Source organism: Lithobates pipiens, unplaced genomic scaffold (assembly GCF_037356315.1).
Source record: "Lithobates pipiens isolate NorthernLeopardFrog02 unplaced genomic scaffold, aLitPip1_a1.2 Scaffold_18, whole genome shotgun sequence".
In the NCBI taxonomy this organism is placed as follows: domain Eukaryota; kingdom Metazoa; phylum Chordata; class Amphibia; order Anura; family Ranidae; genus Lithobates; species Lithobates pipiens.
The window spans coordinates 74095532-74239710 of record NW_027507758.1 but is presented as its reverse complement, the minus strand read 5'-3'; the positions used below and the strand labels follow the sequence as shown (position 1 = coordinate 74239710).

Genomic DNA, 144179 nt, shown 5'->3' with positions numbered 1-144179 from the left:
GATCATGATTCAGATTTATTATACCTAGTCAGCTGAAGGCATTTTTACTGACAGTCTGCAGCGAGCTGGGTATTTAAGGGTTAGGTGGGACAAGTTTGGTAAATCAGGCCAGGGTTTTAACCACTTGTCAACCTCAATACGTATATATACATTTTGGCTTGCAAGTGGTTTACTGAGCTTATTGCTAAAGCTATCAGCCATAACCCTGGTATTTAAAACATTTTTTTGCAGTTGGCGATTCCCTTTCTCATGCAAGTGATCTGAGCGGCTAATTAGCCCCTGGATTGCTTTCAGAAACAGCGGGGGGCGCTTGCCAGTATTTCCCAGGCTTACCGTCTTTACCGGCAACGACCTAAAACCATCTGATGGTTTCAGCAGCTGGCCATAGAGGTGAACAGAGACCAGACGGTCTCTGATCACCTTTATGATCTAGGACACTGATGGTGAACCTTTGGCACGCAGAGCCCTCTCTGTGGGCATGCCAGGAAGAAGAGCGCACCCTGACCCCGCACACTGACTGGCCATCCATACGAGCTGTATCTAGTCCACACCACACCCCCATCAAACTACATCTCCCACTAGACTCTTTCTGGGGTCAGAGGTGATGTGTCCAGGGTGGGCGTGGACAAAAGGGTAGCATCTCCCACACTCCTCTTGGGCCAGTGGTGACGAGTCTGGGGTGGGTGGGAATGAGCTGCCAGGTTGAAAGTCACACAGACACTGCACAACGGAGCTAGAGCCAGGTGAGATTTTTAATGTGGACACATTATACTGCTGCTACCAATATGCACATACCATCATCTCCACCTTTTAACCCCTCCCCATGGCTGCTAGTGCTAACATACTGTATGCAGAGAGCAGCAACACGTGGCTGCCACAAGATCATTAAATGTGTTTGACATGCATGCTGTGACCTAAAGTGGTTGTCTGATTATTACATAACACTAATAAAAAAGTCAGGTCTTGCATTTGGATACAAACAAACAAATCGATTGAGTTGGAAAAATACATCAGCAACATTGGAATCCTAACATCTCAGACCTATAAAAACTAGAGTGGGTTGTCTAGAGACCCAACAATCTCATATCTTGTCAAGTATCTTTGGTCTTTAGAGTGAAGGAAAAGCTTAAAGTAGTTGTAAACCTGAAATATGAACCAAGCATATCCCTTTTATATTATGTACTTGTCTCAATTAGGAGCGCTAAGTGTCACTTTTGTCTGCTTCCTTGTTCCTCTTCTATCAGCATAAATCACTTCTGACAAGTTTTCCTGACACCAAGAGAAAAATGGTGACAGGGGAGGAATCTTCAGCAGAGTGACAGCCTCAGCTCTGTCCCTGTGTGAAGGGGGTGTGTCTTCTCTCCAATCAGCTCTCAGACCTCTCCTCGCTCAGCTCTGCAGAGTTTAACTTCAGCTCTCCACCCCCTTTTTTTTTCTGAACTCTCAGCCAAACTATAATTCAGCACATTGAACGGATGTAGAGGACAGATGGCTCCAGACAGACCAGAACAACTTATGTATGGAGATTGTTTCGTCTCTGTGCATCACATGAGGCTATTCACTTCAGTGGGTATATGTGAAGGTTTACATTCACTTTAAAGCAGAGTTCCACTCATTTAAGTTTATTAAAAGTCAGCAGCTACAAAAAGTGTAGCTGCTAACTCTTAATAAACAGACACTTGCCTGTCCCACGGTCCAGCGATGCGGCTGCCTGAGGGCCTTGCTCCCCTCCTTGGCATCGGCATTGCAAGTGTGAGCACCCGGCTATGACAGCTTGTGGCTTTACAGCCGGGTGCACACTGTGCATGCGCTCACTTGGTGGCCAGCCAATCTTTTTGGACCCGTGTCCCAGGAGATTGCATTGCAGAGTGGGAGGAGGAGAGGAGTTGTCGCCTAGGCGAGGCGATGAGAGCAGGACGTGGGGGCTACATTCCTGTCAAAAGTAGGTACCCCCCCCCCCAAAAAAAATGACATGACAAATGTGGCACATAAGGGGGCGAAGAGTGCTTAAAGCGGAAGTTCCACTTTTGGGTGGAGCTCTGCATTAAGGGTAAAATTGGCCATACACTGTTTGAAATTTGTCTGGTTCCACAGGGACTGGACATATTTTGCCAGGTGCCGCCATCAGAATACAAGGTCCAGGGGGGTCCTTCATACACCTTGTTTTTGGAGATGGGGATAAATCTTTTTATTTTTTTTATTTTTAGCTAGCAGGATAAATAAAAGAAAAACTGGTAGTGCATGGCCAGTTTTAATTTATACCTGCTGCCCCTTTAAAAAGTGATGTGCAGTGAATTGCTTTTCAGAGTCGTTTGACAGGTGGTCTAGAGATGATATCTGATTTAACATGTCAAATGCTGCACCACTGCACTGCTATTCAGAATAGGGTACGTGGTTGCAGGGGAGTTGCAGCATGTCCCCATTCCACTGCCTTTGCATGTTGAGTGGGAGGGCTGTAAAAATGCTGCTCAGGGAAGTCATAATTAAGTACTTTACATTTACATTAGTTGACTTGTTACTGAATACATAACTGCATTAATCTGCGTCTTTTATATCTGCCTAGAGTTCAGCTCTAACATTTTATTTCTTTTGGTTTCGATCGTAGGTCTTGCAGATCCTGGATCTCTACGCCCGTGTCTATGAGGACCTCTTGGCTATTCCTGTAGTGAAAGGAAGAAAGACAGAGAAGGAAAAGTTTGCAGGAGGAGATTATACAACCACGGTTGAGGCATTTATATCAGCCAGCGGCAGAGCCATACAGGTGAGTACAAATAGGCGATTGGTCCAAGGATGTACATAAAAAGGAGGTTTGTGATGACCACCCCAGTAGGACGAATGTGAAATTAGGAACTACGGGCCTTGTATAGGTTCGGACCTATTCATTAAAGAATTTGTATCACCAAAACGTACAGATTCTTGATGACTCTTCCAGGGGACCAAGTGCATGTATTACACCTGTGGGAAATAAGCATCAGCACAGTAGAGCATAATATAATTATAAGGGGGTTAGAACTAAGCAAGGCAGGGTTGCAGGGAAGCAATTAGGGGGATACCGGTTGCAGGCTGGATGCTGGACCAGAGGGAGATGCTGGACCAGAGGAAGCTTTGTTGAGCTTTAGCAGTTGGTGCCGCCTCCACTACACAAGCTTTTCTGCTCCTTAGTTAAGCTTAGAAAGGGGCAGAGCAGGCAGGTGGGATCCTAGGGGTCTGTGCCAGGCACAAAGGTGAAGTGCCCTGGTGACTGGAAGTCTCATAGACTGCAATGTGTAATCAGGCTGCCTTCACAAGAGTATACACAATGGCTATAGAAAGAGCCAGAGCAGGCAGGCTGGATCCTGAGGGGTCTGGACCTGGCAGAAAGATGAAGCGCCTTGGCGACTGCAAGTCTCTATAGGCTTTCTTCACATGGACACAAAGCATACACAGGGCCCAATATGTAACAAGTCTATAAGCATAATATTAAATGCAGTGTTGCGAGAGAGATCTTCACAACAACCTGTAGTGAACGTGATTTACAATGCTCGCAGCTGCAAAGTCAAAATGGATATTTCTCTCGATTAACCCCCACCTAAAAATTTGAGTAAGAGTGACTCTAGACAGCCCACTGTTCTAGCATAGGCTGATCTTTGCCAGTGATGCTTTGTTGTTTAACCACTTGCTTACTGGGCACTTAAACCCCCCTCAGTCCCAGACCAATTTTCAGCTTTCAGCGCTGATGCACTTTGAATGACAATTGCGCGGTCATACAACACTGTACCCAAATGAAATTTTTATCATTTTTTTCCCACAAATAGAGCTTTCTTTTGGTGGTATTTAATTACAGCTCTGAGTTTTATTTTTTGCTAAACAAACAAAAAAAGATGCAAAAAAAATAAAAATAAAAAAATCATGTTTAATAGTTTGTTATAAAATTTTGCAAACAGGTCATTTTTCTCCTTCATTGAAGTGCGCTGATGAGGCGGCACTGATAGGCTGCACTGATGGGCACTGGTAGGCTGCACTGATGGGCACTGGTAGGCTGCACTGATGGGCACTGGTAGGCTGCACTGATGGGCACTGGTAGGCTGCACTGATGGGCACTGGTAGGCTGCATTGGTGGGCAGTGATAGGCTGCACTGGCGGGCACTGATGGGCATAGTTAAGGCGGCACTAATAGGCACAGATAAGGTGGCACCGATAGGCACAGATAAGGCAGTACTGATGGGCACAGATAAGGTGGCACTGATGGGCACGGATGGGTAGCACGGATGGGTAGCACGGATGGGTAGCACGGATGGGTAGCACGGATGGGTAGCACGGATGGGTACCACTGATAGGTACCACTGATAGGTGGCACTGATAGGTGGCACTGATAGGTGGCACTGATGGGCGGCACTGCTGGGCACTGGTAGATAACACTGATGGGCACGGATATGTGGCACTGGGGTGCAGCACCATTGTTGAGGCAGATTGTGGGCACTGTGGGTGGCACTGCTGGGTGGCACTGCTGGGTGGCACTGCTGGGTGGCATTGACGGGGGGCACTTATATTTTATTAAGGTGGCACTGGCAGGTGGGCACTGGCAGGGCTGGCCGTGATCGGGACTGATGTCCCGATCATGGCCGCCGGTGATCGGCTCTTTTTTTTTCTCCTCGCGCTGTCAGTTCGAGGAGGAATAATAGCCGATTACCGGCTCCATTGCATCACATGATCAGCTGTCATTGGCTGACAGCTGATCACGTGATAAGGGGTCGGGATCGACCCCTTCCTCGGATCCGTGATCAGGCGAGTCTCATAGACTCGCCGATCACAGAGCGCGCCGCGCGCGCCCCTCAGGGGGCGCGCAGGCCGCTCGTGCACGGGACGACGTCAATAGACGTAGTCCCGGCAAAGGAGGTCCGCGCTGTAGCCGTCATTCGGCTATAGCGCGGATCTCAAGTGGTTAAAACTTAGTGTTTGATGGGAGAAATATTTCTACGACATATATATCCATTATATTTTTCAAAGTAAGAATCCAAGAAAGTGGGTGGGTAGCTACTGTGCTGTAGTTCCCCCATAGGAACCTCTATAAATCGGGCTTTTAGTCTTGGGTGGAGCTGACCGTCAACACAAACAGACATGTGCTTTTTTTTTTTTTTTTTTTTCCCCAACACTGCCATGAATCGGAATATGACCAAGTGTTGGTACTACTTGTGGTGTAACTACTTTTTTTAATGTCTAGCTCCCATAGTAGACCCTCTTATACACTATATTGACAAACTTTTTGGTACATCTGCCTTTACACACACATGAACTTTAATGGCATTCTTAGTCCGTAGGGTTCAGTATTGAGTTGGCCCACCCTTTTTTTTTAGCTTTAATAGCTTCAACTCTTCTGGGAAGGCTGTCTACAAGGTTTAGGAGTGTGTTTATGGGAGTGTTTGACCATTCTTCCAGAAGCGCATTTTTGAGGTCAGGAGGTGATGTTGGAAAAGAAGGCCTGGCTCATAGTCTCTGCACTAATTCATCCCAAAGGTGTTCTATTGGGCCAAGGTCAGGATTTTGTGCAGGCCAGACAAGTTCCTCCAACCTAAACCTGCTCATCCATGTCTTTATGGACCTTGCTTTAGGTTCTGGGGTGCAGTCATGTTGGAACAGGGAAGGGGCCATCCCCAAACTGTTCCCACAAAGTTGGGAGCATGAAATTGTCCAAGATGCCTTGGGTCCCTTCACTTGAACTAAGGGGCCAAAACAACCCCACACCATAATCTCCCCTCCACCAAATGTTTGGGACCAGTGCACAAAGCGAGTTCCATAAAGACATGAATGAGTGATTTTGGGGTGGAGGAACTTGACTGGCCTGCACAGAGTCCTGACCTCAACCAGATAGAACACCTTTGGGATGGAATAAAAATGTTATATACTGCAGCTTACCAATCCTTCGATGTGGTGGCTACATTCATTTGCTTTTTTAAGGACGTTTTTTTAACTTGTTGATCCTGCCAGTGAGTCTGTAATTTTCAACCTCCTGTCCAGCAAAAGTGGCAGTTAAGGGATTGATGCAAATCATTTAACACTAACAGATGTGTTTACAATGGTCAGCTTTTATTTGTTTAGTGAAAATCTTTAAACAAAAGAAAAAAACAGTTTCTGCAATTTGTCACTTTAGTAGTCCATCTATATCCATTAGTCTGTGTAACACTTCCATCTTTACATGTTGACAATAGTTTTGTCCAAAGGTCGCTATGTTGCACCTCTACAGATACAGTGAAGGCATGAGCATAGCCAACCTAAAGACAGGAAGTGGGGAAAAGACAAAAAATAATGAATGCAGGTACCACATCTAAGCAACTCTGTGAGCTTAAAGGGTTAGTTCATCTTTAAGCTCCATTCACACTTGTGCGACTTTTCATGCAACTTAGGACATCAAAGTCGCATGACAAGTCGTTCCCCATGTTTTCCAATGGTTACTATTCATATACGTGCAACTTAAATTTGCAGCAACTTCAAAGTAGTTTGTACACTATTTTGGTCCGCCTTTCATGCAACTTGAAGGCCATTGACCTCAACAAGTTGCATGAAAGTTTTACTTGAATGTTATACAATGCAACAGTTGTCCATTATCGCTGGTGAAAGCCAAAGTCGTATCCAAGTTGCACCCATTTAAACTTGCACTCCAAAGTTGGCACCCACAAGTGTGAATGGAGCCTTACAGAAAAAAAAGTAAAAGTGCACGAACACCATCCATACCCCCTCGGTCACCGCTGTACTTACCTTGGGGTTGCTGAGCTGTCATCACCTTAGCTGCTGATCCAGTGGTTGTGGGATTTAAAATTCCCGGTATTCTCCCTCTTTTCCATCAGCGCTTTCGGCACAGACCAGATTGATTCTGGTTGGTCAGCATTGTCAATGTCACTGTGCTGACCAATCAGAATTGATCTGGTCTTTGCTGGAAGCGCTGATGGAGAAGAGTGGGAAGAGGGAGGATTCCAAATCCTAAGACCACTGGAGCAGCTGTGAGGGTATTAAAAGCTGGCAAACTCTGGAGATAAGTACAGTGTGACTGGGGGGAGTGGGTAGTGTGTCTGGTGTTTGGTAAACCTGTACATTTGTTCTGTAAAGGTGAACTGACACGTTAAAAAGGAAAAAATAAGCTTATCTTTCATGTTTAAATTACTAGTCATAACTTTCTTGTGTGAAGCTATAATGTAGCCTGGGTGGCTTCAGTGGTCCCTTCCATAGATGCAGTGCAGGGGGTGAATGTAGCCACCCAGGGACAGGAAGTGTGGCGTTTGCAGGTTTACCAGTTGAAAGTGAACAACGCTAAATATTACATTTATGTTTTTGGATTTAAAGTGGGTTTAGAAATTCTTGGTGTGTTTTTCTGCCTCCTGATGTCCTTTGTGAGTGCCGAAAACGCCTCTTTTCCTCCAATTTCATTTGCTTGGAATGAATGAGCACTGCACATTAGTTGCAGTTGTGCACTGCTGTATGAGCACTACAACTCCCATAGTGCCTAGTCTATGTTGGGAGACCACAGAAAAGGGCGGCCATGTTCCTACATGCAGTTGGCCACCTTCTAACAGAAAGTTGGATCACAAAAAACAAAAGAAATTGGAGGAGACTGAGGGCAATAGAATTTTATTTTTTGAGTTAGGAATACATACTTGAATATATCTCTTTTTATGTTTAAACCAGAGATTAGTATCACTTTAACTTTACCTAAAGGCAGTTTAAAACCACATGTCCCCATGTCCAATGGCTGTATGAATAAAATTTTACATAGTGTTGACTCCTCATTTCAGGGAGCTACATCACATCACCTTGGACAGAATTTCTCCAAAATGTTTGAGATTGTTTTCGAAGATCCAAAAACTCCTGGTGAAAAGCAGTATGCCTTCCAGAACTCATGGGGTCTTACCACCCGAACGATAGGAGTCATGACCATGGTCCATGGAGACAATATGGGTCTTGTGCTGCCACCACGGGTAGCCTGTGTGCAGGTAAGTGACTGGTTAGAAAAGCCTGTGCCTCCTCAATTTCTGGTGCTTTTCAAGACCAAGTTCCTTGACTGGTTGTTTCTATATGTCCTGTGCTTTTAAAAGTTAAGTAAAGGCAGGGCTTTCACAAATTTTGATGTGTCTAATATGTATGTTAAAAGTAGAGAGATTGGGTATGCCATCAGCAGTGCATAATGGAAGTCCCCTCCTGGCACTGAAAAGGGCTAGAGCTGAACTCTAAGCAAATGGGTAAATACTCATATATAATATAAACATAAAGAAGGACTTTATCTGTCCATCCTATCTTGAAATTTACACAACTCCACACAACACAACCCAATCTAGTGGAGCAGAAGACATGACTTCTCTACTGCAGTCAAGAAACTTGGATCTCTTCCACAGCCTGTAACTGGACAGTGAAAGGAGAAGCAGACTTATGTGTTCACCCCTCTGCCACTCAGCTTTTTCCCTCCTGTCAAAATGTTTTCTTTTTTTTTTTTTCCTCCAGATTTTGTTTTTGAGAGAAACATTTTTTTTCTTGCATAACAAACTAAAAATAATTTACCATTTCATATTATAACAGCATCAATACATTGAATGTGGCAAGTTATCCCAGGCCATTCACAAATACTTAAAAATTGATTTTATGAAACATTTAAAAGCCTTCAGAAGTACTCAAAAGAGCTTAGAAATACTAAGAATTAAGTCAAATTTTACTTGTTCACACATGAACACAGTAGTATATCTAATTGGCTGCTTCTCCCTCTCCCACGCTGAGCTTTGCTTTGCAGTTGATTAAAAGAGGCTAATACAAGGTTGCATTCAGGTACTTACCCTGCTTGCTTTTAAAAACTTTATTAATAGATCTGTTAATCAATACAAAGCTGCATTGATTATTTCTTTTTATATCTGCCTGCAGTTCAGATTTAAGGGAAAACATTTCATCATTTAGTAATCAAGGATGAACTCCAACATGTTCAAATATGTTCCTTGTATAGATGTGGCTGTGGGTTGGGGAATGCCTCCGCTGCTTATGATTGGATGTCCACAGTGACCGCTTCCTGGCAGGATAGCTCAGGCATGCTCAGATTCGTGTCCAAACGCAACTGAGCTTATCCCTATTGGTAACCATGTCCAGCTGATACAGGAAAAGCCTTTCTTTATCAAACATCTCAGAGCACAGGCTATGGTCATATCCATTATGATAGGGTTATGCTGCCACCTTCAGGACAACCCCTCACAGGCATAACCCCTCCCAGCCATTCATAACTTGTTTTTTTGCTAATGTCTTAAGCTGATGGTCATGTCTGTGTTATCTATGCAAAAATAAATGGTGTTTAGATAATTTTTCTCAAGAGTACGTCAGAGATTAGGAGACTGACTTATGTGGATCAGTTGCCTATATCGGCTAAGAGGAACAGTACCCAGGCCGGATACGCAGAGATTGCCTGTAATGTTGCCATTTGGCACTGGATTCGGAGTAATGGGACTCTGTGCAATGATATATTACCTGGTGGACTGGCAGGGTGCTCTACAGGTTCAGGGTGATGTTCCCCAGCTAAGTAGTTGTGTCCCTGAAGGCTCTTGCCTGCAATGATGGGTGAAGTTTGTCCCTGGTGATGGGAGGAAAAGGGGTTAGGTCTCCACGTACCTGGCTCCCTGGTATATTTTTTTTCTCCCTTTGTGAATACAGTGTGGCTACATTGTGTGTTTTGCTTTGCACTTCTTTTCCTCCCAGCCGCCCCAAGCACCATATAGGGGTGATGGAGCTTCAGGACAGTTCTGGAGGCTCTTGGTGCCAAATGCGGGGGGCTGTCTGATATCTCATCTGCTTCTAGGACTAGGACTGCGATTTAACTTTATTCCTCCCCTATCGTCGGCAGGCCATGGCTCAGCGATGAGGGGAGATCGATCGGGGGGGAGGCTTCCCAAACTCTTTATTGGGTAGAGAGGAACCTAGTAGGGCGGCAGAAAAAGTCCTGCCAGCAGCTTCTTTGGAGCGGTGAGCTCGTTTTGCGGGCGGGTTTAACCCCTTTTCGGCCAATAGCAGGGTGGTTTTAATGACGTTAAAGCGGCACTAGAAATATCACCACTTTACCACTGACCCCCTAGGCGGCACAGTGTGAAAGGGCTCTAAGCGCCATAAAATTGGCTCAACAACACTTGACCCCCTGCTTCCAGGTCACTCAGTCAGGATAATGCCAAATCAGTACCCTACGTAAAATATTAGGTGGACAGCAGACGTTAAGCTACCTTAAGGCTCGGTTCACACAGGGGCGGCACGACTTGCAGCGCCGCGACCTGTACACGATCAGCGGCGACTTGCAAAACGACTTCTGTATAGAAGTCAATGCAAGTCGCCTGAAGTAGTACAGGAACCTTTTTTCTAAGTCGGAGCGACTTGAGTCGCTCCTATTAGAACGGTTCCATTGTACAGAACGGAGCGTGACTTGTCAGGCGGCTAAGTCGCCTGGACAAGTCGCCCCTGTGTGAACCGAGCCTAAGGCAAACAAGTCTGATGCTCTCCTGGGCAGACTCTCTCATTCCAGCTGTATAGCCCATTCACATTTCTGGAGTACACAAATGGCAAGTGAACTTCTAAGTCTGTAAGGAATAAACACCTCAATCTATTAGTGCTCCTTAAACCCTACTTGAATTTATCAGACTTTCTTCCATATATTTCTTCCAAATTCCCTTCCTTGTTTAAAGAAGTAAAGCCAAAGCTCGTTTGGCTGTACTTCTCCTATGGATCACAGGAGTGCAGTTAGTTTTGTACTCCTGTGACCTGTTTTTAGCTGACTGCGGCCTGAAGTGCGCTCTCTGCTGACGTTACAGAGACAGTCCAGGCTTGGACATCATCACGACCATAGAGTCGGGATCCACCCAGATCGCTGAGCTGGCCGCTACCACCCCTTCCTCAGCCCAGCGATACAATGAGCTGAGGGGGGGGGGGGGGCAGAGCAGAGAGCTGCTGACTGACGGCAGATCTCTGGTCACGGAGCTGTGAGAACCGAGCGATCAGTGGTGTTTGTTCGCTCAGTTCTGAGTGTTGGAGGCACCAGACCTATGCTGCATCCACCTAGGTAAGTATGATACTAAAAAAACAAAACAAAAAAAAACCCATACTTCTCTTTTAAAGATTTTGTAAGATTGATATATCTATGGTAATGGTATTCTATGTTTTGTATGATGATTGCACTTGATTGTACGTTTTTGGTTTGTCCATCACACATGTTGGTTTGATTTATTTATGTATTTATTTATTCTCCCAGATTATTGTAATTCCATGCGGGATCACAAATACATTAGCTGAAGCAGATAGAGATGCCCTTCTGCAGAAATGCAATCAGTATTTAAAACGCCTTCTGAATGTGGACATCAGAGCACGAACAGATTTACGTGACAACTACTCACCTGGCTGGAAGTTCAACCACTGGGAGCTTAAGGTGAGGACTATAGCGTGATGCTGCATGTTTGTGCCATCCATTCATCTCATGTCTGAGGATATTCACAGCAAGAAATAAATATATTTTCCAATGTCTAAAAGGGGTCAGGAGACAGAACCTTTTATTGCTCTTTATGGTTTCCTCATCCAGCCATAATGTACTGTAAAAATAATATATTTTAAAACATAACATAAAGGCAATAACTCCTTGTACTTTATGTGTGACTGATTAGTATGCTAAGTTCAGACTGGTTAAACATTGGCGTTCATTATAGATAAAGTATCTTAGTAATTCTTTTTATTGAACAAATTGTTTGCATTGAATTCGGAGCAGAAGACCATGTTTTTCATAAATATCAGTTGTTAAGCCACTCAATGGCATTGCTACAATCCTCTCTGCTGTATTAAATAATGTCCACAGTGTATGTGTTTTAAAAAAAGAAAAATGCCCCCGTTACCTCATTTCATAGCACTGATCGGTGCTCACGTGACCGCCCGCTTTTCTCCTCTCTCGATCTGTGAGCTACAGCGGGCGGGTCTGAGATGACCCCCCCGACATCAGCCAGGAGGAGGAGAGGAGGACAGAGGCGACCGGTCATGTGAGTGTCAATCAGGAGTTATGAAATGAGGTACACGGTCATATAAAAAAAATTAATACACTGGGGGTATTAACCTAGTAGAGGGGATTGTAGCAATGTCTTTGTGTTATGATAGCAGCAGGAGGGGAGGGCTCTGGAGTGGGCGGAGCTGACAGGCAGGGAGGGGAGGTGGGAGAGGGCAGCAGAGAGGAGAGCTGCAGATGACATGGGCACGTAAACTGACCACAGTGTCAGGGCTCCGCAGCCACAATAAACCATGGTCAGTTTACAGGGGGGAGGGCATAGCAAGGCAGGATCAGCCAGGGTTTTTAGGTTATACAGGGGGCCAAATTGCACAGCACAATTACTGTGCTGTATAACATGCTTTAAGAGAACAGGATCAATTTTTTGGGGGGGTTACAAATACTTATATGATATTTGATGCAGTGCATAAGGTGGACCTGTACTTTGTCCATGCAGAGCAATGCAACATGTTGTGTTACTCCCCCTCCCCTGTCAGCAGCGCATACTCATCGTTCCTACACTCCTCCATCATTCTGTTTTGCTGCCAGGAGGAGTAGGAGCCAGCCTGTGTGAGCTAACATGTATAGCTTATACAGGACCACAGAATCTCACAATGTGACAATGCTGGTTCTTGATGAATGACCTGTTGCTGTCACATGGAGTGAGTCGCATGCTTCTCTATACTGGGAAGTAACGCGGCTGTTTTTAGAGGAAAAGCTGTCAGTGGTGGAGATTGTTCTCCCCTCTATATTCCAGTTTCATCACAGAGGAGAACCTGACATGTCGGCAGAGAAACCAGTACTGAAAAAGCAATGGGTTGGAAGGGTGCACATAGGAGGTAGAAGTTGTCCAGTGTGGGTATTTTCGGGTGGATTCCACTAAAACATATGAAGTAATTATGGTTTGTGAAAGGTTTAGTGTTAGCAGCTGCACTTTTCCACAGTTGTAGGCATTAAGAGCTAAAATAAGTACCTTTCCTGAGACCTAACTCCTCACACTTTTAAAGCGGAGGAGAAGCTGCGTCTATTCCTAGTTGACTTTGAAAGCCCTCTGCAGAACAACAAACTCCTAGCACCATGAAGAAGAATGAAAGCAAAAACCAACCATCTCGTGTTCAAATTTACCAAAACTTTGCAGGATTCGGGGCTATATCATGCTTTTCCCTCTGTAAAACAAGTTGTACCACAGTGCAGGCATTCTACCCTTGGAGGCAGAGGCCGCTGGTGCTTAATTTTTTTGGGGGGGGAGCAAACAAACCTAGCCCCCCCACTCATCCAACCCACCCCACCCCTGTTGCTTGATCGATCGCCAATTCGCCCACCAGCCCCACACTTACCCCATCCAGGTTGCAGCTTCCCCCCTGCATCTCTTCCCGAGTCCCGGTGGTCGCTTCTCCTGGCCAATCGGGTCTCAGGACCTCCTTGATTGACCGGGAGGAGAAGCAGGAAGACATTAGCAAATATTAATTCGCTAATGTCACACAAGTGGGTGGGCTTGGGGTGCAGTGTGCTGCATCCCACGCCCACCCTTTTTGAAGCCAATTGGTGCCTCAGGCTCTAATCACGTGCTTCAAAATAAAATAAACAACCCCCTCTAAAATCTATGCATCCGGCGTCCTGCATAGAGGTTAGGGGCCAGGCCCATGGATTAGGGGGCGGCCCGCCTGCATCCCTTATGAGCAGCCACCACTGCTCGGAGGTGTCAAATGTTGAAGACTCTGCTGGAAGCTGCTGGTAGATGGTAATCAGAGGAAAGTCAGCTGCCCATTATAGAGGTGAATATTCACAGTCTTCTGTTGCAGAAAGTTCTTTACATTCCTTGGAGAAAGTAACAGTCGGTTTTAAAAAAAAAAAAACAAGCATTGTTTTCACATGTGGTATTGATGATAATATCAGTGTGATTTTATTCTAATTCTGCATCTTAAAGAATCAGGCACTTTGACAAATACATTGAATGGTCTCCTTTAAAGCCTAGGTCTAGACAATTTTTTTAAATTTAGTTTTGGTAATTGCTGGTATGATACAAATACAGTTAGGTCGATATATATTTGACACAGGCACAATTTTCATACTTTTGGCTCTGTATGCCACCAGAATAAAATGAAAATGAAATAATCCAAATGAATTTGAAGCACAGACTTTCAGCTTTAATTCAAAGGGTTTGGCATAAATATCAAGTACAAATTTTAGGAACTGCAACCATTTTTATACACAGTCCAGCCCATTTTCAGGGGCTCAAATGTGGAGAAATTAATATAATCATAAATCTTTTTTTTTTTTTATATTTTGTTGAAAATCCTTTACTGGCAATGAGTGCCTGAAGTCTGCAACCCATGGACATTACCAAAGACTGGGTTTCCTTCTTTCTGATGCTTTGCCAGGCTCTAACTGCAGCTGTCTTCAGTTGTTCTTTGTGAATCTTTCTGCCTTTAGTTTTGCCTTCAGCAAGTGAAATGCATGCCGAATTGGGTTGAGATTAGGTGATTGACTCGGCCATTGCAGAATATTCCACTTATTTTCCTTCAAAAGCTCCTGGGTTGCTTTTGCTGTGTGTTTTGGATCATTGTTTATCTGTTCTGTGAAGCTCCGTCCAATCAACTTTGCTGCATTTGGCTGACTCTGGGCTGACAGTATAGCTCTAAACACTGCAGAATTTATCCAGCTGCTTCTGTCTTCTGTCACATCAATAAACACCATTGACCCAGTGCCACTGGAAGCCATGCATGCCCATGTCACCACACTGCCTCCACTATGTGACCACAGACGAGGTTGTGTGCTTTGGATCATGAGCTGTTCCAAGCCTTCTCCACACTTTTTTCTTCCCATCATTCTGGTACAGATTAATCTTAGTTTCATCCGTCCAAAGAATGCTTTTCCAGAACTAGCCTGGCTTTTTTAGATGTTTTTTTTTGGCAAAGTCTAATCTGGCTTTTCTATTCTGTAGACTTATGAATGGTTTGCAGCTTGTGGTGAACCACCTGTATTTGCTCTTGTGAAGTCTTCTTCTCTTAATTGTAGACTTTTGACAATGATATGCCTACCTCCTGGACCTATATATGGACCTAACTGTATCTGTGTTTTCCATGAAATGGTGCATCTGTCACTGGGACAGAAGGGCTTCTACAACAATAAAGACATTGTCAGAGATTTCTACCTACCTCATTCTATAAAAAATTTTTATTGGTTCTTCTTTGTCCCAACTGGAAAGTCTATCCATTTCTCGTCCTATCAGGAAGTACAGGTAAAACTCAACAGGGTCACAGACTGCAATAATAACTTGACAAAGACTCTAAAACATACTTGGTCAAAGCAAAATACAGTTTTAGGCTTTAGTTGGGCTTTTTTTTTTTTTAGATCAAAGTTGTTACATTTTTGATATGTTTCTTTTTAGGGTGTTCCTATCAGGCTGGAAGTGGGCCCTAGAGATATGAAAAGTAACCAGTTTGTAGCAGTTCGACGAGACACAGGAGAAAAACTGACCATCGCAGAGGACCAAGCAGAGACTAAGTTAAAAGATATGCTGGAAGAAATTCACACTAACCTCTACAACAGGTAATATATTTGTCTACGATTTCCATGTTTATTTCCAAGATGCTTAAGACACCAACCTCTAAATAGGAGTTTTTAGGGCATCAACAATTTCAAATATATAAATGATGATCTTTATTGGTACAGGTTAAAAATGTATAATCCATATACAATGTTAAAATAATTGATGTGGTTACAGCAAATTGGTTGAAGGCCAAGTACAAATAACCATGGAATTCTGTAAATGCATGTAATAGTGGGAATAGAGATTATCCAACACGTTTCAAATTTAATTTGAAATTTTTGCTTTCTTCTTCAGGACCAAATAATAGTCCACATGGTTATCTATAACAAAAAAGATAGTATTAGAACATTTGTCTATTAACATATTACACGCTATTCATAATATAGACACTAACTCGTAAGAGTAGAGAGGATTAAGCACAAGACATCATCGTATAAAATCCAAAGAGGTTTTTGCATCAGATGGAGGTGCCAGAGCACCCATCCCTTTACCACTGGGGGATGGAGGTGCCCCACCAAGAGATGCACACTGTCTTTACAAACAAGACCAATCTACTGAATGAAGTAAAAATATATCTATAAAGGCTGGTATTACTTAGTGGTACATAGTGTTCTGTTCATGTAGATATTTACTTGGGTTGCATACATTAGTGGAAAAGCTTAGAGATACCCAGAGGGAGGACTCCGGTAAAACTTTAAAGAAAAGGAAAAAGTTGAAGTTAAGCAGCTCCTATAAATAATATATAGTACCTGTGAGGAGAGGGGAAGAGGAAATTAAACTGTGAGGGTACTGGCCAAATAATCAGTAGTGATGGTTGTGACAGTGGGGTCACTTTGGACACAGGGTGAATAAAAGAAACCCCCGATATGGTCTGTGATAGCCATATTCAAGGCTGTATATACATTGTATATAGATTGGATGTATACTGTATATGGGGGTTAAGTATCATTGCTGTGAGGAATTAAGTTGTTTTGCATTTCTATTGTTCATTTAAGTCTGTCCTTGTGTGTATTGTAAAGTGCCAGACAGACTGGCTGCCAACCTTTTGTGAAAAGATGTGTATTGGGTGGGATCGTTTGAAGCCTAGCAGACGTCAGGATGAGGTGTTGAGTCTTGGTATGTGTGGGTGGAGCTGGGCCCTTGTTCATGTTGAGGCATGTGCCTTGAATTGTGTATAAAGTTACAATGTTTCTCATTAATAAAGTCTTTCCTACTACAGAAGAGACAGAGTGCATCTCGTCTTTTTGCCAGAGGGGTGTAGCCCAGCATTTTAAACTGTGTGGGGAAAAAAAGCAAATTCTTCCCTCAATCCAACAATGTAAAGGGGGAATGATGTGTGAAAATCAAGTTACCTGTAGGTGAAAGGTGGTCTGAGGAGCAATAATGCTGTGCACCCTTGGCCTGCAGCTGTATAAATACTGCTTGGGCGATTGTAGGATCCCAATCATGTGGAGGCATGTGGGTGGGGCTAGAAGGCACCCCTCCCCCGGTCCAGGAGGCCTCCCCATGTGGTGATGGCGATTGTTGTTCCATCAGATTATTGCTACCCGTTAGATTATGCAACGGAAGTGACGTTTTGACCAAAAAAAACCTACTGCGCTATGTGTTCCATGGTGCTATGCGTTCCAAACATTTCTTTATCTGTCGGATAGCGGTAATCTGATAGAACACCTATGCGGACATCTTACTACACCCAACTACGTCTTGAATTTAGAGTAATTTTATCAATAAAGTGAGTGTATATAAATAAATAGTATATTGACATCTGTAATGTTGTTTTGATGTTCCATTTTGGAAGAAGCTGGACGCCAGCAGTAGGCTTTCAAAATTAAACCTCCAAACAGCATCACAGATATCAATACACTATATTTTATATATGCTCACTTTATTGCTAAAATTACTCTGAAATGCAAGATGTAGCTGGGTGTAGTAAGATGTCCGCATGGGTGTTCTCTCAGTTTGCCACTACCATGAAGTGCTTGGAACACATAGCGCCGTGAAATGCATGTTGGAACACATTGCACATGCACAGTAATTTTTTTTTTTTTTTGGTCAGAACGTCACTTCCGTTGCACAATCTGATGGGTAGTGGTAATCCGATAGAACTATGGGTTTCAAGGTGCCATGTCTGGAAGAATACTGGCACACTTAGAGCACCATAATACGCTGTCCCTCTGCATGGGCCAATTGGCGGTGGTCAGCGGCCCTAGTGCGCCGGGTGGGGAAGAGACAGAAGCTGGACAGCACTCCCCTCAAGGTATCAGGAGAGCAACATGCAGCAGCAATTACATAAAAGGACACAGAGAGCAAACAACCATAATCAAATCCTGTTTACCCTGAGACGATCTGGAATATATTTAATCATGGCTGTCCTGATTTCCTATACGAGAGATACAGTACACTCGATATGAGCATAAACATAATAAGTGGCAATTAATCAGATAATTTCCAAAAAATCAGGAAAAGAAAAATTAATAGCTCAATATATGTAGCTCTAAGCAAAGATCTGCAGATTGGAAATCTAATTTGGGACCCCTTGACTCAAAACCTTCAAGGAATGGTCTAAACGCTACAGATTTATTTAGACCAGGGGGACATGTGGCATTGTTTAAAAATCCATCTTTGTACTGTAAGTATTTTATTCCAATAGCAGATCGACAATTTTGACTTGCCTGTAAATTCCATATCTTGGAGTACAGTACGGCTTTTGCTGGTGTCCAATTACCCGAAGGTAGTGGCATACAACCCATGGTCTAAGACTACAGAGCCAGAGACTTTTTTGACCGTCCTGCAAGCGCACCGCTGACGGCAGCGGCTGTTTCAGGGCGCTTTTCAGGCTCTATTTTTAGCGTTGTAGCGTCTGCAAAGAGCCCCAGTGTGAAAGGGGCCTAAATGCCACTTACTTTTGCAACTTGGCCCGTTAAAGGAAGTTGAAAAACAGACTGGCAGTATAAATGGCTGAGAGAAGCCCTAAAAATGCAGTCAACACCTCTAAGAGCTGGGGCTTAGGGCTAGTTTCCACTGGTGCGATGTCTGAGATCAGATGTGATTCGCACTGCAGTGCAAATCACATGCAATCTCTGTGTGATGCGATTTTTAGTATGGCTGAATTTGCATCAAACTCGCCCAGGACCCTTTTTTTTGGTCCGCAGCAGAATCTGCTCCCATGGGTGTTCACATTGCAATATGCAAATGCTAATCTTTCATGTGACGTTAGAGTTGGTACTCTCCTATGCACCAAATGGGTTGGTACTGTGTTTGGTTTTATTGATTGTGATTGTATAGTTTTTTTTTTTTTGTAAACCTTGACAAAAACATTTTAGTAATTTTGGTTGCACCCTTCTTGTCTTTTAATTTAGGGCACTAAAAGATCTGACGACCCACATGGTGGTAACAGATTCTATGGAAGAATTCCAGAGTCAGCTGGATACAGGAAAAGTATGTGGTGTTTTTTTGTTTTGTTTTTCTTGTGTTTTTCTTGTTTTTTTTTTTTTTTTTTTTTTTTTTGGGGGGGAATGGGGATTTGATTGAATATTAAACACATTTCCTAATGCTAACACACTAGAAAAAAGATCCTTATTTATAAAAAAAATTAAAATAAATATTTTCAGGTTTGTGTCAAAAGATTTATAGTCACGTGGCTAAAAATAAAGCTCCTTATCCTGGTGTTAAAGCTTTATGAATTGTTCATATATTGTAGGCTCCTACCTTCCCTGGCAGATTTTCAGGTTTTCTCAGACCACCATGTTGTCATCCTTTCCAGCAGCATTGGAGAATATCATTTTTCCTGATGGTGATATCAATTGATCATAACTATGCTGTGTATCAAATAAGCCACTCGTAGTCTGTATCAGAAGCCTGAGTGACAAGAAGAACAGTTGGTATACAGGGACAAGCAGATGCCATCATAGGAAGTGCCTAAATAAGGATCACCAGGAAATATGCTAATGAAAACTTCAGATTTAAATAGAATTTATAATTAAACCGATATAAAAAAATTTAAAGATCAGATGAGATTTTAAAGTAGTTTTAAAGGCAGAAGTTTTTTTTTTATCTTAATGCACTAAGATATAAAACCTTCTGTGAGCAAAAGCCCCCCTAATACATACCTGAGCTCCATCTCGATCCAGCGATGTTGCACGAGAGTCCCAGTCTCCCTCCTCACTGGCTGAGACCGCAGCGGTGCAACAGTGAGCCAACGAAGAGAAAGGAGGCGGGGTCAAGCTGCAGCTCCATTTCTGAATGGACACACAGAGCAGCTGCTTGGCTCGAATGCCCCCATAGCAAGCTTATTGCTGTGAAGGCACTCAGCAGGAGGGAGGGGCCAAGAGCGTCGGCAAGGGACCCCAAAAGTTGAGGATCGGGGCTGCTCTGTACAAAATCACTACACAGGGCAGGTAAGTATAACATGTTTGTTATTTTTAAACAAAAAAAGATTTTAATATCACTTTAACAGTTTGAATTTACATATACATAAAAGGAATGGTACAGATCCCCCAAGGGGTCCTTTATTTCATCCTGGCTCTGCTGTAGAGATTGTAGGCTTGAACCAGGGGACATGGTTTCTGCAATGCATTGCACCCTCTTCCCATCAGTTGCCAACATTGCAAGCTGTAGGTGCACAATGGTGAAATTGACACTTTAACACATCTTGCATCACACAGGTTTTCAGTCCTAGGCATCAAAAAATTCTCAGCAAAAATCACAGGTGCTTGCCAAGCACATATGTTGATGTCTGTGTGCATTGCAACAAAATTATGAATTGCGAAAAATGGGAAGTGGCACTTTATGAACACGTCGGCAACTTGCCTAGCATTGCTTTGTTTTTTTCTATTTGCTTTTATGGTGGAAGCGAGCAATCAATATTCCCTACATATGAAGTATTGTGGATCTTTTCACTACCTTAAGCTAACTAACTTTAAAGTGGTTCTAAAGCCTTAATATTTTTCAACCCTAATGTATTCCTTGCATTAGGTTAAAAATTGTTTAGGCATCGATATTTGCCTTCTCCCCTCCTTTTACGTACCCGAGTCCTCATTTGATCCAGCGCTGTGCACATCTGCAGCTCTTCTCTTCCCCTCAATTCTGGGTCTCGCAGGCTTTGCTGTGGCAGTGGGAGCCATTGGCTTCCACTGCTGTTAATCAAAGCCAGAGACGAGAGAGTGAGGGGGCAAGGCCGGGTCCTGCTGTCTGTGTCTATAGATGCAGACAACGAGTTTTGGGAGCGAGCCTGCACGAGTGCCCCCCCTAGAAAGCGGCTTTCTATAGGGACACTCACCGGAGGGTAGGAGCCAGGAATGCTGGCGAAGGGCCTAAGAAGAGGAAGTTCGGGGCCACAGGGTACAATTCCATTGAACAAAGCAGGTAAGTATAAACCTGTTTGTCGTTTTAAAGAAAAAAAGCATTTACAATCACTTTTAAAGCCATTTACACAAAATAACCTCTTCCTAAAATGGCTTCAAATTCCAGATCTCTATCTAGATAAGAAGCAATAAGATATCACTGCGAGATTTGTCTCTGATAATGTAAAAGGCGTGTACTCTTTCAAGGTTGATCAAGCTGATGATAATTTACGTATATACATCAACAGGAAGCCATCGTTTTTACTGAGCAATAGCATAATTTGTCCTTTATGGCAGGTAATTGCACTGCTATAAGCTGCTGCTGTATCCGACAGAAGAACTCCATTGTTGGCCTATAGGGCTCTGTAAGATCCTCCACTATCTTGTTTGTTTCTATATCATTCTCTTGGGTTACATGGCCTTTGTCCAAATATTTCACAATTTTCATAACTTTCCTAAAGGGGAAGTTTAATAGCAATCGCTGAGCGACACACAAATGTTTCAAAGGATCAGAGTAGATCACGTCATTAGTGCCAAAATACATCAATAACGCAGAGAAAATAAAGGTAACAAGGCCTTTGCAGGGAGTATATAGCTGTTTTGTATATATTTTTTTTATACAGTTCATTTCAGTTAGCTACATAATAAAACAAATCTAAAATGAGTTGCTAAATTTTCATTTTGACGTAAAAATGTCAATTAATATATTTAATTCTCATGAAAAAAACATGCAAAATTAATGTCGTCCTGTGCACTGCAAAAAGTCCATCAGTGTATATCCTTTGTGAACTTCTTATGCCGCGTACACACGACCGGACTTTCTGGCAGACTAGGTCCAACGGTCTTCCCAACGGACTTTCAACGGAGTTCCGACTGACTTCCGAACGGTCGGACTTGCCCACATACGAATGGACTAAGTCAGTTTGTTTTGAATGTGATGAGGTAAGACGGGACTAAAAAAGGAAGTTCAATAGCCAGTAGCCAATAGCTGCCCTTGTGTCGTATTTGGTCCGTCAGACCAGCATACAGACGAACGGTTTTCCCGATAGGAATTGAGTCCGTCGGACTGATTTGAAACATGTTCTATTTATAGGTCCGTCAGATTTTAAAAATAAATAAAACCGATCGGATTATCCCACACACGTTCCGAATGTCTGACGGACAGATCCCGTCAGACCTAGTCTATCGGGGGTGTGTTTGCATTAGTGTTCTCTGTGCGATAGTGCTCCACATATAAGCAAAGTGTCACCACTCATGCACCCACCCATAGTAATATCCTCACCTCAGGGTATGTGACCTCACATTTAAGTTTGTTCAATCAGCGCTGGTGAGCCACCCCTGGGCTCAATTAACAAGGAATCTCCAGGTTTCTGTGCTTATCCTTAGATCAATCTCAATCTTGAGGTGCTTCCAGCACACCAATCTCTAACCAACCACTTAAGACACAAGATGAAGCCGCACAGCCGTTTGTCTGCCAGCAGCTCCTCCTGAGGCTGCCTACACCGTCCTCTCCCCTCCTCTAGGGATTGGTACACTTTAAGATTGAGCCAAGGATAAGCACAGGAGCCTGGAGATTCCTTTTTAATTGAGCCCAGGGGTCGCTCACCAGCTCTGACTGACCAAACTGAGGTGAGCATACAGTGATACCTCGGTTTGCGATTAACAAGGTATACAAGCGTTTTTCAAGACAAGCTATATATATATATATATATATATATATATATATATATATATATATATATATATATATATATATATATATATATATAGTATATATATATATATATATATATATATATATATATATATATATATATACTTTTTTTATATATATATCCTGACTTGATTTGCGAGCACTGACTTGCATGAGCACTGTAGTACTCAAGCCGCTGGTGTATGTATTGAGGTATGTGGCCAGAGGTCCGGGGGCACTGCAGAACTCGGATACGCTCTGAGACACTCCCAGCTGGGTGGGGCTGGCGTAGTGTGTGTCGGAGCACCCAAAAGGGTCAACAGTTCCGAGCGTCACCAGCGCCCCCGCACCTCTGGTCACATACTGTACTGCATACACCAGCAGTGGCTGTGGACGATACATCTAAGTTTCTATTATTTCTTATGGGGAAACTCTTTGATATACAAGTGCTTTGGATTAAAAGCCTGTTTCTGGAACGAATTATGCTCGTACTCTAAGGTATCACTGTATTACCATGGGGGGAGGCGGGGAGCACAAGAGTGGTGACACTTATATGTGGCGCACTATCGCACGGATAACACTAATAAGTTCACAAAGGATATACACTGATGGACTTATGTTTTGGCAGGCACTGAAGCAGTGCACAAAAGAGCATTCATTTTGCATGTTGTTTTTCACTGGATTTATTTCTGTTTATCACGATTATTATTCATTTCAAGTGGCTGTAAACCCTTACAAACCACTTTGACCTACAGGTAAGCCTAGTTTAAGGCTTACCTGTAGATCCAAGAAATATCTCCTAAACCTACACGGCGCATGCACTGTAGACAGCGGCACGCAGGCGCACTATCGCCGCTGCTAACGGCGATATGCTGTTAGTGACCGCTCCCGTGCGCATGCACGGGAGTCACGTTATCGCTGCTCCGGCGCTGTGAGTGGCCGGAGCAGCGATACCCGGAAGAAGATGGACGCTCCGGACTACAGGGGACAGCGGTGACATTGCTGGCTCCTTTGTCAGGTAAGTGACACATAATGGGCTACTATGCGATGCATAGTAGTCCATTATGCTTTACCTTTGCAGGGAGACAAAGAGGAAGTAAACCCATTAGGGTTTACTTCCTCTTTAAAGTGTTAAGTGAATATGTTATATAGGACAACACTTGGATGTAGGGATAGTGCGTCACTATTTATTATTTTTAATATGTTCAGTGTCAGCAGCTGTATTTACATTGTTCCAATCTTGGCCATTTGAATAAGGAATGACCGAGATTCAAACCATACATGGGCAGGATCCAGCGATTGACTTGGGTACAACCAGCCATGTCAGATTTTTGGATTCACTGTGTTCTCCCAGCAGGGACGGCTCCTGGTAAGTGCATACCCTGCTTAACAATCAACCTATATTGAGCAGTGAGGGCCACACACTGACCAAAATGCTGCCAAGCCCTGCTGAACTGGCCAAATTTCACTCCGTCTATGGCCAGCTTTACTGCTGTAATGTGAACCTAACTTAACTTGTGTGCGGAATAGATCTCAATAGCAGGAGACCAAATTACACTTGCAGCAAAATCCCTCAGAGAAGGGGCACCCTTAAACTGAAGAGTGCAAAATCTGGTGCAAGTCTGCATAGAAACCAATTGGCTTTCAGTTTTTATTGCTAAAGCTAAATTGAACAAGCTGAAGTTAGAAGCTGATTGGGTACCATGCACAGCTGCACCAGATTCTGAGCGTTCCAGTTTTAGTAAATCCCCCCCCCCAGTGTCAGGAAAATGCTGGCCTTTATTAGTCAGTGTCAGTGGCCATGTGATCTCCCAGGCTAACTTCAGAGGGAGTTCTTGGCCCCTCCTGCAGGAACCGTGTATCTGAGGTATACAGCGGCCGCGAGTCATGTAACCAGCCTGAAGGTCGTTCTAAAACGGTATTTACATCGCTCATTTTTATAAAAAACTAATGCGGTGTGCTATGCCTGCCTCTAATTGGCTGGCAGTGATTTGCACATGTGGGTTAACAAACCCTTTAATGCAATACAAGATCAAAAGTATGAAAAGGGCCTTTATGTTGAATTGTTTTCACAAAAAGAAGGGGGCTCCCATTGCAGGTGGCCTTATGAAAATCTTAAATACCTGGCTATGTCAGACTTCAGTATACTCATTTCACAATCCCCCAACAAGTTTTCTGTAAAGAAATGTCAGAAAAGTATCAGAAATACCTACCTCTATACTTATTACTGGTCCACAACTCAGACAGCACTTAGATCAAAGCATCAGGATGACATCCAGGGAATTAGCATTCTCAAAGGGGGGTTCTGCAGCCTCTTTTAATCTCCTATGGCAGTCTCAGCCTTTAAATTTGACATGCATGTGTAAATGATAATGTTGTTTATTTTACATCTATTTAAAAAAAAAATAGGCATAGGGGGGGGGTGTTATTTCTTGGGGTGTAGCAATACACCTAATGTGACTTTCCACTGCTTTCCTAAAGATCGGACTAGGATGTCTTCTGCTTGTGCCCATAGACATAGGGATTAGTGGCCAGTCTTATGTTGAAAGCCATTTAAATTCTTATAGAACATATTTTTGGGTTTGGTTCGGTCAGGTAAGACATATAATGTGCTTTTCCATTCCTCTGCAGATTGTACAGATTCCATTCTGTGGGGAGATTGACTGTGAAGACTGGATAAAGAAGACCACCGCCAGGTAATCTGATCTAACAGTGCTCACATATATTATAGTGCTACTGCAAGATTTTTTGTTCTGATATTTTTTTTTTTATATATATATTTTTCCACAACTGAAGTATGTGTAGTGGATATTCAGTAAAGCGGGAGGTATACACGGACAGTTTTTTTTTTTTTTTCATTCAACCAAGGGTTTGAATGAAAAAAAAAAAAATGTGCAGATCCCCACATCCACACCAGCGATGTGGATAAGGGGAATCTCCCTTGCCATACTGTTGCATTCTGCCAGCGTGGACATCCTAGGCATCGATCTGATGCTGCATCTGTCGTCGCCGGCTCTGCAGTGAGAACTGAGCTATTAAGCACCGCCGATCACTCAGTTCTCCCCCTCCACTCTGAGTGGAGAACTGTGACTGCCAGTGGGCTGCTGGGCTGTTGAGGGGACGGGGGAGGGGCTGGCTCAGACTTTCAGCGGATCGCTGAGAGGCTGAGCCAGCTTTCAGATCAGGCTTCTGCTCGGATACCGACCATATGGTCAGGATCTTTCCCGAGTCTGGAACTGCTGCTTGACGTAAGCCAACAGCGGGCTGAAAACAGGTCACAGGAGTGCAGAACGAACTGCATTCCTGTGATCCATAGGAGAAGTATGGCTAAAGAAGCTTTGGCCATACTTCTTAAAATTTGGACATGTTGTTTTCTGATAGAATCGTAATGCGTGTGTGCATACAATTCTTTCTGATTTGTGATCATAATGCATGCGAAGAGCCACTGCTACTGAGAAGTTGGCCCACTTCTCAGTTGCCCCCTTCTGCACTCTCTGCCATTTCATATTGCTCACTTTACTATTCTCCAGAAATGCACTGCATTCTGTGAATGGAAGAGGAGCAGTTCAATAACAGGATTCCCAGAGCTCACCCACAAATCATTGTGGGAGAGAACCATGAGTAGAAGAGGACAGGCAAGTAGCAATGATGGCTGTTAAAAGATAAGTTCACTTTTCCTTAAAAAAATTATAAATGCACATATTTTTACAGAAACAAAAGGTGCCTTTTCCTGCAGGAGCCTGGCAGGCATTGCACCCGTGCTCAGTGAATCAGGGGTGCAATGTCAGGCTTCTGCAGACAAACCCTGCAGCTTTCTGCCTGTACCTTTTTATATAGGTTTTCTGTCGAAAGCTGCAGGTCTTGTGAATGAACTGCGAGAGCGCTCATCAGCGCCCTTTCAGTTCATTCAGAGCTACAAACCATGGGCTGCGGTGGCCGAAGGTACATGTAGTTCATTCATTCGCAGGAAACTGGGAATGAATGACATGTTACCTATCCACTGTCTCCCTAAAAGAGGGATTGGGGGAACTGGAGGCAGGAGCTGGAACATGTTCCACCCTAAATATGGGTAAAACACGTAACATGTTCTGAAAGATGAAGTTATCCTTTAAGACAACTTTCACACTGAGGCAGTTTTAGCGCTAAAAATAGTGCCTGTAAAGTGCCTGAAAACTGCCTCTCATGCCTCCCCAATGTAAAAGCCTGAGTGCTTTCGCACTGGGGCAGTGTGCTTGCAGGACGGGGAAAAAAGTCCTGCTAGCAGCATCTTTGGAGCGGTGTAGGAGTGCTGTATACAGTGCTCCCACACCGCCCCTGTCCATTGGAATGAATGGGCAGCGCTTCCGAAGCGCCACAACATGGGCTCTTTTAACCCATTAAACTAGTGGCGCTTTACTGCTAACGGACCCAGCTCCCCATTGTGAAAGCAGCCTAACTCTCACAGCGGCTTAAGATGGCCAGCCGCTCAGGGCAGTATCTGATAGCTATGAAGGAGGCTCTGTTGGGAAGCTTTTTTTTTTTTATCAGAATCAGCTGTTTGCAGGCAATGGAATACAAACCGTTACACATAACTAATGTGTTTTGTGCTGTATCCAAAAAAGTTAACTCCTACTTTAACTGTTTTAGTGCAGTGTACTGTTTTGCATGGTAAGTACTGTAATGAACTAAAAATTTCTGTCTTGGCTCATAATTCTAAACTCCTCTTTTTCTGTTCTGATACAGGGATCAGGATCTGGAACCCGGAGCTCCTTCTATGGGAGCCAAGAGTCTGTGCATCCCCTTTAAGCCACTGAGAGAGCTTCAACCTGGAACCAAGTGCGTGTGTGGCAAGAACCCTGCCAAGCACTATACGCTATTTGGACGCAGTTATTAGTAGAGTCACCCGGACCCCATACTGAGCTGTTTATTTTTATTACCTAACCTTAAAACAGATTTTAGGACCCATTATGTGTGCTGAAATGCTTCCCATTTCTGCACATACTTTTTTCTGAGTACATCCCAGATAATAAAAGCTAAAGGAAATGATGTGTCTGTCATTACTGATTACTGTTTTCTGTGCTGAACAAGCTGGCTTGTTGGGTATATAAACCCTTCATTTTTATATCTATTGCAGCAGCAAAGGTTATCTTTAATAAAAATCAACAGAACTTGTCAATCACACTCCCTTTTTCTTCCATATTGCACCTCTGCAGCCATGAAAGAGAAAGTCTTGTGCTTACTGGACATATTCAAATGTATACATTTTGTCTGTTACATAAAATATCATGATGTGTATTATAAGTGTAACACAGGTATCAGCAACCTGTGGCGTGCAAGCCTGGTTAGGCATGCTATGGCTTTTTAACTGGCAACCAAAGCCCCACTGTCATAGGCTGAAAATGGCAGCTCATTAGCTTGTCAATTACAAAGCATGTCTGCTCACATCCCACCCCCCTACCTGACATCATTGACAGGACGGGCCTGCTGGCAGCTGTGGGCGGTGGTGTGTGGGAGGAGCCTATTGGCACTCTTCATTCTCTAGATAAAACCATGCAGCAGGTATCATTTGTTTCTTAAAGTGTAGGGTTTGGGGCTTATCTGAGGCAGAGGTGCATGCATTGGGGATGTTCTGTGATCACACTAAAATTGTAATGTATTGTGTTAAGCCAGCCTATTTATTTGAATAACCTGCCTAACGCACCATATCGCGCACAAAGACAGGTGCCTTAAAAAAGTATTCATACCCACGTTTCCACATTTTGTCATGTTGTAACCAAAAACGTAAATGTATTTTATTGGGATTTGTGTGACAGATCAACACAAAGTGGCACATAATTGTGAAATGAAAGGAAAATAAATGGTTTTCAACATTTCTTACAAATATGTGAAAAGTGTGGCATGCATTTGTATTCAGCCCCCTTTACTCTGATACCCCTAACTAAAATCTAATGGAACCAATTGCCTTCAGAAGTCACCTAATAGAGTCCACCTGTGTGTAATTTAATCTCAGTATATACTCTTTGTTCTTTGAAGCCCTCAGAGGTTTGTTAGAGAACCTTTGTGAACAAACAGCATCGTGAAAGCAAAGGAACACCCCAGACAGGTCAGGGATAAAGTTGTGGAGAAGTTTAAAGCAGGGTTAGGTTTTAAAAAAGCTTTGCACATCTCACGGAAGCACTGTTCAATCCATCATCTGAAAATGGAAAGAGTATGGTACAATTGCAAACCTACCAAGACATGACCGTCCACCTAAACTGCCAGGCCGGGCAAGAAGAGCATTAATCAGAGAAGCACCCAAGAGGCCCATGGTAACTCTGGAGGAGCTGCAAAGATCCACAACTCAGGTGGGAGAATCTGTCCACAGGACAACTATTAGTCATGCACTCCACAAATCTGGCCTGAAAGAGTGGCAAGAAGAAAGCCATTGTTGAAAGAAAGCCAAGTCCCATTTGTGAGAAGCCATGTGGGGGACACAGCAAACGTGGAAGAAGGCGCTCTGATCAGATTAGGCCAAAATTTAACTTTTTGGCCTAAAAGCAAAACCGTATGTGTGGCAGGAAAACTAACACTGCAAATCACCCTAAACACAGCATCCCCACCGTGAAACATGGTGGTGGCGCATTATGTTGTGGAGACACTTTTCTTCAGCAGGAACAGGGAAGCTGGTCAGAGTTGATGGGAAGATGAATGGAGCCAAATACAGGGCAATCTTACAAGAAAACCTGTTAAAATCTGCAAAAGACTTGAGACTGGGGCAGAGGTTCACCTTCCAGCAGGACAACGTCCCTAACCATGCACCCATAGCTAAAATGGAATGGTTTAGATCAAAGCATATTCATGTGTTAGACTGGCCCAGCCAAAGTCCAGACCTAAATCCAATTGAAAATCTGTGGCAAGACTTGAAATTTGCTGTTCACTGACACTCTCCATCCAGTCTGACAGCGCTTGAGCTATTTTGCAAAGGAGATTTAGCAAACATTTCGCTCTATGGATGTGCAAAGCTGGTAGAGACATCCCCAAAAAGACTTGCAGCTGTAATTGCAGCCAAAGGTGGTTCTACAAAATATTGACTCAGGGGGGCTGAATACAAATGTACGCCACAATTTTTCACATATTTATTTGTAAAAATCTTTGAAAACCATTTATTATTTTTCTTCCACTGCACAATTATGTGCCACTTTGTGTTGGCCTATCACATAAAATCCATTTACGTTTTTTTTGGTTTTAACGTGACAAAATGTGTAAAATGTTTAGGGGTGTGAATACTTTTTCCAGACACTAGTATTTTCAGCAGCAAATGCAAGTTAGTGTAATGCCATTCATACTTAATGGCATCCCAACTAACACACACAATGCCTAAATGTAAACCAACTTTAGGGTGTCTGCGCCAGTATCTACAGTATGTCCCCCAATCGGTACGTTCCACTGAGGGTATAGGTCAGGCTAGGAGTCTGCCCTAACGCCATGTATTCCACAAGACCAGTACAGAAAAATCTCACCCGATTTAAACCCAGTGTGTAATAGGTGATCACAGCATAACTCCATCCAGGCTGCGCCCTCAACATGTTTTGTGCCTCACTCTCTGGTCCTCCATGACTAAGTCCTTTGGGTGGGACTGAACATGGGGGGGGGGGAGGCCTGGATGGAGTTAGGCTGCTATTACACATTACACCTGTTTACAGTATTGTAAATGCTCCTTACTCTTATTTTAACAGGCTTCAAGTCAGGACAGTTCCTACTTTTGAGACTAAAGGAATAAATCTTTTGTCAAAATATGTATGGGGTACATACTTTACTTACTGACCTTTTGAGGGTCAAGAACACAACACACACACACAAATCCAAACACTTCCCTTGGAAGAAAAGTAAGTGGTCAAGCCACTGTTTTGTTTTCTAAGAATTTGCGGAAATGTAGAGGTGAATCACTATCCCTGTACCAAACAACTATTGCAGCACCAAAACAGCCTGGAATATACCACTACATCACAGAACATAATACAACAGGGACATTTTAAAAACATTTATGAATATCATTTTCAAAGACTATTAAAAGCAGTATTACACTTTTAACCACTTCCACACCAGGTCTATTCTGGCACTCCTCCTCTTGCTCAAAATTACTTAGAACCCCCAAACATATGTGTTTTTTTTGTTTTGTTTTTAGCAGAGACCTAGGGAATAAAATGGTTGTTGCAACTTTTTATGTCGCACGGTATTTGCGCAACAATTTTTCAAACTAGTTTTGTTTTGTTTTTTGGAAGAAAAAAAAAACTTTCATGAATTAAAAAAATAACAATTTTTGTATAATGTGAAAGATGATGTTGCGCAGATCATCTACCCAACGTGTCATGCTTTAAAATTGCGCACACTTGTGGAATGGGGCCAAACCTTGGTACTTTAAAATCTCCATAGGCAATGCTTTAATTTTTTTTACAGGTTACCAGTTTAGAGTTACAGAGGAGGTCTAGTGCTAGAATTGTTGCTCTTACACTTTACGGCAATACCTCACATGTGTGATTTGAACGCTGTTTACATATGCGGGCGCGACTTATGTGTCCGTTTGCTTCTGTGCGTGAGCACACAGGGACCAGGACACTTTACATTTTATTTTTTTATTGTTTATTTTACTTTCATTTTTTTACTTTTACACTTTCCCTTTAAAATGTTTTTTTTTTATTTGATCATTTTTATTCCTATTACAAGCAATGTAAACATCTCTTGTAACAGGAATGGTGCGTGACAGGTCCTCCTTTATGGAGAAATCTGGAGTCTATACATCTCCCAGATCTCTCCTCCAGGCTGGCAAGATTGAGATAAAAAAAAAAAAAAGAACAATCTCTCTTTCCAGCTTTATATAAACAGAAAGAAGATTGCGCAAACTAATACACCCAAATATGTGAATAAAGGTGCCACTCATTGCTACATAAAATTGATCTCTAATTGATGTAAAAAAAAAATTCAACGCATTAAGAATTAAATTGATCTGTGATGAAAGGATAATCCTCACAAAAAAAAAAAAAATATATATATATATATATATATATATTCCACACAAATATTTATGTTAAATGTATTGAAGAGTGTCCAATAAGCAACAGTGCAAAGAAACAAGGAGATTTGATGGTGCCGCCCCTCACACTCCGCACAGTGGCAACTCTGGAAAGTGAATGTACAATCAAATGGATGGCCTCTTACCGAAGCTGATGGACCCCAAATGATAAGGGTCAAACTTGCCTGGTATCAGCCACACACTGCAACAATCCCTCACCCAATCGACTCCAGGGATTAGATCAGCAGCTCTTTCTCAACAGGAGCCCCACACTGAAACGATCACTCCATGCACTCTGATGACTCCAGCAATTTAGCTGTAATGATTCCACCTGGTCTGCTGGTCAAAGGATGGGCTCTCTCCTGTATTGGATACCTGGATAATCTAAAGACTTTTCCTTCTGTTTACTTCACAGGCTCCTCCAGTGGATATTTTTAATTAAATTGTTTAAAAGAAAAGAACTCCATAGTGCTCTAAAGTCTTGATATTTATTCAAAGCAGATTTTTTTCACATGCACATCGCAGAAATATACACACAGCTCTGGGTTCTCAAGCTATCAGCTGGTGCGTGGTGACGTCACAGGATTCTCTGCTTTGTTTACTTCTGCTGCCCGGGCATAACATCATAACTTTACGGCCAGCCCTCTGAAGGTCATAGAGTTGACTGAGTACCATATGGTCACTGGAAATCTCTACGATCAACATCATGCGGTGGCGGATTCCTTTTCCAGCTCGCCGATCGCACGGGCGAGCCCAGAGAAGCACTGGAGAGCTTCGGGATGTCCCCTTCCGCCACCTGTAAGTATTATCAAGCAGAAAGAAAACTATAATGTAGCGCTAAAAATAGAAGAAATTTAAAAATAATTAAAAAAAATTAAATGGTGAAGTGACTAACACCAAAAAATATAACCATAAAGTCCCAAGAATGAAACAAATCAATCTTTGGAATCCATGGGGAACTCAGATGTAGTGATTCATACAGTGCATAAGCCAAAGGATGATCCCGAAGACATTCATGGCAATGACATCAAAGTGAAGTGTAAAAAAGGTGGCTACTCTTACCGGAGCCACGGGACCTGTATATGAGCACCAGGTCAAATGAGCATACACAAATAAATCCTCAACTCTACAGGAACTGTACTACAGATCACAGAAGGTCCATCAGCCAATGGGGGGGCTGTGGGTCTTTCAATCAGTAGAGGAGCAATCGACACCGCCTCAAGGGTTCCAATCTTCCTTCCAAAGGTTCCAACAGAAGAAAAAAAGGTCTCCAACCAGTAACTCAACAGTAGAGAAAAAACTCACGAAGGGAATCGTATGTAAAACAAAAAAGGACAACGGCTTTCCATAGTGTAGATCGAAAAACAGAATTTGCTGTTTATTGGCATAAAACCAGCATATACAATGAAAAGAAAATTAAAAAAACTTGATCACATGATAAAAAAGGCATTACAGGGAACATAGAAACCTTGCCCTACGCGTTTCATCCCAAAGGACTTCTACTGGGGCATCTAACTGCTCCCCCGTATTGCACTAATTGCACTATTATCAAGCAGCTGAACTCCTGCTATGATTGTTCTTACGGGGCACACAGAATCAGTGGCTGTAAAAGATAATATCTGAATGATGCCATGGATCATTGACACTCCCGAGTCCCTTCCACCAGAAAAAATAAATATTTATCTAATATATATATATATATATATATATATATATAATTACGCACACACACACACACACACACACACACTGATCAGCCATAACATTATAACCACTGACAGGTAAAGTGAATTGATAATCCTATGCCTTTGACAATGGCACCTGAAAAAAAAAAATATATTAAAGTGGTTGTATACTCAATTTTTTAACTTTTACCTACAGGAAAGCCTATAATAAGGCTTACCTGTAGGTAAAAAAAATCTCCTAAACCTGTACGGTTTAGGAGATATTTCCCTCGGTATGCGCCACTGACTGCAGCGGCGCATGCGCACAAGGGGATTCTCGGCCTGAAAATCCGGCAGTGGCCGACCGGCCGGAATGAAATCTCCCGCGAGTGACGATATCGCGGCTCCGGCCACTCACAGCGCCAGAGCCGCGATACCCGCAAGAAACGCCGAGGGAGCATGTCAGCTCCCTCGGCGTGGATCGGGCCAGATATCAGGGCCTCGTTCTAAGGTAAGTATTTCATAATGAGCTAGTATGCGGTGCATACTAGCTCATTATGCCTTTTGCTTTGCAGGTGTTAAAAAAAAAAAAAAAATTGAGGGTTTACTACCGCTTTAAGCAGCATGTTGTCCCTGATGTTGATGGGTTGAAAGCAGAAATGGTCAAGCATAAGCATTTGAATGGCTAGACCACTGGGTCAGTTTGACTCCAAAATTGCAGTTGTGGAAACTTCATGGTCTGCACCTAACAAAAGTGGTCCATTGAAGGAAAACCAGTGACAGGGTCATGGGTGGCTAAGGCTCCTTGAGGACAGGAGGAGTGAACACTGGCACATATAGTCTAATTCAATAGAAGAGCTACTGTAGGTCAAATTGCTGAAAAACAAAGGTAAATGATGGTTCTGATAGAAAGGTGTCCCAAAATACTGCATTGCAATTTGGAAACCCGAATATAGGATGAAAATGTAGAGCTGGACCGCTGTATGGAACCATCATCTAGGTATGGACTGAACTGAACGTCCAGTGTTTAAGCATTCAAGCATAAATTGTCCAAGCCCAGGGAATCAAACGGAATCAAATTTTATTATGCAGAAGGAAGGAAATCCTTTATACAATGTCGCCTACCTTTTTATCTGGGATGAACCCTACCTGGTCTTTAGAAACAAGTCCTCCTCCCACCAAGTTTACCCGTGCAGCTAATATTTTGGCTAATAGTTTGATTCCCATGGTGATCAAGGAAATAAGATGGCAGTTTGTCCAGGAGATATGGTCCATACCTCGATGAGGAATATTGCAAACAGTTGGCATTGAGGAATCACGGCCTAAGACCATTCCTAGGTTGGTTAAATAGTCTAATAAGATATGCAAAGACCAAAAACATGGGGAATAAAAGGCAATCATCCACCTTATTTATTTATTGGTTTTATAGGTACCACATCCTCCATTATTTACCCTTACAATAAAAGTCTCTAAAAGAAATATAAATAGGATTTTGATGGTGCCATATCAACATTCCTTTTAAAGTGATTTAATATGTTTTTGATATTTTTATAAGTGCTACAAAAAAAGAAAACCCCATTGCACGTCTTACTATTAATATTAATAATATTAATTTTATTGTACAGGTGTATCACCCACAATATACACAAAGTTGTTTTACCCCTTGTTTGCAGTCAGAAAGATGAAAAAGTGGGTCTTTACATTCAGGTAAATGCCTGCTTCTTCAGAAAAAACAAAACAAAATATCTGTAGCAGAAACAAATGGGTAATATTTTTTCTAACAATGCCCAGTATTCTCTATGACATTTTTCAAGATATGCAGCCTACACCGAGCAATAACAATGTATACAACGATGTTCTCAACACAAATAATGTCTTTTTATGTTCTGTTGGCCACAGCACAGTGTGAAGCAGTGGATTGCGTTGCTCTGAAAATAAGTACTGCATGTCATAGTTATATTCAGCATAATGGGGTGGGGTGAACTGGCAAAGTAGGAGACAAGGATGTTTGCCTTGTCTTGCAGTGTGACTGTGCTGGAATAGCCATCCAATGCAGTCCTACAGCACCCGGAGTGAATGGGCACTTACTATATTTACTCTATTCTACTCTTCAATGTTATGAAATGCTTGTTAACCACTCCCCATCCAGGCCAATTCTGACATTTCTCTCCTACATGTAAAATTCATCATTGTTTTGTTAGAAAATTACAAAGAAACCCAAAACATTATATATGTTTTTTTTAGCAAAGACCCTAGAGCATACACTTTTAAAAAAAATTTAAGTTATCCCAATTTTTTTGCACAATGCGAAAGATGAAGATACGCCGAGTAAATAGATACCTAACATGTCACGCTTCAAAATTGCACACGTTCATGGAATGGTGCCAAACTTCGGTACTTAAAGATCCCCATAGGCGACGCTTTAATTTTTTTTACTGGTTACATGTTTTGAGTTACAGAGGAGGTCTAGGGCTAAAATTATTGCTCTCGCTCTAAAGTTTGTCGCTATACCTCACATGTATGGTTTGAACATGGTTTTCATATGTGGGCGGGACTTACATATGTATTTGCTTCTGCATGCGGGGACAGGGGCACTTTACATTTTTTTTTTTATTGTTAATTTTACTTTTCTTTTTTATTTTGATACTTTAAAAAAAAAAAACAATTTGATCACTTTTCTTCCTATTACAAGGAATGAAAACATCCCTTGTAATAGGAATATGGCATGATCGGTCCTCTTTACAGTGAGATATGTGGTCAATAACCCACATCTCACCTCTAGGCTGGGAAGCCTGAAATAAAAATGAAAAAAAACGATCTTGGCTTCCCAGTCGAGACGGCACCTTTTGTTTGAATGCAGAGGCTGGGTGTGATGTCATAACATCACGCTCGGTCTCCGAACAATCATAGAGACTCCATCGACCATCTGGTCGGCCAGGAATCTCTATGGTTACCATCCGGGGCCGGCGGATCCTGTTTCCAACTCACCAATGGAATCAGTGAGTCGGTAGAAGCAGGCATCATTCAGATATACCCGCTCAAAGTCATGGACGTACCTTGGGCAGGAAGTGGTTAACTATGTGCATCCATTATAGTAAGTTAGAGTATCCCCGAGCTGTCGCCAAGGGCCTAAGCTATTTGTAAGGGTAGGTTGCAGCAAACCACCGGCAGAGGTATAAACCCTAACCCCCAGATAATATATTTAAAAATCAAACAAATGGTGTTGCGCTACCTGAACTAAATAGAATTAAAGTGCTTATGCTTATGTAAATAGTGACAGTATTATTGAGTGATAAAAGATAATGGTAGATATTAATGCACTACCTAGAAACGTATGACTAAACTATACTAAATTAGAATAAAAGTGCCTTGTGCTTATATGAAAAATAATAGTGTTAAATGAGTGACCCACTCCCAGGAGCATGTATCTAAAATAAAAATCCACTTAGATTCTACTTGGCTAAGTGTCCTGACTTTTTGGCCCCCTCTCCAGTGTTTTTTATATGGTTCTATACCCCAAAAAGTCAAATGAGTGGGGTCCTTATTGTGGTGGGTGCTAAAGTGTCTGGATACACTGTGTTTATCAAAGCCGCTAATGATGTTTTTTACATGTTCCTTTATCCTTACTCTCAGCGGTATTTTACCTCTACAAGTACTGGAAACGTGTATGATATTAAGGATTTTATATGCTGCAATACTAAGGGAGCTGTTTATGCCCTACAGTGTAGTTGCGGCCTACAATATGTTGGGCGAACTAAAAGACCGCTGAGAGTAAGGATAAAGGAACATGTAAAAAAAACATCATTAGCGGCTTTGATAAACACAGTGTATCCAGACACTTTAGCACCCACCACAATAAGGACCCCACTCATTTGACTTTTTGGGGTATAGAACCATATAAAAAACACTGGAGAGGGGGCCATAAAGTCAGGACACTTAGCCAAGTAGAATCTAAGTGGATTTTTATTTTAGATACATTTACTCCCTCAAGGTTTGAACATAGACTTCGATTTAAACTGTTTTATCAGTGATTTTTAATAATTGGGGACACTTTATATTTTTTATTCTAGTTTTAGCTATTTGCATACCATTTCCTTCTGATATCTGTTTTAACCTAATGATCTTGCAGTACTCATTTTATATAATATATATATTTGATATACTTTTTACATTTTGATAACATATATGGAAAATTCTGTGTTTATTTGAACATCATTTCCGGTGTCCGGTATAGATGATTCCAATAGGTTAACCCTTTACCTCAACCCGGTCTTTGATATTTTAATATCTAAAACATAGGGGTAAATATAAATAACATAAGTACATGATTATAATGGACTAGCCATGGACTGTTGGACTATTACATAAAATCTCATAATAGGAGCCAAGTAGCTATGGACTGTTTGGACTAATATATAAAACCCCATAATAGAAGTTAAGGGGTGCCCCACTCAAGGGAAATATAATGATATTACCTATTAGCCATGGGATAAATTGAAATCTTGTCACTTTTTATATATATTTTTTAAAATACTTTTAAATATTTTATTCTCTAGTTTTAATATGGGGTTACAAAGCTTATGCGATTTATGGCACTTGCTAAATAATTCCTTAGTAGGCAGATATTGAATACATGATACTCAGTTTGCTAAATACCTTCCCTTGCCCCCCCCTCTTCTCCTTTCGTTGTCCCCCGGCAAAAGCTGGGTTTGAACTATGGAATTGCGGACTAATTTTTAGTACATCAGACATAGAGGGTAATATAAGCTTAAATATAGTAGCCCAATAGGAATCTCCGCTATTCTATATAAATATAAAAAATGGCTGTGGATGTAACTCACGGCAGGACTATGGGAAAATGGCCGATGATTAGACTAACACAAAATGGCCGCGGGTGTAGCTTAGATATCCGGAAAATGGCGCTGGGTGTAGATTGACCTACAAAAGATGGCCGCACCATGTTAACCTATGGGAGACTCCAAAAAAATGGCCGCGCCAATGTTAACCTATGAGAGACTTCAAAAAAATGGCCGTGCCAATGTTAACCTATGAGAGACTTTAAATAAATGGCCGCCATATACGTGAATATAAAAGACACTTCCATGATAGAGTATTCCATTCCCTGATGAAGTCACGTGACTAGTGACGGTACGCATCGGAACTGGAGGAACTAGGATACCGGAAGTGACGTTCACAACACGAGCGGAACGCTCGTTCGTTTTTAAAGCTGTGTTTTTACTACATGTTTGTGAGTACCTTTTCAATATATTTCTGTAATAAAATTTACAAACGTACTTCACCATCGGAGTTAACCTCTCTCTTTCCTATGAGACCTCTAAGGATGCTATTGAAGCCTAAGATCCATATGGAAATTATCTGAGAAAAAAACCCAGCCGAGGGGACCAGTACCCATCTACCAGGAATTAGGGCACAACCCCTGGACCCTGTTGTTTGTTTGATTTGCTGTTTACCTTACAGCAGTAAGGTAAGGGGCCACTCTACCTGGTGTGCCGTGTACACTGGAGATACAGGAATCACAAAACACGGTTGCTGGCACCTGTCTTTGAGAAGCACTGAATAAGCCACTGGTCACTTTATTTCAGCTCACATATAGACTCTATTATTGTATCTTCCCTATTAAGAAGATCACTGAACAAATAATCACTGGTCACCGTATTTTATTTTATTTCACTAAAGACTTTATTTACATAGCTTTCTTGTTCAAGCATGCATTGTGTGTTGCACGTTTTAATATAAGGAAAAATATTTTATGAATTTTATTTGGAGATATTCATGTTTATGTAAAGCACATGATACTTTTGGTTTATGATTTATAACAGACTGGATATCCCTTTTCACTTGATTATTCAAGGATTAATTTGTTAGAAAAACTTCACAACTTTGGATTTTTTCATATTATAATTGTGCATAATTTTCTATTTTTTACTATCACATATTTATTTAAAGGAACAATTTATTACTCAATAAGAAGGAGACACTGCTCCTGGGAGTGGGTCACTCATTTAACACTATTATTTTTCATGTAAGCACAAGGCACTTTTATTCTAATTTAGTATAGTTTAGTCATACGTTTCTAGGTAGTGCATTAATATCTACCATTATCTTTTATCACTCAATAATACTGTCACTATTTACATAAGCATAAGCACTTTAATTCTATTTAGTTCAGGTAGCGCAACACCATTTGTTTGATTTTTAAATATGTGCATCCATTGCATGCCCTAATTGCGGAAACTGAAACCACCTAGTGTTTTTTGTCTTTTGTATTCATTTCTAATTGTTAAGGAAGCGCGTGGCCACACTACCACCTGAAGAACAATGACAGTAACAACATCTTCAATGGAGATATAAATGCAATAGTCTGACCTCACTGATTCAGATTCTAAGATAAGTACACCAGTTTACTCTTCCATGGCTTTGAAATCTTTGTCTCACACCTCTTTGAGTACACCAAGGTGTGTTTGTCTAATTGGATGGAGAGGCAACCTTGATTTACGGCTCAATAAAAAGAGGACCTGGTTGGGAGGTGGGCCCTTTTAGTCTCATGAATGGGTGCAGAATCCTCGATGGAGGGTGTTAGTTCAGAGAATGAACTACAGGGGCAAACATGTTGGATTTATAGGCTTGCAAGGCTTTTGCCCTTTTTTTCATGAGTGACTTTGTCATTTTGTGTGAAACATCCTTTTGCTTACTATTTCTGAACACATACTTTTCTATGCTCCTCAAAAACAAGATAACCTTTCCCCTACTTTTTTGACATTTCAAGCCTGGGACATTCAGTACCTATTGGACATCTGTTTAAACAGATGCCTCTTTGATTATGGCCAAGTCCAAAAAAAATTGGAATATGCATTTGATTGGTTATAATGCATTTCACCACACTCTTTCTGGGATGTTTTTGTTATGTATATTAATTTACTAGTTTTATACGCTTGTGCACAAACTAGTTTTGCATGCTAGTTTCCTAAAATGAACCACAAACTTTACAATCTGAATGTACAATTTCCTTTAGATCGACCAACAACTATGTAGTGCAAGGGGCTGCCTGGTTTGATACAAATAGAATGAATAGTTAAGGTAGGTCCTCATTGCATAGTGTTAGTAAATCTACATATGATTGTAACGTACAGGCATACCCCACTTTTAAGTACACAATGGGGTTTATTTACTAAAGCTGGAAAGTGCAAAATCCGTCTCACTTCTGCATAGAAACCAATGAGCTTCCAGGTTTTATTACCAAAGCTTCATTGAACAAGCTGGGGTTATCAGCTCATTGGTTTCTATGCAGAAGTGAGCCTGATTCTGCACTTTCCAGCTTTAGTAAATAAACCCCATTGTGTACTTAAAAGTGGGGTATGCCTGTATATGGTGTCTAACTGTACTTACATAAAATAAAATTTTGATTGTGCATACAAGGAGTTTGCGTTTCTGGAAATGGGTATGGTCTGCATTGCCAGGACACAGAACAGTATGATTTCATGGATAGCCTCAGTGACAACCTACTCTGGTAGAGCAAATTGGGTCGTGGAATTGATATTTTAAATTGGAACTTGGGTTACGCACAACAGCACCCCAATCTGTTTAATTTCAGTAAAAAAAAAGGTTTAGCAGTGACACATGCCTTTTTATCAGACAGTAAGGCCCCTTTCACACATGCGGATGATATGTCCGTATTTCATCTATCCGTTTGCGGATGAAATATGGGCATACATTCATCCCTATGGGATAGCGGGTGTCTGCGGATGAACATCCGCAGACACCCGATTTCCTCCGCCTCCGCAACAGTCCGATTCTGCAGACGGAGGAAAATCCACACGGTCTGTGCACACCCGATCCCCATAGAGGAGAGCGGAGAGCTGACAGGGCGGTCCCCGCACAGTGTGCGGAGACCGCACTGTCCGCAGCTGGCTCAGCGGGGACAACGGAGCTATCCCCGCTGAGCGAGCGGATCATCACGGGGCGGATCATTACTGATCCGCCCCGTGTGAAAGAGGCCTAACAGAGCTGTTTTGACCAGAATGTAGAACGTAGTATGCAAAACGACCCTGCCACTAGCTTATTTCTATCAAACTCTCATAAACAATTAATAGACATCAGATAATAAAACATTGTAAAAATTGCCTAGTGGCAAGGCTTTTTTTTTGATGATGGAGAGTTGGCCAAAATGTACTACATACACAAGGCACAGGCAGATCTAAAAACTGGCTAGTGGTCTTTATTTTTCTTTGTTTTATTTTTCTTGTACAATAATAAAACCTTCAATAAAAAAAAACATTTGGATAAAAAACTGGCTAGCAGCAGGGCAGGTTTATTGAGCAAGGCTAGACCATAAAGTACTAGCGACAAAAAGCACAGGCAGGTGATTTCGTCCAAGAATTAAGAGACAGATGAACGTTACCTTTAAAAAAAAAAAAAGAAGAGAGGTCAGATGATAAAGCTTGAAAAAAATGGACAGTGGCTGGGCAAGTTTAGAGACACAAGACACAGGCATTTTTTTTTTTTTACAAGAATGATAAAACAGCAGATGATAAAGCAGTGCAAAAAGTGGCCAGTGGCAGAGTAGTTTTAATGAGAAAAATTAGGAACAGACATATATTTTTATTTATGAATTAAGAGACCATAGATAGCAAAATAAAATCAATAAGAAGGGAGAAATCAAATAGAAATGGGATTTTAAATATGCCCCTGAGAACATAAAATATAAAAAAATACAAAATGTTATTGCATTTACATATTATTTAATAAATGCCAAAAGGCTTAAAGGATCACTAAAGATATATATTTTTTAAAATAACAAACATTTTATACTTACCTCCACTGTGCAGCTCGTTTTGCACAAAGTGGCCCTGAACCTGGTCTTCTTGGGTCCCTTGGCGGCTGTCTCGGCTCCCCCCTGCAAGGACTCAACAACTTCATGCGAGCTCCCACGCATGGTGTGGAGTGCTTGCGGGCGCACTCCTGTGATACAGCCAGCGGCCATAGCTTCTCATTGTATCACTCGGCCCCGGCATGCCACGTCATTGGATGTGATTGACTGCAGCGTGAGCCAATGGCTGCGCTGCTTTCAATCCATCCACTGTAACCAATCAACGGCCAGGCTGAGCGGCGAAGAGGATGTCGGGGGCGAGCGCGGGACTTTTCGAGGGGTCAGGTAAGTAAAATGGGGAGGGGGGCGGTATTGTCAGATGTTTTCTCACCTTAATGCATAGATGCATTAAGGTGAAAAAACACGTACCTTTACAACCCCTTTAAATCCAAAGGATTGTATACCATACAGTACAGACAATATATTGGTAGAGAAAGTGGAGTTTGTGTACATGTTCAATGATAAGTTGGTCAACGCGTTTCGTGGGAGCACCGCTTTTTCAAGGCTACATTAGCATATACAATATATAGCTCTTGACTGTAATGATGATCTATAACTGTCATATGCACCATCAAAGAGTGAGAAAACAGCAGAATTAAAAAGTCTCCAAAGAGGGTTATGCCTACTGACCCATGGGACCTACCCTCCGCACAAGGGATGAAAATGTATTATGATCTAATTAGGATACCATTATCCAGCGGTAAGCCAGCATCATAAGGGCTCCAGATATGACAGGCCTTGTGGTATACTTGAAACGGTTCTTGGAGACCATCCATGGCCCTCAGATGGATAAATCAATCAAAGGCAAGAGCTCACGCTACCAAAGATCAAACATGTTTAGTTCATGACTGCTACTATCAAACCACAAATTAAAATTAAAGACAACAAAAAAATAGAAAAAAGGCAACAAAGAGTGTGATTGCCAAACAGAAATCAATCATGTTGCTGGGACAGGTGGTAGTTTTAAAGAAGACTAATAAGTAATGGACCCTATGCAGATTGTCAGCTGTCCCTTTTCCTCTCTACAGCGGCACCAATACATTTACAACATGGCTGCCCTGAGCCTTCACTTTGATAGGGAGGCTTAGCCCCAATATTCTAAACCCACCAGCTATTGTCTAAAGGTTATCCAAAATGCAACACATTATGGTTTTACTAGAAAGCTGGTCATGAATGAGTCAATTTTTTTCAACCCGCCAATTCACAGTGGAGGGGGGCAATCCTCCCTGGTGTGCTTGTATTTTCACAGCGGGGGAGACTTTCCTGCTGTCAGAATACACTGATCGAGTGGAATTTTTCCAACAGGGTGATTGAAGTCGATTGGTAGATCACTGTGACCATAAATGGATCAGCAAGGCCAGCCAAATTTCCATCCATGCATGGCCAACTTAATTCACTACAAATTTTGAACTAACAAGATTCAAAACCAAGGCTGCGGCATACCCAAACCTCATCCTTATGTAAAACCCTGGTTTCTATGCCACGGTGTTTGCTAAATGATATCGTTAGTGGCTTTAAGTAGCCTCTGCTGAGGTTGAAAGTGCTCTATCTTAAGTTGCATCACTGTCAGTACTTTCAGGTGTTAATTGCTGTAGCTGGTATTTATGGGGTGTATTTAGGTGCTAGGGGACAGGATGTCATTAGCCCTTGAAGGTTGTTACAAATTATATTTATTTTCTCAGCTTCCCTTCATCAAGTACCTAAACTTACCTTTGCCATTCTACATGCACGCAAAGTCTTTATCTGTAACCCTGAATCCTGAAACATAATTTCAAATTATTTTCCATAAAGATATCCTGCAGTAATTACATTTATTACAGTGACGGTGGTTTATCACCAGTGATCATGTAACTGCTCAATTTTCTCTTTATTACATTTGAATGCATGCTTGACAACTAAACATATCACCTCTCATAGGTCTATCTAGTATAAATCTACAATAAAATATTATTGCAGCAATATTGCTATTTACACATTTGTGTAGCTGACCCAGCAGACCCCAAATGTTATGCGAGCATGAGAAAGGCTTAGTTAGATATTAGATTGTTTCATATCCTGAATACGCACGTATTATTCTTGTTATGGTTGCAGTGCCGGAGGAGAAATTTTCCTTCCATTCTACATGTGATCCCAACTATCCTATATTCTATATAAGCCAAATAAATTCAGTCAAAACTTGTTTTTTTGGGGGAAGTAAAGTGAAGAACCCAAAACCCCCAACTGTGGGATCAATTGGGACTTTACCCAGTGCTGGGTGCTGCAATGTTAATGTCTGCATAGCTTGGCATTATCAGGATAGGAAGAGTGAGGTAGCAGCATGGTCTGTTCAGGTAATTTACACATGGCACCAATGATGGGGGGTATTTTCACACTGACATTGGAAAATTGTTCTTTTAGCTGAGCCTTTTGACTCCCACTAACCAGCAATGTAGGGACCCTCTGCTACATACTGTTGTCCAGTCTACTATATATGCTATGTTGTATGTTACATGCTCCTTACCCTTGCACTCATTACACCATTTTGTACATTGCATACTTCTGACTCATGCACTATATATGAGTTCCTGCTTGACATTACCTCCATAGCTCCAGTTGTCATGATAGGCAGAGTAAGGCAGAGGTACAGGAAACAGAACAGCTGTTAAGGTAAGTATGCTATTTGTGTTACATGCTCCTGACCCCTGCAATCTATACACTTGTACCTTTTACCTTACATAATTTAGACCCATGCACTCTAGATGCAACATTACATAGTGCCGCAGTCTGTAAACTTAAAGTGTTTGTTAACCCCCAAAAAAAAAAAAAACATCCTGTTCCCTTAAAGCATGTTATACAGAACAGAGCTTGTGCTGTGTCATTTGGCTCCCTGTATCACCTAAAAATCCTGGCTGATCCTGTCTAGCTATAACCTCCCCCCTGTAAACTGACCACAGTATGTCATAGGTGCTGAGCCCCTGACACCGTGGTCAGTTTACGTGCCTCTGTCATCCTCTTCCATGCTCTGCCCTTCTCTGTCCCCTCCTCCGTCCTCTCCCCCCTCCCCTCCCTGCCTGTCTGCTCATGTCAGCGACCAACCCCTCCACTCCTGCTGCTCTTATATCTAATATAAAATCATCCCATCTTCTCTGTAATATAACAATAAGTGTCCCTGTGTCTGTGTTAAATAAAAAATATGCTGATCTGTGCCTATATCACAGCGGCTCCCGGAGATCATGTGACTCCTCAGGTCTTTCTCTTCTCTCTTCCCCTCCTCCCTGGCTGATATCAGCAGGAGTGCTCGGCCCCCCCTGCTGGAGCTGTCAGCCGGGCAGAGGAGAGAGACGAGGAGTCACATGATCGCTGGGAGTTGCTGTGAAATAGGTACTGATCAGCATATATTTTTTTATATAACACAGGCACAGGTGACACTTATAGTGATATTACAGAGAGGATGTGATAATTTTATATCAGTGGCTTAACAACCAATTTAAGCTCTGGAGTAAATGCCCTTTTCTGGGTGAAACTACGTGTGCAAAATGCACAGTCCATTTGCTTTTAGTAAATCAACATCATTAGTTGTCACTATCAGTCTGTTTTCATTTCACATCCATTGTTTTTTTTTTCCTGATCAGTACAAGAACATACAACATGGACATAAAATATTAGAAACACAATATAGAAATATATATATATATATATATATAAAATCATTGCATTTTTCTCCAAATAAACAAAAGAATTAGGACTCAAAGCTGCAGCATAAAATAAAAAAGAAAAGGGATGCAATCATAATTCTTTGTGTAGATATTCAATTTAAATATACTAAACATGCTTTTCTTCTCACATAACGAAATAGTCTGTGCAAAAAGAGACCACTTTGATCTAGGAGAATGTTGAAAACCTTTATAGAGAAAGGTTCAAGTAGTATGCAGTTACATCCAACTGGACTTTTTTGGAGATGCTAAAGACATTTTACCTCCCAAGACCTTCACATTTTTTCTTTGCATTTAAGGGCGGTAAAACTTATTTTGCAATGCGCTACCATAATGCATGAACCACTGTTCAGTATCATTCATTTTCAATAACATCTCAATGCACAATTCCAGTAGCAGGCTTAACATCTGCACTGCAACGCACCTCAACCCACATGCAGTGCATTGTAGGGCACTGTGTAAAAAAACAAAAAACAGGCAGGTGCATTTTTAATGTATTAAGTTGTGCTGCAAGCCCACTCAAATTAACTTAATGCAGTGCACCCTTTACATACAATATAGCATTGTATTCACATTTCTTAATGCAACGCGTTGGGGGAGATTTACTAATTCTTGACAAAGGTTAACTGAACAAGCTGTAGCCGGAACTGATCGGCTACCATGCAGAGCTGCACCAGATTTTGCACTCTCCAGTTCTAGTAAATCAACCCCATTGGGGGTTATTTACTAAAGGCAAATCCACTTTGCACTACAAGCGCCCTACAAGGGCACTTGGAAGTACAGCCACTGTAGATCTGAGGGGGACATACAAGAAAAAAAAAGCATTTTAGCGTGCACACAATTGGATGATAAAATCAGCAGAGCTTCCGCTCATTTCAGATCTTCCCTTCAGATCTACAGAGACTGCACTTTCAAGTGCACTTGCAGTGCATTTGTAGTGCAGAGTGGTTTTGCCTTTAGTAAATTAACCCCATTGTCTTTTTGAGCCATAAGTTGCTTCCTCAATTTTAAATGTAGGAGATATATAGGGTAGGTGCTGAAATCTCTTCAACATTTCCTACAAATCTAGCTGAGTGTGAAAAAAACCACACCTTCAGCCCCCGTTCACATTGGGGCGATTTGACATGTCAAATTGCATGCCAAATCAGAGCCTATTGCCGACTTTGTGGTGCCGCACCGATTCCCAAAAGTAGTTTCTGCACTACTGGGCAACGTTCAATAGACATCTGTGCATGAACCCGCACAGATGTCTCTCAAATCGCCCCGAAAGTCAGACTGAAATGCGGGTTTGACATTGTGTGGGTTCAGCTGAAATCCCACAGTTTCAAACCCACATTCAGTGTGAACCTAGGCTCACAGTCAGGTTTACTCATATGAAATATACTGTATAAAGCTGTGCATGGATCCATTCTTTTTTCATGTGCTACTCTTTTTTTCCTCTGTTCCTCAACTCCATGGATACCTCAAAGCTTCATCATCAGTGTGATGCTGCAGCTGTCTCACTCTGACTCTAACACTGAGAACTGAGCGATCATATGACTGCTGGTCATTCAACTCTCAGTCTGTTCCAAGCGGAGAGCAGTGACTGGCCATCATCGCTTTGCTCCTCCAGCGCTAACTGAATGAGAGCTCCAGGCTGGAGAGGGGGTGGGCATGGCTGACTCTGGCTCTCAACCATGCGCTCAAAGATAGAGCCAGCTGTGAATCATGCAGCAGGGTGGATCCCGACAATTTTGTAGGGATTTTTCCTGAGCTCGGCATGGCTCTGCCCTTTCAGTTAATAGCAGGGAACAGCCCACTCTCAGCTGACTCTGGGTTACAGGGGTACTAAAGAAAATTGAGTACTGTCCGTGATACTTTTTTTATTTGCACTAACATACAATTTTTCAGGACAAGCTTTCGGGTATGTCCCCTTAGGGGACATACCCGAAAGCTTGTCCTGAAAAATTGTATGTTAGTGCAAATAAAAAAAGTATCACGGACAGTACTCAATTTTCTCTGTCACAATTGCACTAATACGGCTACAATCACATTAAATATGATGGAGGGGTACTAAAGTAAATGTATTCCTGTGACCCACAAGAGAAGTATGGCCAAAAAAGCATTGCCCATATTTTTCTTCTAAAGAACTTCTTTGTGCCTAAAGTAAATGTGGTTACAGCAGTGTCAACAGCAAAATGGCAAATCCACAGAACAATTTATAGCAGCTTTGAGAGTTTGTATTACTTCTGCATTTGGTGCTCAAATTAAATGATACGAGACCAACTTGTAGAAAAAGCGAAGGCAAACAGCATTAGAGAAAGATTGGTGTTGCAACATGATTTAAAGGGGCGTTCCGGCTACAATGTGTTTTTTTTTTTAAAAGTCAGCAGCTACAAACACTGTAGCTGCTAACTTTTAATAAGGACACTTACCTGTCCAGCGAGTCCGCGATGTCGGCCCCCCCAAGGCCAATCCGTCCATCAGATCAGTTGTCAGAGTTTACGAAGAGAATGAGGCAGTGGAGCCTTGTGACTTCACTGCCCGTTTCCTACTGGCGCTTTGTGAATGGCCCCGTTGTTTTTTGGGACACCCACATGTACCAGAAGGAAACGGGTCCACTCGCTGAAGAGGAAGAAGCGCCGCAGAATAGAAAGAGGCAGATTAGGAAGACTGCCTAGCAACAAGGGTTTCTGGTAGGTTAAAAAAAAAATATTCAAATGTTTTAAAACATTTTTTAAGAATATTAATGCTATTTTTTATTTTAGGGTTGCCCTCCACTTTAAAGTAATAATAAATGCAATTTTTTGGGGGTTTAAAATTTAAATATTCTTGCTCTATGCAATGATATTTTACTGAGATGTCCCTTACTTCCTTTTCTGGCAGTTCCCCACAAGCGTTGTTCGCTTCTCTCTGCTCCGGGTGCCCCCTTAGCCAGGTGTTAAGGAGGCACCCATGTGTGCATGCTCCCGTGTTGGCCTATGTGCGTCCATAGACACACACAGCATGGGTAAGCCACTTGTCCATTCCCTCCTTGCAGGAGTTTGACTGACAGCAACAGGAGCCTATGGCTCCCGCCGTCCTCAGTATCTCCTATGAAAAAGATAAGTGAGAAGAGAAGTCCTGCAGCCCAGACAGTACTGGACTGGTGACATCAGCCAGGTGTTTAGTGATGGGGGTGGGTGGGATAGGTAGTGGGGCCTTTTTTTATCTTAATGCAGACCATGCATTAAGGTAAAAAAAAAAAAAAAACTTTAGACTTCAGAACCACTTTAACTCTAGCAAAAGCTATAACAATTTTAAGCCAAAGTGAAATGGCTGTGACAAAAGCAAAATAACAATTTCTCTTTATTGCTTCCTGTTCAACCAATGCAGAATAAAAAAAAATAGCTGTTCAATCAGCCAGAAATCTTGTGATCTGATAAATCTCCATGCTTTCTGCCTCTGGACTGTTATCAGTAGTGGTGGCCTGTAATGCAGGGCACTGGGGCGTCGCCCCCCATCCATGCATCCGGCCCCCTAATCTACATGTGGGACGCCAAACGCATGAATTCCAATGGGTTTTTTTTAAGCACATGATTAGAGCCTGAGGCTCTAATTGGCTTGAAAAAAAGGGTGTTAGGTTGCTGCCCCCCCAAAAAAAAATATTGAGCACCAGCCGCCACTCCATGGATTAAAACCCCCCCCCATTAGGAAGAAGAGAGGGAGGTGTTATGTAGACCTAACATCCTCTCTTCCCTACGTTAACACTTTATGTGTAGATAAATATGACGCTTCCATTCCGGATAAACGTTTGTGCTCTGTAACTATTACTACTGCTTCAGCAAACAAGGGCTGCTCCATTATCCCGATACTTGATGCAGGGTCTACGGTCTCTACACTTAGAAAATCGAAAAGAGGTACTTTACAAATGAACCACTTATTGCACCTACTCTGAAACTTGTTAGTTATCTTAGAGATACTCCTGGTGTACCGTGCTATCTTGATGCCACGATTGTACACAGTCCCACTCTGTACCTTCACATTTACTTTAAAATTATTCTCAACAAATTTAATCTGTAAGACTAAAACTGAATCTTTCTAAATTCTGCTTTAAACAAACTCAGCTGTTATTTCTGGGTCACATTATATCACAAGAGGGATTATTGCCTTATGTACAAACTGTGATACAAATACCTGCTCTATCTGATTTTAGATCTTATCTTTCACAAAAAAAATTTCAGAAGTTAACCAAGGTAACAACATTGGCACTGACATATTTCAAACTAATGTGGACATATAAAAATGGTCAACATTATATAGAAGTAGCCACACTGACAAGTAAAGGTCAAGGTACAGTAATTTAAGTTAAGGATCTCTGTTTAAAGCCAGCCATACATGGATTAAATCTGGGCCAGTGCAGCAGGGACCAGCCGACATTCGATCCATCTATGGGTGGGCTGGTTGTACTGAAGACAATCCATTGATCGACTTTAATACAACCACCCTGTCAGATCTTTTGCATGCAATTATAGCTATAGCCGCCAGCAGTCATCATTGTGTTCTGCTGGCAGACCGGCAGTCATTATTGATGGGGGAATCAAGCGATTTTCTCAACCACAGTTTACAGGAAAGGAAATCACATCATCTATGGCTTGCCTTAGAATCAGCTATATTATCTTTTGGGTAGATAGAGGGGTTCGGAGTTAGAGTCTTTGTTTACTTACAGGTGTAGCTAATGAGTGTGACAGACCCAACCAGAACAGGGGCTTTTGGAGGGGACTGCAGGGTGGCCTATTGCTTACTCACTATGGGCTTTGGAGGGAGCAGATCATTAACTAATGATGAAAAACCACATGATGATTGCTGAGAGTGAGGCTTGGATTCATTCTCTGAATAAGGATAATAAAGCTTTCCTTCTTTGGTGGATGGAAAGGTGTAATATGGAATATGGTGGCCCTCCTGCAGACGTGATTGGAGAAGCTTCTTCACTTGGGACAGAAATATTTATCATCAATAAATAAATAAATTCCATTGTATCAGACTGCTAGAACATTGTTTGTCTTCTGACTTGTCTAGTGGACAGATTAAACAAGTTTGTGTCTCTTTCATTGTGTGCCCCCGAGGTGTGCATTCAAATTGTTAATCAAGTCACCTATTGTTTCTGTCTGTCTGCTCATCTCTTGGAGATGTGATCAATATTGTGTCCACTTTACCTTGTTACCGAACCATTGTTGGATGTTATGTGTTTATACTTATGATAAAGTGTAATGTACTTTGTTGTGGGCTTGGTGCCAGACAGTCTGAGCTGGAATGGGATCTCTGATTAATCAAAGCATTGTCTGGGTGGGCACTGAGTTACCTAGGCTTGTAGTAGTTTAATTAAATTGATGTTTATGTTGGCTGTTCCTTAGCTATTTTAATTAGATTCCTGCCTACATTTTGTATTGTTAAGGTAATATGATCAGGTTCTACCTGATCTTCTGTGCTATAAATTCTGTGTGAGTTTTCAATAAAGTGAGTTCCAGTTTGCATCTAAGCTAGTGTCCCCTAGTCTTGTGGGCTCAGCTACAATACCCGGTTCCCGGGTCCATGACTGGAGGAAGCTATATCTTGATGGAGGCACCCAAGCTGGGTGCTGGACAGTTCTGTATCCATGAGAATTAATAAAAAAATCTATCAAGGATTGCGTAAATAAATGTGTAGGGAGAAAGATATAGATCTAAGGAGTGGACATTGAAGCTACAAAATCAGAGATGAGTCAGGTTAAGAAAGATTAGCAGAGCAGAGAAGGGGGGAGGATGCAAGAAGAGGTAGGTAAAAGGGGTTTTAATATATCTATTGTCAATAGAGAATCATCAAGTCATGAGGTTTGGGAATCAAAGTCAGGATTGCCATAAGCTTTTCGCTAAGCATGCTACACGTCATCCTATTTTTTACTGCTTCGAAGCTAGGGGTGGAGGCCTTCCATATCTTGGCTATTGTGAGTCTGGTGGCCATGAATAGCTGAAGAACCAACAACCCATAATCAGTGTCTGCTCACTAATGGACAGGTCCACCAAGTATGGGTCATTTTGCCCTCATGGGAACCGTCACAGAAACAGGTGGAGGGGCATGTTGGTTTAAAGCGAGCCAGGTGGGCCGACATTTAATATCAGCTACAAGAGGTTTATATAGGAAATTAGGTTTCTAGAGCCTTTGGCTGTGGCTTGCCAGATGGTCTGCCAGCTTTCTAGCTCCAAGGACATATTAAAGTGGTTATCAAGGCAAAAGTTTTTTTTATCTTAATGCATTCTATGCATTAAGATAAAAAGTCTTCTGTGTGCAGCAGCTCCCCCAGCACCCCCTAATACTTACCTGAGCCACATCTCTGTCCAGCGATGTCCACAAGTCCCTCTCCTTCTGATTGGTTGAGACACAGCAGCGTGAACCATTGGCTCCTACTGCTGTCAATCAAAGTCAGTCAACCAATGAGGCGAGAAAGGGGCAGGGCCAGGTCAAAGCTCCGTGTCTGAATGGACACACAAAGCTGTGACTCGGCTCAGTGCCCCCATAGCAAGCTGCTTGCTGTGGGGACTGGGGACACTCACCAGAAAGGGAGGGGCCAGGAGCACAGAAGAGGGACTACAGAAGAGGAGGATCTGGGCTGCTCTGTGCAAATGCACTGCAACAAAAGAAATGGCTTTGGACTTGAGTTTTGGACTTGAGTTTACATGAACTGTAGGTCTGATAAGAAAGCAAATTCACCTAGTACTGAGAAAAGGTTTGGGAGAGATATGCGGGTGGTAAGAGACATTAGTATGTCGTCTACAAATAACGTAAGCTATGGTTAAACCCGACTGTTTCAATTCCTGCATTGTCAATGTGTGTTCATATCACTTTTGCAAACAGTTTTAGACCTAAAAATAAGAGTATAGGTGAAAGCTGGCATCACTGTTGAGTTCTCCAGATAGGGAACAAAAAAAAATTCTAATTCATAGTATTTGAGTTTGGCTGGGGGGTGCTATAGATGTTGGAGATCCAAGTCTTAAATTGGGGATCAAAGCCTACTTCATGGAGTACACCAATATATGGTATGAGAAGCCTTAAAGATCCAGCATAGGTAAGATTATCTCCTGGGAACGTGAATCGGCTATGTGGTTGAGATACAATATTCTGCAAATGATGCCCCCTGCCTGTTGCTTAATCTCATTTGGTCTTTCTTAACCAATTGGGTAAGAAAGTATAGTCTGTTGGCCAAAATTTTAATAAGTATCTTAGCGTCTATATTAAGTAATAATATAGGCTGGTAATTGAACCAGCTGCGAGTGTCTTTGGTTTAGAAACAATGGCTATATGTGCATTTAACATTGCAGAGGAGAAATAACCCCCTTGTTTTATATGGGACCTTCTGTGCTTTCTTAGGTCTTACTTCATGGTATTCCAAATGTCTTCCAAATTATACCTCAGATGTGGTGGCACTGAGAGCATTACTATGTGGAGATGCAAGAATGGTCTGGTCAGAGATTGCCAGAGAAGGAGTACATAGCTTGAGCCTTCTCTAATTGCTATTGTTACCACAGATTCTTCAGGCAATTGCATGGTGTGGTCCTTATATAGTGCCATGCAGACCAGGTAGAGAAAATTGTTGCTTTTGAATCCAAAACCCTTAAAGAAGTAGAACAAAAGTATTCTACTGTACAAAAAAGCTCTGGGATGTGTTTGGGCAACAGGAATATAGAGGACACACCTGTAGGGTTGACATTTTATCTTATGGACTAACCGTCATTCTTTAACTACACAGCTTACCACAAAGTGACTTGGGCAAGCAGGAATGATGATTAGAAAATCTACAAAATTTTAAGTACACAATACAATAAAAACCAGGTTTGAAAAATCTATTGCTGATTGTCACAGTTGGCCTTACCTGCAGCTCCTAGTATGCGGGATGAGGATGTTGAAGTTATTGGAATTATTGATATGTTGCTTATAGCACATTGAGATCATGAGATCAAACAAGCTTGTCTTGCATGCCAAGTACAAGGTATTTTACGAAACAAATAGCCAAACACAGAAAATAAATTGAACCATGTTCTATGACCTTACTACAGGATTAGACATGAACTGTACTTAGCTGATGGCTATATTTTTCATGGATCTCAATACTTACTAGTACCAGTAGTACTAGTAGACTTTGAGAGAACACCCCTTTACAACTTGCACATAAGTGAACTATGCCCGTGGCTAGGCTTGTATACCCAAGTACTGCCTGCCACTCATTCTGCCATATCCTTATTCTGCTTGAGAGAAGCTTGCTATTGATATTGTAGGTCCTTTCTCAGAGGCACCTGTGGACTGCTGATTTTTTATACATTAATAAGTTATTACAATAAATGGCCAGAAGTTACATTAATCTCAGATATAAAATTTGATACTCTAATTACATATCGCAGCCTTTAACAGAGAAGGTAACCCACAGGAACTAATGTCTGAAAATAAACTACAATTTGTTTAATCTTAGGTTCATTCCATCCTGAGCGAGAGAAATATTGTGCATATGAAATCCTTAATTTATTATCCCCAAGCAAATGGAGAAATTAAAAAAAAAAAGCCTTATCCCGCCGTTGCCTCCTTTGGAGGGGGATTGCTGGAGAAGAGCCTCCCCTTCTGTGACGATTTTAGGGATATGGCATTTTATGCAGTATTCCTTTTTTGATAACATCCCCTATTTTCACTATGTCATAGGATAATTGTGAACAATATCGGTCATTTGTAATTTTTACACATTTCTATCCCCTACCGGGCGATCAACGAGCTTGTTTAAAAATAGGGATGAGCCGAACACCCCCCGGTTCAGTTGGCACCAGAACAGACCTAAAATTCGTGTGAACTTTAGAACCCTATTAAAGTCTATGGGACTCCAATGTTCGAAATCAAAAGTGCTAGTTTTAAAGGCTAATATGCAAGTTATTGTCCTAAAAAGGGTTCCTGCCCCAGGGGACATGTATCAATGCAAAAAAAACTTTTAAAAACTGAAGTTTTTTCAGGAACAGTGATTTTATGCTTAATAATGCTTAAAGTCTAATATACCTTTAAATTTCGTACCTGGGGGTGTGTATATTGTGCCTGTAAAGGGGCGCATGTTTCCTATGCTTAGAACTGTCCCTGCACAAAGTGTCATTTCTGCAGGAAAAAAAGTCATTTAAAAGCACTAGCGGCTATAATGTATTGTCGGCTCCCCGTAATAGAGAGAACAGTCATTGAAAGTCATTGATAAAAAAAGCGTGGGGTTCCCCCCCAAATTCAATTTCCAGGCCCTTCAGGTCTGGTATGGATATTAAGGGGAACCCCGTGTCAAATTAAAAAAAAAAATTATGTGGGGGCCCGCCCCCAAATATCCATACCAGACCCTTCAGGTCTGGTATGGATTTTAAGGGGAACTCCACGTCAAATAAAAAAAAAAATGTCTTGGAGTTCCCCCCAAAAATCCATACCAGACCAGACCCTTTATCCGAGCACGCAACCTGGAAGGCCGCAGGAAAAGAGGGGGGGAGAGAGCGCCCCCCCCTGAACCGTACCAGGCCACATGCCCTCAACATTGGGAGGATGCTTTGAGGGCTGCACCCCCACAACCCTGGCCGTTGGTTGTGGGGGTCTGCGGGCGGGGGGCTGTTCAGAATCTGGAAGCCCCCTTTAACAAGGAGACCCCCAGATCCCGTCCCACCCCCCCGTTTGAAATGGTAACGGGTACCATTGTACCCCTACCATTTCACAAAGAAAGTGTAAAAAATTGTTAAAAAAGACACAGACAAGAGAGACAGAGATAAGTCCTTTATTAAAAAAAAAAAAAAAAAGAAAAAGATTCCAGCGGTGGTAATCCACTCTTGGTATCCTGTGATGGGTGATCATCTATCCGGGGTCCAGCGATGGGTGATCTCTCCCGATGATGTCCAGCGCGCACATCCTGTCTCTTCCAGAGACACTGCTGGAATCCCGGCAGCCTGACAGGTCTTAGCTGAGGAGGATGGGGCCACCCGTCACCTGACCCCGCCCCCTCTGACGCAAGGGGAAACCCGGGCTTCCCCAATGATGTGCGGGTGACCCCGCCCCCCTCTGATGTAATGCAGGTTTCCATTACATCAGAGGGGGCGGGGTCACCCACACTTCCCAGATTTTTGGGGGGAACTCCACGCCATTTTTTTTTAAATTTGGCGTGGAGTTCCCCTTAAAATCAATACCAGACCTGAAGGGCCCAGTAATTGAATTTGGGGGGAACCCCACACATTTTTTTTTTTTTTATCAATGACTGTTCTCTGTATTACGGGGAGCCAACAATTCATTATAGCCGCAAGTGCTTTTAAATGACTTTTTTTCCTGAAGAAATTACACTTTGTGCAGGGACAGTTTTAAGTACAGGAAACATGCGCCCCTTTTACAGGCATACTATACACACACCCCGGTACGAAGTTTAAAGGAATATTACACTTTTATTGTTTCACTTTAAACATTATTAAAATCACTGCTCCCGAAAAAACTGACATTTTTTAAAACTTTTTTTTGCATTGATACATGTCCCCTGGGGCAGGACCCAGGTCCCCAAACACTTTTTATGAAAATAACTTGCATATAAGCCTTTAAAATTAGCACTTTAGATTTCTCCCATAGACTTTTACAGGGTGTTCCACGGCTTTTCCAATTTGCCACGAACACCCCAAATTGTTTGCTGTTTGGCGAACGGGCGAACAGGCAATGTTCGAGTCGAACATGAGTTCGACTCGAACTCGAAGCTCATCCCTATTTATAAAGCTCTTGTTTATTCAAAAACTCAATAAACATATTGAAACAGGAAAAAGCTGTATGCCCTGTACACACGATTGGAAATTCCTCCAGCAAAAGTCCGTTGTGAGGTTTTGGTCAGAAATTGCGACCACGTTTATGCTCCATCTGACTTTTGCTGATGGGAATTCCGATCATGTATACAGGGCATAAGGCTTTTTTTTTCCTGTTTCAATATATTTATTGAGTTTTTGGATAAGATTGAGAGCAGGTTCTCTATTTTTACGACGGAAAAAGTTCTGATCGGAAATTCGTATCGTCTGTAGCAATTCCAACGCGCAAAATTCCTACGCATGCTTGGAAGCATTGAACTTCATTTTCTCGGCTCATCGTATTGTTGTAAGTCACCGCGTTCTTGACAGTCGAAAGCTCAGAGAACTTTTGTGTGACTGTGTGTATGCAAGCCAAGCTTGAGCGGAATTCCATCGGAAAAAACATCCAAGATTTTTCCAATGAAAACTCTTTCCGGGGCTTTCACACTACACACAATGGTGCAGCTTCTTTAGGGCGGATTGCAGGCGCTATTTCTAACGCTATAGCGCCTGCAAAATGCCCTGGTGTGAAAGGGGTGTTAAAGCTCAAAAGATAAAGGCATTTAGAAATGAGGTGCAAGAATATAGTTTCAGGCTCCATGCACAATAGCATTTTTCAAAATCTCAAAAAAAGGTAGAAAGAAAATGCTGGATGAAAAATGCTGATAATAGCATTTTTGTGCCAGCTTCTAGTAGCATTTTATTAGCATTTTTGCAGTAAATGAAGGTTCCATGCACACTAGCATTTTTCAAAAGCTCAAAGAAAGCTAGAACAAAATGCTGGATTAAAAATGCTGATAATAGCATTTTTGTCCCAATTTCTAGTAGCATTTTAGTAGCTTTTAGAATCTCTAAAAAACATTCACTCCCTTATCTCTTGCCTTGACTATGACAACTTTGTTCTCATAGGCCTACCTCTCCATAGGCTATCCTCTCTTCAGTCTATAATGAATGCTGCTGCCAGACTCATCTACCTTACCAACTGCTCAGTGTCTGCCACCTCTCTCTGCCAATCCATACACTGGCTTCTGATCACCCAGCAAATTAAATTTAAGATACTAGCAACAACACAAAAAGCCATATACAACTCTGCCCTGAGCTAAATCACCAATTATATCTCCATATATCATCCAATCCGCTCTCTCCGCTCCTCTCAAGACCTCCTGCTCTCGAGCTCACTTGTCTCAGCCCCCCCCCCCATGCTCGTCTCCAGGACTTCTCCAGAGCCTCTCCCATCCTCTGGTACCCTCTACCTTAATCTGTCCAGCTATCTCCTACTCTGACTGCCTTTAGGTGATCCCTGGAAACTCATCTCTCGATGGAATCCTATCATGCCTCCAACTAATCTTTTATCACTTCCATCAGCTCACCCCCCACATTTACAACCTTCTATACCACTAGCCCTACCCTATTCCATTGGAAGCTCTTATGAGCAGGGCCTTCTTAACCCTTTTGTATTTTACTGTATTGTAACTGTTCTGTCTCCCTTTTATATTGTAAAGTGCTGCGATATATAAATCCTGTATAATAATAATAATTAACTGGGACAATCCAAATTTTCCAGTCTGCTTTTCCAATTTTCCAGGTCATTGAGGACCCTACACATATGAACTGTCTGATGGACACATATAGAATTTCAGTCATCTTGCATCTCTTAAGCAGGGCTTTTCTGAAGTTTAATTTGACAAAGGACATTTTCCTATTTCTGCTGATAACAACCAAACCTGAAACCAGAAACCTGAACCATCTAGACATGCATGGTCAAAGAATCAGAAGGCTTCCTGTGTAGACCAAGGGTTATGTGATGTCATTAAACTGAATAGTACTGTTTTCTGATAAAACCTTTTACATTGTTGTTGTCTGTATTTCTCACTATTGAGGAAAAAGTATTTTTTATTTTGTTTTACTTTTAGGGAGATATGTGGTATTTTACATCTGTCTTGCAGCTGTCACTACATACGGTACATTTGTTACATGTATTATACTTTCTATACTCTGTACACATTTTTTCCAGTTCCTGTTATGAGATTCTCAGTAGCCTATAGGTATATTATGGATAAGGAACAGAGGGCACACCAGCCTAGCGCATTACCTTCGCAACAATTTATTGTTAAAACATATATATGACATTATACTTACAAACGAGTGCATATGCCAAGCAAAATACAGTCAACCAAGTGCTCAACCCAACATGATCGACTGGAAAGTACCAATTGTGGGATGAGGAGTCCAAATGAAATGACACATTTCGAGGGATGTCTCCTCTTCCTCAGAGCTGCTGCAAAGGTATATTGTTGCAAAGGTAATCTGCTAGGTTGGTGCACCCTCTGTTCCTTTTCTTTAAAGAGTTCCACTTGGGTTTCCCTGAACTGGTGAGAGTGGCAGCACAGCCAATGTGGAGACTGAACCAGTGGAGACACACGATTACATATAGCCACACACACATTTTTCTCAAGCGCAGGAGAACTGTTTTTCTTTTTGGTGTATTATGGATGCTTGAAGTTGCAAATAAAGTCTATAACTACTCTGCCTTGCAGAATACAGGAAACTCAATGGGGTTGATTTTCTACAGGCAAATAGACTGTTCACTTTGTAAGGGTATTTGCCCCAGAGCTTAGTGAATGGTGTGAAGATCTGCTGACTTTCATCATCCAATCATGTGACAAGCATAATTGCTGTTTTATTTATTTTCCTTGCATGTGATTGGGTATTTTGCAAACTTAAATTTCACTACATTGATTCAACTCTGGGGCAAAATCCCTTGCAAAGTGAACAGTCGATTTGCTTGTAGTAAATCATCTCCAATGAGTGTGCTCACACCATAACACAGGTTACATATCTATTTTATAATACCATTAAAAACTCAGATGCCAACTGTTTTTCCTTTTATTTTAAGTGGTTTTTTTTTTGTTTTTTAGACAAGCACAGGTTAAGCTGCCAACTGTTGTGCTCTACAGCTCTGTGAAAAGGGACATAAAAATAATTATTTCAAGATAGGGACTCAATGGGTTGGTCACTCTGTCACATGAATTTGCGACACACGTGACAGCTAATATATTGTCCTGAACCCATAAGAATCAGGTCATTTTCCATGGCATGTCTCATTTTCTGCTACTGAATAAAAAAAGTGGATTTTTTTCTTCTGAACAATTTAGAAAAAAAGCAACATAAGTTTGTATTTGTTCGTTTTACATTATTTGCTACTGAATTTTCCTTAAAAAAACATTTGTAATGAACAGTGAAGCGCTAACCCTGGTTTAATGGCAGCTTCCTTCCACCTGGTAAACTCTGTAACATAAGTCTACATATAGGCCAATAAATCTTTGCAGTCCCCTATAGTTATGCAACTTTTGTACTGTAACGTGTAATAATATCCCTTCACTTAATTGGTCTTTGAAAAAATAAACTGATTATTTTATGGCATCATAAAAAGAGATTTTACATGCGATGTGCTCTTGGGGCAAAAGCATATAAGGTAGCTGTAAAATAACAGGCAGAAGGTGCTCTGAGAGTTACAGAGAGAGTAGATATCGCAGGTCAATAATGGGTCGCTATACGGGCAAGTCCTGCCGCTTGATCTTAATGTGTGTTGTGAGTTTTTTCTTATTTATAGTAGAGTTGGTGGTAGGGTACATAGGGAATTCTCTTTCTCTCTCCTCTGACGGCTTTGCCGTTCTTACCCACTTCATCTCCATGGTCATTGGTTTGCTGGGGGTCCGATACAGCCGTGTCCAGTGGCACCAACGAAACACCTATGGCTTCCTCAGGGCAGACGCGGTGGGAGCCTTTGGCAACACCATCTTTTGTGCTGCTCTGATGTTCAGCATCCTGATAGAGGCCATCAAGAGGTTTATCGGCCCAGAGAAGACTGAAAATGCCACGCTGGTTCTGATTGTCGGAGTGGTTGGCCTCGCCATCAACTTAATAAACTATGTCATCTTTCTCGAGTGCTGCTTGCCTGCGAAGTCAAATGTTCTTCCAGACCCAGAAAAAGGTAAATAAATATTTTGTGACTGCGCTGTCTCTTTAAAGTTTGTTTTAAATTGGTAGGGGTATGTAGAGTTAAACAAAATACAAGCTATGGTTAGAAATTAAATCTGCATCAATAGCCACATGATCAATTTTGGAGGACATTCGGTACTTTTGCAGAAAACAGGAATCATAAACCCTGCACATTGGGAAGATGTTGTGCATAACTTATTTCAGAAGTCAGTGTATTTTTTTTATTATATGCGTATTTTATTTACTATGATTTATACTGATTTGCTATGGTTAGCACTTACATCTGCATCAATAGCCACATGATCAATTTTGGAGGACATTTGGCACTTCTGCAGAAAACAGGAATCATAAACCCTGCACATTGGGAAGATGTTGTTTATCACTTATTTCTGAAGTCAGTGTATTTTTTTATTATATATATATATATATATATATATATATATATATATATATATATATATATATATATACATATATATATATATATATATATATATATATATATATATATATATTTTTTATTCACTATGATTTATACTGATTTATTATAAATAAAATGTGAGAAATGTGCATTTTTCCTTTTCATTTCTTGTGTCCATTTACCTAGTCAGTGGAATGGAATGAAACTTTAAATTAAATTCTTAGTATTTAAATTACATTTAAAGTCCTACATCTATTGATTGTTGTAAAGACATGTTTAGGTTATGCACCTGCAACCACAGCTATAATTCTGTCAGTGTGCACTCTGATACCTTGCAAATATTTATCCGGTTTGGGAACTTTTATTTGAAATAGCATGCAGCAACAGCCCTGAAGAAGGGGGAGTCCTTTCCCCTAAAACGTGTTGGCTTTTATATTCTTGTCAATAATACCAATAAATACCTTTTAACCTACTTTCAAATCTGTATTCTTTTGGACATCAGGGGCTCCTTCCTTCCTAGATTATGGGGAATGCAAAAGGAGAAATAAGAACAGCTGTATGATAGATAGATAGATAGATAGATAGATAGATAGATAGATAGATCATACAAATAGATAAATTAAATATTTATAGATACCTACTATGGCATATTACTTTTTCAGCTTTTTCACAGTTCATTATTTATAGATTTTTTTTTTTTGGGGTTTTATGAACATTCCATGACAAATTCAGCAAACTGTGAAGCCAAAGGGCACCCAAGCCAATTTTCTCAGTGGCCATAACCTAAAACTTGCGGTGAATATTCTTTGCTTTTTGGTCATGCATATGGAATTCTCTCCTTAAGCTTCCTCATACTGTACACCTACTAGAACCCTCTGATATTTCTCTTCCCATCTCCGAGCTTTTTCACGAGAGTACCAGGAGCCGTTCACCTTCAAGAAAAGGAAGCAATTTCAGTGAGCAATATAACGCATTTCTGGCTCTTGGAGGTTCTCATTATCGATGTGCACTGAGCTCCTACATTGCCAATTATTGACAGTGATGATGTTTCAATAGGCTAGCTACATTGCTTGTAAATACTGAAACATTGTCACCAATATTTTATTACCCGCTACAAATGTTAGTTTGTCTTGAATTCTAAGTGCTGGTTCACACAGGTGCAGCTTCAAAGTTGTCCGACTCTGAAGCCGCCCCGTACAGCGCGACTTCAGAGCGGCTTGCAAACGATTTCTGTAAAGAAGTCAATACAAGCCCCTCCGAAGTCCCCCCAAAGTAGTACAGGAGTCTTTTTCTAAGTTGGAGCATCTTGAGTCACTCCTATTAGAATGGTTCCATTGCAATGCATGGAGTGCGTCTTGTTAGGTGGCTAAGTCGCCTGACAGGTCGCCCCTGTGTGAACCAATGCTAATTCTTAATTGAATACACAATTGAATATTATTTTCCTCTACTTTGTAATGCATTGTGCGATATTGCAAGAAACCCCGACACATAGTCATGTATTATCACCGCTGATCTTGCTTATCTTCGTGCCGAGTTATTTACACATTTGTAAGGTAACTCCCAATGTATAGAATGACTCTAAGGTTCACTTTGAAAACCATTAGAAAAACATTTAAGGTATGTCGGTCAGATGTTAGAACATCCTAGGGGGATGGGGAATTCCAGGGGTGAGAAGTTGTAAACAGCGCAGAAGATTTTTTACAAATTGACCCCCATGAATACATTTATACATAAATAAGTGTAGAAACAAAATAACCCTGTGTGTAATCCTGTTTAGGATGAGGGGTTAGTGCCTCTGCCAGGTTTTAAATTGCTGTCTGTATTTATGTTAAGGAGATTCACTCAATCTAACTGACCTGATAACTAATGTCTCTGGCAATGAAAGTGAGGGTAAATCCAAAGCGTTTTTTTAAATCAAGTAACTTTTTATTTCAAAAAATTGTTTTGAATAATTTACAGTACAGAAAAAGACAAAATGTAACCTACAGCACTGGAAGCAAACATAACATCTAGTATGCATACTCTAGGCAGAGTGTGGAGCATCATAAAGAGCTACAATACATGAAGCGTTGTCACTGAATTGCAAAACAAAGTGGCACATAATTGTGAAGTGGAAGGAAAATGATTAATGTTTTTACAATTTTTTTCCAAATAAATATGTGAAAAATGCAGTGTGAGCCCTTTCACACTGACAGCGCGGGGGAGTCGTCGGTAAAGCGTCACTAGTTTTAGCGGTGCTTTCCCATTACTTTAGCGGCCCGATTGCAGCTGAATAAAGCTTTCAAAGCCCCCGCAAACTGCCGCTGCAGAGGCGCTTTGCAAGCGCTGCCCATTGATTACAATGGGCAGAGGCGTTTTTTTTTTCAATTTCTTTATTTTTATCTTTTTCTTTTAAACAAGGACGGAAACTTATATGAACAGTCTTTCCAATGCTTTACATTACATTTATATATATATGTATATATATATATATATATATATATATATATATATATATATATATATATATATATAAAATAAATCAATACATTGTATTTCCTTTGTCTCTGACCTTCTTTATAATTCTGTATATAAGTCTAAGGAAACAGCTAAGTTGGTAAGTGAGGGAGGTAGAGTATGGGGTCGAAAACGAGGTAACACCTGCCTCTGAATTCGGCCCCCGTACCCTGTGCCTGACCCTGGGTTGACGCTATCCCCAGGCCCGGTGAAGACACAGCTACCACCCTCTAGTTTTCCACCCACTTCTCTTAATTACAGTTCATTTCCCTCCTTACTTTCCCCCAAAATAAACAACTAACAAACCAACAAAACCAGGTGCGCTTTGTGATTGGTGTATACACTGCTCCTAAAGCGCCTCAAAGATGCTGCTTGCAGGAATTTTTTTGATGCTTTCACACTGGGATTGCAGACGAGGCTTTTTTCAGGCGCTTTACAGGCACTATTTTTAGCGCTAAAGTGCCTGAAAAACGCATCCAGTGTGAAAGGGATGTTGATATTCAGCCCCCCTGAGTCAATACTTTGAAGAACCATCTTTTGCTGCAATTACAGCTGCAAGTCTTTTTATGGATGTCTCTACCAGCTTTGCACATTTAGAGAGTGACGTTTTTGCCCATTCTTCTTTGCAAAATAGCTCATACCCTGTTTCCCCTAAAATAAGACCTAGTGTGATTGTCGGTGATAGCTGCAATAAAAGCCCTACCCCCCAAATAAGCCCTAGTTAAAGTCCTTGTAGGTCTTCTTTTCAGGGTAGGGCTTATTTTTGAGGAAACAGAGTAGGGCTTATTTTGGTGGTAGGGCTTATATTGCAGCCAACACCGACAATCACGCTAGGTCTTATTTTAGGGGAAACAGGGTAGCAGATTCATGTATTAGAATAGCCCAGTCAAAGTCCAGACCTAAATCCAATTCAGAATCTGTTGCAAGACTTGAAAGTTCCTGTTCACAGATGGAGAGCATCTGTGAACAGCAATTTTCAATTCTTGACAAAGATTCTCAATTGGATTTAGGTCTAGACTTTGTCTGAGTCATTCTAGCACATGAATATACTTTTATCTAAACCATTCCATTGTAGCTCTGGGTGTATGTTTAGGACAGTGCTCCGTGAGATGTTCAAAGCCTGGGATTTTTTTTTATAACCTAACTTCTAAAACTTCTTCACAACTTTATTCCTGACCTGTCTGGTGTGTTCCTTGGTCTTCACGATGCTGTTTGTTCACTAAAGTTCTCTAACAAAACTCAGAGGGCTTCACAGAACAGCTGTATTTATACTGAGATTAAATTACACACAGTTGGACTCTATTTGCTAGTTAGGTGACTTATGAAGGCAATTGGTTCCACCGTGGACAGGAGATGACCATGGACCGTAGACAGGAGATGGTCAGAGCCCATGGACAGGAGATGGTCAGAGGCCGTGGACTGGAGATGGTCAGAGGCCGTGGACTGGAGATGATCAGAGGCCGTGGAAGGAGATGGTCAGAAGCCGTGGACAGGAGATGGCCAGAGGCCGTGGACAGGAGATGTCAGAGGCCGTGGACAGGAGATGGTAAGAGGCCGTGGACAGGAGATGGTAAGAGGCCCTGGACAGGAGATGGTCAGAGACCCTGGACAGGAGATGGTCAGAGGCCGTGGACAGGAGATGGTCAGAGACCATGGACAGGAGATGGTCAGAGGCCGTGGACAGGAGATGGCCAGAGGCCATGAACAGGAGATGGTAAGAGGCCGTGGACAGGAGATGGTAAGAGGCCCTGGACAGGAGATGGTAAGAGGCCCTGGACAGGAGATGGTCAGAGGCCGTGGACAGGAGATGGTCAGAGGCCATGGACAGGAGATAGTTAGAGGCTGTGTACAGGAGATAGTCAGAGGCTGTGGACAGGAGATGGCCAGAGGCCGTGGACAGGAGATGGTTAAAGGCCATGGACAGGAGATGGTTAAAGGCTGTGGACAGGAGAAGGAGATGGTTAAAGGCTGTGGAAAGGACATGGTTAAAGGCTGTGGTTCATGGTAGCTTCCTCCACTGTTCCCCTTCATATTACCATATTACAGGCATACGTGCAGCACCACTCAGAAGAACAAGCGGCTCCTGTTTAAAAATGGCGGCAGGCGATGACATTATGTTAATGCGCATGCGCTGCCCAGCCGAGCCTGTATGATTGTTCCAGAGTCTTGCAGGCTTCCTGTAAATGAACGGGCGGTTGGCAACACTGCTACATATCAGTACATATCTGTCAGCTCTTACATACCTAAAGCAAACATGATTAAACCAACTACATTGTACTGAGGACTTTATTACCTTGATTCATGCTCGCATTTATAGCACTGAGTAGAGCAGGGGTGGGAAATTAATTTTCTTTAATCAGCTAGGTGAGTCCGCTGGTGGGGGGAGGGTGTTAGGTAAGTCCGCTGGTGGGGGGTGGGTGTTAGGTAAGTCCGCAGGTGGGTGGGGGGAGCATTTTAGATAAGTCCACTGGTGGGGGGAGGGTGTTAGGTAAGTCCGCTGGTGGGAGGAAGGTGTTAGGTAAGTTCGCTGGTGGGTGGGGGGAGCATTTTAGATAAGTCCACTGGTGGGGGGGGGGGTGTTAGATAAGTCCGCTGGTGGGGGGGAGGGTGTTAGATAAGTCCGCTGGTGGGGGGAGGGTGTTAGATAAGTCCGCTGGTGGGGGGAGGGTGTTAGATAAGTCCGCTGGTGGGGGGTGTTAGATAAATCCGCTGGTGGGGGGGTGTTAGATAAGTCCGCTGGTGGGGGGGAGGGTGTTAGATAAGTCCGCTGGTTGGGGGGGAGGGTGTTAGATAAGTCCACTGGTGGGGGGGAGGGTGTTAGATAAGTCTGCTGGTGGGGGGGAGTGTGTTAGATAAGTCCGCTGGTTGGGGGGGAGGGTGTTAGATAAGTCTGCTGGTGGGGGGGAGGGTGTCAAGTCCTCTGGTGGGGGGGAGGGTGTTAAGTCTGCTGGTGGGGGGGAGGGTGTTAAGTCCGCTGGTTGGGGGGGAGGGTGTTAGATAAGCCCGCTGGTTGGGGGGAGGGTGTTAGATAAGTCCGCTGGTTGGGGGGAGGGTGTTAGATAAGTCCGCTGGTTGGGGGGGAGGGTGTTAGATAAGTCTGCTGGTGGGGGGAGGGTGTCAAGTCCGCTGGTGGGGGGGAGGGTGTTAGGTCCGCTGGTGGGGGGGAGGGTGTTAAGTCCGCTGGTTGGGGGGTAGGGTGTTAGATAAGCCCACTGGTTGGGGGGGAGGGTGTTAGATAAGTCCGCTGGTTGGGGGGGAGGGTGTTAAGTCCGCTGGTTGGGGGGGAGGGTGTTAAGTCCGCTGGTGGGGGGGAGGGTGTTAGATAAGCCCGCTGGTTGGGGGGGAGGGTGTTAGATAAGTCCGCTGGTTGGGGGGAGGGTGTTAAGTCTGCTGGTGGGGGGGAGGGTGTTAGATAAGTCCGCTGGTGGGGGGGAGGGTGTTAGATAAGTCCGCTGGTTGGGGGGAGGGTGTTAAGTCTGCTGGTGGGGGGGAGGGTGTTAAGTCCGCTGGTGGGGGGGAGGGTGTTAAGTCCTCTGGTGGGGGGAGGGTGTTAAGTCCGCTTGTTGGGGGGAGGGTGTTAGATAAGCCCGCTGGTTGGGGGGGAGGGTGTTAGATAAGTCCGCTGGTTGGGGGGGAGGGTGTTAAGTCTGCTGGTGGGGGGAGGGTGTTAAGTCCGCTGGTGGGGGGGAGGGTGTTAGATAAGTCCGCTGGTTGGGGGGGAGGGTGTTAAGTCCGCTGGTGGGGGGGAGGGTGTTAGATAAGTCCGCTGGTGGGGGGGAGGGTGTTAAGTCCGCTGGTTGGGGGGGAGGGTGTTAGATAAGTCCGCTGGTTGGGGGGGAGGGTGTTAGATAAGTCCGCTGGCTGGTTGGGGGGGAGGGTGTTAAGTCTGCTGGTGGGGGGGAGGGTGTTAAGTCCGCTGGTGGGGGGGAGGGTGTTAAGTCCGCTGGTTGGGGGGGAGGGTGTTAGATAAGCCCGCTGGTTGGGGGGAGGGTGTTAGATAAGTCCGCTGGTTGGGGGGGAGGGTGTTAGATAAGTCCGCTGGCTGGTTGGGGGGGAGGGTGTTAAGTCTGCTGGTGGGGGGGAGGGTGTTAAGTCCGCTGGTGGGGGGGAGGTGCTAGAAAGAAAAAAAAACACACGCTGCCACTGCCAAAATTTTAAATTGTCTTGATGACTATGCATTATTAATTAAATTTACAACTGAAGCGGATTTTCTCATTCTATTCCATTTTGTGAAGGTTATCACAGATGTCTTACTTCAGGCTGGGGAGCATTGATTCAGTGAGGACTGGAGACACTGAGCCAGGTCCTTGCCACTCTTCGGGGGGGGGGGGGGTGATGATCCTGAAGCAGGTCTCATCTTCTCTGCAGACTGCAGCTAGCCACTGCTCCCCATAAGCCCAGCAGGTCACGTGCGACGTGACGTTCTTGACGCCGGGCGTCCCCTCCCCTGACGTGCCACACACCTGGCCTGCCTCTGAGACTCCTGGGAGGTAGGAGTTGTAGTCTGCTGTGCTCACACCAGGGGCGTACCTAGAGCATTTGGCACCCGGGGCGGATCCTATATCTGGCACCCCCCCCCCCACCATAAAATGTAAAAACACCCACTGTGTCCCCTGCATACCTCTGCATCCTTCAATATCTTTTTGTCACTACTGTGTACCCCCCCTCTCCACAACTGTACCTCTGGACCCCTTTAAATTACACTGCACCCTGCATCTCTGGACCCCTTTACATTACACAGCACCCTGCACCTCCGGACCCCTTTACATTACACAGAACCTTGTACCTTTGGACCCCTTTACATTACACAGCACCCTGAACCTCTGGACCCCTTTACATTACACAGCCCTTGTACCTCCGCACCCCTTTACATTACACAGCCCCTCACAGCTCTGGACCCCCTGCATGTTACACAGACCCCCTACAGTGCAGACCCCCCTCCCTACCATACAGACCCCCATCTACAGTGCAGACCCTCCTACAGTACAGACCCCTCCACCCTACAGCACAGACCCCCTACAGTACAGACTCCCCTACAGTACAGACCCCCCTACAGTGCTGAATCTTCCCCTACAGTACAGACCCCCTCCCCCTACAGTGCAGACCCCCCTACAGTGCAGGACCCCTCCTACAGTGCAGGACCCCCCTACAGTGCAAGACCCCTTCTACAGTGCAGACCCCCTCTACAGTGCAGGACCCCCTCTACAGTGCAGACCCCCCCTACAGTGCAGGACCCCCCCTACAGTGCAGGCCCCCCTACAGTGCAGGACCCCCCCTACAGTGCAGGACCCCTCTACAGTGCAGACCCCCTCTACAGTGCAGGACCCCCTCTACAGTGCAGACCTCCTCTACAGTGCAGACCCCCTCTACAGTGCAGGACCCCTCTACAGTGCAGGACCCCCCCCTACAGTGCAGACACCCTCTACAGTGCAGGACCCCCTCTACAGTGCAGACCCCCTCTACAGTGCAGGACCCCCTCTACAGTGCAGGACCCCCCACAGTAAAGAACCCCCCTAAGGACCCATAATGTACCTCGAGCCCAAGGCAGTGGCATTGCAGGGGGGAGGTGCGAGCAGCACCCGAGTGGAGTGACATCTGTCGGCTCACTGATCCGGGACCCGGCGCAATAATCCCCTTCTCTCTGTGGTCACGTGACTCACGTCGCGCCGTTCTGATCAGTCCCGGCAGCGGCTGTCACTCACAGCCGAGCAGAGTGAAGCCGCCTCCCCCTCCTCCTTCATGTCTACTGTGAGGGGTTAGCTCGGCAGCGGGTGTGTGTGACCCCCTGGATGGGTTCACAACACAAAATCAGGCACAGCAGACAGCGTTGTAGGTGCAAAAAAACAAAAGATGCGGTTTATTTATGCTACATGCAGTGATACATATAACAGCCAAACAAAAATAAAACATGAAAATAAATCCTGGTCAGCTTGACCTCTAACTACACACTTAGATTCCCTGTCTAACAACTGAGAGCAGCCTTGTGCTGCCCCAGTCCCTGTCCCTGTTGTAGAGGTTTGCCACACAGGCGTTAACTCACCGCACAGAACAGATATCACACTCCCCAGTCTATACAACACAAAAACTGGTTCCAGGATGGAGCATCTCCCTAAGCATGCTGGGGTTTTTTGTAGAGGTCTTAATGAGCCCACTTACTTCAGCTGGGCTCATTAACTCTTCCCCTCTAATTGTAAAGGTCTGCATAAAGCCTGAATCTAGGGCACACATATTTCCCATCCTGGATACAACCAGGTGACTTTACCTGCTTGCTGCCACATACCCCCCCCTCTTGTTTCAACCTTGGGGTTGTAACACAAGCAGTCAGACACGCATGTATCCGAGACAAAGCATCCACATTCCCCATTTTAACACCAGGGTGATGCTTAACTGTAAAGTTAAATTCCTGTAGGGCCAGGAACCACCTATTTACCCTTCTATTGGTCTCCTTGTTTTGAGCCATCCACTTTAAAGGAGCGTGATCAGTCACCAGGTCAAAGTGCCTACCTAGCAGATAGTACCGAAGGGAATCTAGAGCCAACTTCACTGCTAAACATTCCTTCTCAATCGTGGCGTAATTTACCTCATGGGACTTCAACTTCCTGCTGAGGTAAATGACTGGGTGCTCTTCCCCGTTCCAGACCTGGGATAACACTGCTCCTAACCCAACGTCTGACGCATCAGTTTGTACCACGAAGTCCTTAGAGAAGTCTGGTGAGTACAACACTGGCTGGCTACATAAGGCTGTTTTTAAGGACTGAAATGCTTCTTCAGCCTCTGGGGACCATTTAACCATGACAGACTCTTTCCCTTTTGTCAGGTTGGTGAGGGGCACAGCCTGAGAAGCAAAATGGGGAATTAATCGTCGATAATAGCCAGCGATTCCCAGAAAGGCTCGTACCTGTTTCTTGCTGTTGGGACGTGGCCAACTCTGTATGGCCTCGACTTTATTGACTTGGGGTTTTATCACCCCCCTCCCAATAGTGTACCCAAGATATTTGGCCTCCTCCTGTCCAATGGTACACTTCTTTGGATTGGCCGTAAACCCAGCTTCCCGGATAGAGTCTAGGACTGCTTGTACTTTCGGCAAATGTGAGACCCAGTCTGTGCTATGGATAATCACATCATCCAGGTAAGCTGCAGCATATTTCTGATGGGGCCTCAGAATCTTATCCATTTTCCGCTGGAATGTTGCGGGTGCATTCTGTAACCCAAACGGCATTCTCTTATATTGGAATGCCCCATCTGGGGTTACAAACGCAGTTTTCTCCTTGGCCGACTCGGCCAGGGGAATTTGCCAATACCCTTTGGTGAGATCAAGAGTTGTCATATATCGGGCTGTTCCCAGCCGGTCAATCAACTCATCTATACGCGGCATGGGGTAGGTGTCAAATTTTGTAACTTTATTTAATTGTCGAAAATCGTTACAAAACCGCCAGCTCCCATCAGGTTTGGGCACTAGTACGATAGGACTGGACCAGTCACTCTGGGACTCCTCTATCACACCCAATTCCAACATCCTTTGAACCTCCCCACGTATTGCCTCCCGTCGGGCCTCTGGTATTCTATAAGGTTTTAGTTTTACCCTTTCTCCTGGCGGGGTGATAATGTCATGCTCTACACCAGATGTTTGTCCCGGAAGCTCAGAGAAAATCTCTTTGTTACGAAGTACAAACTCTTTAACCTCCTGTTGTTGGGCTTTCGATAAGGTGTCTGCTATTCCAACCTCAGGAACTAAGCAATCAGGCTGTACTTGTGACAAAGTCTCTGCGACTAGGGATTCCCTATCCCTCCAGGCTTTCAGCAGATTGACGTGATAGATCTGCTCCGGCTTTCGCCTTCCTGGCTGTCTAACCCTATAGTTCACCTCACTCATTTTTTCAATTACTTCATATGGACCTTGCCATTTGGCCAGAAATTTGCTTTCAACCGTAGGGACTAGCACCAAGACCCTATCCCCCGGGGAAAAAGTACGGGTCTTGGCCCCACGGTTGTACACTCTCTGCTGTGCTAACTGCGCTTGGGTTAAATGTTCCTTTACAATTGGCATTACCTGTGCAATTCTATCTTGCATCAGGGCGACATGCTCAATCACACTCCTGTGAGGAGAACTCTCATTTTCCCAAGTTTCCTTGGCGATATCCAGCAGCCCTCTTGGGTGTCTCCCATAGAGCAACTCGAAGGGTGAGAAACCCGTAGAGGATTGGGGTACCTCCCTAATGGCAAACATCAGATAGGGTATTAGACAGTCCCAATTCTTTCCATCTCTATCCACCACCTTCTTTAACATTTGTTTTAGGGTTTTGTTGAATCTTTCAACCAACCCGTCTGTTTGGGGGTGATACACAGATGTACGCAATTGCTTCACTTTGTACAACTTGCATAATTCTTTCATAACCCGGGACATAAAGGGTGTACCTTGATCCGTAAGCAGTTCCTTACAAATACCCACGTGGCTAAAAACAAGAGATAGCTCTTTGGCTATGGTTTTGGCCGAGGTATTTCGGAGAGGAATTGCTTCCGGATAACGGGTGGCATAGTCCAATATAACCAAAATGTACTGATGGCCCCTGGCGGATTTCATTATCGGACCTACCAAATCCATTGCGATCCTTTCAAAGGGGACCTCAATGATAGGAAGAGGTACCAGCGGGTTACGGAAATGTGGCATAGGTGCCGACTTCTGACACACAGGGCAGGAGGAATAATAATTTTCTATTTCCTTCATGACCCCAGGCCAATAGAATCTCTGCAATACCCTCTCTCTGGTTTTCTCTGTCCCCAGATGACCTCCCAGAATGTGCCCATGAGCCAATTCTAACACCAACTTCCTGTAAGGTTTGGGCACTACAAGTTGCTCAATGGTTTCTTCTGCCCTTTGAGCCACTCGATACAGCAGGTCCCTTTCCATAGTGAAGTAAGGATAAGGGCAAGTCTTATCTGGGTTCACTAACTCGCCATCTATTTTCACCACATTTTCCCGTGCCTTTATTAGGGTGGGGTCTTTTAACTGTTCTGTGGCAAAATTTTCCCTGTGAACCTCAAGATCCGAAAACTCCACAGACAGCATGTTTTCATCTGAGGATGTTGGCTCCTCCCCAGTTTCTCGAGTTTCCCCCGCCAATACCGACAAGGGAAATTCAGGAGAGTCCTCACCACTCCCAGAGGAATTCTGGTCATCTTCCTGGTTTATAGGGGCACCAGTGGGGGGCTCAGGACAATCCCAGAGTTCCCAGAATTTTGGAAAATCCCTTCCCACAATAGCATCATGTGGTAAGTGAGACACTAACCCCACCTGATGAGAGAGGTTACCTTTGGGGGTCTCAAAAAACACTGAAGTTACAGGATACTCTCGGGTGTCCCCATGCACACAAATAACAGCCACCCTGTTCTTCCCAGAGACCTCTGTAGTAACTAATTCAGCTTTTATCAATGTTACCAGGCTACCTGAATCCAGCAACACATCAACATTTCTACCATTAATAAACATTTTACATAAATGTTTCTCAGGTCCCCGAATGGCAGTGCATGCAACTGTCGCAAACAGCGACTGACGTCTCTCCCTTATAAAGTCACATTGCATAGGCTCATCCACAACGGGGCAATTGGCTGCAATATGTCCCTCTTGCCGGCAACGGTAGCAAATAATCTTTTTCACTGTCTCTTGCAGCATGGGTTTCCTGGGCTGCTCCCACCAGACCTTAGGTAGAACCCCCACCCTCTCACTCTCTCCACCCTCACCCCTTGGAGTCATCTTACCCGCCACTGGGGATGAACTGGTCTTAGGATGGAAAGTCCGTGAGTCCCTGGAAGAGGTGGTCAAGTTCTCTGTAGCCAAGTACCTCTCAACCAGATCCACAAGTTTATCTGCATTTTCTGGGTCTCCATGGCTTAACCATTTTTGGATGGCAGTAGGAAGAGCTCTCAGGAAACGATCCATAACAACACGTTCCACAATTTTTGGTGCGGTCAAAGTCTCTGGCTGCAGCCACTTCCTGCTCAGGTGAATGAGATCATACATTTGAGACCTGGGGGGTTTTCCAACCTGAAAAGTCCAATTATGCACACGCTGAGCCCGGACAGCCAGGGTGACACCCAGCCGTGCCAATATTTCTGCTTTTAGCACCACTTAGTCTTTTGCTTGGTCAGGCTCTAGGTCATAATAAGCTTTCTGCGATTCCCCAGTTAACAGAGGGGCCACCAGTCCAGCCCATTGCTCCTTAGGCCACTTTTCCCTTTCAGCAGTCCTTTCAAATGTGGTCAAAAACACCTCCGGATCATCCTCTCCAGTCATTTTTGTCAATAAACGGCTCACACCAAAGGATGCGGTATTATTGTAACCACTTGCTTCATTGGTCTGCGGACGTTGCTGTATTAATGTCTCTATTTTCTGTTGAAAACTCTGCTCTTGCTTCTGCAACAGGTCTATAAAGCGGGCTTCAGATTGCTGCTGGGCTTGTTGCTGAGCTTCCAAACTCTGCTGGTGAGCCTTCTGCTGAGCTTCCAGACTTTGCTGCAAAGTTGCATTTGTCTGCTGCTGGGCTGCAAGGCTCCTTTGTAAACCCGCATTTGTTTGCTGCTGATTTGCATTTGCTAGAGCCAGCTGTCTCAGTATCTCCTCCATGCTGGCCTTTAAAAAAAAACTGCCAAAATTCTCCACCAACTGTGAGGTGTTAGCTCGGCAGCGGGTGTGTGTGACCCCCTGGATGGGTTCACAACACAAAATCAGGCACAGCAGACAGCGTTGTAGGTGCAAAAAAACAAAAGATGCGGTTTATTTATGCTACATGCAGTGATACATATAACAGCCAAACAAAAATAAAACATGAAAATAAATCCTGGTCAGCTTGACCTCTAACTACACACTTAGATTCCCTGTCTAACAACTGAGAGCAGCCTTGTGCTGCCCCAGTCCCTGTCCCTGTTGTAGAGGTTTGCCACACAGGCGTTAACTCACCGCACAGAACAGATATCACACTCCCCAGTCTATACAACACAAAAACTGGTTCCAGGATGGAGCATCTCCCTAAGCATGCTGGGGTTTTTTGTAGAGGTCTTAATGAGCCCACTTACTTCAGCTGGGCTCATTAACTCTTCCCCTCTAATTGTAAAGGTCTGCATAAAGCCTGAATCTAGGGCACACATATTTCCCATCCTGGATACAACCAGGTGACTTTACCTGCTTGCTGCCACACTACACAGTGCTGTGCATGGAGGAGGGGGAGGCGGCTTCACTCTGCTCGGCTGTGAGTGACAGCTGCTGCCGGGACTGATCAGAACGGAGCGACACAACCACAGAGAGAAGGAGATTATTGAACCGGGTCCCGGCTGCCCGTCACAGCGTAAAAGAAATGAACAAACGGCCAGCGGCCGTTTTAAACATAATGTAGGTGCCGGCCTGGGAGGAAATTTCCACCCTGCCCCCCGGCCCAGCCCGCCCCTGTCCATAAGTATGTAAACATAGAAAACAAACACCTAGTGCTAAGAATAACAGATACAACTGCTTATGAAATAAATGTCTTTCATCCTAGGTTTTACCTTCCCTGGGCCGGCACCCAAATTGTAAAATAACAGTTGGACCAGGCTGTTCACATGCTGTGGCCGGGGCATTTTCAACTTGGGCTGCAGAGTTTGAAAAGTGCCACCGCTTGACAAACTCACCCACTGAGTTCAATGGGGCTGTACCAGAACTGCATGCAATGCATGTGATTGCAGCGTGGTAGTACAGTATTATAGGGTGACATCTGGTGGTGAGAAGGTAATATAACACCCCCTCACTGCCTGTCGAATAACCTCTGAAAAGCACCATGGCTGGACTGGTGCGCAGTCATGTTATAACAGGAAGGTGCCATCCCCAAAAGTTGGGTGCATGAAATTGTCCAAAATGTCTTGTTATTCTGACGCCTTAAGAGTTGCCTTCACTGGAACTAAGGGGCCAAGCCCAACCCCTGAGAAAAAACCCCTCACCATAATCCCCCCTCCACCAAATAATTTAGACCATTGCACAAAGCAAGGTCCATGAAGACATGGATGAGCAAGTTTGGGGTGGAAGAACTTGACTGGCCTGCACAGACTCCATGACCTCCACCCGACAGAAAACCTTTGGGATGAATTAGCATCGGACCCCTGAGACAGCCATACCGGGGCTCAGAACGGGAGATCGCCGCACAACAGGTCAGCGAGACTATGGGGGGGGGGGGGGGGGTTGAGGAGGGGGTCCTGTGTAAATTCACCTTATGGATTTTTCTGTAAAGGTAAACTTATATTTTAAGGTTCATGTGTGTGTAAAGGCAGGTGTCCCAATACTTTGGATAATATAGTGTATACAAGTCACTGCTGCATAGTTCTGAACCAGTAAAACATAAAAAAAACTCCCATGATGCAGCAGGAGCTTCCCCTTGCATAGATATTTTATATGTCATACATATACAGTATATTTGTGTCCTTTAGTAAGTAATTTCCCTTGATACTTGCTTTGATAAAAAATGATCTTTTAATAAGATTCTCATGTATTATAGATAGAATTATCTCCTAATGTACATTAGCCATCTCCATTTACAGGCAGGTAATGGAAGGGTAAGAAAGAATACATTCTGCAATGTGTGTCTAATTCCCGGACCACACCCTGGCAGTCACAAGAATGGGATTGGTGTCAGACTACATTTAGCTGGAACATCTGAGCAGTGCATGCTAGTAGGATGATGCAGCAAAAATATCCGCTAACACTCTTCTGCATCTCTTTTACAATATTACATTGCAAGATTTTGTGTATGTACACATGTACACACGAGACCAAACACCTTTTTAATTGAATATAGTTTTATGAAAAAGAAAGGACACATTAAAAGTACAAAGTGCTATTTTGGGCCCATACACCTTATCCTATAATATATTGTATAAAGCATGAACTGTAGCTCCTCGGGAAACCCTAATCTATATTGATTCTTAAAAATTCCCCCCCCCCTCCACCTCCTCTTACCTATCCTGCCTAAATTGTATAAACAGGAACTGTATACTTACCTATTTTCAATCCTCTCTGGTTCGGTGACATGTTCCTGCAGCTCTGTGTAAGGGAGCAGTCCAGAAGACGTGGCATCACCCATAGGCTCCAATAGCCCGCTGTTGTTGGCGCTCCCTCCTCTCCCCTGCAGCAGCCACTCACTGACACAGGGGAGCCGGAGCTTTGCGATCACGTGATGAGAAAGATTAAAAGAATAGGTGAATAGGTATCTTTTTTTTTTTTATACAGGTTGGCCAGGATAGGTAGGAGGAGGGAGAGAATTTTTTTTTTTCATTTCAATGTTTTCAATGATAAAGTACAAACAGTATTATGAAAGGCACAATTCTTGATATAAATGCAAAATATGCATAAACATACATATAGTTAACAGTAATGGGATAGGTTCAGTAATATTGTTTCTCTGGCGAATAGATGCACCTTGCAGCAGGTGCACAAATATTGTTTCAGATGAGGGGAGGGAAGGTGGGTAATGTGGGGGGGGGGGGGGAATTAATGTATGGGAATAGGAAGGGTAGCAAGGGAGGAAGGAAGTCAGAGGGGGTATGCATGAGAGAAGCATATATTTACTTTACTATATAAAATTTATACCAGTTAGACCACAGATCCCACATTTTCCCATTTTGATATAGGATATATTGTCTTTTGTTGGTTATACTTTGTATGTGTGGTGGGTCTGGGTTATTTTACTGGCCTCAAGCACCTCAGGAGATTTGGTATTTTTCCAAAGTTTGGTTATATTGAGTCTAGCCACTAGTAGGATATGTGTTATTACTCTTCTATGGCTATTTGGTATGGATTCTATGGTTAAGTTTAGTAGGAGAAGGTAATAGGTTCAACTCGGCCAGTACTGCGTTAGTTGCGGGCATTTCCATAAGATGTGTAATAGTGTGCCGGTCGCCCCACAGTTCCTCCAACATTTGGGAGAGGTGTGTTTGCCAAATTTTTCTAATCTGTATGGGGTGAGGTATCGTCTTTGGATAATATTTTGCGTGAGCTGCCACATTGTGGTGCACTTAGTAGCTTGATATGTAGATTGTAGGGTTCTAAGCCATTGTCTGTCTGTATAAGTTTTACCCCAGTTGAGTTCCCCTTTGTTGATATCTAGGGAATGTTTGAAGTGCGTTTTTTCCTGGAGTATATTATAGAATGTATAAATTCCTTTCTTTCCTTGGGAACTGGGTGAATAATAGGACAATGCCTTAATGGGAATGGAGACCCAAATTTGTGGGTTATTTTTAAGGCAGTGGGCCATTTACAAGTATTGAAAGTAGGCTTCTGGGCCTATTCCTAAGTCTGCGTTGAGGCGGTGGAGAGGTTTGATATGAACGTCTTGCAAAACCATTGCCCCCCTCCCCCCTTCCCAACTATACTGTAGAGTCCTGATAAAAAAATCTGTGTAAATACATTAAGGAAGGAAGGCAGAGGGGGTATGCATGAGAGAAGTATACATTTACTTTACTATATAAGATTTATACCAGTTAGACCACGGAGTCCACATATTTTTCCATTTTGATATCGGATATATTGTCTTTTGCCAGTAATATTTTGTATGTGTGGTGTGTCTGGGTCATTTTAATTAATGACCTCAAGCACCTCAGGAGATTTGGTATTTTTCCAAAGTTTGGTTATATTGAGTCTAGTCGCTAGTAGGATGTGTTTTTACTCTTCTATGGCTATTTGGTAGGGATTCTATGTTTAAATTTAGTAGGGCAAGTTCAGGAGAAGGTAATATGTTCAACTTGGTAACGTGAAAGGAGTGAAAATACCTCATGCCAGAACTGCGTTAGTTGTGGGCATTCCCATAAGATGTGTAATAATGTGTCGGCCCCCCCACAGTTCCTCCAACATTTGGGAGAGGTGTGTTTGTCAAATTTTGCTATTCTGTATGGGGTGAGGTCTTTAGACAATATTTTGCGTGAGTTACCACATTGGGGTGCACTTTGTAGCTTGATATGTATATTGTAGGGTTCTAAGCCATTGTCTGTCTGTGTATGTTTTACCAAAGTCAAGTTCCCTTTCGTTGATACCTAGGGAATGTTGGAAGTGCGTTTTTTTTTGGAGTATATTATAGAATGTAGAAATTATTTTCTTCCCTAGGGAACTGGGTGAATAATAGGACAATGCCTTAATGGGAATGGAGACCCAAAGTTGTGGGTTATTTTTAAGGCAGTGGGCCATTTGCAAGTATTGGAAGTAGGTTTCTGGGCCTATTACTAAGTGTGTGCTGAGACAGTGGAGAGGTTTGATATAACCATCTTAGATGAGGAAACATTTTTAAGAATAGATATAGTTAGGTTTTTCATCCACTTTAAAACCGTTGTCCCCCCCCCCCCATTCCGAACTATGCTGTAGAGTCCTGGTAAAAATAAGCTGTGTAAATACATTACTTCAATTTGCTCTGATATGGGTCTGAATTCAGGGAGCCATAACGTCACCGGCCAGATTCCACTGTCCATTCATTATTGGTGCCACCTCCTCTTGCCGGCAACAGCTGGTCAATAACCAGACCAGAGTGGATTGAAATAAGAGCATAAATGCCATATCTGGACTGACTGAAATAGTTTTGGATTATAGAAGAACGATCTCCAGTATGTTTTGAGGGGTTATTAGGTATGTTTTAGTCCACTTAGACATTTTTAATGTTGTGACAAAATTGTCTTTTCATACTATATGTATATGGTCTTGTTCAATGGTTACCAAGAATGTCCAACTTTCAATTTTTCTGGTTTTTGGATATGATTACAGTTGGGACAAGGTATCTCCCCTCTTATGATTTATTTTTAAGGCATTGACTAGTAGAATACACTATTAATGGATTGAAATAAGGCATTTACACAGTTCTTTTTATAAGCACTCTACAGCATAGGTAGTAAGGTAGTAGGGGAACAGTGGTTTTAAAGTGTTACGAAACCCACAACAGTAAAATCAGTCTGTATGCTCTCTGCGGAACCTAAGGGGTTAATCCTCTGCATTGTGTAGAAAGGCTGTTTGATCCTGTCTTCTCTGATCCTCCCCTTATTTTACTGTCCCCAATCCATCTGCTGATAGAACAGATCCTTGCAGACACTCCGCACCATGTTTGGTGTGTATTGCTAGAGAGTTTTTCTTGGGGAGGGTGCGTGTGATTGGCACAGAGCCAATCAGCACTGTACACATAGAGGGTCAGGGGTCATGCAGCTTCATAGGGCAGTCAGAGGAGAATGCAAACTCCTCCTACAAGCTTTAACCAGACACTGATAGAAGTCACAAGACTGCTATATACTGCTGATGAGAAAAGGTATTTAGCAGTTTATAGTTACTAAAATAATTGCATTTGCATGTTCTGCGTACTGTGGGAGATCAGATATATTGAATGCAGGGTCCTGGGTTTAGTAACACTTTAAGCATTTTTTATATGTAGTCTTTACTTCCGCTTACATGAGATGTCACATGACTTGTTCCATCGATTGCTTTACACTTTCAGTTTGAATGGGGACGTGCACTCCAGAGAATTCACTTAAAAATAGGATCATTTGATTGAATTCCCTGGGAGGCATAGTGACAGCTGTGCTGAGCTTATTCGCAGTAATTTTAACACACTAATCATGGAAAATGTGCCTGGAAATTACTAGCTTCCTAGTTACATTCTGAGTGCATACCTCCCACCTATGCAGAATGATTTTGTGTAGGAGCTTAGGGTATACAGAATGCATAGGCAAAATGGCTTGCCTCAATAGTGCCAGTTTGGGGTGCTTCTGATATCTTTCAGAATTCACTGACTGATACATTTAACCTGTGGTTGCAATTTTTTATGGTGTGTGTGTTTTGCATTCCTATTAACTATGGAAATGCAAAGCCTAGAGCGAGTATTTTATAGTAATTTATTGTTTTTTAAATCATTTAAAGTGAACTTGGCTTTGCCCAGGTTTTCATTTTATTTTTTATAAATTCTTTATTTAAGAGAAAATGACAATTCAAAAAATAGGCAAATACATCATACCTTATAGAATGGTACATGAAGTTCTAAATTGAATTATAATCAATTTAACGAGTTTATGACTGTCATTTCTCATGGTCTCACCGCCATCCTGCACACATTTTTTTCTTTGTCATTTCTCATGGTGTACACATTTTGAGAGGTAAAATAACCACTTAGAGATTGAATGTAATGCAGGGAAAGAGAAGGAAAGAGTTGGCAAAAAAAACAATAAGGTAAAGAAGAAAACTGGAGACCAATTAGGATATTATAGGGAGAGAATGAAGAAAAGAAATGAGGGGGAATAGGACAAAGAAGTGGGGGGGGGGGGGTTGTCTAGATACCCCCATCCTCGCTCTATGATCGCATAACCCTCTCCTCATTCCAATACATCTTCCAGCTGCTGCAAACCGACAGATTATTGTTGAGAGACACAGGGGTCAATTCACTAATGCCACGTACACACGACTGGACTTTTTGACGGACTAGGTCTGGCAGGCAATCCGACGGTAGCCAATAGCTGCCCTAGCGTCGGTTTTAGTCCGTCGGACTAGCATACAGACGACCGAATTTTTCAACCGGACTCGAGTCCATCAGAAAGATTTGAAGCAAGTTTTATTTCTAGGTCCGCCGGACTTTTGGGAAGAAAAAGTCCGCTGGAGCCCATATACGATCGAATTGTCCAACAGATTCTAGTCCGCCGGACCATGTCCGTCAAAAAGTCCAGTCGTGTGTACGCGGCATAACGGTTGATGCATGATATTTGTGTCACATGACCATTTTCTAAATGGAATATTTAAACAGCCAATTCAATACATTCAAATATTGAATACTGCAAAATCTGTAGATATGAATGATAAATATCACATAAAAATTGCGATATAAAGTCAACTCACTAAAAGAAAAAACTTATTTATATCATGGTATAGGCAGTTGATCTTTAAAGTGATTGTAATGTCTTGTTTTTATATATTTTTAAAATAACAACCATGTTCTACTTACCTGATCCTCCTCTTCTCGGGTCCCTCTTTGGTGCTCCTGGCCCCTCCCCCTTGCTGAGTGCCCCCCACAGCAAGCAGCTTGCTATGGAGGGCACCCAAACCCAGAGCCTGGCCCAGCCCCCTCTCTCTCTCCTCATTAGATCACTGTGTTGGGTCACAGCAGCAGGAGCCAATGGCGCCCCGCTGCTGTCTCAGCCAATCAGGAGGGAGAGCACCATACAGCCAAGTCTTTTGTACAACATCGCTGGATGGGGCTCAGGTAAGTATTATGGGGGCTGCTGCACACAGAAGGTTTTCTATTTTTTTAAATATATTTATTTTTTAAATAACAAACAGGCATGCGCACAGATTCCCCCTGTTTAGACCCCTGGTATTTCACCAAAGCCCCCTAAAGAAGCTCCTAAACATATTGTAAAAAAAATAAAATGGAAAAAAAATAAAAAAATTACAAAAAAATACAGACACAGTCCACTGCCCACTGCCCTACTGCCACCAATCTGCCCTACTGACACTGTCCACTTCTCTATGGACACTGTCATAATATATACACTTTCACACACACATATGGGTTTAAGCTTTGGGGTGCACACCCTAATGCAATAGGCTGTGCACATCTGTGATAACAAACTGTTATACTTGCTCTCTGCAATGTATTGCACATACTGGCCCCAATCCTCCTCTTCTGGGGCCCCCTGCCATTGCTCCTTGGGGGTAGACTGTAATTACGATGCTTCAGTTTATGAATGAATAGTAGCTTCTGTCTCCTGTTCATTCATTCCACAGTCCCTTTCTCTGTCTCAAAAGTGAGACTTCAGGGGTCTGTTTAGGCCCCTGATATCTCACTAAACACCCCCCAAAAGTGTTGTGAAAAGAAATTTAACAATTAAAATATAAAAAAAACAAAAATAAATTGTAATTATTTTTTTTAGTAATTTCTAAAAAGCCACACCCAATATATATCATCATTTAGACACACTCACTGTTTGCTGTAGCCCACTATGTGTGCCGCGGGTCACCAGCTCCCTGGTAGGGGCCCCAGTGCATCAGTTGTCAAGGTGGCACTGTGGGGGGTGTTATACAAAAGCTGGCCCACCACAGAAAGTGGCAACTGAAGCTCCACGTCACACAGGCAGGAGTTACCACAAAGCTATTGCCAGAGGAGAGAATACAAGGACATCCTGAATGCAAAGGAAAAAATAAGTGGATTCCAGACCTCCTCTGCAGTAGAGGCAAGGAAAAAAATCCCAAACTGGAGTTCTTCTTTAATAAATGGTTAGGTTTTATATGTGCACACAATTCTGTTTCAGGTTGTGCAGTTTGACACAATTATATCACCACAAAAGCATACCTCCCAACATTTAGAGATGGGAATGAGGGACAACTACTAGCAAATGTATGTAGGCATAGGACACGCCCCCTGCCACACCCCCTTAAAGGAGAATTAACCCAAAAAAGTTAATTAAATCCACAAGGGCTTTTTTTGTACCACTATTATTCCTTTATATTGGCTTTTAAATTTTACAAATGCAGCAATTTAGAATTTGGATGAAAGGTTTAGCACTGGGAAACACTTTTTGAAAGATAAAAAGTGCATTTTATATACAACTTTATAGATCAGACCAAAATGAGGGACAAATACGGGGGAAAGAGGCACAGCTATGCAAAAAGTGTCCCTTATGTTTTTAAAGTGAATCTATTAATTTTCTATCTTTATAGATGCCACTGGGAAGATATCACTTCACTGCACATCCCAGAGACACAACGAAAAGGGAGAGGAAATCTCTGCAAAGTGAGGGGACATCCCTTCCTAGCCAGTTGTCCCTAAAAAGAGAGATTTCCCCCCACTTCCTGTTCTGATGACAACTGTAAAATTTTAAATTTCCCATCAATTTCTGTTCCAGTAACAATAATCTCCAGGATGAACTGAGCGCAAATCTTTCCAGGGACGGTGCAAAAAAAAATATTTTTAGTTTTATTTTTCCTCCTCTCTATGCAAACCCCTTTCCAGCTGGCAGGAGCCTGACCCTTTATCATGTTGGAAGTGTTACATGTGTCATGGGTCATGTGATCACTGTGATTGTCTGGGGGTAGCTTGCATTCCGACTTCCGATCATAAACAGTGACCAGAAGCTGTTGGTGACAGTGCAGTCACAGTGCTGGGGGAGCGGAGTGTGTACCCTCCCAGGACAGAACAGGGACATCGACTGTACACATACAAGTGGCGGATGGCATGAAAGCCCACCGCCGTGCTGTCACACACAGTATATGCATATGGCCATTGGGAAGGAGTTAATGTCCTCATTAGCTCTCTGGCTCTCATGCTCACCTACTGGCATTTTGACCCATTGACCTGGAACCAGTATGCTGAGATTAGGAGTTCTGATTATATGAGCTGCATGCTTGCTACAGGTCATTGATTCAGAAATACTGACATCAGAAAAAAGAAATTCTTATTCACAAGTGCGGTTACATGCTGCTGCTGACCAATGACCGCTTGCCATTGCAAGCATTATGATGCTACATAACCTTAGGTTTGTAAATGATATTTTTCAAATGCCCGGACTGCCACACTTGCATCGGAAAATAATAAAGGAGCTCAGGGCAACTGGGACTAGGGTGTTGTGAGTTAATTTATTTTTTAAATAAAACAGAGCCCCTACTAGTTTAAGCCATTTCTTTACTACCAGCAATGTGACATTGTAATTACCTGCTGTGCCATTCCTTACCTCCAGGGGGCAGCGAGTGATCTCCATATCACAGGCAGCATCAGGTTATCACCTAGGTGACCTAGTTATACCAGGAAGCCTCATTACATATGTAAAGTTAATTTATAGGGAAGTGGTATTTACGATGGATTTATATAATAGGACACATGGACACACTGCATAACCTTTTGCAATTTTTCCATAGAACTCCACCCAAGCTCTCATTTAATTTTTTGGGTGGTTGCTGGCAAGTTAAAAATACATTTAATCATTTAACCACTTTGGCTGGCCAAAGACCGTTTTTTTGCGATTCGGCACTGTGTCACTTTAACTGACAATTGCGTTGTTGTGCGATGTGGCTTCCAAACAAAATTGATGTTCTTTTTTTCCCCACAAATAGAGCTTTCTTTTGGTGGTATTTGATCACCTCTGCGGTTTTTATTTTTTTTCGCTATAAACAAAAAAATAGCAACAATTTAGAAAAAACGCATTATTTTTTCATTTTTGTTATAATAAATATCCCCAAAAAATATATAAAAAAATGTTTTTTCCTCAGTTTAGGCCGATACGTATTCTTTTAAATATTTTTGGTAAAAAAAAATCCCAATAAGCATTTATTGATTGGTTTGCGCCAAAGTTATAGCGTTTACAAAATAAGGGATAGTATTATGGCATTTTTATTAATAATTTTTTTTTTATTAGTAATGGCGGCGATGAGTGATTTTTATCGTGACTGCGACATTGTGGCGGACAGATCGCACACTCTTGGCGCGATTTTGGGACCATTCACATTTATACGGTGATCAGTGCAATTAAAAATGCATTGATTTCTGTGTAAATGTGACTGGCACTGAAGGGGTTAACCACTAGATAGCACTGTAGGGGTTAAGTGTGTCCTAAGGAGTGATTATAACTGTGGGGGGAGGGGCTACGTGTGACACAACACTGATCACCGCTCCCAATTACAGGGAGCTGTGATCAGTGTCACTAGGCAGAACGGGGAAATGCTTGTTTACATTTCCCCGTTCTTCCTCTCCGTGAGACGATCGCGGGTATCCTCGCGGACATCGAATCCGCGGGACCCACGATCGCGCTCACAAAGCTCCCAGCGGGCACACGCGCCGCAACTCGCCTCTTAAAGGGCAATATACAGGTACGTGATTCACCCTGTATGTGCACTTCTGCCGCAGTATATTTGCGCGAGGCGGTCGGGAAGCGGATAAAATAATATTGGGTTATAGGTTACTGCATAATGGCATAGCTCCCAACTGTCCCTGATTTGGAGCATTGTCCCTCTGTCCCTCTTTCCCCCCCATGTGTCCCTCATTTTGGTCTGATCTATAGAGTTGTATATAAAATGAACTTTTTATCCTTCAAAAACAGTTTTTCTAGTGCTAAACCTTTGATCCAAATTCTAAATTGCTGCATTTGTAAAAGTCAATATAAAGGAATAGTAGTGGTAAAAAAAGCCCTTGTAGATTTAATTAACCAATTTTTTGGTTAATTCTCCTTTAAGGAGATGTCTCGTCAGGGTAAGGGATATGCAATTAGCGGACCTCCAGCTGTTGCAGAACTACAAGTCCCATGAGGCATAGCAAGACTCTGACAGCCACAAGCATGACACCCAGAGGCAGAGCATGATGGGACTTGTAGTTTTGCAACAGCTGGAGGTCCGCTAATTGCATATCCCTGGGTTAGACTTATATGAAAGTTTTTGTGAAGATTCAACCCTTGGTTTGTCCTGGTGACTAAGGTAGAAAGTGATAGGAAATCCAATATTTTAGAGCTGGCATTGGCACAAGTCCTCCAATGAAGCCGTTCATGTGACAGCTTTCTAAGATGGAAATTCCTTTTACTTTGAAAAAAAAAATGTTTAATTTCCTTTTGCATCTCCTGGATAGGAAGAGATATGAAAGCTCCACAGCTGGATGAAGGCAGCAAAAAAATAAAAATAAAAAATCTGATAGGGGTGTTGACCCTACCCTACTCGATCCAAAACTGTAAAAAAATGTTTTGGCTTTGCGTACATTTTAATGATTAGCCCATGATATGCTGAGTTAGGATGTTGGAGCATAATATATAGGATTCTGGATAAAAACATGGCTAGGGTCAGATGCCTACATTGTTGGCAATGATCACATGACTGCCACACTGTTCCTTACCAAGCAAGTGTGTGGTGCTCAGGACCATGGTAGCTGACAACAGTGTTTCTCAACCTTTTATGGTAAAGTACCCCTGCAGGTCTAAAAAAATTTCCAAAGTACCCCTGTCTCGAGAAAGTAATTTCTGTTGTTTGGGTGTCATAGTTTCTGTGTGTATAAGGTCAGTATGTGTTTGTGATGGTTTTTGTTCCTTTGCAATATCATTGTATGTGTGCATGCTGCAATGACAGATACATACACACACACACACACACACACACACACACAGATCCGTGCCCATCAGCTTAGCCTCACCATTGTAGCCTCACCAATACTCATCAATGCAGCCTGATCAGTGCCCATCAATGCACCCTCACCAGTGCCCATCAATGCAGCCTTACCTGTGCCCATCAGCTCAGCCTTACCAATGCCCATCAATGCAGCCTGATCAGTGCCCATCAGTGCAGCCTGATCAGTGCTTGTCAGCTCAGCCTCACTAATGCAACCTCTGCAGTGCCCATCAATGCTGCCTCAACAGTGTCCATCAGTGCAGCCTCGCCAGTGCCCATCAATACAGCCTTGCCAGTCACCAGTGCCCATCAAGGCAGCCTTGGCAGTGCCCATCAGTGCAGCCTTACCAGTCACCAGTGCCCATTTGTGCAGCCTTACCTGTGCCCATCAGTGTAGCCTGGCCAGTGCCCATCAATGCAGCCTTACCAGTCACCAGTGCCCATCAACTCAGCCTTGGCAGTGCCCATCAGTGCAGCCTGGCCAGTCACCAATGCCCATGGGTGCAGCCTTGACAGTGCCCATCAGCATAGCCTCTCCAGTGCCCATCAATGTAGCCTTGCCAGTTACCAGTGCCCATCAACGCAGTCTCGGCAGTGCTCACCAGTTAAGCCTTGTCAGTCTCCATTGCCCAATTAGTGCAGCCTTGCCAGTGCCTATCAGCACAGCCTTGCCAGTGCCCATCAATGCAGCCTTGCCAGTCTCCAGTGTTCATCAGTGCAGCCTTGCCAGTCACCAGTGGCCATTTGTGCAGCCTTGCCAGTGCCCATCAGCGCAGCCTCGCCTGCCGGTTTACAATGAACAGGAATCTTCCGCTGCAGTGTCCACTAAGACCCGCCTCCTGGATCCACGGCTCCTATGATGAACGTCTCATGTCCTGGTATTGGACCAGTGTGATGTCCACCATAAGAGCCGGAGGCGGGACTTCCATTTCACTGGGCCACGCCGGGGTTCTGCTGAGGGCAATTTGGAGTTCTCGGCAGAACACACCAGGTAGTCAGCCCCTCTTTCCGATGGTGCTGGCTCGGGGCAGCATACCCCCTGTCCTTGGGGCGCATACCTCCAGGGGTACATGTAACGTGGGTTGAGAACCAATGGTCTACAAGAACTAAACTAAAAGAACTAAAATCAGTCTGAGGGCATGATAGAAAAAAAGAAAGAGCATGTTGTTCAAGATAGTTTGTTTGGAGTAGAGATGATATCAGGTTCGGTCCGAACTTGAGTTCAGACTGAGCCCAGAAGGCCCTATTGGATCTCTCATGTCATGACCATCCCTTCCCCTTTGTGTATGTGCAGGTGTGGGGAGTGAAAGGTACTAGCTGCAGTTAATTGGGTGGTAGTAGGCAGGAGTGACAGTTTTCTTTTGAGTTTGGTCTGAACTAAAGTTCAGATCAAATCCAAGCTTATCCCCTGTCATGAGAAATTATGGAGGCTGCCTCTGTTCCCCAACCTAAACCATCCCACCATCCCCGTCCTCAGATCCATACTTACCGAGATCCGTCGCCTGCAGCCTTCGGGACTGTTTACATCCCGTACCATAAGACTCCTTGTGCTGGCCCCACCTCTGCATTACACTCCCATATACTTCTATGGGGCCGTCAACTAGATCAGGAGACGTACTTGGACAAGCATGGCCAGTAGAGGGAGACTTGTGGTGTGGGATATAAACAATTCCCGGAGGCCGTCAATGACGAATTTCTGTGACACTAAACTCTGACTACAAAAAATAATTCTATTCAAGTATTTATTCTTAACCTAAAAAAGTCCTTTCTTTTCCTGTCAGTCTCCTCCAAATTTTGGAATGCATTATTTAATTTTTTTTGCTGCAAAGGTGCAACTTCCTGGTAGAGGTGGGTTTGTTCATTCTCTATGGTCCCACTGTATGTAGGATCACAGAACCATATCTTGCTCGCTACAGAGATAGACTATGGACTGTGGGAAACTAAAGTGAAGGTCTGGGAGCAGAGGTCTAGGAGCCCACAGAGGGCATTATAAGGTGGCAGAAATAAATTATTTCATGAAAAATAGATTACAGGGCTATTAAAGTGTTACTAAACACACAACAGTAAAATCAGTCTGTATATGCAGTAAAGCACGCTTGTTATAGTCACTGTGGAACCTAAGGGGTTAATCCGACGCATTGTATAAAAAGGCTATCCTATCTTCTCTGATCCTCCTCTTCGTCCACAGTCCCCAATCCATCTCCTGATAAGACAGAGCCTTTGGAGCCACTGTGTACATGCTCAGAGGGTCAGGGGTCCTGAATCCTAATAGTACAGTCAGTGCAGTATGAAAACTCCTCCTACAAGCTTTAGCCAGGCACTGATAGAAGTCACAAGACTGCTATATACTGCTTAAGAGAAAAGGCATTTAGCAGTTTATACTTACTAAAATAATTGCATTCCCATGTTCTGTGCGAGACCAGATATAATAAATGCAGGGTCCTGGGTTTATTAAAACTTTAAGAAGTGGATACAAATGTATTCATTTCGGAGGATAGGGATATCATTTAGTGTCTCTTTAAGGGCAACATTCACACACTATACCCTTTAGTTTTAAAAATGTGCCATATATAGTTGTAGAAAAAGGAAAGAATATACAAATGGAATGCTACAGATTAATACTGTAACACAAAATCGAACTGAAGTCTGGATGAAACTGCACAGTGCACTATAGTAGCCAATAATAAGCACAGTTTTAGTCCGTGAATATGATGTGTATAAGTGGATCAATGCCATTTTAATAAAAGGGTGTGAGATAAAGATGATCTTAATAACTGGTTTGCTTTAGATAGGAACATTGCACAATATAATTGCAATGAACTTGGAAGAATAGACAATAAACTGTTTGACTGGAAGCTTATCTGGGTACAACTGGGCCCTGGCACAAGATAAGATCCAGATCCCCAAGCTTTAATACTGTACCCACTGCCCCAAATTTAACATTCCCTTGATCCCCCCCGTGAGTAACATAACCAACCCATTGCTTTCTGTTTCTAAAATCCCCAACTCTCACATCCCCTCTATCAAATATAACAGCCCAACTCTTAGCCCTTGTACACACAGTCGGACATTCCGACGGAAAATGTCCGATCGGACCATGTTGTCGGAATAATCCGACTGTGTGTGGGCTCCATCGGACTGTTTGCGTCAGAATATCCGACCGACAAAGTTTTAGAGCTGGGCTATAAAATTTTCCGACAACATGATCCGATCGGATGTCCAATCATTTGTAGAGAATTCTGATCGGACAAAGTGCCACGCATGCTCAGATCAAATTCCTAGACCAAAGCTATTGGCTACTAGCCTGAACGTAGTCCCGTCGTAATGAAATCACTTTCTGAACGATCGGATTTTCCGACAACTTTGTCCGACCGTGTGTATACAACACCAGTTTCGGAGAAAATCCGTCGGACAAAATCAGACGGATTTGGTTGTCGGAATGTCCGACCGTGTGTACAAGGGCTTATAATCTATTCTGCCTGGTATAGTAATTCTCTTCCCTTCCACTGGGGGCAAACTTGCTTATGGCAATGGAGAGGGTACTTGTTTAAGACTAGAGTGGTCTTACAGGCCCTCCTTGAAAAGTGGCCCAGTTGCTCTCACAACGTCTGCTATCCTTGTTCCAATGCCACTATGTGTGACTCAATGGCATAACTATAGCCATATCAGCCCACACAGCTGCTACTGGTCTTGGGGTTACAAGGGGGCCCAATTAGGGGAGCCGTTAAGGCAGTTTAAAGCTCCAAGAATTATTTTATATTGCAAACTCACGTTACTCCAGCTTGGTACAATATAAGTATGCCTTACTCATACATGATGAACAGCTGGGGAAGCTGGAAACCACTGCAGTAGTTGGCGCTACTTCAGTGATAGCCGCATTCTTCTGGGTTCAGTGACAGTCATAGAATACCTCCACAAGATGGACTTGAGGAAGCAACCCCCTGTTGTCAGTGTGCAGAGTGGAAGCTACGTGGCGTATTACCTGGAAGTTTGTGGTGATCGCCGAAGTAGCACCAACTACTCCAATGATTTTCAGCTTTCCCAATGGACAATCAGGTATGAGATATGCACACTTACATTAAGCCAAGCTGGACTTATCCAAGCATGCAATAAAAATAATTCCTGGAGTTCAACTTTAAACATAAAAAATCTGAGTGCCTGTGAAGATATTACATATCCCTCACTGTATCATTAGGGATTGCAAAGGTTGCTGTTGCGCTCTGTACCCCATGTGATACTTCCAGTCATGCAGAGCCCATCAAAATTTAGCTGTAGGGTTCCATGTTCTGTAATCATGCCCTTGGTGTGACTGCTGTCTCCTTATAGTTAAGCCCCACCAGGCACTGTGTGATCAATAGCAATTTACACCGACAGCCTATCTCCAACCTTCCAAGCTTTTATAATGGTTTTAAAAGCAATAAGCAGCCTCACTTAGCCAATAAGGATGATCAGGAGGAGGCAAGGTGGGGTCAAGCTAAATATTTGCAGAAAAAGATCTTTCTCTGGATCTACTGATCATTTTAAAAATAACCTTGGTTTTAATGGTCAGTTTTACCCAAACTGATATACTGATATTTTACCATGGCTGAAGAGTTTAAACCGCCTGCCATTTTTTATATTCTAACGGTTCCAAGGTAAGATTAGTTTGTGTTTGTGTCTCTGCCTTTTCCACAAGGCCAAAACAAAGGCGCCATTTTTTGGGTAGCTGGACTCTCAGATTTTACTGGTCTGGTTTTGGTTTGATAGAAAATCTATTAAGCAAGCATGACACCATTGTTTGTTTCTTTTCGTGACTGTGACAGATGGAACTTGAGTTACCCAAGCGACATAAGAATCCAGCATAAAACCCTATTTTCCATGAGCAGGCATAACTGAAATAGCGGTTTGTGCAGTTTTGATCTTTAAGACCCCTTTCACACCACACCGCACCTTGCGTCGGCGGTAAAACGCCGCTATTTTTAGCGGCGTTTTACCGGCGGATTTGCGGCGCATTTCGGCCGCTAGCGGGGCGCTTTTACCCCCCGCTAGTGGCCGCGAAAGGGTTAAAACTGCCGGCAATACACCGCAATAGCGGCGTTTTGCCGGCGGCATTACAGCGCTGCCCCATTGATTTCAATGGGCAGCAACGGTGGAGGAGCGGTAAACACACCGCTCCTTCACCGCTCCAAAGAAGCTGCTGGCAGGACTTTTTTCTGACGTCCTGCCAGCGCACCGCTGTAGTGTGAAAGCCCTCGGGGCTTTCACACTACACACAATGGTGCAGCTTCTTTAGGGCGTTTTGCAGGCGCTATTTCTAACGCTATAGCGCCTGCAAGACGCCCTGGTGTGAAAGGGGTCTTAGAGAGGACTTACATTTTTTTGGACTCTAAGGACTGGGGTGCCACTGGAAAAATGACAATGCACGTTTCACCCAGCCAGCAACATTACATTTTGGCAATGATTTTCTGAGGTTAGCGATAAATGAACTGATCTCCCACCTAGAATGACCACCATTGTAAGGGGGCAATTTCCCATTGACATGCAATGTAAGAGATTACGTCTACGCTGATAACCAGTGCAAGGGGGCTTTCCTACATTAACCACCAATATAAAGAGGCATTTCTCCACGATCTCCTTTATATGAGGGCATTTCTTCACTGACAACTAATGCAAGGGATAATACGGATTGGGCCTTTTAGTGGTACCTTTAGAGAACAATGATGAGCATTTTGTTCTCAGAAATGCAAGGAGGACCCCGGTACAAAACTGGCCAGTTCCCATTACAACCATGGGGACAGTGGTAAATCGATCCTGGCTCTGCAAACAATGAGCGAATGTCCACCCATCTGTCATTTTGGCCTACTGTATCTGTGCCTTCTCAGGGGTCAAATCTATTGACCAACATTAATTATTCCAGTTTATTGCTACGGCTTTGCCTTGACATAAGTTAGCACGGTGCAATGACACCAATGATGGGACATAATTTCTCCCAATGACACACACGAAGGGGCGCAATTCCTCAAACATTAATGATAGGGCACAATTCCTCCAACTTTTTTTGATCAGCCTGCTGGTTGATTGAAAAAAAAAACACAACTGACCAATATATGGCCAGCTTAAAGTGGTTGTATGGTCAATTTTTTAACTTTTACCTACAGGAAAGCCTATAATAAGGCTTACCTGTAGGTAAAAAAAATATCTCCTAAACCTGTACGGTTTAGGAGATATTCCCCTCAGTATGCGCCGCTGACTACAGCGGCGCATGCGCACAAGGGGGTTCTCTCCGTGAAAATCCGGCAGCGCTCGTGCGGCCGGACTGAAATCTCCCGCGCGCATGCGCGGGAGTGACAATATCGCGGCTCCGGCCACTCACAGCGCCGGAGCTGCGATACCCGGAAGAGACGCCGAGGGAGCATGTCGGCTCCCTCGGCGTGGATCGGGCCAGATGTCGGGGCCTCGTTCTAAGGTAAGTATTTCATAATGAGCTAGTATGCGGTGCATACTAGCTCATTATGCCTTTTGCTTTGCAGGTTTAAAAAAAAAAAAAAAAAATTGCAGGTTTACTACCGCTTTAAGGCCCCTTTCACATGAGGTGGATCTTTCCAAGCAGAATCTGCCTGCTCAACGGGGGATCTCTCTGCTGATCCCCGCGGAGCAGCGGGTGACAGGTCCGTGACCGCTCTGCTATGCAAAGCGGACACGGACACAGCCCGCTCTCCTCTATGGGGCGGTTGGATGAAAATGAGCTGCATGTCCGCGATCCGCTAAACCAGCGAACTTCTGGCGCTGTTTGCACGGCGGACATATGCGTTTACATTGTGAAAGAACTTCGACCCATGATGACACATCCATCATGGGGTACAGGACAGCCAATTGAGACATTTCAGCACATGGACAATTGGACATTCCTCCTACCTTATAAATAGACCTGATCTGGCGGCCATTTTACATTCCGTCTTTTGTCAGTGTAGGGAGAGGTTGCTGTGTGGAGCAGGGACAGACTGTGGTGACACAAATCACTAGCTATTAGGTCCACAAAAGTCCTTTTAAGGACTGGTATAGGTGTAAAGTATATAGGGTTCTGGTGCACTGCTGCTGACTGCTGTGCTGCTGATTGCACTGCTGACCGATTCTGCAGCTGTCTTTTGTCAGTGTAGGGACAGGGCGCTGTGTGGAGCAGGGACAGTCAGTTTAATCACTAGCTATTACTATTAGGTCCACAAAGGTCCTTTTAAGGACTGGTATAGGTGTACAGTATATAGGGTTCTACACGTATAATATACTTTCTTTCAAATATAGAAAGCCAATTGTACTTGACTGCTGACCGATTCTGCAGCTGTCTTTTATCAGTGTAGGGACTGAGGGACAGTCTGTAAATCACTAGCTACTAGGTCCACAAAGGTCCTTTTAAGGACTGGTATAGGTGTACTATTTGGTGTGCAGTATATAGGGGTGTAATACACGTATAAAATACTTGCACATATAGAAAGCATAGTATAGTGCATTTCCACTGTGCAGCATTGTGACTGCTGAGCGGTTCTGCAGCGATACTACAAAGAGTGCTGGTGTCAGTGCTCTCTATCTCAGTGCTCTCTATCAAGGTGCTAGTGTCAGTGCTCTCTATCACGGTGCTGGTGTGGTGTCTTTGCTCTCTATCTCGGTGCTGGTGTCAGTGCTCTCTATCTCAGTGCTGGTGTCAGTGCTCTCTATCACGGTGCTGGTGTCAGTGCTCTCTATCTCGGTGCTGGTGTCAGTGCTCTCTATCACGATGCTGGTGTGGTGTCAGTGCTCTCTATCTTGGTGCTGGTGTCAGTGCTCTCTATCACGGTGCTGGTGTCAGTGCTCAGTCTCTATCACGGTGCTGGTTTCAGACAGTGAGGGAGATAGCAGCGGAGAAGCCAATCAGCAGGCAGTGCCATCACTATGGCTGAGGATCAGCACTGGACTGGCACCTCCGGACCACAGCAGTGGAGCCCTGCATAGGTGGGGGTAAGGGCTGGGCAGAGGGAGGGGCTCAAGCACAGGTTGGCACACTGGGACACTGGCACAGGACTGCGCTGCTCTGACTGTAGCACTGATCATCTCCTGCACTCCCTTCATAGCCTGCCCTGACCTTGCCTCTCCTCCATGGCCTTCATATGCTCCTGAATTGTCAAAATTTCACAGAAAAAAAAAGAATGCTTGTCGTTGTCAATCCCAGATTCACATAATACTTTTGTTATGCCAGTGTCCATATGTTGGGACTATGTGTGCACAGCTAGTATTTTGTGGCTGAGAATATGACCTGTAGGTTTTTAAGGTTCGCCTGCCATTAAAGTAAATGGGGTCCGCGGCAAAATTTTGGCTCGGTTCGCAAAACGTCCCGTCGGAAGTTCATTCATCACTATTTCACAGTAGGGATGAGCTTCGTGTTCGAGTCGAACATACGTTCGACTCGAACATCGGCTGTTCGCCTGTTCGGCGGATTCCGAACGTTATGGGCCGTTCGCGCCAAATTCGCGTGGCGCTTACGGCCCACAATGCACTGCGCCATCGCAGTGCATTGCTGGCTCGTGATTGGCCAAGCATGCACTGTGACCCCGCATGCTTGGCCAATCACAGCGCCGGCAGCGAGGAGAGCCATGATTGGCCACAGGCAGGATGCCTGTGGCCAATCATAGCTCAGGCTGTGTAGTACACGCCCCACACTATATAAGGCCGCCAGCGCGGCGACCTTGTGTAGTGTGTTGGCGTCTGTAGGAGTTAGTGGGTGTTCTGTGTACCTTCAACACAGTATACACCGATCGTTATCGGACGATTTTTCGTTCTTGCTCTTCTGTAGTGGTTGTTGTCTGCGTGCCCTGACCGCAGTATACACCGCTATATTCACCTATATAGCTAGCTTTATTTATCTTTTTTAATAGAGCTTGCAGTCAGTGGTAGGAGATTGTGCGTGCTGTCTGCGTGCCTTGAACCCAGAATACACCGCTGTATCCACCTATATAGCTAACTATATTGCTCGGTTTAAATAGAGCTTGCAGTCAGTGGTAGGAGATTGTGCGTGCTGTCTGCGTGCTCTGAACCCAGTATACACCGCTATATCCATCTATATAGCTAGCTATCTTGCTCGTTTTAAATAGAGCTTGCAGTCAGTGGTAGGAGATTGTGCGTGCTGTCTGTGTGCTCTGAACCCAGTATACACCGCTATATCCATCTATATAGCTAGCTATCTTGCTCGTTTTAAATAGAGCTTGCAGTCAGTGGTAGGAGATTGTGCGTGCTGTCTGCGTGCTCTGAACCCAGTATACACCGCTATATCCATCTATATAGCTAGCTATCTTGCTCGTTTTAAATAGAGCTTGCAGTCAGTGGTAGGAGATTGTGCGTGCTGTTTGCGTGCTCTGAACCCAGTATACACCGCTATATCCATCTATATAGCTAGCTATCTTGCTCGTTTTAAATAGAGCTTGCAGTCAGTGGTAGGAGATTGTGCGTGCTGTCTGCGTGCTCTGAACCCAGTATACACCGCTATATCCATCTATATAGCTAGCTATCTTGCTTGTTTTAAATAGAGCTTGCAGTCAGTGGTAGGAGATTGTGAGTGCTGTCTGCGTGCTCTGAACCCAGTATACACCGCTATATCCATCTATATAGCTAGCTATCTTGCTCGTTTTAAATAGAGCTTGCAGTCAGTGGTAGGAGATTGTGCGTGCTGTCTGCGTGCTCTGAACCCAGTATACACCGCTATATCCATCTATATAGCTAGCTATCTTGCTTGTTTTAAATAGAGCTTGCAGTCAGTGGTAGGAGATTGTGCGTGCTGTCTGTGTGCTCTGAACCCAGTATACACCGTTATATCCACCTACATAGCTCCTCTCTAATTAAGCCATCTGCCATCTGCAGGAGTTAGTGGATGTTGTGTGTGCCTCCAGCACAATATACACTACCCAATTGCTGGTTTTCCCAACTCCCTTCAGGCCATTACCATGTCTGGAAGGCCAGCAAGGAGAGGAAGACAGGCGCAAGCCAATAAAAGAGGGCAAGCAGGCTCTGTGTCTAGAGACAACAGTGCTGGTCATGGACGCGGTGCATCGTCATCATCAGCACGTGGCCATGGGACACGCTTGTCCTTCTTTTCGGCAGCTGGACATGTTGAGCCGCAACATGCCAACGACTTGGTAGAGTGGATGACCAAGCCCTCTTCATTCTCCTCATCCTCTCTCACCCAGGCTCAGGGTACTAGCAAAGCAGCTGCCAACGCATCGTCTTCCCTCCTCTCAATGTCATCATCAGTGACTCCTTCCCTAGACCCACCACGTCCTCCTGAGGAGTCTCCTGAACTCTTTGAGCACAGTGTTGTGTACATGCTCCAGGAGGATGCCCAGTGTTTTGTAGGCTCTGATGATGATACTCAGCTAGAGGAAGGCAGTAGCGTGAATGTAGAGAGAGGGGATGCTCAAGAAGGACAGCAATCTGGCAGTCATGTTCCACAAGCTACTGCATACTGCCAGGTTTGCTACAGCGATGAAGAGGGAGAGGATGATGAGGGCACTGACTCCACGTGGGTGCCTGGTAGGAGAGAGGAGGAGGAGGAGGAGGCACATGTCCAACGAGGCAGGATGCCCTTCGGGGGGCCAGCTTAGGGGCAGCACACTGACTGAATCACACCGCAGAGCTCTGCCTGTGCAGGGCGCTGCCTCTGCGCGTTATTCTAAAAGTTCTTTGGTGTGGGCCTTTTTTGAGACGAGTGCATCAGATCGCACCGCTGCTATTTGCAACATATGTCTCAAGCGTATCTCGTGTGGCCAAAACATCAGCCGCTTGGGCACCACATGCTTGACCAGACATATGTTGACCTGCCATGCAGCTCGTTGGCAAGCGTACCTCAAAGACCGACACCAAAGAACAAAGCGGACCTCTCCTTGCTCCTCATCAGCTGGGATCTACAACCCCACTAGACCTTCAGTCCTCTCTGAAACCTGCTCTGAGAGGAATGAAGGTGTACAATTAGGTGTGTCACAGCCTAGTGCTTCCGGGCACTCTGCTAGCAGTACACCCACGTCCGATTATAGCAGGCAAATGTCCCTGCCCCAGCTGCTGGACCGGCGAAAGAAGTTCACTCCCAGCCATCCACATGCCCAGCGGTTGAATGCTAGCTTGGCTAAATTGCTAGCACTTCATCTGCTGCCTTTTCAGTTGGTAGACTCGGCCCCCTTCCGTGAGTTTGTACAATGTGCGGTTCCTCAGTGGCAGGTCCCCAAACGCCACTTTTTCTCACGGAAGGCGATTCCGGCTCTCTACCGGCATGTGGAAGGCAATGTCCTTGCCTCGCTGGACAGGGCGGTCAGCGGTAAGGTGCATATTACCGCTGACTCATGGTCCAGCAGGCATGGACAGGGACGTTACTTGTCTTTCACGGCCCATTGGGTCACTCTTCTGGCAGCTGGGAAGGATGCAGGACAAGGTGCAGTAGTGTTGGAGGTTGTTCCGCCACCACGCCTCCAAAATGCTACTATTGGTTGTGACACACCTCTCTCCTCCACCCCCTCCTCTTCTTCTTCCTCCATGGCCTCTTCCAGTGCTCTGTCCTCAGAACCAGCGGTGCTCCGTAGGCGTTCCAGGGGCTACGCAAGTACGCAGGCAAAACAATGCCATGCCGTGCTTGCGCTGGTTTGTTTGGGGGACAGGAGCCACACTGGGGCGGATGTTTTGTCAGCTCTGCAGGGGCAGGCCGAGAGGTGGTTGACGCCACGCCAGCTTAAGCCAGGAATGGTGGTTTGCGACAATGGCACCAACCTCCTCTCCGCCCTCCGACAGGGACAACTGACCCATGTGCCCTGTGTGGCTCACGTCCTTAACCTGGTGGTTCAGCGGTTCTTGGGCAGGTACCCGGGCTTACAGGATGTCCTGAAGCAGGCCAGGAAAGTCTGTGTGCATTTCCGCCGATCATTTAATGCCTGTGCTCGGCTGGCTGAGCTCCAAAAGGAGTTGAACCTGCCCAAGAACTGCCTTATATGTGACATGCCCACCAGGTGGAACTCAACGTTGGCCATGCTGCAGCGGCTGCCCACGCAGCAGAGGGCCATCAATGAGTACCTGTGCGACTACGGCACCAGGACAGGGTCAGGGGAGCTCGGTTTTTTCTCACCACGCCAGTGGGGCATGATCAGGGATGCATGCACTGTCCTGTCACCGTTTGAGGAGGCCACAAGGATGGTGAGCAGTGACAGTGCATGCATCAGTGACACTGTACCTCTTGTCCACCTCTTGGAGCATACGCTGCGTGGAATAATGGACAGGGCACTTGAGGCAGAACAGAGGCAGAAAGAGGAGGACTTCCTTGCCTCTCAAGGCCCCCTTTATCCAGACAGTGTTCCGGCTGTGCCACCCATCACACAGGAAGAGGATGAGGAGGAGGAGGATGATTGTGTCAGCATGGAGGTGGAGGCTGGCACTCAGCATCAGCAGCAGCAGCAGTCTTGTAGGGATGATTTACAGTCCCAAGAAACCCGTGGACTTGTACGTGGCTGGGAGGAGGTAGCTGCGGATCATGTTGGCCTTAGTGACCCAGAGGACTCTGGACCGAATGCCTCAGCTAACCTACGCTGCATGGCCTCCCTGATCCTGCAAAGCATGCGGAAGGATCCTCGTATTCTTCGGATCAAGGAGAGGGACCATTACTGGCTGGCCACTCTCCTTGATCCACGGTACAAGGGTAAGGTTGCCGTCGCAGAGGGAGCAGAGGATGAGACATCTCCGGGAGGCCTTGCAGAAAGGTCTGTGCTACGCGTTCCCAGAGACTGGGAGGTTACAAACTCCTGGTCCTGGACAACGTGTTGCTGAGGCATCGGTCAGAAGGAGCGGTGGTGAAGGTGGCCGTCTGACCGATGCCGTCTGACCGATGCTTTCAGACAATTTTTAAGTCCACAGCCCCAAGGTATGATCGGTTCCAGCAACCATCGCCAGCGTCTGATTTACATGGTGCAGGAATACCTAGGGGCAAGGTCAGACTTGGACACCTTCCCACCGAAAATCCTCTGGCTTACTGGGTCTTGAGGATGGATCACTGGCCAGAGTTTGCACAGTATGCAATTGAGCTACTGGCCTGTCCTGCATCCAGCGTTCTTTCGGAATGCACCTTCAGTGCTGCTGGTGGCTTTGTTACCGATCACAGGGTGCGCCTGTCCACCGAATCAGTTGATCGACTGACCTTCATCAAGATGAATCAGTCTTGGATCACCCACAGCTACCAAGCACCTGAAGCTGATGTAACCGAATAATTTTTTTTGAAATATCACATCCCTTCAAGACTGCCTATGCTGATGCTGAGTGACTGTCATGTTATGTTGATTGTCTATCCTCTTCCTCCTCCGCTAATATGTTGGAAGAACATTTTTGGTTCTGGGTGATGCCATCAGCCCAATTTTTCTGCCCCTGTTTAACAGGGGCGTTTAATTACAATTTTTGATGCAATGCTTTGCAGCAGGGCTAATTCCAGCACTAAAACTAGAGTATATGGGAGAGGTTGCAGTGTCATGGCACCAGCACCAGTGCCTAACGCCCAATTTTTCTGCCCCTGTTTAACAGGGGCGTTTAATTACAATTTTTGATGCAATGCTTTGCAGCAGGGCTAATTCCTGCACTAAAACTAGAGTATATGGGAGAGGTTGCAGTGTCGTGGCACCAGCACCAGTGCCTAAGGCCCAATTTTTCTGCCCATGTTTAACAGGGGCGTTTAATTACAATTTTTGATGCAATGCTTTACGGCAGGGCTAATTCCTGCACTAAAACTAGAGTGTATGGGAGAGGTTGCAGTGTTATGGCACCAGCACCAGTGCCAGCAGCCCAATTTTTCAGCCCCTGTTTAACAGGGACATGTAATTACAATTCTTGATATAATATTTCACAGGAGGGCCCGTTCCTGTGCCCACCCAGAGTAACTGTGAGGACTTATAGTGTTGTGGCACCAGCACCACAACCACCAAAGGTCAATTTTTCTACCACTGTTCAACAATGGCATGTAATTACAATTCTTGATATAATCGTTCACAGCAGGGCGCTCCAGTGCCCACCAAGAGTCACTTTGAGGGCTTACAATGTTGTGGCAAAACCAACACCTTGTTCTGCTATTTCTGCAGAGCATATAGAGCAGGCCCCTACTTTCAAACATCCAACTTACAAACATCTCCTACTTGCAAACGGAAGGAGACAACAGCAAGTGAGAAAAAAGACGGACGGCAAAACAAATTATACAGGGGTGATAACCCTTCCCTATGTTTTCCAAAAAGCTTAAAAATAGTTTTTTTGACTGGAGCTACACTTTAAAAATGTACCACTTGAAAATTACAAACAGATTCAACTTAACACAACAAATCTACACAGTCCCTGTCTTGTTTGCACTGCCTGTATACTGGTGTTCTGAGTATATAGGGCCTGGGGGCCACACGTATTTCCTTTTTTTAATATGGGTACGGGGTTCCCCTTAATATCCTTAAGACCCAAAGGGGCTGGTAATGGGCAGGGAGGGCTACCCATGCCATTTTTCTCAATGATTTTCAACCATATTGCAGGAACCAGATATAACATTAAAACCGCAAGCAGTTTTAAATGACGTTATTTCCGTTAAATGTCATTTTGTGCAGGGACTGTTCTAAACACGGGAAACACGTGGCACTTCACAGGCATACTATAGACACCCCCCAGGCACTATATTTAAAGGAATATTTCACTTTTTTTTTTCACTTTAATCGTCATTAACCACTTCAATACAGGGCACTTTCACCCCCTTCCTTCCCAGCCCAATTTTCAGCTTTCATCGCTCTAGCGCTTTCAGTGACAATTGCGCGGTCATGCTACACTGTACCCAAATGAAATTGTTATCATTTTGTTCGCACAAATAGAGCTTTATTTTGGTGTTATTTATTCACGACTCCGTTTTTTTTTTTTTGCGATATAAGCGCAAAAAAAGCGGAAATTTGGGAAAAAAACAATATTTTCTTTTTTCTATTTGAAAAGAAATCCAATAAAATCAAATTTTGTCATAAATTTAAGCCAAAATGTATTCTGCTACATGTTTTTGGTAAAAAAAATTCCGTTAAGTGTATAATAATTGGTTTGTGTGATCACGGACATATGTACGCAAATGATCATGTACATATGTGTGCAGGTGATCACGTACATATGTGTGCAGATAATCATTGGGACATGTGATTTTAGTGGGACATATGTGGGGGACATGTTTTTATTATTAGGGACATGTGTTTTTATTATTTGGGGACATGTATGTTTTGGGGACATGTGTGTTTTGGGGACATATGTGGGGACTGTGTTTTCACTGTGTGGTGTGTTGTGTGTTTACACTACACTGATGATCAGTGAGTAAAAAGCTGTGAAAAGCAGCCCATACTCACTGATCATCAGCCGGCTGCAGCGTTCTGCTCTCCTCTTCTCAGCGGTGACTTCCGTGTGAGGAGAGGAGAGCCGATTGCCTAGCAACCGGCTGTTTGTTTACATCACATGACGGCCGTGATTGGACACGGCCGTCATGTGATCAGGAGGGCCAATCACAGAGCCCTCCTGCCGATCTGAGATGTGCCGTGTCCGGGTGACACGAGCACATCGGGATCGCGCCGCTGCGCGGGCGCGCGCGATCCCGCTGCTCCTGAATGACGTTCCTGAACGTCCTATCAGGAGCAGGCGGCTCCCACCCGGCCGTATATATACATTGGCCGGGTGGGAAGTGGTTAAAATCAGTGCTCCCGCCAAAACTGACGTTTTTGAAACTTTTTTTGCATTGACCCATGTCCCCTGGGGCAGGAGCCAGGTCCCCAAACCCTTTTTAGGACAGTATCTTGCATATTAGCAGTTAAAATTAGCACTTTTAATTTCGAACATTCGAGTCCCATAGACTTCAATGGGGTTCTAATGTTCGTACGAATTTGGGGTCCGTTCAAAAGTTCTGGTGCGAACCGAACAGGGGGGTGTTCGGCTCATCCCTATTTCACAGTATAAAATCCAGGTAAGATTTTGCTGCAACTTTAAGTCGCGCGTATATGAATGGTTATCATTGGAAAACATGGGGAAAGACTTGTCATGGAACTGTACTCACAGCAAGACATTTGAGAATAGGTGCAAAATCTCATCATGCTTATGCGGGTTTTGTGTGCACAACAAACACATCAAAGTAACTTATGTAGCTTTTTGATGTCCTTCTGGAAAAAATGCGCGTCAGCTTGCTGCGTTTGGGGCGCCGCTACCAACTGATGGAAGCACAAGCGCAAAATGCTTCGATATGAGGGGAGCCTTAAAAATCTACAATCTACATGATGACCATTATGATGATTATTTTAATGAGTTGTAGAATTAAGAATGGCTATAGTTTTCCAAATGTATATACAACATTTTATAAACTCATTGTTACAATGTATTGACATGAGTGATTAGAATACAAACATATCTATCCATATCTATACGTGTGTGTATATATATATATATTATATATAGATATAGATATAAAAATATCTATAGAGAGAGAGAGAGATACAGCATACACACATTGGTCAGAAATGTCTCTATCCAGTGTACAGACTGGTCGGTGAATGGATTGGGTTGATGATTACGGATCTCCCATCCTCCGGCTTCGGAGAGCCCGGTCCCCGGTGACTCGGGTGATGAATGCACGGTACATACAGGTGTAATCGGAGGAGTCTCGCCTGTCACATGGAGCTCACACCGTGCTGAGTACGTGCCGCTGTATTGGAAAATAGGAGCGGCCGGGCTGGGCGGTGACATCACTCTCCACCGATTATATCACTCGGCTCCGTCTATATAAACTGCAAGGCTCAGCCTGGAGACACCACTGGAAGAAATTACTGGAGGAGCTGCTGACCTACCTTCCTGCACTGCATGATCCAGCTACTGACCTACCTACCTTCCTGCACTGCATGATCCAGCTACTGACCTACCTACCTTCCTGCACTGCAAGATTGCTCTGCTGACCTACCTTCCTGCACTGCAAGATCCAGCTACTGACCTACCTTCCTGCACTGCTGACCTACCTTCCTGCACTGCATAATCCAGTTGCCGACCTGCCTTCCTGCACTGCAAGATCCCACTGCTGACCTACCTTTCAGCACTGCGAGTTCCCATTGTTGATCGACCTTATTATACTGCAAGATCCCACTGATGACCTACCTTCCTGCACTGCAGGAACTAGTCACCAACCTACCTTCCTGCACTGCAAGATACCACTGCTTGCATACCTACCTACCAGATCCTACTTCTAATCTTTTCATACTGTAAGATCCCACTGCTGATCTACCTTCCTGAACTGCCAGATCCCACTGCTGATCTACCTTCCTTAACTGTCAGATCCCACTGCTGATCTACCTTCCTGAACTGCCAGATCTTACTGCTGATCTACCTTCCTGAACTGCCAGATCCCATTGCTAATCCACTTTGCCACACTGCAAGATCCCACTGCTGATCTACTTCCCCACACTGCAAGATTACACTGCTGATCTGCCTCCCTGCTCTGCAGGATCCCATTGCTGCAGTAAAGATATTCAGCAATAAATAGCCAGTTCTGCAACCCTCCCCTGTTCTGCTGGCCTAGCACTGTAAGATTGCAATGTGCTACTGAACATCATTGTACTTATCCTGCATCAGGCAGTGCTACATGATCTCACTGCTTTAGTAGGCAGTGTTGTTTGATCTCACTTATTGATTAGAAACAGTACAGATAAATAAGTGACATTTTTGGCTCCTTTAAATTGTACATATAAGATCTGAGTTCACTGCTCAGTAGACAGCTCACGCTGGCTTGTACACTGCTTGGTGTCTGGTGCCATATGCTCAGTAGCTGCAAACCCTGCAGAGCAATCAGAACCAGTAATCAGGTACAGAGCTGACAGTGACCCAGTCTGTTGCCCTATTGATCCTCTGAGACATTTCTCTTTCCTGGCACTGACCATTACCTCTACTTCCTGCCATGGGGCGGTACACAGGGAAGACCTGCCGGCTGATCTTCATGCTGGTCATCACAGTCATCTTCTTTGTGGCAGAGTTGGTGTCTGGCTACTTGGGCAACTCTATTGCCCTCATTTCAGACTCTTTCAATATGCTGTCTGACCTCATCTCACTTTGTGTGGGCCTTACCGCCAGCCGCATCTCCCGCCGCACAAACTGGGGTCCTCGGTTTTCCTATGGCTATGGCCGGGCAGAGGTGGTGGGCGCCCTGAGCAATGCCGTCTTCTTGACAGCCCTTTGTTTTACCATCCTGGTGGACTCAGTGCTGCGAATAGCCAAGCCAGAGAAGATCGATGGCCCAGAGCTGGTGCTGATCGTGGGTGCCCTGGGTCTGGGGGTAAACATTGTGGGTCTGCTGGTCTTCCAGGACTATGGAGCATGCATGCGGAGATTCAGAAAAACAAAGGACCCAGAGAATCCTCAGAGATCATCCAATGACCACCTGAATGTCACCCCTTATAGGGCGGATATCCAAGAGACGGAGCATGAGGACCACGACAGAGCAGGTGCCTTTCGGTTATTTTACTATGGGTGTTGGTTAGTGGGTTTTTAAAAAGGCACCAATGAGCAACCGAGGCCTTGAGTTGTATATTATGTGCCCATACACACATATAATTGGCTGATGAGGCTGTTTTAGCCCTAATGTGCTAATAATTAGGCCATATGGGTCATCCATATCTTTCCAAGCTGCTAAAATGTGGTCATCCAATGGCAGTGGTGGCCTTTATATGCTCACAGTTGTTTTCCCCTACACAATCTATTCGTCTGGGACAGACTAATATACGTCTATTTCAGACAGATTTGACCGTTACTATGGATCAGAGGTTTAATTAGGTACTTTTGATTTATGGTTACAGTGTTTGCAATTTTGCTTCATAACCCAAGAAAAATGTACCCCATTATAGACAAATGCCAAGCATTTTATTATGTCAAACCATCTTCTCAAATTCAGGTGTAATTTATTAAGCCAAATATTTTTTGTTTTCCCTGATGATTATTTTCAGCCTTGTGACTGTTATTTTAAGCCGTCCCTGCAAAAACAAACAATACAACAGCAAATAATGATAGTTACAGTACAAACTACAAAATATATACTACTACTACTAATAATAATAATTTAATAATAATAATATTTGTAGGGATCAGGTTTAACTATCAATAATCTTTTTTTCTAATGCAATACTGACCCCCAATTATCACAGCCCCAGGCAGCTGTCTCTTTTGGCCTCTTCTACTTACCCCTCTGATTTTGTTGGCCATATTGGTCATTGGGTCAACCAATCTGCATGTTCCACCTTGAAAATAACAAGTTCCAGCATGATGGTCTTGCACCTGGTTCTGCTGGGACTTGTATTTCTACAAGAACATTTCTTTTTTTTCTGTTTCAAATGGTTTTTATTGAAATCAAGTTTTGACAGACAACAGGGGTTGTCAATGATACACGTTTTGTGTCAACAAGAGTGTTACAATTGTGGGTCCCAGATCAGTGTGAATGGATTATTATATAACTATACTAAAACAAAGGTACTAACCCTGTCCACTCCTGTCCCATAAACAAAGTTATGGGTCATGAGATGCCTAGAACTCACCAATCGATAAAACTGTTCACTGTATGCCTAATGATAGTATTATTAACATTTATAACAAGTCAAGGCTATTCTGGTATGATTCCGGGGGGGGGGGGGGGGGGGGAGACAGAACAGTGAAATACCCCATAGAGGGAAGAATGTTTCTTTCTTTTGATGTACTATGTACTATGGACTGTAATAAGACTCAACTCAGATAACATGTACTTTGCAGCTTGCTGTGACCTTGGGGTATGAGCAGTTTCATGAGTCATATCTGAGGTCTAAGGGTTAATGACTTCATGAATGGTTAGATATGCTTATCTTACCTCAACTTGCAGACTGCACATGTAGTGGCTGATATGCAACCACTTAAAACAGAGGCACAAGCAGAAATTGTGTGTGTATATAGTGTATGTGTATATACCTTTAAAGCGGAGTTCCAATAAAAAAAAAAGTCCAGTTTAAGGGGAAAACACTGCGCTACAATTTAGTATATATGGAAAAAGGCCTCAACAGCCAAAAACAGCAGCCAACACCAAAAAACAAACAAAGTTCAACAAACAAAATAATACAAATAGTGTAGCGCTTCACTAATGAATGTGGTCAGCATAAATTATATGAATAAAGGCAAAAATAATATAAATATGAATGCCTAAAGAAAAGTCCAATATTGGCCGCACATTCCACTATGTAGCAGGCCCAAGGGTGGCCGAACCGTCACAGAGGGGGGAAATTGGACTGGGCGGATGTATTCATGCGAGTCTGCTTGACTGTAACATCAGAGAAGAATGGATAAAATACTTCTTACCGACTTAGTTGGACCCATACAGTCATATGACAGTTGAGTCTAGAAGGCTTTAGGTCACAGTTTGGGACCGAGGAGTACGAAGAGGGAGGTCTGTTGAGCTGATGGATGAGCTCAAAACGATTGTAGGCCCTGTGATGGATCCTTTCAAATGGAACGTCAAGGGTGTATGTAGTCAATCTCAGACGTAGCCCGTTGTACTGATGCTCCAATCTCGCCCGAATAGGGAGGGAGACGTTGTGGGGGTTCAAGCCAGAGAAACAGAAAAAATGAAAAAAGAAAAAAGGCTCCACATGGTGCAGGTCAGACGGTATAAAAAAGGTTGATTTATTGAAGTCAAAAAATAATTAATGACTTAGTGATCACATAGACAGTCTAAAATAGAAATTAAAAGCAATGTAGGGTGCCAACAGCTCGCCCAACGCGTTTCGACATATGTGTCTTCTACAGGGGCATGTCCCTGTAGAAGACACATATGTCGAAACGCGTTGGGCGAGCTGTTGGCACCCTACATTGCTTTTAATTTCTATTTTAGACTGTCTATGTGATCACTAAGTCATTAATTATTTTTTGACTTCAATAAATCAACCTTTTTTATACCGTCTGACCTGCACCATGTGGAGCCTTTTTTCTTTTTTCATTTTTTCTGTTTCTCTGGCTTGAACCCCCACAACGTCTCCCTCCCTATTCGGGCGAGATTGGAGCATCAGTACAACGGGCTACGTCTGAGATTGACTACATACACCCTTGACGTTCCATTTGAAAGGATCCATCACAGGGCCTACAATCGTTTTGAGCTCATCCATCAGCTCAACAGACCTCCCTCTTCGTACTCCTCGGTCCCAAACTGTGACCTAAAGCCTTCTAGACTCAACTGTCATATGACTGTATGGGTCCAACTAAGTCGGTAAGAAGTATTTTATCCATTCTTCTCTGATGTTACAGTCAAGCAGACTCGCATGAATACATCCGCCCAGTCCAATTTCCCCCCTCTGTGACGGTTCGGCCACCCTTGGGCCTGCTACATAGTGGAATGTGCGGCCAATATTGGACTTTTCTTTAGGCATTCATATTTATATTATTTTTGCCTTTATTCATATAATTTATGCTGACCACATTCATTAGTGAAGCGCTACACTATTTGTATTATTTTGTTTGTTAAAAAAAAAAGTCAACCGCTACAAAGCCCCGCTCATCTCCCCCTCCTCTCTGCAGCGCCAGCATTGTCACTGTGGACGCCCGGCTGTGGCTTCACAGCCGGACACGCACTGCTAACGCGCGAGCCGCGCTGCGCGCTGTGACCGGCCGGGCAATCATCTGAGACCTGTGACGTATCCCAGATGATTGCTGAGAGGGAAGGGGGAGAGGTGATCTTCGGGTGCCTCGGGTGCGCCAGGAGCAAGTGGGAGCTGGGACCCTCTAAAAAGAGGGTTTCCGCTCCCCACCCCAAAAAATGACATGCCAAATGTGGCATGTCAGGGGTTTACATTCCATTAAAGCAAAAGTTCAATTTTTGGGTGGAACTCCGCTTTAAAGAATAGAAAATTATGTGTTTAGAACAGCCTGATCAATAAAATTGGATTACTGATTGGTTGCAGTGGGATACTACACTTAGCATGTTTTATTTTCTTTATTGGCTGACTGGTCTGCCAAAATATTTCTGTGTTTTCATCTGTAAAGTGTATCTGTCATCATTGCATAATCAGCTGAAACAATATTAAAAAGATGTTGCTTGCCTTTTCTTGAGGATTATGCAAAAACTTTATGGATTGAGGTATATAGTAACTTCCAAAAGGTTTACATTTAGGTTAGTTTAAGCCCCATACTCATAGGCTCATGTGTAACAAGTTGACTCATCATGTTGTGGGGCCCCTAGTTTAGGATCTTGCCATCACATTATGAGATTTGTCCTTTGTATGTGCCATTTTCTAAAGTTGTATGACCCTATTTGCTTTTAAAGTGTGTCTCCAGACAAAACATTCTATTTGTATTGTCAATGGCAAAGCTGATTTTTGAAAAACTGGTGTTTCTTCTGTTTGTAGAATTTATACACAACACAGCGTTTCTTCTTTGGCTACAGGTGACTCTCTAGAAGACCAGGATTCTGATCTGGAGGATGAGAAGTCCAAGAATAACAGTGGGGCAGCCCTGAACATGAGAGGTAAATATTATAAAAAGAAGATGTGCAGATTAAAATGGAGAAAAATATACAGAATGTACTTATAGAGCAACTGTCCTACCAGGCAGCATAGCCAGGCCCATGATCTCACTTTTTTTACGCTAAAATCAAAGCAATAGATTAGCCTTCCATGAAACCTTAGGGTTTCTCCAGAGGTTGCTAGGGGATTCTTTCCAGATTTAAGGAGCATCCTTTCTAGTGACCATCAGGCTAATATGCCTTTAATTATAGATTATAGTAATTATTAGAAGATTTTTCCTTAGCCTGGAAAGTTATTTCAATGGTTCCTCCATGTTAAAAAGGTTGAGAACATTCAATAGAGCTTGATCAAGGATTGCAATTGGAGAACAGATCATTAATGAGGTAATTCCTGTACTCTCTCCTCCATTCTGAGAGGTCCATGAGTTTGATTAAAAGCACAACATGCGTTCAATGAGTTAGCCGGACTGTGGTCAGTGGGAGTAGAAAATGCCCCGGGCTTGGTGGTGAGTTTATGTAAAAAAAAATTAAATACCACTTATGGTCAGTATGAGGAGAAATAGTGCCAAATCATAGTTCCCGACCATTGGGATCAGTGAGAGGAATAATGCACAATAATTGGTGTCATTAGAGGAATAGTGCCCCATCATTGATATAAGTATGAGTTGTAGTGTTCAATCATTGCTATCTGTAGGAGTAATAATGCCCCATAATTGGTAGCAGTTGGAAGAATAGTTCCCCATCACTGAAAGCAGTAGAAAGAATAGTGTCTCATAACAGTGAGAGGAATAAGTGCCCCATCATTGGTCTCAGTGGGAGGAATAGTGTCTCATTATCATTATCAGTGGGAGGAATAATGCCCCATCCTTGGTGTCAGTGGGAGGAATAGTGTCCCATCATTGGTGTCAGGGGGATGAATAGTGCCTCATTATTGGTGTCAGTGGGAGGAATAGTGTCCCATCATCTGTATCAGTGGGAGGAATAGTGCCCCATCATTGGTTTCAGTGGCAGGAATAGTGCCCCTTCAGTGGTGTTATTGGGAGGAATAGTGCCCCATCATTGGTATCAGTGGGAGGAATAGTGCCCCATCACTGATCATTGGTGTCATTGGGAGGAATAGTGCCCAGTCGTTGGTGTTGGTGGAAGGAATAGTGCTCCATCATTGGTGTATGTAAGATGAATAATGCCTTGTATCAACGAGAGGAATAGTGTCCCAAGGGCCAGATAAGGGAAAGCAAAGGACCACATCTGGCCTGCAGGCTGCAGTTTGGAGACCACTGAAAAACAATGAGTTTTTAAGCTACCCATAAGGGTGGGATTCTCCCCAATGACCACAAAATGTAAAGAGCATTCTTCCCAGTGACTATCACACTATCTATATGAGTTATAGATAACACATGGTACAACCTTAAAAAGGTTTTTTTTTAAAAAAAAGACTGCAGTGGAGCTTGTTCGCTCTCCTCCATTATGAAAGATCCATGAATTAGACTAACAACACAATTGCTTAAATAATCCCTCCCTTTCCTTGTCTTCTTCCAGTCATGATTGCTGATGGTTAGGGTTTACAGGAGGCAGATGTCGAGAAAGATTTAGGGACATAAACAGATTTAATTCAATGCGGACATAGGGACTCAAGATCAATATATCGTAGGACACTGTTCCAATATCTATCAAAAATTGAAATTCCAGTTTTGATTGAAATAGAGAAATAAAAAAATATATAATGAGATGTTTGACAATAATACTTTCTTTCTCTGTCTGCAGGTGTCTTGCTTCATGTTATGGGAGATGCACTGGGGTCAGTGGTAGTAGTGGTGGCAGCAATCATATTTTATGTCAGACCTTTAAAACCTGAAGAACCCTGCAACTGGCAGTGTTACATCGATCCCAGCCTTACTCTAGTCATGGTGGCCATCATATTATATTCCGCTTTCCCCCTCATCAAAGAAACAGGCACTATATTACTCCAAATGGTCCCTGAGGATGTTAACGTTGGTGACATTGGTAAGAAACGTTCTTTTACATGTGGAGAAGACTTCAATAATGTTACTTGTATTTATACGTATATTATCAGAATTGATATAGTATCAGCATTTTCAGATTGCCTAAGGCTGGGTTCCAGCCTTATCTTCAGGCTTGCACAGTTATAAAGACTCCTCTTGTGTACTGAAATTACTCATTCTGATTTCACTGCACAGTGTGCATTAGAAGATCGAGGCAACATCGAGCTCTTTCCTCTCCAGCCTTACTGTCCCTGGCTGGCCCTTTCTATTTATTGGAATTCAGTCCTTTCAATAATGGAGGCTCAGCATCACATGCGGGTGTTACCTAGGATGGTCTGCATGCAAATTCAACCTGCCTAGAAGCTCCCACCCCTCCAGACTGGCCAACATCCACCCATTAAAGCATTTTGATAATTGCATAACCTCTCCTAAAGCCTCGTACACACCATTAGGTTTTTTTTTTTTAGTTCATCGCAGCGAGTTGAATGAAAAATAACTGGCAACTCTCCCCCCGCTGTGCTATTGTGTTCGGACATGGGGGCGGCCCCCTGCCAGAACACTCTGCTCAGCGCTCACTGCCATTGGCTGAGAGCGCTGATTGGGAGATGGTCAGCTGCTGGTTTTCCAGCAAACCCATCTGACAGAAGCCAGCCAAACTGACTACTTTTGTCAGTCCAGCTGCCAAACACATGGGCCAAATGTTGGACAGTTTATATTTAACCGGCCAATGTCGCCCGATATTTGGCCTTTATGAGCCAGTCTACTGTTTGCATCAGAATTGGGGGCTCTTGCAAAGAGTACTAAGTGCTGTGATGTTTTCAGGAAGCTTGGTAGAAAACTGTACAGAGGGGTTCCTCTAGGGAGGAACCAGGGAAGGCCAAATATAAGCAGATTATACTTCAGGTCTAAAGTGTTTATGGGTTGTTCGAGGAAACTAGAACACCTGAAGAAAACCTACACAGACTTAGATAAACATAAAACTGCATAAAGGTGTTTTTTTTAATAAAACAAAAGAGCTCAGTGCTGCAGGGCTATATGCCGTCCTAAACTTGATGTTCCAGAATATCTTGAATAACTGACTGGATTCTTAGTTGTTAGGATCCCAGCAGCAAGTAATAACCCTTGTAGTATTTACATTCATCCGCTAATGCCACATACACATGACTGGACTTTCCGTCAGACTAGGTCCGACGGTCTCCCCGACTGACTTTTCAGCAGAGTCCGACAGACTTTCCAAACGAAAGGACTTGGCCACACACAATCACACCAAAGTCCGACGGATTCGACCGTGATGACATACGACTGGACTAGAATAAGGAAGTTCACAGCCAGTAGCCAATAGCTGCCCTAGCGTCGGTTTTTGTCCGTCGGACTAGCATACAGACGAATGGATTTTTCGACGGGACTCGAGTCCGTCAGAAAGATTTGAAACATGTTCTAAATCTTAAGTCCATCTGATGTTTAGACAGCTAAGGTCCGATGAAGCCCACACACGGTTCCGTCGGACCTTTGCTGACGAAAAGTCTGGTCGTGTATACACGGCATTAGTCCATTACAAGGCTGCCTGGTTGGAGTCACCATTTTAAAACAAGAAATTGCTGGCTTTTTTTTTTCAGCCCATCAATGTATTTTAGTTTTGGGTAGAGTTACATAGTTACATAGTAGGTGAGGTCGAAAAAAGACACAAGTCCAACCTATGTGTGTGATTATATGTCAAAATTACATTGATATATCCCTGTATGCTGCGGTTGTTCAGATGCTTATCAAATTTTTTCTCAAAACTATTGATGCCCCCCCCGCTGAGACCACCACCTGTGGAAGGGAATTCCACATCTTTGCCGCTCTTACAGTAAAGAACCCTCTACGTAGTTTAAGGCCCTTAAATAAAACCACTTTGTGAAACAATGCCAAGTTATGCATTAAAACTTGGTATTTCAGGGCAGGAGATATGGCCCTGTGATTGATGATTGATATTACAGCCAGACAAGCCTTCTTTTGTGTACTGATCCATATAAATAGTGTCTTGAATAAATATGGGAGGTGCCATATTCATTAGTAGCTCATCATCATAAAACTGTTTACCGGAATGAAGTACTAGGAGAATAATCACTTGAGTCATTTCTGTTTGTTCTCAGCCAGCCTTTCTATATGTGCCTTTGTTTCCACACCAGGAAATAAACACACATAGGCACAAAAACAGCACAGTTCACATGCAGAGGATATCTGATCTGTGCTTTTGAACTAATATCCAATGATCCCATGTAACCTTGAATAACATGCTTGTGTCCTTACTTTTATATTCCTTATGATTAGCTGTATTACAATATGGCTGCTTATGATCTAGCCAATCCCCTCCTGTTTACAGAGAACCCTTTCACACTGAAGTGCTGCAAAACCTGCAGATAAAACGCTGGTCATTTTTGCGGTGCTTTTGAGGCACTAGAGGTGCGATTTTTATATAATGAGACGATAAAGAGCCATTTTGAGGTGCTTTTTTTAAAGCACTCCAAACATGCCCCAGAGATGCTGCTTGCAGGATTTTTATTTTTTTTTCACCACCCCGCAAGCGCATTGACCGGGTGTGAAAGCATTCATTGAAATAATTGGGAAGCAGTTCTCAGGTGCTATTTTTAGCGCAAAAGTGCCTGAAAACCGCCTCAGTGTGAAAGGGGTCTAAATGATACTTATGAAACAATAAAATACCTTTAAGAAACTGATTCCTAGAGCTAGTATATTTTCGCACAGCCTCTTCACTGTAGATCAATGGTCATCAACCTTGTCCTCAGGGCCCACTAACAGGCCAGGTTTTATGTATTACCTTGGGGAGATGCAGACTAGAATACTGCAATCACTGATTAGCAAATGATATAACCTGTGATGTATTTCAGTTATCTTGCAAACCTGGCCTGTTAGTGGGCCCTGAGGACAGGGTTGATGACCACTGCTGTAGATGATCCCAGTGCAAGATAGTGCAAACAAGTGGTCACGTTATCATTAAAGTGGACGTAAACCCGATTCATGAAATTTGACCTAAGCACATATATCATATATCTGTAGTGTTTTCTTATCTCTCTCCAAAGTGCTAAGTCACATGTCTTTCTGCTGCTCTGTTCTTCTGTTATTATCATGATAACTTCTGACAAGTTCTCCGACAACTGAGGCTAAAACCAGCTTGGAATTTGTGTCAGGGTGGGTGCTATAGATAGATTAGCAGAGAGCTGGTCTATTCACAGCACAGCTCTGCACATTTCTTCCTTTCTCTGCCTATGTGGGGGGGGGGGGGGGTCTGCCTTCTCTAACACAATGTTTACTTTCTAAAGAATACAGAAAGCTGAACACAGCAGATATACATGTAAAATTTATGTAGGGAGATTTGTTTCATCCCTGTGTATCCCTATGTATCATCTGAGGCTGTTCATGTCACCGGCTATATGGGAGGGTTTACATCCACTTTAAGGTTAGTTTTACAGAGACGTTCAGTGTGAGGGTTACTTTTAGAGTTATAGAGAGCGTTAAGCCTGCCATAAATGGTTCGAATCTCAGCCGGTTCAGCAGGAACCATCTGAGATTCAAACCATGTATGGGCAGGCTGAATGTACCTATCTATCGATCAACTTGAGTACAACGAGCCTGTCAGATTTTACATGTGGTTACTGCTTGAACACAATGGCTCCTCCAGAGGCATTCCCACTCTGTCTATGGCTGGCTTTAGTGTTATGTTTAAAGGTAGGGTTAATATTAGAGTTGTGGATACAGATAGTCTTAGACCTTGTACACACGGTCGGACATTCCGACGGAAAATGTCTGATCGGATCGTGTTGTCGGAAAATCCGACCGCGTGTGGGCTTTATCCGACTTTTTCCGTCGGAATGTCCGACCAACAAAGTTTGAGAGCTGGATATAAAAATTTTCCGACAACATGATCCGATCGGACAAAGTGCCACGCATGCTCAGATCAAATTCCTAGACCAAAGCTATTGGCTACTAGCCTGAACGTTGTCCCGTCGCAACGAAATAACGTCATCACGTTACGAACGATCGGATTTTCCGACAACTTTGTCCGACCGTGTGTATGCAACACCAGTTTCAGACAAAATCTGACGGATTTTGTTGTCGGAAGGTCCGACCGTGTGTACAAGGGCTTGGGGTTAAAGGGAGGGTTAACCTCAGTGTTAGGGTTACATAGAGGGTTGGGGCTAGGGTTTCAGGGAGGTTTAATATTAGAGTTACATGAAGGGTCAACACGAGATATGGTATGAGGGTTAGTAAACGTTAAAGTTACAGGGAAGTTTAGTGTGAAAGTTATGGGGTGGGTTAAGGTTAGGGTTACAGAGATGGTTAGTATGAGGGGTATTGATTCATAGAGTTATAGGGAGAGTTAGTGTTAAAGATGATGATTGGATTATAGGTAGGATAAGTAGTAGGGTTAAAGGAAGACTTATTGTTTGGATTACAGGGAGGATACGTGGTAGAGTTAAATGAAGGCTTATTGTTATGTTTAACAAGCAGGGCCCTGTAATTTTTCCTGTATTGAATTGTTGTAATTGTAATGTCTATCCGAATGTTGTAAGGCACTGCGCAAACTGTTGGTGCTATATAAATCCTGTATACTAATAATAATAATAATTGTTAGGGTTACATTGAGGGATAGTGTTAGGGTTACAGGGAAGGCTTTGCATCAAAGCCTACCAGTGCTTAGCTTCTAGTTGACAACTGACACATTCTCCTATTTAAAAGATTAGTAAGGGTTAAGAAAAAACATATATATATACTCATCTAGGTGGTTGCTGCATCTTTCATCTGCCAGCTCTAAGACTGAGAACTGAGCAATCAAACACAGCTGATCACTCAGTTCTCAGTGTTCCGTGAGCAGAGTGCACTCTGCTCTGCCCCTCCAGTGCTCACTGGAGTGCTGAGCTGTGGAGAGGGTGGAAGCTGCCGGTCCAGGCTTCTGGGCAGATCCCGACTATATGGTCGGGATCTTTTCGGGCCTGGACTGGCACTGTGATGTCAGCAAACAGTGCACTTTAGCCCGCTGTCAGCTAAAAACAGGTCACAAGAGTGCAGAATAAACTTTGCTACTGTGCTCCCCAGGAGAAGTATAGCCAAAAGCTTTGGCTATACTTCACCTTTAAATATGACTTGCGCCAGGTTTACATACTGTTTGGTGGACTTCAATACAGGAAAAGTTAACGCTGGGAGGTTACAATGTGTTTGAACAACTCCACAAGCAATAACCAATGTTTCTAGTACACACACAGATTACTCTAAAAGCTGAAATTGCTTGCATTCCTTGTTATCATCTACCTGTGTGGCTGTTTAAAATTTCACTAAGGTTGTGTGTATCCAATGATTCTCTTTCTAGTTTCCAAGACTTTAAATCGCCCCAACCCTTTTTTACCGTTGAGGAACCCTTAATCAACTGAGCTCTTGGGCAAGAATGTCTGATCATACAGCTCATGGAATGCTAGTGTCACCAGTGATTTGTAGATATATCAATAAATAAAAGAAATAAAATAACTAACCCTGCATTGGTGTTCAGTGCAAAATACACTGATCAGTTGGAAACTGGCTTTCACATTCTTACTTACCCTGGAAAAGGGTATTTAGTGTTGGTGGAAAATTGCTCCAGTTCATTTCCTCCAGTCTCTTTATCAAAGGAGCTCACATGCCTAGGATTTTTGGAAGTACGTTTCATTGGCAGCTCAGTTTTGGGAAAATGATTTTGTAAGATAACTTGACTTCTTTGGGTCTCAGTAGTATTATGATGCAAATTCCTTAACCATGGTGGAATCAAAGGAGAAATGTTGAAGAGAGAGAAATAATATCTTGGTAGGTTGTTTCAGCTGTGGGAGGAAAAGTCGTAGTGTCTGGTGTCTGACAAACATTATCTAATAAGATATGCCCATGTTATCAAAGAGCAAGTAGTGCACAGAGCATGGAGAGAATACAGTTACATACCTTAGAGTTGAACTGCTTTTTGTTAACATTTCCTGTTGTCTTGTGTTGTTGGCTCAATGTGCAGGTGTCAGGAGCTGGAACTTGGCAAGTAGTATTGGGCTAAAATCAGTCTGCCTATTGATACCCAGCACTTGAATGAGCGATAGCTTAAGAAGAACACTGAAGCCACTACTGGATAGATATAAATCTGCTGCAGTGATGGACAGCAATGAAGCCCCCTGTTGACTTCTAGGGTTATGATAAACCCCAGTTGAAAAACTCTGCTTTAAATGTACAGAGACACTCAAAGTGTTATACAATGATGGCTACTGTGTTTTGCACTCATACACATGGGGTCATCATCTCTCTTATGCAGCTCTGGAGTCTGGTAGGTTATTGTACAAACGAGAGGGATGGGATAGCTTCCTGATAAGGTTACTTTGAATGTATGTATTATCATTTACAGTATGTCCCAGTGTCTGTGCTACCATAGATACAAGAGGGCTGTGGTATTAAAGTGCCTTGAGGCAACATATTTGCTGGGCTGTCCTTGATAGCAAGTGGAGCAAGGTTGTTTCCCATTTTGGACCCGCCATTCTGTTTTTAAATTTATTGAGCAGTTCAATGATGCTCAAATGCCTCTTTCACGCTCCTCAAATTATCGAGTAAACCCACAGATATGAAGAACCCGCTAAACTGGGTACAGGACCATAGTAAAGTCACATCGAGTTACCTACATGCATATTTTTTTATTAGTTTACAGAGCCAACAAGGTCACCTACTATACCCTGTGGCAAAACACATTTGTTATTACTGTTGCTTGAGTAATATATTGACCCAGTACTTGGACAATTTGTGGATGCACTAAGTATGGTTTGATGTAACAAGCCAAGACACAAACCAATAATCTGTGCTAGTGTGTTACATTTTACACCTGCAGTCTTATAAGCAGGCACACACTGCTTACAAGATGAGCATATTGGATGGAAAAAATAGGCAACTTATGCTCTGCACACATGACCAGTTTTCCCGTCGGAATAAACTCTGAAGGTTTTTTGGACTGAATTCCGCTGAAACTGTCTTGCGTACACACGATCACACCAAAGTCCGACCATCAAGAACGCTGTGACGTACAACATGTATGACGGGACTAGAAAAAGGAAGTTCAGTAGCCAATAGCTTCCGTCTCGTACTTGCTTCAGAGCATGCATTGTTTTTGGTCCGTCGGAACAGCATACAGACAAGTGGTTTTCCCGATAGGAATTGGTTCAGTCGGAAATATTTAGATATCTATTTCTAGGTCCGTCAGATGGGGCATACACACGATCGAAATATACATTGAAAAGCTCCCGTTTGACTTTTTCTGTCGGACATTCCGCTCATGTGTACGTGGCATTAGGGTTCCAGGTGATCTGATCTTAAGATGATATGGATGCTATTCTATACTATGTAGACATTTCCAGTTTTTGGAGAACTGTTTTGGTTTTTCAAAGTTCATATTAATGAAGAATAATTGAACAACTGATCAACTGGATCAGCTGGAAATTTCCAAATGGTCACTGTCAGACTAGAGAGAGTATGCACATGTCTGCCAAAAAATGCAATTGTACTGTATGGTTAGAAGCTAATACTTTCTAAGATAGAGGGAAGGGATTGATTGAAACTGGGGACTACTTTCTGTTTATTTGTGCAGAGGATGATCAGCAAAGACAACTGTCAACCTTCAATATATGGGTATGTTGCAAAGAAATATTGTAGGACCGGCAGTACCCTTAAAGTGACCACTGGCTTTGTTAGATCGTTCTGTTAACCGGAATTCATAATATTGTTTGAGTACCATGACTTCACCAAGTGACTGCTTTGGTCATTTAAACCAACTGCTTCTCAAAATATCTTTAATTTCTTTTGTTTCCATGTTCTATAGGTAGCAAAATATCATTAATCCCAGGAGTGAAAAGTATTCACGAAATTCACATATGGGAACTGGCAAGTGGAAAGAACATTGCAACCGTTCATGTTAAGTTCCAGAGCCTCAGCGACTACCTGGCCTCTAATCGCAGCATCCGAAAGGTCTTCCATTCGGCTGGGGTCCATGCTGTCACTCTTCAGGCTGAGTTTATCAAAGAGAAGGAGGTCTCCTTAGCTTGTAGCAACCCCTGTATCTCCAAGAACTGTGATCCTTATCTCTGCTGCAGCCAGGAGCTCGTCCCTTACTCTGAGACCAATGGCACGGCTCTGAAAAAAGGCAAATCTTCTCAAGTGTGGTACCGAAGTAATGACTTAAACATTGATGCTAACACACCGGTCGACCCTCTGTACATAGAGAATCCAGAAGTGAATGGTGTCGGGAGTGTAAACCAAGAAAATGAGGCTCTAAATGCAAAATCTACTCGGTTTTAAAAATGTTTAGATGAACCATAGTGAGTTTAAAAACCTTAATAATTTTCTGAGGACCAAAACACTTCATTGGATGTATGATGATGTTATGGTTTGTTTGCCTATATACTCTGTGTTCTTTGGTAGACATTACTGTCGAGTTCTTGAATGGGCAATGTATACCTCTGCTAGGGGATGCACATATGGAAAACAAAAGCCTTTAAATGCACAATCGATCAAAAACACACTAAATTACATTGATGTTAAACCCTCTGTAAATATGGGGGACTATGTAGTACGTACCACTTTGTGATGTACAAAATCGAGTCTGGATGCCTATGAATCTATATTTGTACTGTTGCTTTCTTGTGTACTATGAAACTGTATAGACGGTATGGTTCATTAATGGCTCTTTTGTTTGTACGAATATGTCATAGCTCTAAACCATGAAGTGCAATTATCTTGGTGCATGCCTTGAAAAATGTTCACTCCTTTAATTCTAGCAGAACCTGAAGTTTTATGTCACGGGTAATTCAGTGACAGAGCTGGTTTCCAGAATCCCGCACATAGTATTGTTTTCTGAGTTTATGGACTTCAAAGCAAGGGTCTTCCATTTTTTTGTTTTTTTAAAGTATCTAGAAAAAGATATACAAAATAATGGACCCTAACAAACTAAGTATAAAGACTATAACGGTACCCAGTTTATGTAAAAAATATCAAAAAAATATTTATTATATGATAAAAATTACACATGCATACATATCAAAAAACATACATAACACACAAAAGCTGCACATAAAACATAAACAAAAATCTAGTACTCCTTGAATACAGATACCAAATGAGGGTCTCTTTTTGAGGTCTTCCTCCCAATTTCCTATTTTGCAATCTAGAAAAAGAATTTTGTTCCTTGGCCATAGCAACCATATAGATTATTCCTTTCAACTTCTGATCTGCACTGTAGAAAAGAAAGATGTTTGGTTGTCACAGGCTACAGGAGCTACACTTTCTTCAGGGTATTTGCTAAATAGGGTTAACTGAAAATGATTTACAAAAAACACAAAGCAAAATTGGTTTCATCCAATGTTGTTTGTTCCTTGCCTTTATATGCACTGTACTAAAGTAGCCGTTCTGCAGAAAACATAATAGAACATATATGTATAAATGAAAAAAAGTAAATAGTATCTTTTTTATATTATATATTCTCTGAACTCAGGTTTTTTTTTTATGATGTCTTAGTTTTGTCTGTGTAAATTACACTTTAAATATAAGATATGATGTTCAACACAATCAAAAAATACAACAATCGCGTCTGTAGTGATAAGATGAAAATAAAATATTAAAGTGAAAATATATTTTTTGAAGATTCCCTTGCGCTTAATAAATAGCAGTTTAAATGTGACACCACAGTATCCTGTTTCACACCAATGGTGACATTGGTCTCTAAAAATTCAATTGGCTGTCTCCCTGTTAATACTAATCATCAAAGCAGTAAAATTATTATTTGAAATAAATCTTGCCGATTTGTTTTGCCAGGAACACAGAAAGCTATTCAGGCAATAAAGTTATAAGCAGTGCGGAAAGTATGATGCTAATAGCAAGTGGAGTTCATCTGAATGTGGCCACAGGAAATTTACCACCAATTGTGTAATATTAGTGTCTGCCTTATGGAATATGAGGTATAGAGGTAGGCTCTAAGGCTACAAATTTTGTCGATCTGAGGGGCCACATTTGAAATAAAATACAACCATAGGGGCAATATAAAAACCAAGCCATGACTAGATTAGACTTAAAGCAGAAGTAAACCCATCCACAAGACAGTTTAATTTACGACACGTGCCGCAAATGTAACAATCCCATTGGTTGTGCTCTCAACCAAACTGTCAAACCATCCAATGGCTGGTGTTATAAATTATCACATGTGCAGCATCATGGCAGTTGTAGTTTAAACAGAGGTAAAGATGGCAGCCTCCTTGGCTGAAAACGATAAGGGGGATTTACTTACACTTAGTCCTGTACACACAGGAATGTTGGGAGATCTTTGCCGGTACAAAAAATACCGGTACATTCTGCCCATGTGTATGTCAGACGTGCATGCTGGAAAACCAGCAGCCGATCGACCCCTGATCAGTGCTCATCCAATCGCAGAGAGAGCTGATCGGAGGCGCGGGGTGGGGGGGGGGGTGGGGTGTCCCCCTGTCAGAACACAAAAGCTCAGCGGGAGAGATCACTGAACTAACCTTGCATGGTTAGTACAGTGGCTCCCAACCAGACCTGTCAGCTCAGCTGAAATGTCCATCACGAAAGTTCTACACACTCTATAGGCAGTGATGGGAGGCTGTTTTTGCTGCGCTGAGTACAGCCTAGTAGATTGAAACATAGAAAAGTGATGTCAGAAAAAAGACCAAGTGGTCCATCGAGTTAACCTGGTTTTTTTTTTTTTTGTCTGAGTATAGATCTATGCTTGCCCCAAGCATGTTTGAAACCACTTACTGCTGACAGCCAATCACTTTGTATTACTACAATTCCTTAAGGTGATTTGCCTTTGGATGTATTCCTGGCTGCATAACAAGTAAAATACCTGAGGGCTCAATTGGGCTTTAACTGGCCTTGTAATGGCAGTAGTCTGTTTTAGTTTTTTACTTGCAAAGAAACATTAATCAGATGAGCTGTTTTGTTGCAAGTTCTTCATGTGTTTTTGAATGCTTTTGCTTGCAAATACCAACATCTTGCCCACCACAATTTAATGAATGATAGTTTGCACTCCCAGATACTAGTTTTACTTCATTTTTTTTTGTTTATACGTCCCAGGATGACATCAGAACATCAGCTGTCTAAACAGTCAGGAGGAACCTTGTGAGAACCACTTCTATTTTTTTTACCCTTTGTGATGCAAAGGAATATCAAATTCACTGGGCACTAAAAGTGCAGCAAACAGGAGCAAAAGTGAAGTCTTTGCTCATATCGAACCCATTGGGCCTTCATAAGTCGAAGTAAATGATATAGTTGTTTTTATTAACAGCTCTGCTTTACTATTTTTGTGGACAAGCTTTCAGATATCTGCCTTATATTGAGTTTACTTCTTATGGATTTATAATTTAAAGAAAAAAGTCTAGGAAAGGTGAGGCTAAAGGTGTCCTAATGGGCCATGCAGAAGCCAGCAATTACAGGGAGTGGCCCATGGGCCTGTCCCTGAACGAGATAGATCCTTCCAAATCATTTAGGTCCCCAGGCCAACATTTTCCCTGTAATTATGATATTCTGCTTATTTATGCAGGGAACAATGACAGACAGTGACAGACAGGGTGAGACTTATGTCATCATTGCTTTGTGGTTTGGACATTTGTATTCTGTTTCTATTCCTCTTTCCATTATTGGGAGGATTGCTGACTAGGGTGTGTATGCTGAGTAAAGGGAGATTGCTCAGGGCTGTGACTGTGCAATTTTAGACATTCAGACTCCATTATATATGGAGAGAGCTTTGGAGAAAGTCTAATTTTAAGCCTTTTTTTCTTGAGCAGATGGGTTTGGAAGGTAGAAATCATCAGTATGTATGTACCATTATATAAATGTTCCCTGGTGCCCATTTTGGAAAAAAATGGATGCCACACATACTGGAAGTTATTTATTTTGTGGCCTGAGCTATGTCCATGATGCTCCAGTGATCTGAAAAGCAAACTCAAGAACCAAAATTATTCTTTCTATATCTATATCGTTGTATATGTTCTTTCCTAGCGATACAGTAATCTGAGATAGGTAATGGCACAGCACCTTCCTTTTTTTGGGGGGGAAATCTTAGTGCCATTCCTTTTGGCTGGTCCAGACAACAGTCATGTTTTTTTTTTTTTGGGCTGGATAAACACCCTTCAGCCATTTATGTGATAGATATTACTAGGTATTGACAACTGATCAATTATGGAATTTATTTATTTTGTTTGATATCTCAGACATTTAACTCCAATTAGAAATAAAGGGTACTAAAATTCAATTTTGATTTGTTTCAACATATAAAAGTAATCAACTGATCAGGTTCTGTCTATGAGTTTAGACCTCCAGAATTTTTATCTATCTGCTACAGATCATTCGGTTGTAAAGAAGAATAAATGTTTTTCCGAGGCTGAAATCCAAAATGTATTTTATGTTGTCAATTCACGTCATGGAGAGTTCATCCAAGTCCGATACAGTTATACACACAGCCAAAGGGTTTTGATAACCATTTGCAATGATAATCCACAATTGTGAAAATATTTTTTGTGCTGTCTCTGTATATTTTATGTCCAGTTTACGATAATGCTATAATGTATATGACATCTAGAAAAAGTAATAAAGTGTTTTATTTTTGTAATAACTTTGATGTAGTATTTTTTGTTTAAATCATAGTTTTTGGTATGATACTAAGCGGTGGTAAGACTTTGATTTTTCTACTAAAAGGCATTAAAGTGATATTAAACCCAAGAGTAAACCTTTATTATATTGTAGCTTACCAATTCTTAGATGTAATAATTGCATTCTTTTTTGGTCTTAGGCTTTCTTTCCTCTATTTTCATTTGGTGATCCAGCTAGTAAGCCTGTTTTTCAAAAGAATATGCTCTCTTCCAGGTGTATCAGTTTACAGGGCTGAGACAAAACCATTTAGCTGTGGCAGTGGTGCTTACAATGATCAGCTTTTATTTAGTCGTGTAAGATCCCAAAAGGAAAAAAAATACTGTTTGCTGTAATTTTAATATGTGAGCTGTAGTTTGGCTTCAACTTGTTGGTGTAGTTAAATCTGCTAGTGCATTTAACACTACCCGCCACCAGACCGACAGTGCTTCTGTCTGTTGTGCCCCCTATGCTCGTTCATACAGAGTGGGGGCAGTCTAAAACAGGAGGGGTGTTACTGGCCAGATCACCAGGTGAAAACAAAGGGAACCCCCCCCCCCCCCAAAAAAAGACAAAAGCAGCCACCACATCTAATAATGGGTAAACTACAATATATTACATTTTTAATACTGCTTTTAGATGTAGATATGCTACTAAAGAGCAGTAGGGCTTATGGCTCTTGCTATGCTGAAACCTTAAGAGTTCCCTCCACTGGAACTAAGAGACCAAGCCCAACCCCTGAAAAACAACCCCACACCATAACCCCCCCTCCACCAAATGATTTGGACCAGTGCACAAAGCAAGGTCCGTAAAGACATGGATGAGTGAGTTTGGGGTGGAGGAACTTGACTGGCCTGCCCTCAACCAGATAGAACACCTTTGGGATGAATTAGAGCGGCGAGCCAGACCTTCTCATCCACATCAGTGCCTGACCCCACAAATGGGCTTCTGGAAGAATGGTCAAACATTCTCATAGACACACTCCTAAACCTTGTGGACAGCCTTCTCAGAAACAGTTGAAGCTGTTATAGTTGCAAAGGGTGGGCCAACTCAATATTGAACCCTACCGACACAGACTGGAACATCATTAACATTCACATGTGTGTAAGGACAGGTGTCCCAATACTTTTGACAACAAAGTGTATATGCATATCTACCAATTGGTATGTGCCCCTTCCAGTGATCAGAAGAAGTTTGAAGTTCTGCCCATCAGATGCCCTGGATGGTCATAGGGCTACACAGAGCAGGGAGCACACCCAAGGAGGGAGCATGCACTCAAGTGGAGGCGGCCAGAACAACGGCTCTAAATGTTTAATTAATAATAACACATAATTACCCTATAATAGTGTATTGGTACCCAGGAGAGAAATTCCCAAACACACATAAAGATTGTTTACCATATGGACAAACTGGAAAGAAAAATCCAATGAGGCAAAATCCTCATAAATTAGGGCACAGGCTTGTGGGTAGTCTGTAACCATCACCTGCAAAAAAGAAGTACAAGGTGCACCAAACTAAGTGTAGAAATTAAGCTATTGGGAGATTTAATAGGCAAAACAGGCAAATGGGTACTCACATTGAATGAGAGACAAAAGAGCATGATAATAAGGGTCCTGGGTCACTGTGGGAGCTCTGTGGTGAGTCGCTTGCCATTACATACATTCAGTGCTGAAGGTGCCGGAACTGCGTTCCCCCGCGTTCCCACTGAAAAAAAAGCCCTGCAGCATGCACATGTAGGTACTATGCTATAAAGCCAAAAAGAATATTTTCCAGAGAATTTTTGTATGAATGTTCATATGCATGGCCAGCATTAGAAATGCTACTAATGAGCAGTAAAACTTACATGTGCTACCAAGGAGCAATGAGGCTGAGACATGCTACTGTGAGGAGCAGGGGGCTTTGAGTCTCAAGGCTTTTCGAATTGACCTCCATAACGTTCCTGTCCCAGTGACATGAGGGGTCTCTTACATGCTGCAGACAACCTGTTTTTGTCACTGCACCTTACCTGACCATATCAGGGAGAAAAACCAACACCCACTTCAGCTCCTATAAATGATGTCAAAATGTAAGTTTCCTGTCTTTCTTAATGCAGGGCAGCCATTGAAGCAATCATAGAACAATCTGGATAAACATGTAAATATTCATTGAGTAATACATAAATCAGTAAGTTACAAATAGTTAAGAAGGTGATAAAAAGCCCATGAAAATGGCATCAATCTACTCCAAGGTTCCGATTAATGGAAAATGTCACAAAGCAATCAATGAGATTTTCCACAAGTTAAAGTCTGATTGCGAACTAGGTTGTTTAATAAGTAACTGTGAATGCTGTGTCACTAACATTTAATTACACCTCAGTGAAGAATACTACTCCGTAGCATTCTCTGGGTAGGGGAAGGTGGGGGAGGCACTACAGTTGTGTTCAAAAGTTTGCATACCCTTGGCGAATAGGTAATATACAGTATGTACCATTTTTAAAGAAAACATGAGTGAGCTGGCAAAATATATTTATTTATTATGGGATTCATATTCAACTACAGGTTGTAACATAATCATAAAACAAAACATGGCAACAAGTAAACAAATGAAATGACCCCTGTTCAAAAGTCTGCATACCATTAGTTCTTACAGCGGAGTGCCACCCATTTAAAAGTCAGCAGCTACACGATCCAGAAATTTGGGCATATGAAGCCACGCTCCTCTCCCTCACTTCTCTGTGGTGCTGACATTCTAACTGTGGGCGCCCGGCTGTGGCTTCACAGGCATGTGTGCACAGCACATGTATGAGCCACGCTGCACGCTGTAAATGGCCAGGCAAACTTCTGGGACCTGTGACGTGTCCCAGAAGATTGCAGGGAGGGGGGAGAGGTGATCTTCCTTCCAGCACCGTGGTGCCAGGGGAGGAAGTGGGAACTGGGTGCCTGTAAAAACTGGGTACCCGCCCCTCCCCCCACCCCATAAAAAAATTGTCATGCCAATTGTGGCATGTCAGGGGGTCACCAGCACTTAAAGCGGAAGTTCCATTTTTGAGTGGAACTCTGCTTTAAAGGGGTTGTAAAGCTTCGTTTTTATTTTCTAAATAGGTTCCTTTAAGCTAGTGCATTGTTGGTTCACTTACCTTTTCCTTCGAATTTCCCTTCTAAATGTTTTTTTCGCTGGCTCCCATGTCAGGTAAGTGGCACATAATGGACTACTAGGCGATGCATAGTAGTCCATTATGCTTTACCTTTGAGGAGGAACAGGAAGTGAGAAATTCAGACAAAGAAAACAAAGACAAAAAAACATTTAGAAGGGAAATTGAAGGAAATGGTGAGTGAACCAACAATGCACTAGCTTAAAGGAACCTATTTAGAAAATAAAAAAACAAACCTTTACAACCCCTTTAATACTGTGTTTTGCCCCCTTTAGCATCAAAGAGAGTGTGCAGTCTTTTGTAATAGCTGTCTTTGAAACCTCGAATTCTTGCAGGTGGTATAACTGTGCTTTCGTCTTGGCGAAATGCCTCCAGGTAAGTCTTTGGTCATCTTGCATAAACTGTACATTTGGGATCTCCTCAGAGTGGCTCAATTATATTAAGATCAGGAAACTGTGCTGATCACTCCAGAACTTTCAACTTTTTCTTCAATAACCACTGGAGGGTCAACTTGGCCTTGTGCTTAGGGCCATTGTCCTGCTGGAAAGTCCAAGAGTATCCCATGTACAGTTTTCTTGTAGAAGGATGCAAATTATCTGCCAGTATTTTCTGATAACATGCTGCCTTAATCTTTCCATCCATTTTCACAAGATTTCCCATGCCTTTAGATCTAACACACCCCACAAACATCAGTGAGCCACCACCATGCTTCACAGTGGGGATGGTATTGTTGCCACTATAGGCCTTGTTGACCCCTCTCCAAATATAGTACTTATTGTTGTGACCATAAAGCTCTATTTTGGCCTCGTCACACAAGATTACAGTGTGCCAGAAACTATAAGGCATGTCAAGGTTTTGTTGGGCATATTGTAACTGGGCTCTTTTGTGGCAGTGGTGCAGTAAAGGATTTTTTTCTGGCAACTTCTGGCAATTATCTGATCTGATCTGAATTCAATTTTCTGTAAACACTGCTAAATTGCTAAAATATATATGCCAATACCATGCACTATTAACTCAAATAAAGGCATATACATGCAGGTATGCAATTGTCAGTGTGAATGAAGCCTTAAAGTGGTTGTAAACCCTTACAACACACTTTGACCTACAGGTAAGCCTAGATTAAGGCTTACCTGTAGGTCCAAGAAATATCTCCTAAACCTACACGGTTGCCGAAAGACAGACAGCGGCGCGCAGACGCACTGAGTGGGGCACTGTCAACGGCGAATATGCTGCGCATGCGCGGGAGTGACGTCATCACGGCTTCGCCGAATGACAGCGGTGGAGCAGCGAGACCCACCGAGAAGATGGATGCACCATACTACAGGGGACAGCGGTGACTTCGCTGGCTCCCGTGTCAGGTAAGTGACACATAATGGACTACTAGGCGATGCATAGTAGTCCATTATGCTTTACCTTTGCAGAGAATGAAAGAGGAAGTAAACTCATCAGGATTTACTTCCTCTTTAACAAAGACAGTAATGTCAGACATCATAATCAGGAGATTAAGAGGGACTTTCAAGTGCTATTAAGGCCTAAAGTGAATCTGTGCTAGCTACAGTTTTACTTTGATCGCTGGCCACTGCTGCTGTGTAAATGCTCCTTACTTTCACTCTCCCACCATTTCGTTCAGATGTCGAAACATGGTGAAGAGGACCTGCGAAAGCTTCACATTTAGATACACAGGGCTGAGAAGTCTCTCCTCTGTCTCATGTAACAGCACTAGGTACCGGATCAGCCAATTGATAAACACCAGAGTTAGCACTTGAAGGAATTGGATGAGTCACATGTCTACCCATACCCAGAAGTACAAGTAAGCCTTGCCAGGGCGAATTGAGCTATTGGGGAATGAAAAGAAGGTAATTATAAGCAGCTGCAGGAGTTAGCATTGAAGTGAACCTATTGGGGGTTATTTACTAAAGGAAAATCCACTTTGCACTGGAAGTGCACTTGAAAGTGCACTGAAAGTGCACTTGGAAGTAAAGTCGCTGTAGATCCAAGCTGGACATACAAGGAAAATAAAAAACAGCATTTTAGCTTGCACATGATTGGATGATAAAGTCAGCAGAGCTTCCACTCATTTCAGATCTACCCCTTAGATTTAGAGCGACTGCACTTCCAAGTGCACTTTCAAATGCACTTGCAGTGCAAAGTGGATTTACCTTTCCTAAATAACCCCCATTGCTTTGCTCTGCATAGGGTACACTGGTTACTAAGGCTCTATTGAAGTATAATAGTTTGAGTCTACTCTGAAGGTTTGTCTCTACTGCATTTTGGGCAAGACTGAGAAATGAATGCCAATATTTTGGACACTGATAAGGAAAGACCATTATTTAGGGGTTAATTGTTAGGGTTAAGAATCAGGTTTAGGGTTTATAGGTTCAAGTTAGTGTATGGTCCCAGGGTCCAGTGTTGAAGAAGTCATTGTTAGAGAAGTCTTATGTAGCTGGGTGCCTGCCGGCTGTGTGCAACCCCCGCTTGCCCCCCACCACTGTAAACAGTGACAGAGGAGGAGGCTGTGCTTTCTGTGCCTATACTCTTCCTTCACCCCCCGCCGCTGTGTAGCAGACTAGAGGAGCAGCTGTGCTGCGGGCTATATTCCTCTCTTCCCTCACTTCCCTGCTGTGCTGCTGAGATACCAGGCTGTGTAAAATCCCCTACTCGTTCATTCCCACCTCCCATCTAATCTAGCAACCAGGCGAGGGCCAAAACAGCCTGTAAGGGATCTTCCCGGGGTAGGGTGTGTTTGGACACAGTTCACAGCAGACTTGGACTTTATAAAGCAGACCTTGGCGTTTATTCGTGGTACAAACAGTCCAACAAACAAAGTATACAGCAACACCGTGCTTCTTGTGTATAACAGGAACAAAATAATAACAAAAACAAACAACCTAGCCCGGCTGGGCGCTTACTAACAGGTTCTTCTCACCTATCTGACACTTATAAACACAGCGTCTTTCGCCTGGATATCGCAGGGTGGATTTTAGCTCCAGCAGTGGCTGTGCTTGCAGCTTCCTCAAACACACAGACTGTTCGTTTCCCTGGCTGAGAGCAAACACCTGCAGGCCCGCAGAGCCTTTACCTTCCCAGGCTAATTAGGATCAAAGCTCACCTGATCCAAAACCCAGAACTGGAACGAGGGATGGGGGGTGTGGAATGACAGGTCCCTCTACCAAACCTACCTGCCATTCCATATAAACCCAGGCCCGGCAAGATTAAATAACAACTCAGCAGCATATTGCTGCTGAGAAACTGATCCATCCTGGACTTACCATCTCACACTGTGTAGCAACCTAGGTGAGATGTACACCCCCTCAACCACTTCTCCAGTGACATGTCTACATATCCCCCCCCCTCTTTTTCAGACCGGAGGGCTGAGCCTTTTGTCCCCACAGACAACTCACCCTCGACAATGCGTCAGCATTTGCCTGTAATTTCCCTGGCCTGTGTTCCACAGTGAAATTAAAGTTTTGTAAGGACAGAAACCATCTAGTCACTCTTGCATTTCTCTCCTTGTTTAACTTCATCCATGTTAGGGGGGCATGGTCTGTCACCAACTTGAATTTCCTGCCTAGCAAGTAATACTTTAAAGATTCTAGGGCCCACTTCACTGCCAAACATTCTCGCTCCACAATGGCATAATTTTTCTCGGCCGGGGTTAGTTTTCTACTCAAGTACGTCACCGGATGCTCCTCACCATTCACTACTTGTGAGAGTACTGCACCTAAGCCTGTGTTAGAGGCATCTGTCTGGACCAGAAATTCTCGCCTGAAATTGGGGGTAACTAACACAGGTGGTTGGCACAAGGCAGACTTAAGGCTTTGGAAAGCCTTCTCGGCCTCTGGGGTCCACGTGACCATTGCTGTCTTTCCGCCCTTTGTCAAGTCAGTTAGTGGAGCAGCAACTGAGGCAAAGTTCGGCACAAATCTACGGTAATAACCGGTAATACCCAGGAAAGCTCTAACCTGTTTCCTTGTCAGGGGTCTAGGCCAATTCTGTATTGCCTCAATTTTATTTAGCTGTGGCTTAATCAATCCTCTCCCAACAATGTAGCCCAGATATTTGGCCTCTTCTAGGGCTAGAGCACACTTCTCGGCATTTATGGTCAACCCTGCATCACTTATGGTATCCAACACGGCCTGTACCTTACAGAGGTGACTTTCCCAATCAGGGCTAAAAATGACCACATCATCGAGGTAGGCGGCTGAGTAATCCCGATGTGGTCGCAGAATCAAGTCCATCAACCTCTGGAAAGTTGCAGGCGCTCCATGTAACCCGAATGGCATCACTACATACTGGAATAGCCCATCAGGGGTGGAGAATGCAGTTTTCTTTTTAGCCTCGCCAGAAAGTGGAATCTGCCAGTAGCCCTTTGTGAGATCGAGGGTGGTTATGTACCTGGCGTTACCTAACTTCTCAATCAACTCATCTACCCTGGGCATAGGATAAGCATCGAACTTGGAGATCTCATTCAACTTTCTGAAATCGTTACAGAACCTCCAAGTTCCATTGGGCTTTGGGATTAGCACAATCGGGCTGGACCATTCACTCTGTGACACCTCAATTACCCCCAGATCAAGCATACGTTTTACCTCGTCAGATACGGCTTTTCTACGTGCCTCCGGTATCCTATAGGGCTTTAGGTTTACTCTGCTTCTAGGCTCAGTTTCAATGTGATGATGGATGAGGTGGGTACGCCCTGGGAGGTCAGAGAACTTGTTTTTGTTTTTCTGTAAAAATTCCAGAGCCTCCTGTTTCTGTGACACTGATAGAGCATCACCTACTTTGACTGGAGGGATTGGTGGTGACAAATTATTAACAGTATTTGTCGCCACCAAGGATTCCCTGTCTTTCCAGGGCTTGATCAAGTTTATGTGATAAACTTGGAAAGGCTTCCTTCTACCTGGTTGGTGCACCTTGTAGTTCACCTCACTGATCTTTTCAACAATTTCATAAGGACCTTGCCACTTCGCTAAGAATTTACTCTCAACAGTGGGGACTAGTATAAGGACCCTATCGCCTGGGTTGAATGTCCTGATTCTTGCGGACCGGTTGTAAATTCTACTTTGGGCCTCTTGAGCTCTCTGGAGGTGTTCCCTTACCAGGGGCATTACAGTGGCTATACGGTCCTGCATTTGTGCTACATGCTCAATAACACTCTTGTATGGGGTGGACTCACTCTCCCATGTCTCTTTTGCAATGTCCAGTAGACCCCTAGGGTGACGACCATAGACCAACTCGAATGGTGAGAACCCTGTGGATGCTTGGGGCACCTCCCTAATAGCAAACATGAGGTAGGGTAATAAATGATCCCAGTCACGACCATCTTTTCCCACCACTTTCTTCAACATATGTTTCAAAGTTTTATTAAATCTCTCCACCAATCCGTCCGTCTGGGGGTGGTATACAGAGGTACGGATGTGTGAGACTTTAAATAGTTTGCATAATTCCTTCATCAGTTTTGACATAAATGGCGTACCTTGGTCAGTTAGGATTTCTTTGGGGATCCCAGTCCTAGAGAACATATAAAACAACTCACGTGCAATTGTTTTAGATGCAGTGTTTCTTAAGGGTACAGCCTCAGGATAGCGGGTCGCATAATCTATGACTACCAAAATATACTGGTGTCCTCTAGCTGACTTTACCACGGGACCCACTAAATCCATGGCAATACGCTCAAAAGGCACCTCTATAATAGGGTGCGAAACCAAAGGACTGCGAAAATGTGACACTGGGGCACTAACCTGACATGTGGGGCACGACTCGCAGTATTTTTTAATGTCATCATATATCGCCGGCCAAAAAAACCTCTGGAGAACCCTCTCTCGCGTTTTGTCAGTCCCCAAGTGTCCCCCAAGAACATGGTTATGTGCCATGTCAAGCACCTGACGCCGGTACGGCTTAGGTACCAGAAGCTGTTCCACAATCTCATCCTTAACCTTATTGACTCTATAGAAAAGATCATTAGTCACCGAAAAATGTGGAAATCTTTTTTCAGCATCTGGTTCCTGAGGTACCCCATTCATAACAGCAACCTGCTCTCTCGCATTTTTGAGAGTGGGGTCCTGTAATTGTGCAGCGCCAAAATTATCCCTAGACACCTCTAAGTCTAGTATATTTTGCTCAGTGGGAGGAGCCTCCTCCTCCCCAGCCAGGACCTGCAAAGGAGAACAATCATTTTCATCCTGCACACTTCTATCATTCACAGGGGACAAAGCAACCCCCTTAGAGGTATCCCCACTCCTTTTGGGGATTTTTCTTTTTTCCCAGAGAGCCCAGAATAATGGGAAATCGCGCCCCAATATTACATTATGCATGAGGTTTTTTACCACACCCACTTCATATTGTACGGTGCCTTGTTCAGTCCCGACTTTAGCCAGCACTATAGGGTACACTTTTGTATCACCATGTATGCACACAACACTCATATGCTTTTTAGACTCTAAGTCCCCAGCCACCAGGCTAGCATGCACCAAGGTTACGAGGCTTCCCGAGTCCATTAACGCCTCAACGGGAAGGTCATTGATGGTAATATTGCAGATTTGCGGTTCAGTCTCTAGTCCAGGAACTGCAGCACAAGATGGTTCAGCAAACAGCGACTGACGCCGGCTAGCGTCACACTCCATGGGTTCAGTGGTAAGAGGGCAATGGGCCGACACGTGTCCCGCCTCATGGCATCTCCAACACTGGATAGGGCCTGGTCTCTTTGGCAAGGAGTCCTTTTCAGAGCCCCTTAGCCACCCGGGACCATCACCAGTCTTTTGTCCCTGAGACACCACTTGAGCCCTTTTCCCTCCATCAGCACCCCTCCACACTCCCCCAATAGATGGAAGTCTCTTACCAGCTGACGGCACAGATCTGGCGCTCCGGGGAGGTGAAGATGCTGCAGGAACATCACGGAGGTAGTCCTCAGTCGCCTGGAACCTCTCCACAAGGTTGACAAGTTCGTTTGCATTCTTAGGATCACCTTGTCCCACCCAGCGTTGCAGGTCAGTAGGAAGCGCTCGGAGGTAGCGATCCATCACGACCTTCTCTAGGATTTGTGCAGGAGTAGAAGTGTCTGGCTCCAACCACTTTCTTGCCAAATGGATTAGGTCATACATCTGGGACCTCGCTGATTTGTCCAGACTGTAGCTCCAGTTGCGTACCCTCCGGGCACGGACTGCAGTAGTAACTCCTAGTCGGGCAAGTATCTCCTCTTTTAGCCGAGTATAGTCCTTAACCTCTTGCTCACTGAGGTCATAGTAGGCCTTTTGAGGTTCACCTGTTAAATAGGGTGCAATTACCTCTGCCCACTCAGCGGCTGGTAACTTCTCTCGCTCAGCCACGCGCTCAAATACTGTTAGATAGGCTTCAACATCGTCCTCAGCAGTCATCTTTTGCAGCGCTTTCTGCACAGTCCTTCTCCCAAAAAAAATCTCTGGAGCGGCTCCCATCACTGTGGGTGGATTAGCAACCACAGGCGCCTCTCGATTTGCTATCAGGTGCTCGATAAGTTGTTGTTGTGCAGCCATGGACTGTTCATGTCGTCTATTGGCCTCTGTCTGAGCCTGCTGTTGTTGCAAACTCACTTGCATAAACTGCTTCAGCATCTCCTCCATGTTGCTGGACTGTTCTTGGAGTGTAGTTGCAGCTTTCACCCAGGACATCAGCAGCTGTAGCCAAGTCTGTCCACACCGTTGCCCCTAGCAACCGTGTTGCCCGCATTCTCCACCAATTGTAAGGGATCTTCCCGGGGTAGGGTGTGTTTGGACACAGTTCACAGCAGACTTGGAATTTATAAAGCAGACCTTGGCGTTTATTCGTGGTACAAACAGTCCAACAAACAAAGTATACAGCAACACCGTGCTTCTTGTGTATAACAGGAACAAAATAATAACAAAAACAAACAACCTAGCCCAGCTGGGCGCTTACTAACAGGTTCTTCTCACCTATCTGACACTTATAAACACAGCGTCTTTCGCCTGGATATCGCAGGGTGGATTTTAGCTCCAGCAGTGGCTGTGCTTGCAGCTTCCTCAAACACACAGACTGTTCGTTTCCCTGGCTGAGAGCAAACACCTGCAGGCCCGCAGAGCCTTTACCTTCCCAGGCTAATTAGGATCAAAGCTCACCTGATCCAAAACCCAGAACTGGAACGAGGGATGGGGGGTGTGGAATGACAGGTCCCTCTACCAAACCTACCTGCCATTCCATATAAACCCAGGCCCGGCAAGATTAAATAACAACTCAGCAGCATATTGCTGCTGAGAAACTGATCCATCCTGGACTTACCATCTCACACTGTGTAGCAACCTAGGTGAGATGTACACCCCCTCAACCACTTCTCCAGTGACATGTCTACAAGCCGTATAGGAAAAGGAGAAGACAGAACATTTACCAAGCAATTTACCAGAGGGCTGGGCAGTCTAGTGCGGGGAGCTAGTGGGTGCAGACATGTTGCTGGGGTCTGTGCTTACATCAGAGAGACCAGAGCATGTGTGAAGTCTGGGCTGCCCTTTTTGGCATTCTATGTGACTGAAAAGGACAGAGCCGATCTTTGGTGTGCGCCTAAAGTCAGAGAGGACCAGTGAGAGACTGAATGCAGAGACTGAGCTTTGTAGAAACCGAGATGTCAGGGATTGGATTCTTGAGCGCAGATAACTGCCAAATGCACTGGACAAGACATTCTGTGTTCCAGGATCGGTGAGCAAAATTGATGGTGCTTATTTCAACAATGACCGCAACTAATGGCTATAGGGAATGCTCTTAGCTTAGCAGCCCATCAGCCATCCATTGAACAGTCTTAAAGAGACAGTTTCATGTGCACCACCTTACAGAAGGACCCCAACAATAGCCGGCAAATACTGACAATAAGGCGCCAAATAATTCGTAGCCACCTCCAGGGGTACCCCTTGTTAGGAATGCGTGTACTACCCCCTTAAGGGTTGTATGTGCAGAGTGTACTTGAGGACACCTTTTTATGGGATAATTAATGCTGTTATATTTTTCACAAACTATACCAATTACAATTTGGTTAGCCTTGTCTCAGTATAGTTAATTGTCATATTATGGGCCAGTGCTCAGCCTGCTTAGTTCAACATCTTTAAACAAGTTCAGTTGCCTGTTTCCATTTATTTTATGGAAATGTTTTTACACTTTTTAAAAAGTTTTTTGCTTTATTGCTATCATAAGGAATGAACAACATCCCTTGCGATAATTTGTGCAGTGACAGGTGCTCTTTAGGCTCTATGCACACTGGACAGGGCCGTCTTTAATATTGATTGGACCCCGGGCAAAATTTTTTTTGGGGGGCCCCTTCCCATGCAATTTCACTCTCCACCTGCTCTGAGATATACAATAAATAGAAGCTGGACTTAAAATCTGTTTACTGTATCAGATCAGGCAGCAATTGTGATTGGTTGCCAGAGGTTACAGCATATCATTACTGCTTACTGACTGGTTGCTAGAAGTTACAGAACACATTACGGCTCACTGATTAGTTGCTAGAGGTTACAGCAAATAATTTCTGCTTGTTAATTAGTTGCTAGAGATTACTGTACAGTAATACTGCTCACTGATTGCTAGAGGTTACAGCACATCATCTTCTCACTGCAGGGAAGCATGATATACATAGGAATGCCACCTTTATTTACATATCAATGCAGATGACCACAGCTCTTTGCTTAGTAATGCCACTGCTATTTACATATGAATGCCAGTTATTTACATGTAAACACAGGGTCTGCAGGTGAGTCATCTGTACACAACAACAGGGCTAAAACTTCAAGGGACAAGGAAATTTTAACTGGGATAGTTGGCAAGTATGAGGCAGCTGCTTTGGGCCCCACAACAATGGCAGGGCCCAGGGCAGCTGCCCCTTTTGCCCTGCCTTAAAGACGGCCCTGACACTGGAGCTCATTTTTTAAAAGCCCATAAACTCCACCCTGTGTTAGCCTTTGTGTCCAATGTCCATGCACACATGGACGTTTTTTAGCTTTAATGAGCAGTGGAGTTCATGGGCTTTTTTCTGAACGCCAGAAATTCGCGTTCAAAGTGCCGGTTTTTACAGCCAAAAAACGACAAACGCAGATAAACGCTCATAAACGCGCGTTAATTAGTGTTTGGCGTTCTATGCATTGTGGGAGTTTGGAATGCACTGTGAGATTTTTGGAGTGTCCTCTGTGTATTTTTATTAAAAACGACCATAAACGCTAATGCTCATAAACGCTAGTACAAAATGCTGTTAAAAGCATGTTTTTCAACCAGCGTTTTCTGCCAGCAATCTGGCGTCCAGAAAAAGCTTTTTTGAGCTTCAGTGTGCATGGAGCCTTATAGAGAAATTTGGGGTCTATTAGACCTTAGATTCTTCTTCTGCTCTCCAAGGCAGCTGATCAAACTGAGATCAGGTTGACCAGCTGCTTCATTTGCTGGTACCAGCTAGGTAAATAAACACCTAAACTGGAAGTGGCATAACCCTCATTGCTTTCAGTTTTAATCCTTACAGAGGAGGGGGAGGAACAGATATTCCCCTCTCTCCTCTTTGGGCAGCTGGCCCGATAGAGTGTAGGGAGTTCCAGGCTCCCCAATGGAACGAAAGATCCTGGGAACAGTGGGAACAGTGGCAGGCAGCGGTGGCGAGGGGGTCAAAAAGTGATAGTAAAAGTGATGAGACTGCTGTAGAGCCGCTTAGATCACTTTTACTGGAAGAACCATTACCCGTTGAAAATTGTTAAGATTAAGGTGATAAAGTGAAGGTGATTATGCTGTAGAGTAGTCTTCACATCTGAGTGGTTACTTCTTCTGCTTTGCTGGCACTTTTCAAAAGAATACCAACACCTTTAGGGATTTCGTAAACTAAGAAGTAATGTGCTGAAAACTAGTTAGCTGCTTGGGTGGCTTCATTGTCTCTAGCTGGTCATGGGGAAATCAAAACATTTGGGGTATGAAGATGCATTACATTTATTTATGCAGAGGTGGTGGTGAGGAAGGATGTTGGAGAACTTGTTATCTAAAGCGCACTTGTTCTCATAAAGGTACCACCAGCACTCTCATGTAAATCTTAGGCAGATATAAAACATGTACCCCACACAATTAAACTTTTAGACAGGCGCTGATTGGTGCTTTGAGGTTTTCACACCTTTGAAATACTTTGTAAATGATATTCCTCAATGCAGTATTAACAAGCTAGATTTGTACAAAGCCTGACATGCAAAATTCATTAACCCAAGGCAATGCTAATTCCAGTGGAGTAATTAAAATTGCTATGGAGAGCTCTCCACATGGCATACCATAACTGATCTTTGCCCTTCCATACTGACTTTTGCTCATGCTGTCTTTTGCAGCATTCATGTACTGTAGTTTAGGACTGATTTGATCTTTGTATATTCAGCAGTTTGGCACCCTGCCAAGTTCTGCTCTTTGTGTTAACCTTATCTGAAGTGTACAGTGCATATCAGTAAAATGCATATCAGCTACCTCCCATACTGTGGCCTGGCCATCTCTTATTTGCCCGATATGGCCTGTGTGATGCATGCAGTGCCTGAGGGTAGTGTCCGGCTTTACCTAAACCACCAGAGACAATCACTCACTCGTGTCTGGAAATATTTAACTATGGCAGGTTTAAACATTGCAGCATGTGAATTATTGTAAAGATGAGATATGAGTGAGAGTAGGTAATGACTGCTGTTCATAAGGGTTTTCCCAATTTAGTGTAATTTACATGTAAGGGGTATAGGAATAATGCTCCCACCATTTTCCCCAACAACTTGTTGGGTGCCTAGGGTGGGTCGCATAGGAGGCCTACCACGGGGTGTTTTTTTAGGCTATGCCAGGCGATGAATGGAATCCCTTGTTCTAGCACAGGGTTAACACTTTGCTGGAAGGTATGCTAACCAATGCCTGGGACCAGATCATGTCAAAATCAATCATTAAGGTAGTCCCCCAACTCAGGGATGTGCCACTTGTGTGTAGTGTTATATGCAGAGTTCTTCCAAAGATATTGTCCCTTGTCCTACACACTTGAACGGGTGTATGTGTTGCATTAGGAGGGACATGCAGAACCTACGCCCACTCCACCAGTCAGCGTACCTCTGTTGCCTCACTCCCAGTAACAGAATGGTCGCACCAAGCACATTGCATGAACCTCAGGCATGCACCTCTTAAACCTTTTTGTTTCGTATCAAGTGACCAGGTATTAGATCTCTGTAACGCTAATCCACTCCTGGTGACCAACGGAGACAGACAGCTGGGAAGGGAATTGCATGCCGACCTTCATCACTACAAGAGAATCTGTCACCTATTTAGGTACCACGCCAATTATTCGTTGTTGTTCTTCTTGCTGTAACCCATAGCAACTTCTTTGCAAGTTGACCCAAGTTCCTTAGAGAAATATGACAGGACCCCACATGACCCCTTAATAACTTCAGACCAGGCTTTGAGTAGAGTAAGCAACTTTACTGAACATTAGGCAAAACATACACAATATTATTATATTATATTGAATTATATAGAATTTATATAGCACCAAAAGTTAGCGCAACACTTTACAATATAAGGGTGGAAAATACAGCAACAATATAATTCAATACATGCAACAATGTCCTTCCCTTAATTAAACTGAACTGTGGCTTCCCCAGATTACCTGCGTGGGTATACATCTTTGGCAAAAGTCCAAACTGGAGATTGCTTGAACAAAGGCGTTCGTGTCCTGGGAGCATTCCAACTGGTTGGTGTTTCAACAAACTTGTTCTAGGGTCCCCCTGCTTGTTCTAGATTACTTCTGTAGGCAGGTTGGCTCCCCTGGATGATCCATTGTAGCTGTATGTCGGCCCACTTTAAGAGCACTAGGGGGTGAGAAGGAGGAACCTGATGGGCGTGCCCGGTGGTCGCAATGTCTGCTGGGAACCCGCGATCGCTCCTGAGAGAGACAGAACGGAGGTCTGTCAATGTAAACAGACTGATCTGTTCCTACTGCTTAGGGACAGTGATTGGTCTTCTCCCCCAGGCTGTCCCATCCCTCCACAGTTAGAAACACTCCCTATGACACATATTTAACCCCTTGATTGCCCCCTTTTTTTTAGAACTGTTTGCTGTATAAATGTCAATGGTCCCAAAAAAGTGTCAAAAGTGTCTGATCTGCTTGTCGCAATGTCGTATTGGCAGTAAAAATCCTTGATCACCACCATTACTAGTAAAAAAAAAAAAGAATAATAAAAATGCCATAAATCTATCCAGGGGAGGGCTGACAGCCTTAGGCCTGGGGGGCAAGTCCAGTCAAGTGGCCCACTTTAACCCCGAATAAGTTCACTATCTATGCCCACCTTGTATTACAAGGTTACCCATGGCTAGTGGCCAGCAGAGCCCTACAGGCCATGATAAGCTCCCAGCAGGACCTACAGGTGCATGGCCAGCTCCCAGCCTGTGGGTCCTGCTGGGCACTGGCCATAGCCAGCTCCCAGTAGGACCAACAGGCAGCGGTGGTGCGTCCATAAAGGCGCAGGAGCGCCGCCCCCCTGTCACTCGCTCTCTCACATAGATAGATTGCATGAATCTATATATGGTTGCCGCTGCCGCCCCCTATTCATGTGCCTGGTCCTTTGTTGGGCGCCATGCATATGAATTACAGCGGCGGAGTTTCTTTGGAAATGCCTGATTAGAGCCATAGGCTCAAATAGGCTTCCTGATTAGAGCCATGGGCTCTAATAGGCTTCCAAAAGGGAAAACAGCGGGCACACTGCTGTGCGTTCGCCAATTACTTATTGGTGTGTTAGAGAACCGAAGACATCGCTTTCCTAACACTGACCTGGCTCACAGCCAATCAGGTTGCTCAGGTCATGTTACCTGTCACCTGATTGGCTGAAACAACAGGCGCCGCTATTGGACGCCTGATGGGAGGAGAGGACGGGAGGAAAAGAAGTGCAGGAGACGCATGAAGGACCCACTCGTTGTCACCTGCTGCCCCACAAGACAGGGCAAGTGCAGGGCAGAAGGCAAGCGGGCGGCACACTGTCACACTGGCAGCATTTGATTGGCACAGTGGCTGCGAATAATTTTTTTTTTTCACATTTTTTTCAGTTTGCCCCCCCCCCCCAAAATATTTTAGCACCAGCCGCCACTACCAACAGGCCATGATTAGTTCCAGCAGGACCCACAGGGAATGGCCAGCTCCCAGCAGGACATCATGTACTGTACCATTCCCGAGTCTTTTCTGCAGGTGATCCCTCTGTGTAACGCGGGGACAAGGTCATCCAGTGCCCAGGCAAAGATAGCAAACTGCGCCCCCCCCCCCAGGTGGAAGAGGGAATGGGGGTAATAGTGCCATAATGTTTGTGACGTGCTGTGGGGTCACTGGAAGGAAAAAAAATGCTGCTGCATTGCTGTCAGTTTGAGAAGGACTGATTGATAACTATGTCAGTGCCATCCAGTGCACTGCGATAAAATGTAGAATTACTGTATATTATTGCAGCTTACTGCACCGCACCTCTGGACGGTACTGCAGTGTAAATGGGGCACATAGAGAACAGCTGTATTCTATGTGCCCTAGCAGTGACTGGTATTTTTTTCAGTGTGGAAAAATGCCAGTCACTGCACTAGTGTGAAAAAGCCCAAATTCTGTAGTATAAGTTAATAGAGAGTGAGGGGCTGCATGTGTTAGACTGAGGCATGATTCTGACAGAACTATTGTATTAGGCAAAAGTAAGCTGGGATGGAAAGGGTGTCAGCCCAAGTACATGTGTGGAATGCCCAGAGCTGAGAGGCTACAGTGATTTATATGAGGAGAGCAGAATTACAAAACAGGAGAGAAGATAAAATGAATGGGAAAAAGATAAGTGAATTGGTGCAAGGAGAGTGTGACTTACCTACAGCAAGATTGTACCGACCAGGAGAGATGAGTGCACAGAGGGAGGCGGAGGGGGATGAAGCATGAGTGAAATCAGCCTGGAATAAATGAAAGAATCTGAACAGAAACAAACGTGATGTGTCCTGAAAGGAGAGAGAGGTTATAGGAGAGCAGCCAGTAGGAGAGTTAACACAGCAGCAGGAGAATGATAGCTTGAAGTTGCTGGCTGACCGGCCCCCCTGTGAAGTGATGGGTCTCCCTGCCGGGAATAGAAGTTACCTGCTTCGCTGCTCAGTTCCCTCTAATCTCTTCTCTACCCACCAGACTACAACTCCCAGAATGCAGCGCAGCAGCAACACAGCCAATCAGCGGCCGACTTCCTCAAAAAAAAAAAAAAAAAAAGTCAGCAAACAAAGGCTGTTTTGATTAAAAGTTAGACGGCCTGGGGGGAGATTTCCACCCTGCCCCCCGGCCCAGCCCGCCCCTGAATCTATCCCCTATTTTGTAGACGCTATAACTTTTGCACAAACCGATCAATATACACTTATTGTGATTTTTTTAACAAAAAATTTGTAGAAGAATACATATCAGCCTAAACTAAGGAAAAAAATTTTTTTTTTAATATTTGGAGGATATTTCTTATAGCAAAAAGTAAAAAATATTGGATTTTTTTAAATTGTCGCTCTTTTTTTGTTTATAGAGCAAAAAATAAAAATTGCAGAGGTGATCAAATACCACCAAAAGAAAGCTCTATTTGTGCGGAAAAAAAGAAGGTCAATATTGTGTGGGTACAGCCTCGCACGATTGCGCAATTGTCATTTAAATTAGTGCCTTATCGCAAAAAAGGGCCTGGTCATTAAGGGGGGGAAATCTACCAGGGCTGAATTCGTTAACAATGAATCTACACTGAGGCACAAGGTTTTTCTATTATTGTTTATTTAATAAAGGACTTGTCAAAAACTGCCTCCTTTGTTTATTTACACTATTTGTTTGGTAAATGAGTACCCCATACTCGTTCATTTGCCCTCCCCTTTCCTGACCTGCCGGCCTGCATGCTCAGATAAGGGTTTTCTATGAATTTTGGAGGGGGGGGGGGGGGGGGGCGGCACACCTTTTTAAAAAATCCATACAGACCCAAAATGCAGGTAAGTATACCCTGTTTGTTATTTTATTTTTAATTACCTTTACAATGTCATCATTACTGCAGCAACACTCAAACTATTGAAATAACAATAAAAAACAAAACCCCTACACCACAGAAGACATAAATAAGGGCAAAAAACAATATTCAAGCAATCATAAATGAATATAGTGAGTGGTATCGATTCTATCACTTCCCAGGTGGGCAAGTATATTGACTTTTTTCTGCAACCTTTGGTGTACTCAATTCCCTCCTATGTGAAGGATACTTGGCATGTCATCAACGTTCTTTCAAATTTTAAACCCAGTGCAGGGACGTTGTTGGTGACGGCCAATGTTACTTCATTGTATACAGTGATTCCACATCAGTTGGGCCTGAATGCTGTATTATTTTATTTAAATAAAGCTTCTAGTTTACCTCAGGAACAGATAGAATTTATTATGGTGTTGTTGGAGTATGGAGCTACCCACAACTTTTTTTGGTTTGATGGACAGTTCTATCACCAAGACAGGGGTGTCACCATGGGGGCCAAATATGCCCCCAGCTTGGCGAACCTGTTCATGGCCAAATGGGAGGAGGATGATGTCTGTGCCCAGTCAAGGTCTGAGATCACCTTGTGGGTTTGTTACATCGACGACATCCTCCTCCTATGGGATGGCAGTGAATCCGACCTCTCAGATTTTATGCACTCCCTTAATACCAATGACAGGGGTATCCACCTTGAATATAAGTAATATATATAAAATAAGTTTTGATAAAATAAATTTTCTTGATCTCACAATCTCTGTCAGTGGGGACAGTTTTGTTACATCTACATATTTCAAACCCACTGACAGAAATTTGTTTATCCCAAACAATAGCTGTCACCATGCCTCTTGACTCAGATCAGTGCCTAAAAGCACAGATTAAGATTAAAGCGTAATTGCACTGAACGGAGAGTTTTCTGGACTCAAGCACAGGTTCTTACTCAAAGGTTTGTGGCCAAAGGATATGCCCCAGATTCTCTCACTAATACCCTGGATCAGGTTATGAATATAGACAGGAATGACTTGTTGAAGGAAAAGACTAGTGGTCGCGAGCGTGATGCCTTTCGTAGTCCATTCATTACCTATTTTTCTTGTCAGCACTCTAATGTCAAACATATATTTAACAAATATTGGCATATCCTTAAGAATGACAGGGTACTTAAATATATC

The 144179-nt window shown here is 43.4% G+C and overlaps 2 protein-coding genes across 3 annotated transcripts in view; both read left to right on the top strand.

Moving 5' to 3' along the window:
- The window catches only part of EPRS1 (glutamyl-prolyl-tRNA synthetase 1), a 128039-nt gene extending 100425 nt beyond the window's left edge, over positions 1-27614 (top strand). The window contains 7 exon segments of the mRNA XM_077485785.1: positions 2606-2761; positions 7764-7961; positions 11231-11404; positions 15396-15556; positions 18917-18995; positions 25224-25288; positions 27315-27614. Of these exon segments, the coding sequence (XP_077341911.1) occupies positions 2606-2761; positions 7764-7961; positions 11231-11404; positions 15396-15556; positions 18917-18995; positions 25224-25288; positions 27315-27465 (984 nt within the window). The 3' untranslated portion in view covers positions 27466-27614.
- Positions 27615-60179: 32565 nt separating this feature from the next.
- Positions 60180-123880, top strand: SLC30A10 (solute carrier family 30 member 10). 2 transcript variants are annotated; one of them, XM_077485784.1, is made up of 4 exons: positions 60180-60662; positions 109136-109216; positions 110978-111217; positions 119081-123880. In XM_077485784.1, the coding sequence occupies exons 1-4, from the start codon at positions 60212-60214 to the stop codon at positions 119554-119556; spliced, it is 1248 nt and encodes a 415-aa protein (XP_077341910.1). In that variant the 5' UTR covers positions 60180-60211; the 3' UTR covers positions 119557-123880. The 2 variants fall into 2 exon arrangements, with proteins under 2 accessions (XP_077341910.1, XP_077341909.1); XM_077485783.1 differs by lacking the exon at positions 60180-60662 and adding an exon at positions 103484-105188.
- Positions 123881-144179: the final 20299 nt, after the last annotated feature.

Coding starts and splice junctions, on each gene's coding strand:
- SLC30A10 (XM_077485783.1), top strand. CDS start 104,645: ATGGGGCGGTACACAGGGAAGACCTGCCGGCTGATCTTCATGCTGGTC. Junction 109,217..110,977: donor GGCAGCCCTGAACATGAGAG/GTAAATATTATA, acceptor CTCTGTCTGCAG/GTGTCTTGCTTCATGTTATG. Junction 111,218..119,080: donor TGTTAACGTTGGTGACATTG/GTAAGAAACGTT, acceptor CATGTTCTATAG/GTAGCAAAATATCATTAATC.